The sequence below is a fragment of the Mustela nivalis genome, assembly GCF_964662115.1.
Source record: "Mustela nivalis genome assembly, chromosome: 12".
NCBI lineage: Eukaryota > Metazoa > Chordata > Mammalia > Carnivora > Mustelidae > Mustela > Mustela nivalis.
The window spans coordinates 17,379,373-17,523,551 of record NC_139031.1 but is presented as its reverse complement, the minus strand read 5'-3'; the positions used below and the strand labels follow the sequence as shown (position 1 = coordinate 17,523,551).

Here is a 144,179-nt window from a genome sequence, read left to right as displayed (position 1 = left end):
GCTGTCTCTTAAGAGAGCTTGGGGGGGGGGGGTACTGTCCTTCACCAAGTGTCGGTGAAAGGAACATTCAGAGAAGAGGTTTGTTGGCAGGATCTGTGGATAAATGTGTAACAACATTTCTGTGTTCTGGGGTGCGGGGGAGGGGGGAGTTCCGATTTCCAGTGCTGGTCAGTTTCTGTGCGGTAAATACTCCTCCTCTCCCAAACCTATTTTAAGCTGCCCAACCTGGGGTAGGGGGCAAGATCAGGGTGCTTCAAGTGAAGAAATGTCCTCAGGCTCAACATTGAAGGCAGCACCAAGGAACACTCGGATATCAAGACAAATGAGACTTTAATACGAAATTTTAAAAAGGAATAAATTCATTAAATGAATGGAGACTTGGACGCTACATAGTGGTAACAATATGAAAAGAGTTAAAACAGGGTAACTGAGTGGAGAGTGCTTGGGAGTGAGGGAAGGGCTCCTTTGGTCTCTGAGGAGGCTCCACATTTCCTTAGCGATTTCAAGGACTCTGCGAAAATCTTGAAAGAGGTCTTGTTTGCCACTGCAGTCCTCATCAGTTTCATCAGAATCTGGGCTCTGAATCACCACTGGAATCACAAGATTTTAGCAAGAAATGAGAGCACACTCCAACTCACTGCCTTTGCAGAGGCCTTCCAGGACCACATGATCAAACTTCAGGCATTTTTTTTTTTCTTTTGTTAAAAAGAAAGGAAAGCCCATTGTCAAAACAATTTGCCAAGCTTGAACATTTATGAGAATGAAGGAGTCATTAATTATTGTATGTGTTTTTAAATATTAGTTCTATGAAGGAAATACCTTTTCAATGCAATAAAAATCCATAAATGCACAATCTGGAGGGTGTATTTATGTTTATTTTTCCAGGAAGGAGTCCAGAGCTTTCTTTCAGATCCCCATACGGATTCCTGAGCTCCCAAAAGTTAGGATGATCAGACAGCAGCCTCCAGAAAATGTAAATGATACAAATACACACTATAAATCCACAGACTGCAAATGGTTAAGTGACCGTCCAAATTGAATAGTAAGACTGTCAACAGATCTTTAATACTGTTTGGAGGAACATATGTTTTGAGACTATATGATCACTTCTGATTGTTCATGCAGAAAAATCCCTAGCACGTTTTATAGGAAGTAAAATTATAGTTGAGAAAATGTTCTAATTCCACGTTAACCAAGCAAATGGAGTTGAGTTTCCTAAGAGAACATTTCTTGGTAAACCTAGTGGCTAGTAAAGGGCTATACCAGCTTTCTTTGTCTCTTCTTTCTTTCTGCTGCCTGGAATGTGCATATAATGGCAGGAGCTCAAGCAGCCTGTTAGAACTGTGAGACAACACATGTAAAGCTACAGGATAGAAAGAACCTGGATTCTTTAAATGGTGCCACTGCCGTATCAGACCTGGATTGCCTTCTTCCTTTTCATGATAGAAAGAAAAGAAAAGAAAGAAAGAAAGAGAACTTCCATCTTACCGATACTACTGCTTGCCACAAACTGCATACATGACCTCACTTACACATCATAATCACCCAATGAGGTGGTATGTACAGTTACACTGGTTTAATAGATGAGGAAGCCAAGACCCACAGAGGCTGAGTTGGGGGCAGGTTGAGTTAGACACTCTGGCCCCAGAACCAGTGTTCTTCCTCCATACCAGGCATCTCCCCAAACACTTAAGAAGTATTAATTTAGGGACACCTGGGTGGCTCAGTGGGTTAAAAGCCTCTTCTTTCTGCTCAGGTCATGATCTTGGGGTCCTGGAATCGAGCCCCGCATCGGGCTCTCTGCTCAACAGGAAGCCTGCTTCCCCTTCTCTCTCTGCCTACTTGTAATCTCTCTCTCTGTCAAATAAATAAATAAAATCTTTGAAAAAAAAAGTATTAATTTAAATAATCCCCACCAGAAACTTTGAAGATAGTTACTGTTATTCCCAACCCCCCCATTTGTAAAAGAGGAAATCGAGGCACGTACCCCATGAAAAGTGCCACACATCACAGCTAGTCGGGTGGAACCTGGGTCTAAAACGGGGCTCCCAGTCTGGGTGGGGGTTCCCTCTCTGGCACTCTGTGATATGGCCTTTCTCAGAAGCAGAGATGAACTCCTTTCCTTTAAGCAAAAGCTTTACCATTATCTGGTAAAGGCTTATGAGTTGCTTTTGTCCCACGAACAGATAATCTAGCATTTATGTAAACCCAGTTAAGCACCTTGATTTAAATCTGACTTTGAAGAAGCATCAACCTTATAGCATTGCCAAAGTAAAGACTATATATGGGTATTGATTTTAGAGGCAAAGACAAAAGCTAATATTTACAAAAGCTCTCTTCATGTTCCATTACAACAAATGTCAGAGAGGTAACTTTGGTAGCAAAACTTAGAACTATATCTACCCAAGTCATAAATGGATTTAATGCCCTCATACACAAGAGTTAGAATTCTCTATTTTAAGAGTATCAGAGCTTGCTTGACAAAAAAAAAAAAAAAGAAAGAAAGAAATGAAATGAAATGAAAAAGAAGAAAAACAATAACAATAACAAAAACAAAAACACATTAATATGAGGTTCAGAAAAATGTCAAGATGTATGTTCCTAGCATGGAAATCTCTGGGCAACCAAAAGTTAAAATAATGGTCAACACATATTAGTCATGTTCTTTTGGAGTTTGAGAGTGATTGCTCTCCTTTTCCTGAGTTGAGAACACGCTGAGTAATAGCCACAAAAATTAGGCATATGGGGGCGCCTGGGTGGCTCAGGGGGTTGAGCCTCTGCCTCCAGGTCAGGTCATAGTCTTGCAGTCCTGGGATTGAGCCCCGCATCGGGCTCTCTGCTCAGCAGGGAGCCTGTTCCCCCCACCCTCTGCCTACCTCTCTGCCTACTTGTGATCTCTCTGTCAAATAAATAAATAAAATCTTTTTAAAAAATCAGGCATATGGAAATCAAAATATCAGCTTTGTTTCCAACAAGCCTGAATTGGAAAATATGGTTTGAACTTGCCCCCTAGGACCAGATGTGCCCACCGGCATCAGGCAAAGCTGGACCCCTGGGTCTTCCTCTCAGAGGCAGGACACTTACCTGGTAGAAAATGCATGTAACCCCAAAACAGGGAGAGTATGCACAAATCCAGAAAAGGCTGTGCCAATCATGCACAATTCAAATCCAGGAAAAGACCGAGAGTCATTCTACCATCCTTAAAGAAGAGTAAGCGAGGGGATGGGTAAAAAGGAATGCGGGTTATCCTTTGAGGAGTTCCCAGGAGCAGAATGTCCTAGAATCTACAGAAATAGAGCAAAGAGGTCCTGCTAAGATGACTCATGGGAAAGGCAAGTGCTAAGTGTTTCGTACAACAAGGTGATGGGTAATGAAGAACCCAGATAGACACCCCCCACCCCACCCCCGTCCCACTGCCTGGGGATTCCCGGTGCATGACAAGCGGTCACTAACAGCCAGCTTGGATGAGGGAGCCCCTCTCATTAAAGGAGTGTCACATATAATTCACTCTTTAGTCAGAAGTGGATCCCCCCCCTCGCCCCCACAACCAGTTTATGTCCAGGTTTTATTACTTCATCTTGTAGGTGGGCATTATCTTTGAGGTGAGTTTTTATGGCTCAGAGGGGTTAGGTGGCTTGCCCAAGACCATAGAAAACCAAAAGGAGGATGGAGAATAAGTACCTTTAGAAAGCCCCTTCACTTTTCCCCTTGTTTCACTGCTGAAGAGAAAATCATCACCTAAGAACATGAACCAGGTTGAGGGGGATGACGGTCCCTAAATGACACCATAAGATTTCCTGGTAGGAGGAGTTAGAAGGTCTGTAAATAGAGAAGGGCCCTGGTGATGGAGTTCTGTGTATAGGGTGACTTTAGTATTTCTTTTCCTGGCTCCTTTAACCGTCCAGGGCAGAAATCTTCTGTTTTCTTCTTCCTGTGAGATCTTTAGAAAATTCGTAACGATGCAATACTCTTGAGTATCACCTAGCAGAGATAATACTAATCTGTCAGTTATAAATCTGAAATTTTTTTGAGATACAAGTTGGAGGCTTTGTGTTTAAGTTATAGAAGTTATAGGTTTCCTTTTTTTTTTCTTCATTTTTTAAAGATTTTATTTGAGATAGCACACACAAGAAGCGGGGAGGGAGAAGAGCCAGATGCAGGACTCCATCCCAGAACCCAAGATCATGACCAAAGGCAGATTCTTAATTGACTGACACAGTTACCGGTTCCCAATGGGCCAAGAAGGACTGAGGAGGAACACTGTCTAGCTAGAAGAGACAGAGAGGACTCTCAGCGGAAAATGAACATGAACATCACTTGGTAGGACATGGGAGTGAGCAGCTCCTTAATTTCTTCATTTATTTAAAAACAAACACAGGATAACACTGAAGTAACTAATGGCTGATAAATTTCATCAAGAGTTATGCTTTTAGGGCGCCTGGGTGGCTCAGTGGGTTAAAGCCTCTGCCTTCAGCTCAGGTCATGATCTCAGGGTCCTGGGATGGAGCCTCACATCAGGCTCTCTGTTCAGCAGGGAGCCTGCTTCTGAAAGACCCCCCCCCCTGCCCCGTCATTAACTAACTAACTGCTCTTTTGTTGTGTAAGAGTACCCCTCCTCCCCTTGCAATGAAAAGACCCTTCCCCCAGGGTTGAATTCAATGTAACTGCTCTTTTGCCTTTCTGTAACCGCTTGGCTTTTAGGGCATGACACTTGTCTCCTGTTTGAACAAGATACCTTCTCCTAATAGCCGAGGCATGGTCACATAGGCAAGGGGGCTGCATGGTCACGTAGGTCACGTAGACAGGATGTCTTTCTGCTGAGTAATAAGGTCAAACTTCCCCTCTTTGTTTCCCCTTCCCGCCTTTCTCTTTCGCGCGGGGGTCTTCCAAAGCCAATCCACTAACACCAAGTATGCCTTTTTTCAAATGTTCAAATTGTCAGCCAATCGGCCCCGTCCCATCTGGGACTTGTATGTACCTGTCTATAAAAATCCTGCACCACCCCAGCCAGGTGTGCTCAGCTAGCAGGAGCTGCTGACCACCCGCAGGCACCTGTGCTACAATAAAGAACCTCTTGCTGGGGCGCCTGGGTGGCTCAGTGGTTTAAGCCTCTGCCTTCAACTCAGGTCATGATCTCAGGGTCCTGGGATCGAGCCCCACATCGAGCCCCACATCGGGCTCTCTCTGCTCAGTGGGGAGCCTGCTTCCCCCTCTCTCTCTGCCTGCCTCTCTGCCTACTTGTGATCTCTCTCTATCAAATAAATAAATAAAAATTAAAAAAAAAAAAAGAACCTCTTGCTGTTTGCATCCTGTGGCAGTGTTGAATTCTTGGGTAAGGGGATCCGCGGGTCTTTCACTTCCTCCTCTCTCTGCCTGCTTCTCTGCCTGCTTGTGATTTCTGTCTGTCAAATGAACAAATGAAATCTTTACCAAAAAAAAAAAAAAGAGTTATGCTTTTACAGAAAGAAGTTCTAGTTCTACTAGAGACTGTTCATACACTGTCCCCCCTTTAATCCTAACAAGATTTTGCAAAGGTAGGCTGTAAACTCTCTTGCTCTCTATTTCATGTTTTGATTTTTGGCACATGAAGATCCTTGGGCTCAAAAAGATTAACTAACTTAAGTACACGGGTCCAAAACCAATGCTCCTTTCAACATAAAATAATCTCTTCCAGCAACCAATATGCTTAAACTATGTAGTTACAAAGAGCAGTTCCCACACATTGTCTTCTTAAGAGTTTCCTAGATCCCTTGAATTAGTCATTGTTATGCTTGCTTTGCAGGTGAGAAAGCCAAAGCTTTAAAAGTTACTTCTTAGAGCCAATAAAGAGCAGAACTGATATTCAAATGCAGGTCTTCTGACACCCAACCTCCAACATTGTCCAGCACCCTGCCCCAGTGAAATCCGAGATGCATTCCTCTTCACCCACAGGAAGCCTTTGGATTTGAGTCATGACTTCACAGACAGAACAAAGCTGGCTGCCGAATGCCAGATCTGGGATTCACGTGCTCAGACTTTAAACAAACAAACAAACAAACAACAACAACTACAAAGTAATCACCATTATCTTTTTTTTTTTTTTAAGATTTATTTATTTATTTGGGGGAGTAGGGAGGGACAGAAGGAGATGGAAAGAGAGAATCCCAAGCCAAGTCCCCTCTGAGCACGGAGCCCCGCTTGGGGCTCGATCTCACCACCCTGAGATCATGACTTGAGCCGAAACCAAGAGTTGGATGCTTAACCAACTGAGCCACCCAGGCACCACGCGGCATCATTATCTTTGAAGAATCCTTTAGGTACAATTATGGATGGCAGCTTTAGAATGCATTATTAAAGATAACTTTACTGACTTAACAGAACCTTTGGTATCCATCCCTGCATTAGGGTTCTCCAGACAACGGAACCAATACACACAAAATATAAATATAGGTTGATATATAATAGAATGTAATATATAGAGTATAGATGCATAATGATATACTATAAATATTGCAATCTTTCTCTCTCTTTCTCCTGAGATACAAGGAATTGGCTCCTGAGATACAAGGAATTGGACTGCACAGAATCGGTAGTTAGCAGTCCGTAAGATGGAGACCCAGGAGCGCCGATGACATAAGTTCTGCTTAGAGAGCGGAGGAAGACTGATGTCTCAGCTCCAGTAGTTAGGTAGGCAAAGTTCCCTCTTACTCAGCCTTTTTAGAAAATTATTTTTCAGGTCTTTAATTGATTGGATGAGTTTCCCCCCACACACCCAGGAAGGGCAATCAACTTTACTTAGTCTAGTGATACAAAAGCAATCACCCTTATTGACAGACAAAAATATGTTTGATCAAATGTCTAGGCACCCCCTGGCCCAGACAAGTGAACACCTGAGATTAACCATCACAATCCCTAACAAATGACATTGATGAGCTTACCGGAATCTTCACCACATATACTTCATTGGGCTTAGGAAAGGCAAGATCACTGGACAGTCATTATATTTGTAATATCTAGAAGTTAGTACCAGTTCTTTTACTCTTTCTCTCCCACTCTCGCTAGTTGGTTTCTTCACACATTTCCTGTACTAAGCTCTTTCATAATTCCACTGTCAGCACTTGTCCTTCTAAAAATAAATCTCACCAACAATGAAAGTTAGCGTGGTTTGGAAAGTGCCGAAGGCCGGGACCCAGATGATTGGGGTTGGGGTTTCACTAGCTAACTGAAGATAGAACCATAAAAAATTTTATAAAATGTAGCTTTTTTTTTTTAAAGATTTTATTTATTTATTTGACAGACAGAGATCACAAGTAGGCAGAGAGGCAGGCAGAGAGAGAGGGGGAAGCAGGCTCCCCGCTGAGCAGAGAGCCCGATGTGGGACTCGATCCCAGGACCCTGAGATCATGACCTGAGCCACAGGCAGCAGCTTAACCCACTGAGCCACCCAGGCATCCCAAAATGTAGCTTTTTAAAATATAAAAATATCTGTTTCACGTTGCTGAATCTAATAATGGCGGTCGGAGTGAGTGTGTGATGCCTGTCATCTTGTGGAGCTCTCACAAAGCCATTGTGAAATAGGTTTCTCATTACCTTCGTCTTACTGCTGAAAAAATGAAGGTTCAGAGTAAGGCCACAAGCCTTCGTGTGGCCAAACTGAGAATCTACAGGTCTTTTTGTTTCCGTAGCCAACAGTCGCATTTATGACATGACTGAGCCCCTTAGCAGACGTCATCTCTTCTATTTATCATCTGCAAGGAGAAATTCAGGATTTTCTTTTTTCCACTAGTTATTATCAAAGGAGGAAAACCTTGAAAATTGACAGAATGCATGAGTAGTGGAATAAAGATTAAAGGAGATCAAGGCAACCATTAAAAAGATAAAATGAGAGCATCAGATCTGGATACATGCAATAATTAAAATAGAGTATTATGAGTGAAAGTAAAAATGATGAATATGAATGTGCGATACCAAAAAAATGTGTGATACCTTTTGTACTCAAGATTCATTTAGTTCTATTTTGTTTCTTAGTAAAAAGAAGTGTGTCTTGACCAACTACAACAGTGTATGAATTGTTATAGACAACACAGACAATAGATTCCTTTCTAGATCATTGTTTAGCTTTTTGCCTTACCCAGATTGCAGGCTTCCCTATCTATGTAGGAAATGGGACCAAGGACAAATCCTCCCCCTCTCATTTCTTTGAAGAAAGAATTTTGGAAGGCACTGGGGATAACATAAGATGGAGACCCTCAGCCTCAGTAGGGGAGGGCCTCTATCCTTTCCAAGATTCAAGGCTTAGATGATCCCAATGAAGGTCCACCTGTCTCTCGTAGGTCTAGTGGTCCTTCTTCCTACGGGTTGGCAGGGCAATGGGGAGCCTTCTCCCCAGTCCCATGTCTGCCATAGCTAAGACAAAACACTGTAAAAGTGTCCTCCTCCCTTTGTCCCCACTTTAGAAGTATCCTTCTCCCTTTGTTCCCCTAAACCCTCTTTCAGGGCTGTCCAATACAGCAGCCACTATGGTGGGTGATAGTTGATATATGTATCAACTAAGGGGCCTGAGGGCTGTGGTTGTCATAAGCACTAGAAATAAGAGCACAGAAAGGCAGGCAGGGGTTCTCAAAGATGATGAGAGACATGGCCAAAAAACACTCCCTCCCCCCACAATAACAAACACTCTGATCAGCCTACAAAGTCTTCTTGTCTAATGTGCCCTCCCAACCCCAGTCAGCTATCTGGAAGGAAAGGGAAAAGAGCCATTCATGGGTCTCAGATCACATAACACGGAATCTTCACTCCTTCCTTGAATTAATTCCTAACATCCAGGATTGATTTTTATAGGTGGGGAGGTAGTTATACTTTAGGTGAAAAAAAAAAAAAAAGGTCATATTTTAAAATATATATTTTAAATAACAATCTATTTACCTCCTGCCTGAAACCAGAAGCAAGAGAAAAACAACTTCAACAGGGAGTAGTTCTGCTCAATTTCTTTTTTTTTTTAAATTTTTTATTTTTTTATAAACATGTATTTTTATCCCCAGGGGTACAGGTCTGTGAATCGCCAGGTTTTTTTTTTTTAATTTTTAATTTTTTTATAAACATGTATTTTTATCCCCACTGCTCAATTTCTTTCCTTTTCTTTTTCTTTTTTTTTTTTTTAAAGATTTTATTTATTTATTTGTCAGAGAGAGAGAGGAGCGAGAGTGAGCACAAGCAGACAGAGTATAGGCAGAGGGAGAAGCAGGCTCCCTGCTGAGCACGGAGCCCGATGCGGGACTCGATCCCAGGACGCTGGGATCATGACCTGAGCTGAAGGCAGCCGCTTAACCAGCTGAGCCACCCAGGCGTCCCCCCACTGCTCAATTTCTTGAGTGTCCTTATTTTACTCCGTTTTTCTCATGTGTCTGCTCACCCTGTCATGCAATAAGGAAACCACCACAGAGGTTGAAAATACAGTAAAGCCATAGAAGTGTGCAGAGTGGCAGGCTTAAATAAAACTAGATCAAACCAAACCAAGTCAAATTAATACAGTTCAGCCGAGGTGTGTGGTACTGTGCCCCAGCCAGTGAGACCCTACGGAGCTCACCGCCTGGCACAGAGCAGACGTCTAGAACTAACTGTGAGATGGTGTGGCACAGGCAATAGAAAGGCAGAGGTGAAGGTACCTGAGTGGCTCAGTTGGTTAAGCAGCTGCCTTCAGCTCAGATGATGATCCTGCAGTCCTAGGATCGAGTCCACCTCAGGCTCCCTGCTCAGTGGGGAGTCTGCTTCTCCCTCGGACCCTCTCCCCTCTCACCTCTCTCTCATTCATTCTCTTTCTCAAATAAATAAATAAATAAATAAAATCTTTAAAAAGAAGAAAGAAAGAAAGACAGACAGACAGGCAGAAGTGGGAGGATGGGAAAGTTTACACAGGAGGGGTCCTATTTATACCTGGCCTTGAAGTTGGGCAACAACATGAAGAGTGTTGGGGGAGGTCGTTCTAAGAAGTGGTTACAAAAAGTAGGAAGGCACCTGAGCATGAATAAAGATGTGGGGTTGGGAAATGGCAGGTATCTTGGCACAGATGGTCAGGGAGGCGCTAGGGAAAGAGAAGGGCTGGAGAAGGTGGTGGAAAGGTAGACTGGTCCAGATTGCGTAGGTCTTGAGTGTTGAGCAATGGAGCTCTAACTTCATCTTGCGGACTGCTGTGGGAATTATCTCGGGAAATCAGAGTGGGTACATGGTTAAACAGCGGTCAAGATAGTATCAGCAATGTTGCTTTAAGAAACAACCATGGAATTCGTACTAAGTTAACAGATGGTTCTGTTTGCTCAGCACTAATTGTTGGGAGTAGACATACCATTGGTTATTACAGATGCCATTCTTTTGTTTGAATGTTGGGGTAATTTCTTTGTTCACTTCTCTCAGTGTTTTCTTAGTAGCTAGCAATAATTTCTAAAATTCTTGCCTAACTGAACTATGCCGGGGAATTGAAAAGAAAGGATATTTTTGTTCCAGCTTGGGCTGGAATTGTAAACTGTACTCAGGGAAATCTGGCACAGAGGTGACAAAGGCATAAAACATTAGAGCTCCAATAGGAAGGAGGAACCTGGGCGACAGAATTGGGCTGCTTGGTCAACTTCTCCTCCCCACCTGAAGTTTTTCCATGCATTCACCAATAAATATTTATAAGTATATTTATTTTTATGTTTTATAGTATTTTATATGATATATGTTCAAAATAAATAACTTATAGAACTATTTATACACAAGGCATCCTTTACTCTACAAAAGTTGTGTTCTTTTCATGAGAAGCATACTAAGAATGATCTATACCACATAACTTACATTCATATGAGTTTATTTTCTTCATTAACATACGCCTGAAGGGGGGCACCTGGGTGGCTCAGTGGGTTAAAGCCTCTGCCTTCAGCTCAGGTCATGATCTCAGGGTCCTGAAATCGAGTCCCGCATCTGGTTCTCTGCTCAGCAGGGAGCCTGCTTCCTCCTCTCTCTCTCGGCCTGCCTCTCTGCCTACCTGTGATCTCTGTCTGTCAGATAAATAAATAAAATCTTTAAAAATATATATATGCCTCAAGGGAGATTCTTGCCCAGGAAGATAAAAATGGCAGATAACTGTATAGTTCATTTCAGCAACATCCTAAAAGGCCCGCCAACTCTTTCATACAAAGCAGCAAATGGCAGTTTCCCCAAGAGTCTTTGAAAACTTTCCTTAAAATCTTAACCTTGTGAGAACCACCAAACCTAGTCTGTTCTGTCATCATTTTTCTCCCAATTCTAAACCGGTGCCAATCACCACTCTTTCCTCCTTCAAAAGACCAGACTCAACATCTCAAGAACTATCCAGATTTTGCCTTGTCTCCCCTCTGAGATGCTAACAAGACTCCGTAAAGGCAACCCTCCCCGATAAGCCTAGTCTTACTGGCAGGTTGTTTGGTGTGATTTGGGGGACCCAACATCCCAAAGAAGCTCTTCTCTTAAATTGGCAGACCTGTAAAGGTTTGAGTTAGAAAACTTCATGTGGAAAAAACTTTAAAGAATTGCATTAATGAAGGGCAGCCTTACCTAAAAATTAGCTCACTATAGTAGGAAAAAATCAGATGACTAGGTAAGAAAAGCACAGGAGAGATATAGAGAAACTAGCAAATCAGGCAATTGTTAGCAACACATGAGAAAAAGCCAAATGAGTTTAAGGAGTTGGATCTTTTTGGAAAATGATAAGACAGATTCATTTTTAAGTAAACAAATACTATAATTATTATCCAGTTTCTAAGAATAAACTATGGATTAAGCTATAAACTTGGTTTGTTTCAAGAAAAATAGAAATACCCCAGCAGGGGGCGCCTGGGTGGCTCAGTGGGTTAAAGCCTCTGCCTTCCGCTAGGGTCATGATCCCAGGGTTTTGGAATGGAGCCCCACCTCTGGCTCTATGCTCAGCAGGGAGCCTGCTTCCCTTCCTCTCTGTATCTGCCTGCCTCTCTGCCTCCTTGTGATCTCTGCCCGTCAAATAAATAAATTAAATATTTTAAAAAGAAAAAAAAAAAAGGAAGAAATACCTCCATAGTATGAAAATGTAGGGAAATGGATTTTGCTTGGATTTTGGCCTTTCATAATATGGTAGCACCAAAACAAATATTTAAACAGGTCAGTTTAATAGTTTCAGTGTCAATAAGGTTTTATTGCTTACAAATTAGCCCAACATTTTGATTTCAATCTGCCTGATGTTTAACACATAATATATAAGGACATGTTTGCAAATTTATAAAAATAGAAATTTGAATATGCAGAAAGAAATGTGTTCTCATAAATATGATCCAAAGATTTTTAGTGCTGTGAAAACATGTAAGCTTAGATTTAGTTTAAAAAATTCAGTGCAAGTTGGAGTTTCCTTCTCTTCAGCTGTAAACATGTTTGAGCATAATTATAAATAATAAAGCTTATGCAGAACTGAGAGAACAGTGAAAATTACTTGTAAATTAAACATTGCTTTTGGATTTCTGAATCAAGTAATTACTTTTTGAACAACTTCAAATTTAAATTTCCTCATACATCTATTAATGTTGACATGACCCAGTTAGGAAATGTTTTCAAGACAGTTTCCTTGCAGGCAAATCATTTAAATTCATACCAGCTGATGATACGATGCTATCAAGAATGTTGAACTTCTACTAGTTGAAGAATTTTGTTACATCTTGATATGGGAAAAAAAACAATGGACAGTCTTTTTGGATTTTGATGAATTCATACGTGGATGCTTTCTTCCAAAGTAGAATCCTCCCACTGAAAGGGGAGAGAGCCTGAGTTGTTCATGTAGTAGTGTCTGTTTGATAAATTGGGTTGATATTATCAAACCATATAGAGTTAAAGTATGACTGGAATATGCAAGATGTTTTTAGAGGGTTTGGGACCAAAACAATGTTCATAATAATCTGAGACGGCGTTTTCTTTTTTCACTCTTATTCTCTCACGAGCGAAAAGTGGAGTTTCCAAGAGGCTACACCACACACAATATTGCAGCAGAGCAAATAGAAAGGAAGACACGAGAATTCAGGTGTCTTCTATGAAACTCTCCACTGAAGAGTTTAGTAAAAATGTGAAAAAAATGCCACTCTTCCCGCTAAATTTTTGTTTTGGGAAAAAAAGTCATATTTTTGCAAAACAAAAAGTTCTTTGTATGCAGTGGGCGTTTTCTTATCTTTCAGTGAAGGAACACATAACTATTTTTTAAAATTTCATGGTTTTTATTTCTAATACAGTAAATATTGGTTCATGTAGTCCCCATTAAAGTAAAGCTCTTTGGGGTTCTCAATAATTTTTAAGACTGTAAAGGGATCCTGAAACCAAAGTTCGAGAACCACTGCCATAAAGTTTTACTATTGTTCCCCAGCCAGGGAGAAATCATTTGCAGCAACCATAATAGTGGTTCACATAACCCAGGACAAAATAATTCTGTTCTTGATGAGGTCAGAGATTTGGAAGGCAGTTTGACAATCTGCTGGACAATCTCAATGACCATAATGTCTTTACTATGGGCTCCATAGAACTCCTGAAGCCATTCTTGCTGGTCTTTTGCTTGCAGTCATTAAAGTTTCATGTGGCAGTTCTTCAAATTCAGAAGACAGTGCCGTATCTTGCCTAGTTTATTTTCCAAGCACATCATCCCTTGCTCTTTTGAGGATTCTCTGTCTGACCTGGTTTCTAATTTTCTCCTTAGTGTAATTCAGTTTTCCATGGGCTCAACACAACACGACAAGAAAAGACAATTTCTCTGGAAAGGATCTAACCAGAGCCAAGTGCAATGAAGCCATCAACTTCCTTGATTTTGTCATTCTATTTTTCGCACTATTACGTCTTATGGAATTGCTGGTGGCAAATCCTTATTTCTGAGTTTCTCCAAGAATTAGTGTTCACGCAATAGATTCTTTAAAGCCTAATGCCCTTTCAAACCTCATTGTGTTGGGTTTGGTTCCAAAGTTTAGCCTATCATAGTTTTTTAAATCTTCCCTTACATCGGAAGTGGCAACACTTTATTCCATTATTATCTCCTTCCGTTCTTGGAGTATGAAATTTCAAAGCAAGCGAACAAGCAACAATTTGGTGTTATGGTAAAAACAGAGACATTTAAGGGGCGCCTGGGTGGCTCAGTCAGTTAAGCAGCCAAGTCTTGATTTTGGCTCAGGTCATGATCTCAGGATCATGAGATCAAGCCCCGCCATGAGATCGAGCCCCACAGTGGGTTCTGTGCTGAGTGTGGAGTCTGCTTAAGAGACTCCCTTTCCCTCTGCCCCTCCCTATCTCTCTCTCCCTCTCTAAAATAAAATAAAATAAAATAAAATAAGGACATTTAATAATGATGGTAATGGCGACCCTACTGGTTCAGGGCTTGTGGAAAGGGTAAAAGCTGGAGTGGGAAGCAGTCTCAGTCTTTTCAGGATTACCTGAAATAATCATACTGTCTTTTAGGTAAATTGCCTGAAATATCTGTACCGTGAGAAAGTCTCTTACTGGCTTTTATCTCCAAAGGAAATATTAAACAAATTATCTTAATCCACCTTCCCTCCTGATCTAATTTCAAGCACTGAAGGTACTGTGTATTTATAGCTATCCTGGCCGTCAGATGAATTTATCTCACAGGAAATCTTAAGTTAACTTTCAGGTCTCTTGGCTTTGTGGTATTCCAGGTGACATTGTTCGGTGCCTCACCTGCCAAAGGCAAAGGGTCCAAGCTCTTCAGAGTGTCTCGCAAGTGCACGGTGGGAGAGCACGGCCATGTGTGTCCCGTTCAGGTCATTTTAACACCTCAAATTTTTATGCTGAAAATCCACAATCAATGTGAAAAACTTAGCTACCAAACTGACCAAAGATGTGCAAGATCTATACAATGAAAATTATAAAACACTGCTGAGAGATATTAAAGAAATTCACTGGTTGGAAGTCTCGATATTGTTAAGATGCCATTTCTCCCCAGTGTGATGTCTAGGTTCGATGGAGTCCTACTCAAAATCCCATCAGATTTTTTAACAAACTGGTGGACTTTGACAAACTGAGTCTAATATTCACATGGAAAAATCTAGAATGGCCCAACAACTTGGAAATCTAATAAAGTTGGAGGATTAACACTTGTTTTTTTTTTTTTTTAAGATTCTAATTTTTTTTTAAAGATTTTATTTATTTATTTGACAGACAGAGATCACAGGTAGGCAAGAGAGGCAGGCAGAGAGAGAGGAAGGGAAGCACAGGCCCCCCCGCTGAGCAGAGAGCCCGATGCGGGACTCGATCCCAGGACCCAGAGATCATGACCTGAGCCGAAGGCAGTGGCTTAACCCACTGAGCCACCCAGGTGCCCCAAGATTTTAATTTTTTTAAGTGATCTCTACACCCATTGTGGGGCTCAACTCACAACTCTGAGATCAAGAGTCCCACACTCTAACCACTGAGTCAGCCAGGTGCCCTAACACCAACTGATTTTAAGATTTATTATGAAACTACAGTAATTAAGACAGGGTGATATGGTTTCACAAGCTGAGAAAAGAGAACATCTTCCTGATTGCATGTCAGGGAAGGGTTTCTTAGAGAAGATACAAAAACACTAAATGAAACGATTGGTACATTTGATCACATTAGAATTAAAAACGTCTTTTCATATAAACATATTATAAAGAGCACACAAATCCAGGCTTCCAGAGTGTTAGAGGATATTTGTGAAACATACAAAGAACTATTATCCAGAATATAGAAAGGTCTCCTACTAATCACGAGAAAACAACCACCACATAGAGAAAATGGGCTAAGGCTGGAACAGATAGTTAAGAAAACTAGAGATCCCAGTGACCAGTAAACATAATAAAAAATACTCAACCCCTTTAGTGATCCATGAAATCCCAATTAAAATCACAATCAGATACAATCACAAACCTTTCAGATTAGCAAAACTGAAAGAACCTGGTGGTATTTACTGTTGGTGAACAACCTAAGTTTTCAGAGACAGCTGGAGAAAGCATATTGGTGCAGTCACTTTGGAGAACGACTTGTTATTATCCTGGTAAGTTGAAAACATGTTATATTTGCACCTCAGCACTTTCTGTCCTAGAGGAAATCTTACTCACATATACGCTGTCCAGTGTCTATGTATGCAAAGATGTTCATAGCAGCATTGGACGTAACAGCAGAAACCTAGAAACTCAAATGCGTATCCCAAATAGATTGGAAAAATACACTGCAGTGTACTTACACATGGAATACTAAGTCAAAGTGAACATAAAAAAATCACCGTTAACAAGAACATGAATGAAACGAGGATCATCTTTCATGATCAAAGGAAGCAAGCCAGAAAATGATATATATTTCTTAATAAATAAATATATTCTTAATGCCACTTTTCAAAGCACCTCCTACGGGCACTTTGCTGCTTTTGCTGACCTCACTGATGTCCTCCGGAAGCCTGCCCTCTTGTAATGTTCCCAATGCCATCTGTCTTCAAGGAGCCGGAGGGAAGCCAGGTTCCATGTTGAAGTGGACAGAACTTCTCTGCCTACTTTATCTTGTACTTGTCACTTGGGCCCTGAAGCATTAGTGTATGAGCCCTGAATCTTACAAAGTCTCTCACCAAAACACCTTCAATGTTTACTTCTAACCTCTTCTTCCAAAGGGGCTCAAAGCTACCCACCATGTTCAAGATGGCAGGAGCAAGCGAGGATGAGGGGAACAGTGGTGAAATGCCACGCTCTCTTGGTTGCCTGTGGAAAACAAATACCCTGGGGGCACCTGGGTAGCTCAGTCGGTGAAGCATCTCTCCTGGGCTCAGGTTGTGATCCTGGAGTCCTGGGATCCAGTCCCACATAGGCTCCCTGCTCAGTGGGGCATCTGCTTCTCACTTCCCCCTGCCATTCCCCCCTTCTTGTGCTCTCTCTCACTCTTCCTCTCAAATAAATAAAAATTTTAAAAAGTAGAAAAGCAAATAAAATAAGCAAATCCTTTCCTCTTAACTCCAAATAAAAAAATAAAATATCTATAATAATTCCCAAGACCCTAGCTCAGTGGCACCAATACAATTTTCGTGGTATATTACGGAGATAGAGTGATTTTTACTCCAACTCTGAATCTAGTTTTGTTCGTCTAATTCCTGTGCTTATATAAAGACAGCTAAAGATAGAGGCTAGAGTTACAGAAATGCGCTGCATTGAATGTTTGCTTACTTTTCCGAGGGAGAGAAAATGAGCTGCTTCTTCATTCTGCAATAAACACGGGATTGTTTTAAAATCTCGACTCTAGGTTTTCCACTCACCCCTGTCAGTTTTCTGATGCTGCTCCCAAACTGGGCCGAGCCTGACCCGAGGAGCAGGTGCAGTGAGCTGCAGAGGCAGCCGGCAGGACGGAGGACGTCATTTCCCCTTCCCTGCCCCCTTATCCCTCACAGCTGCTGTGGGCTCAAGCTTTGAAACTGTGTTCTGCATCTTAAACAATCCCCAGGGAATGGAACATGGTCATCTTTGGGGGACAGTGTCTCCGTAGGCCAGCCAGGCCGATCTGTCCCCCTCCCTCCAAGCCAGGGGGACGTGGTAGTCCGCACTTTCAGGGGCATCCTGAGGTTGCTATCAGAGAGTCGGGCTTAGCATCTGGCATTCTAGCAATGAAGCTTCAGCCTCCCTTGTGACTGGCGCGCCCAAGAGGGCTCTTCACATCCAGCGAACACTTAAATCCCCACTACAACGTAGTGCTTTGACAAGTCTGGAGGCCATCAGGAGAGTCTGGCTCTAGGTCACCACCTAGCCCCAGCATCACTCTGTGGTTCCTTTAAAGAACTCTGGGTAACACCCACCTGGAGAAGGGCGGTGGCAGGGGACGTGGAGGCTTCTTTTACAACACATGCTGTGTTTGACCATGGTGTGCTAATGGGGACCCATCAGACTAAGGCTATGAAAGTGATCAAGGGAGCCATGGAGACTCCGTACTGATGTTCAGACGCTGCCTGCGTCCTGAGGGAAGCACAGATTTTATTTAAAAAGCCATGGTTGGGGGCTCCTGGGTGGCTCAGTCATTGAGCCTTCAGCTCAGGTCATGATCCTGGGGTCCTGGGTCCGAGCCCTGCATGGGGCTCCCTGCTCCTTGGGAAGCCTGCTTCTCCCTCTCCCACTCCCCCTGCTTGTGTTCCCTTTCTCGCTGTGTCTCTCTCTGTGTCAAATAAATAAATAAAAATCTTAGAAAAGAAAAGGGGGGAAAAAAAAAAAAAGCCATGGTTGCAGACAGCTCGGGCACTTAAGTTGTTGAAGACTCTGACTCCGTGGGCCCCGGGTAGGGCCTGGAGCGCTGCCTGTCCGACAGAATCCCAGTTCTGGCTGATGCCTCCACTCCCCCAGCCGTACTTTGAGAAGCAAAAGAGGAACAGCGCAGGAAGCCGTGAGGATTCAGAGACAACATTTTCCAGCTTCTGAACATGGCCTTGGTCTAGCTCTGGGACCTGGGCTCGAGGTGCAGATCGTGCTCCAAAGGTCTTTCTCCGCACGCCTGCCCCGGGAGGCTCGTTCAGAGCTCCCGTCTCGGGGTCGGCGGGAAAGCCGGGAGCGCGGGCAGGCGCTGCCCCCTGCTGGGCCGAGTCGGGCGTGCGCGGTCGGCGCCACCAGCGGCCGCGCGACAGGGGAGTTTTTAGCCGCACCTGAAACTGCGGGGGGCCAGGTGAGTCCCAGAAAGGCGATCGGACCATTCCGTCCGCGTTGCTGGTCTGGTCCATACCAGACCCGCGGCCGTGCGCGGCAGCTCTCCGGATTGCGGGTTCGGCTTGCGAGGGGCCCTCACGGTCCTGGTGTCCCGGGTGGTGGGTGTGGCCGAGCGACTTGGGAGTCCTTCTCCCAGGAGACAGGGAAGAAGGATGCATCCGGAGCCATCCTGAGAGTGACAACCCCCAGAGCCCAGCGTGGTGAGCCCCAGGCCGCCCTGACGGCGGGACAGAAGGCGCTGGAAGCTCAGTGGTGGCACGTGCCGCCTCACGCGGGGTCCCCAGGTCGTGTTCTTCTCACAGGAAAGAGGGCAAGCATAATCTGCTCTTTTGATTAGTTTGGGCTTTTTATTGTATGCATTTATTTACTTCTTAAAGATTTATTGATTTATTTGCTTGAGAGAGGGAGAGCGCAAGCAAGAGAGCACAAGGAGGGGTGCGGGTGGCTGTGGGAGAAGGAGAGAGAACCTCACCGAAGCCGACTCCTCGTTGAGCACAGAGCCCCCAGCGGGACCCGATCTCACAACCCTGAGAGCATGACCTGAGCGGAAACCAGGAGTCCCGGTCTTAACGGACTGCACTACTCAGGCAGCTCAAGTTCTGGCTTTTTATAGAAAAAGTTTCCCACCCCCGATTTAGTTCATCAGCTGCATGGTGAGGCCCAAAGCATCCTTTATAATTTTCTTTACATCCATTTGTACATTGAGTTTATTTTTTTTTTTTAAGATTTTATTTATTTGAGAGAAAGAGAGAGAGAGAGAGAGAGAAGAAGACAGAGAACAAGATGGGAGAGGGGAAGAGGCAGAGGGAGAAGCAGGCTCCCCGCTGAGCAGGGACACCCATGCAGGGCTCCATCCCAGGACCCCTGGACCATGAACTGAGCCAAAGTCAGACGCTTAACCCGTTGAGCCACGCAGGCGGCCCTGGGTTTATTCTTTTGTAAGTATGAAATATGATATAAATTTTAAAACTAAAATAAAATATCAAAGAGTACTTTCTATTTCCATATAATGCAAGATTCTGAGAATGTCATAAAAGCCCTCTGGATTATTAGAACACACCTTCTGAAAAACTAGTTTTCTTGAGTCTTGTTTCTCAGTGTACTCTGTAGCTTGAGGATGATCTACAGACAAAGAAGGCTAAGAGCGGAAGGGTAATGCTCCATGATCAAAAAGTCCTAGAACTTCACATATTATACCTCTTCTTCAAGATTCATAATGCACATGCTTAGTGTATTAAAGACTCTGATAAGTCCTGTAGAAAAGAGACCTATTTAAATTCATTTAACCTAGAATTTTTTATCTTTTTTGAATGCATCCACTGGGTTTGTTTGTTTGTTTGTTTTCACATAACAGCTATTCCACAGCCCACTCTTTCGGAAGTCTTCTCACACTATCTGATGGTAGTGGGTAAGAGGAAGAATGAGCCAAAGGGAAGCAAAAGACCACAGCAATGGCCTTGGGTGATTCCATACCATTCTGAATTGAAGCAGAGGTTTGGATCAAAGGGTAAGGATTGAAAGAGAAAACATATTAAAGGAAGAGTCAACAGTGCAAGAACTATATTCGGATATGAGGAGGAAGCCGGGAGATAGAGCAGGATCATTGTATATATGTTTGTATTGGAGTGACTGGGGATGGCTAAAATAGGAAAGATTGTGGAGATATAGTCTGGGCCAGTTCATCAGCGGGGTAGACTAAGGCAGACCTGATGAGACTGTCTGCATGTGTTCCTGCCATTCACGGAAAGTTGGGGAAGTAGATGACCTAGAATCATCATAGGTCAGTGGGAGCCTATTGAAGAATGAAGCAACCTTGATTCTCCTCATGCAGGAGAGAAGGCAAAACTCAACCTGTTCTTTTGATAAGCTCGTCATGAAACCTATCACCAAGCATACACTGCTTTGCTTCATGACTGTTTTTTCCTTCTGTTTCATGACATTTTATAGATTGGTTTTTATTATGTAATGGAATGGCCAAGGAATTTCTCTTAAATATCCCATGTTTTATGCTGTGACTCAAGGTGAAGGTTGGTGCTTGTGCAAAATGTGTAATGAGGGGGTTTGCATCTGCTAAGTTTTGTCCTTTGTGTTTGAGCAGAATGTTGAAAGCAAGGCAACATTCTTTGACTATTGGACTCCAGCGTAGCCTTGATAATGTCAAGTGAGTCAGGTCCCCCGAGCAAGGTCAAGGGATAAGATAAGGACAAAACTATGAGAGAGAAAAAAGTGAATGTGGTGCTCTTGGGTCTGGGAGGTGAGCAGAGGGGGCTGACAATGCCCTTGGAAATTCCCTGACAGCCTTGCCTTGGGGGCCAGCCCCTACTGCCCTCGGGATGACCATGACAGTAACGCAGTGCAGACTGGTGTCGTGTGGGCAGTCTATTGTCTCTTAACGCAGTCCAATCTCTCCTAAGTACCTGCTTCTGACTTAATGTCTTCTTCTCTTAGGAAGATTTTCCTTGAACCATTTCAGAAGAAGGCCTGCTTTTGAGATTCTTAACAAAACGACACCTTAGATTCATGCTTTCATTTGACCAACGCTCATCCCTAGACTGTAATGTACATCATACATTCTGCCTCCCGAGGTCTCACCAGTCTGAGGGTGCGCATGAGCACCAGCACCACCAACATGACCACCCCCTTGTTCCTGTTCTGAGCTTCCCGGACCTGCTCAGCACACATAGCCTTCTTGTTTCCCTCCAGTGGGGCCCTTGGTCCCCTGTCCTGTCCAGGGAAGGGGAAGGGTCCAGCAGGAGTGCGCACACACCAGGCTTGTGTCTCCTGGCCTTGAAAATTATTAAAAGTGATGATTAAGCACCTCCTCTTTGACAGTGAAAAGAGCAGCATCTGATTAAATGGAAGTCCTATGAAATTCGATGATCTGAAGGCTGGCAGGTAGGAGACCAGCGACTGCTATAGAACACCCCCATGCCCACACACCTGTCCCTCTACGGTCTCACAAGGTGAGAACTATTGGTAAAGGGGACAAAGGGACTGGCATCTTCAAAGGAGGCAGTCTTTGGGCTAAGGGCTCTACTTTATTTTACTTCAGAAGAGACTTTCCTTAATTGAACACAGATGCTCAGCAAAGAAAATGTTTGATTATTACCAAAAGTGTCGGGGGTGGGGTGAGGTGGGGGTACCCACTTTCTGAGACCGGTCCTCAACAGGTCTTGCTCTTGGTGGGCGACTTCAAGACCAACACCCTTTGACCACTAGGGGGCAGAACAGAGTCGGTAGCGGTGTCCTATTGCCCAGCCTCCGCCCTAGTCCTCTTCCGCAGTCCGAAGGGGAGGCTCCTTCTGACCTCTGGCCACGTGGCCCCAGCTCTAGAGTTAACGCTGTTGGGATGGCAGAGTTTGGGAGGAATGTACCAAACCACCAGCATCTAGGTATGGAGATGCCATGCTCCTGTAAGGCTGATCCCTAGTTCTTCACGCGTCCAGCCCGCAAGAGGCCTGTTGCCAACTCCCTGTATAATACTGCGGTGCCCTGGGAGCTCTGTCGTGGGGCCCGGCCACTCTTTCCAGCCCCTTCCCTCCCCGCCACCGGACCATATATTTTTCTCTCCTTGAACGTTAATACACGATCTAAGAATGGGATTCCTCTGATCATAGGTAAACTTCTTCTAAAAGGGTGTTAGATTCTGCATTTTAATGCCATAAAACCTTTACACCCACATCCATTAGTGTACTGACATATAATTTTTATCCCCTTGCAGTATTTTTTTTTTTTAAGATTTCATTTATTCATTTATTTGACAGAGAGAGAGAGAGCGTGAGAGAGGGAACACAAGCGGGGCGGGGGCTGGGGCGGAGAGGGAGAAGCAGACTCCCCGCTGAGCAAGGAGCTCAATGCGGGCTCTATCCCAGGACCCTGGAATCAGGGCCTGAGCTGAAGGCAGATGCTTAACGACTGAGCAAACCCAGGTGCCCCTCCCCTTGCAGTTTTATTGAGATATAATTGGCATAAGCTTATGTGCACAGCATAATGACTTGACGTACATATATATTGTGAAATGATGACCGTAATGGGTTTAGTTAACATCTATAACCTCATACAGTTACAAAAACAGTGTTTTGCCTTATGACAAGTGCTTTTAGGATAGACTATCTTAGCAACTTGCAAAAAGAGCATTGTTAGCTACGGCATTGTTAACCATACCATTGTTAACTCTAGTCATCTTATTGTAAATTACATGCCCAGGACTTATTTATCTTATAACTGAAAATGTGTAGCCTCTGACCCACCTTCCTCCAATTCCTCCTCCACCCTTTCCCCTCTGCCTCTGGCAACTACACACATCTGATTTTTTTTTTTTTTTTGGTCTTTTTTTTTTTTTTTAGATTCCACGAGTAGGTGAGAGTGTACAGGATTTATCTTTCTCTGTCTGACATACTTCACTTCATGTGTTGCCTTCAAGTTCCGTCCATGTAGAACAGAGCCTGTGGCTTTCTTCTAGTGATCCGTCTTTGTGAGGTTTTGGTAATAGGGTCTCAATGAATTCTTGGGAGAAACTATGAAGTTTTTCTTCTCTTTATGGTGCTGAAAGCATGAAAACATAGGGGAATTAATCCATTTGTTCAAGGTTGGAAGTGAATTCGCGTATAAAACCCTTTGGACTTGTCATTTTTTAGGAGCTGGGAGCAAAGGAGATACTGTTCTTGGACAATTTTCTCATTTTCTTCACGGTTATGTATACCGTATATGGTTAGGTTTCCTATTCCTTTTTAAGTACATTTTAGCAACCTATACATACATGTCAGAAGTTAAGTTGGATTAGAATGGAATTGTGTCAAATAATTTCAAAAATTATACAATTCTCCTCTGTATTTACAGTTTTTTTTTTTTTTTGGTTATTTATTTCTATGTAGGAGTATTTGTAGGAAGTATCACTCCCTTGTTGTTTCTTCATTAACCTAGTGAAAGGTATTGCTCTTTTTTTAATTTTTAAAAAATACTTATTTTTTGAAAGGTATTGCTCTATTACCCTTGTTTGTCTCTTAAAAACATATCAAATAGATTTAGATTGTTTTTACCGAATTTGATAGGCCTTGATCATGCACTGAATTAATCATACACATTCAGTAAATACTTATTAAGTATAATCCTCAAGGGATACCAGAGGATCATTTTGCCAGATTTAGTGACTCACAAGCATTAGCACAATTTCAGAAGGATTATAAACGCTCGGTAAGGGTTAGTCTGCGTAATAATAAGTGGTGAAAAAGACAGAGTCCTTGCCCATGTAAACACAGCAGTTTACTTTAACTTTTAATAGGTGAGCTCAAACTATTTATATCTATTATAATAAAGATGAGTTTTACCAAATATCTGTTATCTAACCTTATTTTCCTTTTGTCGTGCTTTCCTGATGTTTTCCAGATTGACAATGCTTCCTTTCTTCCTGATGGCTTCAATATTCTACAGTCCATTCATTCCCTGAATATTTGCTTAAAGAGCAAAGGGGGTCTCCGTGCAGTCGGCACACTTGGACAGTTTTCACCTGCCATTTGTTTAACTAAAGTGAGATTTTGTGTGCTTGTGGAGCTCCTTGGCTTAAGGCACATTCTCAGACAGAACTGTTTGAATGGGAAGTTTGCCAAATACTGGGGTCAAATGGGATGTTGTGACTTTTGCTTGGATACTCCCTCCTTCAGCTTTTATCGCAAATTTCTCCTCCGGGGAACTTTCCACTATCAGCCACCCTGGATATTAGCAGCAGCCTACAAAGAAGAACTAGGAGGCCAAGCTTGGGGGGAGAGGGCTAAGTGATTCCCTCAGGTAAGTAATTCCCTCAGGACATGACAAATAATAGATACAAAGTAAGCAGGAAGACATTGCTATTGGTTACTTTTTTTTTTTTTAAGATTTTATTTATTTATTTGACAGACAGAGATCACAAGTAGACAGAGAGGCAGGCAGAGAGAGAGGAAGAAGAAGGCTCCCTGCTGAGCAGAGAGCCTGATGTGGGGCTCGATCCCAGGACCCTGGGATCCTGACCTGAGCAGAAGGCAGAGGCTTAACCCACTGAGCCACTCAGGCACCCCGCTTAAAAAAAAAAAAAAAGTCTACTGACTTAAACTTTAAGGTAATATTTCAGGCTCTGGAGCCTACTCCATTGAAGACTCAGGCTTTCACGAACCTCCTTTATTCCTTCGTTCGTTCACTCATGAAGTATGTCTCGAGCACCTTCTACGGACCAGGTACTGGCTCGGGCAGTGGGGTGATGGTGGTGAGCAAGACAGACAAGATTTCTTCCATGTGGTGTTTTCATGTGGCCATGGGAGAAAGAAAGCCACCTGGGAACACACATTTATGCAGATTCTAATAAGCTGAGGGGAGAAATCCACTGAATGTGAGGTAGAGAGTCTTTGTGGGGAGAGGGTAGGCCTGCCTCTTCACGCGGGCTGTCAGGGAAGGAGGCCTGTCAGCTCAGGGGAGACATGTGAGATAAGCCCTGAAGAGAGAAATCAGCCCTCCGGAGAGCGAGTATGTGATCTCAGGCTGAGGGAAAAGCAACAGCAAAGGCCGTGGGACCCAAAAGAGCTTGGACTCCTTGAGAAATAACAAACAAGTGTGACACATGATAAGCAAAGGGAATGTGGCCCAAGACGAGGTCAGGGAAGCAGTCAAGGGGCAGAGAACAGAGGCCTTGGAGGCTCCGAAGTCTGTATATTTCTGTCAGAGCAGTGGGAACTCACTAGATTTTGAAGCAGGCAGGAACATGATCTGTTCTCACTGGAGACGTGTGGAGGCTGGAGAATGATTTATAGCAGTGGTTTTCAGTCTCTAGCGTGTGTCAGAACCACAGGGAGGCCTGTGAAAACAGACTGCTGGGCCCCCTATCCAGTGTTTCTGAGTCAGCAGGTCTGGGGTGGGCCCCGAGAGTGTGCTATTCTACCAAGTTCTATTCTATTCTACCAAGTGTGCTATTCTAGCAAGTGCTCGGGTCTGAACTGGGTCCCTTCCAGATTCCGGTGTGGAAGCCCGGACCTCCAGTGTGATGGTATTAGGGTCTGGGGCCTTCAGGAGGTACTTAGAGGTTTTGATGAGGTCCTGAGGGTGTGATCCTCATGGTAGGATTAGGGCAAGAGACACCAGGACGTGTGCTCTCTCTTTTTCTCCGCCCTGTAAGGACACAGTGAGAAGTCAGTTGTCTGCAAGCCGAGCAGCGAGCCTTCCCACAACCCAGCTGTGCCAGCACCTTAATCTTGGACTTTAGCCTCCAGAGCTGTGAGAAATCATTTCCATGGTTTTGAGCCCCCTGGTCTGTGGTATTTTGTTTTTTTAAGATTTTATTTATTTATTTGACAGACAGAGATCACAAGTAGGCAGAGAGGCAGGCAGAGAGAGAGTAAGGGAAGCAGGCTCACCACCAAGCAGAGAGCTTGATGTGGGGTTCGATCCCAGGACCCTGTGATCATGACCTGAGCCAAAGGCAGAGGCTTTTTTTTTTTTTTAAAGATTTTATTTATTTAGTTGACAGAGAGAGATCACAGTAACAGAGAGGCAGGCAGAGAGAGAGAGAGAGAGAGAGAGAGAGAAGCAGGCTCCCCGCTGAGCAGAGAGCCCAATTCGGGACTCGATCCCAGGACCCCTGAGATCATGACCTGAGCCGAAGGCAGTGGCTTAACCCACTGAGCCACCCAGGCGCCTTGGTCTGTGGTATTTTTTATCGCCTCTGGAGCTAAGACAGCAGGTGGAGCTGTCCTGAGCAGGGGATTATGCTGGGGGAACCCACCGGTCAGGAGAAACCAAAGCAGGTCCATGGAGACCAGTGAGGAGCTATTTCAAAGGTCCGGGGGCGGGTTGGGGGGGCGAGACAGGCGAGGCGATGCAGCATCCGTGGAAAGGGGACGGAGAGTCTGTGAGCTGATCTGTAAAAAGCAATTACAGGCAAACAGGAAAAGTCAATATGTTTCCTAACTGAAGTTTACTCTGAAGTTTACAAAGAAATTCTCTCTGCCTTGTTTAAAGATTATTCTGTTTTCCTTTTAAGTACTTAAAAGTCACGAATTCAAAGGTGCGGATAAAGGGGTAAAACGGAGAACTAAGTTTTCTCGGACTTTGGTGACAGTTCTCACAGCAGCATCGTGGCAGCATGGACATCCCTGCTTTTGTCGTGCTTTGTGTGACAGCTCATTAGGCATCCGTCCATGCCCAAAAATGCCTCTTCAGGAGTTGCGGGATCCAGCCCGATGAGCCACGGGCCCCAAGAGGCCTCTGGCCCACCTGCACATCTGTAATAGACTTCAGTTCCAGCTGTTGGACCACCAGAGCTGGCGGACATGCTCTCTCTTGGCTGCGGCCGGGGAGAAACCTGGGGAATGCTGACGCGGGCAAATAACCACGGATGAAAGAGAATTTGTGCAAGTCCAGCCTTCCGGAGGGGAGATTCCAGCACGCCTATGGAGCGGGAAGAAAAAAAAAAGTGTAGACAGTGGAGAGGGAAGGAGGCACTTTGCCAGCACCACCCCCTTCCCAGGACAGCACAGTGTGGGACTGAACTAGCTCCAGCTGTGCCAGAAGTTGCTAGAGAAACCCATTTCTTTCCAGCAGGACCCAGAGTATGGGTGGGGTCCTCCGTGGCTAGGGGGTAGCTGGAGATGGGGAAGGGGGCAGACAAAATACCAAAGCCCAGACTGCACTCACGACTGCGGCAAGGAGTGCACCCTCAAGCTGCTGGGAGGAGAGGCCCCTCAGATTGTCGGGTGGCCCGGTCACCCCCACTTATCTCCACTCGGCAGCTGGCTCCTTGTGCATGTGTCCAAATGCAGCGGCTAGGCAGAGTCTAGTAAAAAGAGTGCTTTCAGAGAAACAGACCAGGATCTGCAGGTGAGGACAAAACCACAGCATTGAGCTATAGTTCACCTTCTGCAAAGGGAAAGAGAGGTTTCCAGTGGCCAGCTGGTGAGTTTAAGAAGCAGGGGAGACAAAAAAAGCTTAGGAGTGAGCAAGAGGTGTGGAGAGGTGAATCCATATGAAGTCAGAGAGAAAACCCCCACGGTAATAGTACAACTACCCTATCTGAAGGCAACTAGTAAAGATCTGAGGTGGTGTCTGCTAGTCAAATGCAAAAGCAGCAATGCAAAACTGTAGGAGCATGGAGAATCAATGACACACACGTGAAGGTGATAATGATTCTCCAACAACCAAGCCCAAAGGCACAGAATCCTTTGATCTTGATTTAAAATGAGCTATTTTGAGGAAGCTCCATGAGCTGCATGAAAACCCAGAAAGATGATTCAATGGCAGCTGGAAAAAAATATGTATCAGAAAAAAAAAGAGAAATTTAAGAAATATAAATCATAAAAAAGAACCAAACCAAAGTTCTGGAGCTGAAGAATTCAAAGAACGAAATAATGCAGTAGAAACCCCCTGCTCCAGAGCAGATCAGACACAAGACAGAGTAAGTTATGTAGAGGACAAGCACTGTGCAATAACCCCATCGGAGGAGAACAAAGCAAAAAGAATGAAAAGGCGTGAAGAAAGCCTGCGTGATCTAGGGGACCCAATGAAATAAACAAACGTTAGAATAATTGGGTTTCCAGGAGAAAAAAGAGAAAGGGGCAGAAAGTTTAAAGAAATAATAGCTGGAGAACTTCCCCATTATACTATTATACAGGTAATCCGGGGCTCTGTAACTTAACCCAGATCTATTTGCAGAAACTTGACTGAACAGAAAGAGGCCCTGCTCTTATTTAAGGGCTTACTTCTCCCCTGTTTCCATTAGCTAAGAGCTGGCACCAGAGAGCCATAAAGATGCTGAGGAGTGAGAAGCCCCATGGCTTGTCAGCAGGCTGGAGAAGGAAAGGAGGGTTCGGGTCGTGGGGGGGTGGGAATGGGACGCCCTCCCACCAAAGGGAGCAAACACACACTTTTCCGAGACAAGTGCGGAGGAAATCAAGTGGGTTTTTAGATACCTGACACAGGTGCGCTGGGCGTATAAAACATAAACGCAAGGTTTCGGTAGAGAAATGTGGTCAGAAGAAACCAAGAGCCACTCCTCCCAGGTAATTTGTGCAATTGTGCTCCTTCGTATGTATTCAAATGAGCTGAAAATTTGTGTCTGCGCAAAAACCTGAATGTGAATGTCGACACCAGCTTTATTTGCAATTGCCCAAACTGGGGAGCCACCGAAATGTCTTTCCATAGACTAATGGAAAGGCAAAGTGTAGTTCATCCCTGCAATGGATACTGCTCAGGGGGAGGAAAAAACCCCTACTGAGTCATGAAAATACATGGAGGAAACCTAAATGCCTATCCCTAAGTGCAAGAAACCAATCTGAAAAGGCTATATTCTTTGTGATTCCTACTCTCCTCTGGAGGAGAAACTGTGGAGACAGGAAAGAGATCAGCGGTTGCCAGAGGCTGGGGATGAGGGGGAAGGATGATTAGCGCAGCGGATTTTTAGGTCAGTGAAAACATGTATGATATTTTAATGGTTAACACATGTCATCGCGTGTGTGCAACAGAAAAGGTACAATGCAGAGTGGAGCCTAATGAAAACTGTGCATGTGAGTTAATAATAATGCATCCATACTTTCTGTAAACCCCAAACTGTGCAGAAAATTAAAGCCTATTCACGGAAAGCGTGCCCGGAGATGACGGCTGAGGGATCCCACCCGGAAAAGGGCTCCACGCAGGGCCCATCGGAAGCCCAGCAGGTACGGGATACTTTTAGAGACCCACAAAGATGTTGTCATCTTTCAAACTCAGAAGGAAAACATGAATATGTTAACAAATGTAGCATCGTAAATCTAGTCTTTCTAGCAATGCTGTCATAAAATACACTTTTGAATATTTTTATAGAAGAAGGAAGTGGCCAGGGACAAAAAGGGCATAACTCTCGGTCTCTGCTGTGGGGGTGGAACCTAACAGCCTAACAGTGGAACTTGGGTGTGGACTGGCGCCCACGCTGGGGTTCAGTTGGGAAGACCAAAGAGCTTAGATGCAGAGCGGCTATGTGAGGAAGAGATGGGCCCTGGGAGGTTCCAGAAGGATCTCAGGAAAGCCGGTGGTTGCTGGAGAAGAATGAACCCAAGTCAGAAACTGCATGAGCAGGAGGGGTCCTGGGAAGATCCACGGTCCTTTCCAATCTGAATAAGATGCTGGGCTTGGAGGCAATGGTACCAGCAACACAGGGAACTGTGAGGCGGGGGCTGGATTCTTACAGGCAAGGACCAGGTGAGAGAGAAGAATCCTGTTCTCAGGGTGTGGGGACCCCAGAGGGAGAGACTGGACAGTTCTGGGGTTTGTGTTTCCCAAAGAAGCAGTCAGGAAGGCTTTCAAGGCAGAAGGCTGGTACGTGCTCTTCACCCATTCCTGATAAGAAGCTTGGGTCCACACCTCTCGCATCCTATGAGTAACTGAACCTTTAACTGTGCTGTCAGCCCCAGTGATAAGCCACCCGACAACAGAGTGTTTTCTTGAGTGACAACATTTTATAAAAATATGTACATCCTCATATGTATCTTTGGATGAATATATGTTCACGTATCTGAGGGGGTTTTACATGGGAATGGAATTGGTGAGCCCAAGTGTTAAAGGTTGGCAAAAAAAAAAAATTTTTTTTTAAAGATCTATTTATTTATTTGAGAGAGAGCCCAAGAGCACATGGGCAGGGGTAGGGAGTCAGGCAGAGGCAGAGGAAGAATCTCAAGCAGATTCAAGCACGGAGCCTGATCCCAGGACCCTGAGATCATGACCTGAGCCAAAACCAAGAGTTGGACGCTCAACCGACTGAGCCACCCAGGTGCTCTGAGTTCGTAAACATTTTTCATTAAACAGTCCCCATTCTTGTAGCAAGCTTTCAAAGTTAGTAATGCTTGAGAGAAGTTGTTCTCACCTAGAAGTGCTCACTGAAGGCAAAAAACCATCCTTCCGTGTCTGCATTTCGTCAGTTTTAAAAGATTTTGGATGGAGAAATACTACTGGGTGTGGATTGACTTCATCTTTGCAATGTGGCCTAATATAGTATTTCTTCAACTCTGGTATAAGGAATCACCTTGGGGGAGGGGCACCTGGGTGGCTCAGTTGTTGAGCATCTGCTCGGGGTTCCAGGATCAAGCCCTGTGTTGGGCTCCCTGCTCAGTGGGGAGCCTGCTTCTCCCTCTGTCTCTCTCCCCTCCCCAGCATGGTCTCTTTCTTTCTCTCCCCCGAAAAAAACCCCCAAACCAAAAACCAAAATAAAACCCGAAAAAACAAAAAACAGAATCACCTGGGTGGGCTGTGGTTGTTAACAGCGTAGATTCCCAAAGACACCCCCGCCCACCCCGCTGCCATTCTAGTTTAGCAGATGCAGAAATCTGCATTTTAAACAAGGAAGCTGGGGTGGGTGCCGGTGCACGGTAGACCGTATTACGAAAGACATCTGTATGGGGCTTGGTCGACTCTCAAGTCTAGAGAAGGATTTCTCAACCTTGGAGCCACGGGGAATGTGAATACAGATTCACCAAAAAATGCATATAAGAATGTAGAAAGCCTCGCTGCTTCATAAGAGCCCCAGCCTGGAAAGACCCCTCGTGCTTGCTCATCAGGAGTTGGCTGCACGTCTCGTGGGCTTCTCGGACAGAGGAGTGCTCCACGCCAACAGGAACAAACAAGCTACAGCCGCATTCGGCAGCGCAGGGGTCCCTTCCAAACCCGCTCTGCAACGAAAAGGGGCCAGACACAGAAGAACACACAATGTTTGGTTTCATGAACCTCTCGTCCAGAGTGCTCAGTTTCTCGTTCCAGGTGTGGTCACATGGCCATGTCCGCTTTGTGAAATTCACCAGCCTATGCCTGGATTCTGAGCACTTGCCTGGGTGTATGCTGTCATTCAACAAACTATCTACTAAAGCCTCAGTGCGGGCCACAGCAATGTGAACCTCTCGAGTGAATGCGGGTGTGGCCGGGGGAAGGTCCTCGGCAACAGGGTCGGCAGTTCCCCCACACGATGGTAATGGGAACATCTGCTCCATCAGAGCTTTTCCCCTTGTGTGACTATGGGTCTTCTAGAGGTCTATAGGTCTTCTCACCCTCGGGCTACTCTACTCCCCTCCACCCCTGTTTCCTGAGTTGCCTTCTTGATCCACAAATGTGGGATGACTGTACCCATTACATTTCTGAGTGTGAACTCAGAACGTGCAGGCATCCTAAGCCCTTTGCTTGGGTCATTTCAGTTAACTCATCAGCTGCTCACAACAGCCTTCAAACTGTTCTATCATTGTTCCCCACCTCACGCTGCTGTGAGAATAAATGCGGGTGATACTTGAAGGCGCTTAGCTCTGTGCTGGGGACCCAGTTCTTGCCAGGCAGCCCCAACTTTGATGCCCACCAGAAGACACCGCAGCTGGTATTAGGAACATCACTTACTCCTATGTGCTCCATCCCAAGGACCGAGTCCTTTCCTGCTGCTGTTAACTCCTGAGTCACCTCACCAGCTCCTCTCCCATTTCATATCCCTTCCACACCCTGGGTAGCCAATTTTTTGAATTAAATATCCAGTGTTCAACAATCTTAGATTGCATTCGGTTCTCCTGGCTGGACCCTGAGTAGATACACTTCCCATGCACGTTTTGATATTTTTACTATTTATTTACATATCCATAAATAATCTATGGGATTGTTTTTGTGTGCCTTTAAAATAGTGTAACTTTTTTCCCTTCAGGTGATTATGATTTCCTTAATTAAAAAGCTTAGGTTATAAGATAAAAAGATTATATTCCTAGTAATGAATTATATGACATTTTCATTTCACTTACATCTTAAAAAAGAGGTAAATAAGTAAGCTGATACGGAGAAAAGAATGTATTCTGCAAAGAGCAACTTCCTGGCTGTTCCCAATTTTATTTTCCACATTTGCATCTCGAGGAATGAGAACTTTGTAGGTCTCAAGGTCCCTGATCTTGCAATTCTAACAAACACAATGAATCCATCCCCATATCTGTTCACTGTTTTGGGATGGCTAGAAATAAAGCTTCTGTGGTCATCAATTAAGCCTGAGCCCACCCTGATGAAGAGTCTCATGTATACACTACAGGTGTGTGTTAAATGAACTCTTTATACTCCATGAGTATGTAGAGAACTTGTCTTTTCTTATGGAGAGAGGGGAAAGGGAGTAGCTGGGGAGGTAGGGATCCAAGGCAGGCTGTGAAAATGAAAGGAGCTTATCATGGGAAGTGGTGGGGATTCACGTCCTGAGTACGTTTCCCCTCCATCCATTGGGATTAGGCTGGAAAGCGGGGCACCAGCAAACCTGGAGTTCCAGGAGTCACTGCTGCTGTCCTGCAGTTCCCAGGAAGTCTTGGGACTTGACCCCTCTGCCTGCTGCTCCCCCTGCTTGCAAACACCGGCCAGCAGATGCCCAACTACAGTTGGAACCCAGAGCCCTTGGAAGTCCTCAGCCAGACCCTGTAGTGCCCAACTGTCCAGGCCAGCTTTAGTCTTTCCTTAAACTTGTGATAATGGCATTTTACACGATTTAAATTTTGGACCATACCTATTGCATTATTGTGGGATTTCGCCGTACATTGCAGAGCAAAAGTAGTACCGATTAGAGTCTCCTGTAGAAAATAAGTTTCAATTAAATTTGAAAAGACCCTCTTAGTGAACATTGTTGGAAATAAGTTTTTTTTTTGGCTGTAATATTGAGTATGCATGACTATAAAAATGCAAACTCTGAACATAAAAATTATGCAAAAATAATGGGCAGTAAAGGATCTTGGAAAAAACCATTTACCATGAATATGGCTGAAAATGGATTCGTGATTTTCTTACGATGAAAGAGCTTTTTAAAATCAGTAAGAAAAGTTTGAGAGAAAGCAAAGCTGATACACGAAACCTGGCCAGTAACCTCTGTGTAGTGTTGTTCAGACCACTACCCAAAAATAACAAATTAAAACAAGCTGTTTTCACTATCAATTCAACAAAGTTTAAAATAAAAAGAAAAATCTAACTAGAAAGATAGAAATATACACAGTTCTTTTTCCACATAGTCACAAGTGAATTTTGTTCTTGTTATGGTTTTACATAATTTTCAAGTTTTCTACAATGGGAAATTCATTTTTACAATCAGGGAATTATTAAGCCTTTGAAAAAATAACAAATAAGGATTCAACTCAATTAAATATTTCATACACCTACACTGTTGCTTGAAATTATTTTCATTCAATTGGCCTTTCAACTTCGGAAAACAAATATTCTGAATGTACTACACAGTGGAATTTGATCACATATTATTTTAAATTCGACCCAGCTTGTTGCTCCTCATTTGTTTTCAGTAGGGTAAATGTTTTCCCAGAAATTCCAGGGAAGTGTTTCACCCTTCAGCTTTATGGTGCTGTCTGCTAGTACTTTCATGGTTTCAAAAAGGTCAACCCCCAGATAAGTTGGGGAGAATTGGTAGAGACCAAGAAGGAGACCTTGGGAAGACCATCACTGAAAAGAACACAAGAGAGGTGATTTGGACATATTTACCACTGGGTTTGTGCCCCAGGGCCTTTGCCCTCGCTATTCTCACTGCCTGGGACGTGCTCCCGTCAGACATGGGGGTGATTCTCTGCCGGATATTCTTCTGATCCTTGTTCACTAACCGTCTTCACAGTGAGGGCTTCCATCACCACCTTATTTTAAATGATTCCATCTCCTCTGATACTTTCTTTCCCTTCATTTTCTTTCCCACCATACCACTTACTTATCTAACAGATCACATTTAACATTTATTGTTCGCTTGCTTGCTCTGTTTCTTCCCAATAGAACGTAAATTCAATGGGAGCAGGACTTCTGGTCTGTTCTGTTTGTTGTTGAACCCTCTCTGCTCCTTAATCCCATCTCTTGAATAAATGGACCCCATTTATGCACTTTCTTGAACGGAACTATTAAATTGTTAGCCACATAGCTAAAATAGGGGGCACCTGGGTGGGTCAGTTGGTTAAGCATCTTCCTTCAGCTCAGATCGTGATCCCAGGGTCCTGGGATGGAGCCGCACATCGAGTCACCTGCGAACCTGCTTCTCCCTCTCCCTCTGCCTGCTGCTCCCCCTGCTTGTGCTCACTCTCTCTCTGTCAAATAAATAAAAAAGAAAGAAAGAAAGAAAGAAAGAAAGAAAGAAAGAAAGAAAGAAAGAAAGAAAGAAAGAAAGAAATAGCTCAAATAGCATCTCAATGTCATCTGAGTCATATTTAGGCCTTTTTTTTTTTTTTCTCAACGGCCTGTTTGTTTCTGTTTGTGTCCATTCTCGGGGCTCTCCACCTGCATTATCTCATCCAAAGTGAAGCCTTCTCATCGGTGTCATGAAGGCTGGACCATGGGCAGCCTCTGTACTCTGACGGGAACCTTGTGCCTCAGAAGACAACACATGCTGCAGAAGAGCCCAGTGGCCTGAGATGGGGGAAGACATCTGCTCGGTCTTTCTCCATCTGGCCTACAAAGTTATTTCCTTCTCCAGAGCTAAGCCCGGTAGAGGCCATGATAACACTTCCATGATAACAAACGAATTTAACACTTTCCTTGGGGGCTTTAGCCATTATCTATCTTAAAAGATGGTAGTTGTTGAAGGCAGACTTTTAAGGCAGCCTTCAGTGACCCTCTCTGGTATCATCTTTCCTGGAGTGTGGAACTTGTGAATATGATAAGATAGTACCCAAAATACTGATGTGGTATTGTATGATAAAGCGGATTTTACAGCTGTAACGAAGGTCCCAAATCAGCAGACCATAAGACAGGGAGATCGTTGGGGTGGGCCTGACCTAATCACTTGAGTCCTTGCATTACTTCTGTTTATTAGACGATCCCTTGCACTGAAAATGATCTAGAAGAAAGGAAAATATGGGGCAAACCATAGTTCGTTTTCCTTTTAGGACATCCTTACTCATCTGTAAGCCAAATGTGGGGAAAATGCATGCATGTCAAGAAGTGAGATAAAAACAGTTGAGTTAGTTTTGAGCAGTCTTCCCACTGTTGTGGTGAGAATGACATATATATGCGTGTATGAGCTCCAAAATATAGCTGTGTAACACTGGGTGATTTTACATAAGAGTTAGGTGCTCTCATATTTGCATTTAAAATGGATATTGTACAATATAAAAATGAACAGTAAAGTGAATACTAATAATTTCCAGTTTAAATTTTTCCCTATTTAAAAGGACATGAAATACCAATAAAAAGAAACCCCATGATGGTTGAGAGAGACCATAAAAAAAAAAAAAGAAAATTTATGTTTTAGTACTTTTAACAGCATTCTTTTCCTGCCAGGGGACAACATCTCTGCATTTGCATTTTCTATTTGGTTCTGCAAATTACATAGCCATGGAGTCAGATTTCTCATTGTAAAAGGTTACAACTATGAAAAGACCCCAAACCAGAATGAACTCCATGGAATGGGATTAGGATTCGTGTGAACTCATGGTTTTCTAAATAGGCTGGCACAGAAGACCTAAAGATTCATATAGTTTCATGTATATATATATATATGTATATACCACAATGAGAGACATTTGACACAATAAGTGGTCTGTAATATGTATATACATACATACATATATATATATATATATATATATATATGTAGTTCTCTATTAAAACAAACAAACAAACAAACAAACTAGGTTACTTGGAGAACTAGCTGACTCCAGGATAGCAGCAGGGAACAGCTTTTTCCACCGGAAAGTGAGGGAGTGCTCAATAAATGATTGAGGTCAGCTCAATTAGAGCGTAGAATTAATAAGGACACTAAGGGATTATGACCCACTGAATAAAAGAGGAATTCATGGGACCACACTGAAATGAATACATGAGGACTGAAACTCTTCCTCACTGCATATTGTTAACTAATATGAGAAAGAAATGATGGAATTAGAAGACCACGATTTTAGCAATTGTGTTAATAATTAATCCATCCAAGAAATGTCAGCTCACACTTAGACTAATAAGTGGGTAAATCTTTGATGAGGAATAAGATATTTGTCTCATCTTAAAGCACTTCTTTACAAAATGCTTGTTAATTATTATTATGCGTGTCCCCCTACCCCATCCCACCCTGCCCCAAATTCATATGCTGGAATCCTAACCTCCAATGTGATGGTATTAGGAGGTCAGACCTTTGGGAAGTGATTAAGTCATGAAGGTAGAAGCCTTTTGAATAACATTGGGCCCGGCCATGCAAGGATACAGTGACAAGATGGCCATCTGCAAACCAGGAAGCGGGCTCACCAGACACTGGATCCGCCCTCTCCTTAGCTTTGGCCCTCCCAGCCTCCAGAACTACAGCACCTGGTAATTTCTATTGCAGCTCAAGCTAAGACAATTACTGAGAGGGAAATAGTTACTTTATAGTTGAGAAACCTGGCAGATACTTCTTGTATCTGTTTCCTAATGCTGTGTAACAAATTAACATAAACTTGACACCTTGAAACACACCTACTTATGATCTCATTGTCCTGTAATTCAGAAGTCCAGGGGGCTTCAACTGGGTTCTCTGCTCGGGGTCCACCAAGGCTGAAATCAAGGTGTTGGCCAGGCAGGACTCTTATCTGGAGATGCTGGGGAGGAATCTACCTTCTAAGCTCACTCAAGTTGGCAGGATTCAGTTTCTTGAAGCTATAGGCGTGAGGTCCCCATTCCCTTGCTGGCTGTCGGCTGGGAGCCAGGAAAAGCCCCCTGAACCTGGAGGCTGATCACAGTTCTTTGCCCTGGGTTTTCTCTATCACATCAAGGTAGACCTTCCTAGAGTTGAATCCCTGTCCCTTTTGAATTTCTCAAGCAGAATTGACTTCTGCTTCTGCTACCAGCCAGAGAAAACTCTGGTTTTAAAGGACTGATGTGATTGGGTCCACCCGGATAATCTCCTCTTTGCAGTAAAACAGAGCATAATCATGAGAGTAACACCACCGGGGCCAAGGTCATAGTCCTATCCTACAATTCTGCCTATTACCCCACCTTAATCAAGTGATGAATCTTATATTACCAGTCATACGACAAATGGAAATCGTGTAGGGCCTGATAGGATGCAGTGAGAGGAACCCAGCATCACATCTGTGATATTCCTGCCAATGCATAATTAAATAGAAACTTGAGGAAACATCAGACAATACCACAATGAGAGACATTTGACACAATAAGTGGTCTTTAATTTTAAAATAGTCAAAGTCATGAAACTCAGAAAAAGGCGGAGAGAAATGATTGAGATTGAGAATACAAAAAGACACAAGAAATAAATGGGGTGTTTGATTCTGAACTGGATTCTTTTGCTACAAAAGACATTATTGGGACAACTGGTAAACCTTGAATGGGGTCTGAAATTAAAGGACATTAATAAATTACAGCTAATGTCCTCATTTTGATGGTTGTAATGTAATCATAGGTGTAAGTCCTCGTATGTAAGAATTGCATGCTAAAGTATTCAAGAGTGATGGGGCATCATGTCAGCAAATTACTCAGAAAGGAGAGCTTTTCCTACTAAGTCATTAGTAATTAAGTCATTAATTAAGTCATTTCCAAAAAAAGAAAAAAATAAAGAAAGAAATAATTAGTTACCTAGTCAAAAAAAAAATAAGAAAAGCAGGCTGGATTTCTAACATAATATAAAATAAGTGATTTTTTAAAAAAAGATTTTAGGGGTGCCTGGGTGGCTCAGTGGGTTAAAGCCTCTGCCTTTGGATCCTGGGGTCGAGACCGCATCAGGATCTCTGCTCTGCTTCCCTCCTCTCTCTGCCTGCTGCTCTGCCTACTTGTGATCCCTCTCTCTGTCAAATGAAAAAATAAAATATTTTATAAAAAAAATAAAATAATAAAAAATAATTTTAAAAAGATTTTATTTATTTACTTGTCAGAGGTAGAGACAGAGCACACAAGCAGGGGGAGTGGCAGGCAGAGGGAGAAGCAGGTGCCGGGCTGAGCAGGGAGCCTGATGTGGGACTCAGTCCCAGTATCCTGGGATCATGACCTGAGCTGAAGGCAGATGCTTAACCAACGGAGCCACCCAGATGTCTCTAAAACAACTATCTCATGTATTCTTTTTTAGAATCCATTTTGTTTTACTTTGGGTATTCAAAAAACATCAAATGATAACAAAATGAAAAGGTCTGCTCCCTTTAGGATATCTGTTTGTAAAAATGGAAAATTTGCTAACTGGAAGGAAATAGAATTGAATTAGATAGAGTCAGTTACAAAATTGGTCAGAGTGGTTGTCAGACTAATCATGTATTAGTCTAGATATGGAAAAGCCGAAGCCCACAGGGACAGAAAAATGGAGTATTCATTTCTCCAGTGTGTTGAAAAAATAATTCACATTTTTTTTTTTTAAGGATTTTATCTATTTGGGCACCTGGGTGGCTCAATCAGTTAAGTGTCTGCCACTCCGCTTGGGTCATAATCCCTGGGTCCTGGGATCAAGTCCCACGTTGGGGGGGGGGGGTCCCTGCTCTGCAGGGAGTCTGCTTCTCCCTCTGCCCTTCCCCCCAACTCATTCTCTCAATCTCTCCATCTCACTCTCTCTCTCAAATAAATAAATAAAATCTTAGGGGGGGGGGAAAAGAATCTGAATTCTTAGCCTGCTAAAGTGTACAGATAGTCTTTCAGAAAGTTCATTTAAAAAAAAAGATTTTATTTATTTATTTAGAGATTGCAAGCAGTGGCGGGGAGGGGCAGAGGGGGAAGGAGTGAGACAATCTCAAGCAGACTCCATGCTGAATGCAGAGCCTGTGGTGGGGCTCAATCTCATGGCCCTGAGAGCATGACCTGAGTCAAAATCAAGAGTTGGATGCTTAACTGACTGAGCCACCCAGGTGCACCAGTAATCCACATTTTTTTAAAGTACAGTTGACCCCCGAACAAACCAGGTTTGAACTAAGAAGGTCCACTTACATATGATTTTTTTTTTTTTTTTACTGCAAATGTGTTTTCTCTTCCTTATGATTTTCCTGAGAACATTTTCTTTCCTCTGGCTTGCTTTGTTCCAATACAGCATATAATATATATACATACAAAATCTGTGTTCATTGACTGTGTGTGTTACTAATAAAGCTTCCCATCAACAGTGGGTTATTGGGGAAGTCAAAAGGTATATGTGGATTTTCAACTGCTCCAAGGGTCAATGCCCCTATCCCCTGCATTGTTTAGGGGTCAACTTTATACAGAGTGCCAAGAGTTTTGTCACTGTCCTGGGCCACTCCTTGTGGTTACAGAAAGACAATGGCCCTCCTTTATGAAGCAATAGCAGGGTTTGTACTAGTTTCTTTTCTTTTCTTTTCTTTTCTTTTTAAGATTTCATTTATTTATTTGAGAGAGAGATTGAGAAAGAACATGAGCAGATGGAGGGGCAGAGGGAAAGGGAGAGGGAGAAGCAGTCACCCTGCTGAACAGGGAACTCAATGTGGGGCTTGTGCCCAGGACCCTGAGCCAAAGGCAGTTGCTTAACTGACCAAATCATCCTGGCGACCCATATTATTATTTTTTTTTAAATTAATATTTATTGATTATTTTTACACATATCTCCTAGAATTCAGCATGTAATAAATATATAAGGACTACTCTTTGGTTTCTGTAAGAAAAACAAAAACAAAAAAAACAGCCTGCATTTTGTTGTTGTTTTTTTCCTTAGCAGTTCTGTTGCCTTCCACGTGTGTTGGTTTCTGCAGTCTGTGCCGTCACATCCAAACACAATCCTCCCCATTGTTAAGCTGCTGGCTGAGTTCCCCGACACCATGACTCTGCATATACATCTTCCTCATGTCCTTAGGTTGAGGGCTTTTGCCTTCTGTCAGCACAAGACATAGGGTTCTCACTCTTTCTCCCACTAAGGTGATGGCTGTGGATCTCAAAGGGGGCAGGGTTCTGAAGATGAAAAATTATCCAAGGACCCCAGAGCATTCTTTCTCTTAACAACCTCTTTTCCTGATGTAAGTTATCATAATAAAGCAACATACATGATCTATATATACTCTTCAGAATAAATCAAATACCAAGTATTTTCCACTGAGGCCCAGAAATTGGTTAGTAAATTGGTGAAGTTAGAACCCATAACTTTTTTTTAAATTTAAATTTAATTTAGTTAACATACAGTGTATTATTGATTCCAGGGGCATAAGTAAGCGATTCATCAGTTGCATATAATACCCAGTGCTCTTTACAGCAAGTGCCCTCCTATGGCCCATCACCCTGTTACCCTCTCCCCCCACCACCTCCCACCAGCAGCCCTCAGTTTGCTTCTTAGAGTTAAGAGTCTCCTATGGTTTGCCTCCCTCTCGGTTTTCATCTTATTTTATTTTTCCTTCCCTTCCCATGTGTTCATCTGTCTTGTTTCTTTTTCTTTTTCAAGATTTTATTTATATATTTGACAGAGAGAGTGAGAGATCACAAGTAGACAGAGCAGCAGGCAGAGATAGAGAGGGAAGCAGGCTCCCCCTGAGCAGAGAGCCCGATGCGGGGCTCGATCCAGAACCCTGAGATCATGACCTGAGCCGAAGGCAGAGGCTTAACCCACTGAACCACCCAGGCGCCCCTGTTTTGTTTCTTAAATTCCATGTATGAGTGGAATCATATGGTATTTGTCTTTCTCTGACTTATTCCACTTAGCAGAATACCCTCAAGTTCCATCCATGGCATTGCCAATGACAAGATTTCATTTTTTGATGGCTGAGTAATATTCCACTATATACACACACCACATCTTCTTTATCCATTCATCTGTCGATGCACCTCTGGGCTCTTCCCATATTTTAGAACCCACAACTCTTGCTGAAGTATTATTTCCATATCCACCAAAATTAAGTTCCCTCTCTTGCTGTCACTCCAGAAAAGGCTCTTCCTGGACCTCACACTCTCTACTTCCTGGAAACACTATGAAGTTAGTTATAAAGGCCCTAGAACTCCTGAATAAATTTCCTTAACTTTTGCTTGAGCTTTCAGAAGGAGAAACACAAATGATCTCAGGAAAATGAATCCCTCTCCTCCTTTCTTCTTCCATCCCAGCCCCGTAAGAGTGCGGTTTCTGTCTTTCGGCTTTGCTTGACTTATTTCTAAACCATCAGGTAATATTCTAAAGCGGAAAAGCCTGCTCTAATTGTGTTCTGACACCTTATAACTTAATTCAGTTCTACCTGGAAGCTGGGAGCCAAGAGTCCAAACAAGAATTTTAAACACCTGCTTTATCATAATGATCAGCCTTGCAACATCCTCCATTGTGAAGCTACTAGAAGAAAAGCCGCACCCTCACAGCTACAAGCTCTCTAATCTCTGACAACCATGTAGGTGTGTCCCTGGGGCCACGTCCTGCTTCAGTGGAGAAGCTGAGTGAGGGCTGGCAGCCGAGCAGGCCTCAAGGCTTTCATACAGCTGTGCACCCCCGGCTGCGGCAGAAATGACAGGGCTGACTTCGGGGATCATAGACTATCGGGGTCCGCGGGGCCTCAGGGGGCATTGAAAGTCTTCCAGGTCTTCAACACCAGAGGCTGGCAAATTCCCAACCACCTCTCATGACCAGGAATTCCCTTTTCCCCATGAGTATCTAGAGAAATCTTGTGTTTAGAGAGGTTGTTATGCTATAAACTGAAATGCGCTTTCCTACATCTTCCACCTGTTGTACTCAATTCATATGCTTTAACCACACAGGAGGTTTCCTCATGCAAACCTGCTAAATATTTGATATAGCTGTTCTGTTCCCATGTTATTATACCCACCTGTTTGTGGTAAACATCCCTTATCCATTGATACGATTTAAAATGATTACATTCATTTAAATAATTCAATTTATAATCCCATAAATTAATTTATTAATATTAAAGCAGTGCATTAATTCAACCCACTGAATACAGTTTAACATGGACATGACTTTATTTTTTATTTTTTTATTAAGTTTCTTATTTATTTATTTGTTTGACAGAGAGAGACCACAAGTAGGCAGAGGCAGGCAGAGAGAGAGGAAGGGAAGCAGGCTCCCTGCTGAGCAGAGAGCCCGATGCAGGACTCGATCCCAGGACCCTGAGATCATGACCTGAGCCAAAGACAGCGGCTTAACCCACTGAGCCACCCAGGTGCCCATGGACATGACTTTAAGTTAAGAGTGGAAGCTTCAGGAGGAGGAGGATCAGGCTGAACTTCAGAGGATGCCAGTCAGCAAACTGGTGAGATCATTCTAAGGCCAAGGTCAAGTCTATGGCAGTGTAGATTTTAAAATTCATTCTTGTTAGTTCACTCAGGAGTGATGGGGGTGGGGCGGCAATGATCCTTAATAATCTAGTTCATAACAAACTGATAAAAATGATGGAATTCTCGTTGACATCACTGTTCTACAAGATGTGCCCGTCAAGCGGACTAGAACATGTCTCTGGCCACACGTTATCTTTTCATTAGATCAAAAGCCTTTGAAAGCTACTTGAATATCAGGAGTAATGATAATAAAAAAGTTCATCCCAAGGCACTTTATTGTTTCATCTGAGCTCACAGCTGACACACTGACATACCTCTCTTCCCATAGTGCTGGAGGGTGATTCTGACAGATTCTGGATGAATGATTCTTCTTTTAAAATACTCTTTATCTGCCGCAAAAGTGCTGCATCAACACATTTCTGCATTTGGTCAGAAGCAGTGGTTAGGAGTCTCGGCTCAAGTCAGTAAGTATTTATTAACTCAATGATTGAATAAATGAATCAGAAATCATTGAAGAGGAAACAAGCCCAATTGAAATTTACCAGAAGAGAATCTATTTTACGTCCGTGTGTTAATTTTTTAGCAAAGCATTTGCAATCATTATCTTTGCAGATGAGAATTGTCCAACCTGCCACCCGGGGCTTCCTCCTTTGAGTTAGGAAAGACTTCAGTCATCAACATTTGTAACTGTACTGGGCTCAATATTTGTGCACTCCCAAATTCATGTGTGACGGTGTTTGGAGACGGGGCTTGGGGTAGTTCACAGGGTTAGGTCCTCCTGATAGGATCAGCAGCCTGATGAGAAGAGAAGAGAGAGGTGCATGCCTGAGGAAAAGACCCTTGTAATGGTGTAAGAGAAGGTGGTTCTCTGCAAGCCAGGCACATGCTCCCCAGTGACCAAATTGGCTGGCACCTTGATCTGGAACCTCCCAGGCCCCAGAACTGTGAGATATAAATGCTGATATTTAAGCCAGCCAGGCTGTCGTGTTCTGTTGTGGCAGCCTGAGATGACCGAGACAGTAAAGTATCTTTCAGAGAAGCACATTGATTCTGAGATGAGATGCAGGATATCCTTTTATTACTCTGCGTGGAAGAGGGTGGCATTTCTGACATCTTCCTGAGCCACCTCTAGAAAGGTCCCATGGAAGCCTCTGTGGGTCCTGTGCTCTGGCTACAGTGGAGGAGAACTGTGGGGGAAGGATGGGATGGATGGTCTCAGTCCTTCTGATAAAGGAGGATGTGAGATCGGGGAGCTGAAATGTGGCCAGGGAGCCTGAGGGAGTGAAGCAGGGTTAGAATTGTTTCCATGAGCAATGCCCCCCAAGAGGTTAACTAAGGACGTAAAGAAGAATGGTGACCAGCCTTGAGGTCCTCACTGAAGGTTACATATTATGGACGGAGAGTTGAGTCATGTGTAGACCCTTCCAACATTCTGTAGGAGCACCTGGCTGCCCAGAAGGAGAGAGACAAGGGAGCTGACTTTGTCACTGGGGACTGACAAGGCAGTTAAGAGCAAAGGATTCCAGAAGGCTTACTGCCATCAAGTAATTAAGCCTTAAATAGAAAGTACTTCAGATAAGCAGGGGGTGGTGCCTGGGTGGCTCAGTCGGTTGGGCATCTGCCTTTGGCTCAGGTCATGATCCCAGGGTCTGGGATGGATGGAGCCCCACGTTGGTCTCTATTCAGCGTGCTTCTCCCTCTCCCTGCCACTCCCCATGCTTGTGCACGCTCTCTCTCACTCTCTGTCAAATAAATAAATAAATAAATAATTTTTTTTTTTTTAAAAAGGAAGCTGGGCAGTGAATATTTCAAAGCAAGGGAAGACTATCCACATGGCTAGGTATGGAATGCTTAGTCAATGAACTTGGGAGTGACTGCCACCTCCCATTGCTAAGATCAAGCCATTTCTCTGGTTTACACTTATGTGGGGGCTCAAGACCTTTCCCCAGCTGACTGATCTCCTTGTATTCTCTATCTTTTGTTTAATTCCATTTTTGCCCTGCCCCTTCAAACTCGAGGCTCCTGTTATTAATACCAATGATCTTCGTGCCCACCCTGGTGGACAGTTTAGTTGAGACTCTGCTGCCACCTAGTGGTCCTGGGTCACTTCGCGTGTCCAGGGTATCCAGGCTAGGAAAGAGGCAAGTGAAATCAAGGCAGTTGAATGCTTGGATATGAATATTCAAGGAGTCTGGAGTTCATGCTGAGAGTAAAGAAAAACAAAACAAAACAAAACAATTAATTGGTATGAGAATGACAGAAGAATGAGTGTTTGTGGTCTCAGAGAATTTTAGAGTTTGAAATCTTGATGATGAAGGAATATCATGTGAGGATAATACCAAAGGAGTGGCTAAGGTTGTGTGCAACTGAAAGAGTCCTGAAGAAAGACATTTAAGTTGAAGGTCAAAGAATTGAGGGCCAGGTTGTTGCAAGGGCCATTTGTATTCTCCACTCAGAGATGACCATCCCTGTGTCAGAGTCTGTGTCTCAGTGACATTTTTCATCTCCCACACTTCCAGACACATTGTTTATAAAATGTTGTTGGAATGGATTTGAACGTTGAAACACTGCTAATGGTGATCGCAGATGATGGAAGGGGTTTCGACTGTGATCTGGTTGGCCTATCCTTTTAGATATGATATCCTTTCAAATATTTGGCTTTCTGGAGCCAAGCGGCTATTTTCAACCTTCCAGTGGCTGTACCAACGTATCTCCACTAGACAGAGGTCCCCATACCTGGTACTTTCCAGCTTCATGTATATCTTCCTAGGGCAGGAAAACATCCTGGGTGTTGCTGTGCGCTCATGGCCTGAAGTGGATATACTATGTTCAGCAATTCTCTTCTTACTTTCCCTGACATTTGTTCTCCACTGTAAACTTGCTGTAAACAAGATTTTCCTCGAGGGATTCTTAATCTGGAGTTCATGGATCCCAGATTTTGGGGAGCCCCTGAAATCAAATGCAAAAATATACTTTGTGAACACTCGTTTATTTTCTCTCTCTCTTTTTAATTTAGCCCTTAAAGGAACGTGTGGCCTGTGAAAGAAGAAGAGCCCTTGCTTCAGGCAACTTGGCTTGCTTTGATCTCGGGCAAGTTTCTGAGCCTCCCAACTCCATCAGCTTTCCCTCCCTTCTGAGTTTGTAAAAGTTCTTGAAAGTTAATTACTCCACTTTTCCATGTTTGTCCAAGGAAGTCTGGAAATCCTGCATGTCTGCTTACTAGGGAATCTGGCTTTTAGTCACACTGTCCTGGGTTGGCAGGGACTTTGGCTAACCCAGAGGGCTGCCCTTCTCCACTCCCTAAAGAGGGATTTCTAGACATTTTTTTCATTCCTTACCAAGTGGAGTCTACATTTCTCCCAACTGAGAGCTCACCCAAATGCTATGCTTGACTCATTCCTGCTGACCCTCTGATTCTCCCATGGGGCTCATGAGCTCTAGAGCCCCAGCTTGCAATGGGTCTCTGGGAGCCCAGTGCCTGAAGGGCTAAATACTGTCAGTGCTTTGAATACCTTGATGAATGAACTCTGGTTACCTTTGATTCTTATGACATCTTTGCAAGCCACTATATCTACCAGGTGGCTTCTTCGTCAGTTGTAGTAACAGAGATCATTTCTTTTCTCTAACTTCTTAACTATGGAAAAATTTCAAACATTTACAAAATTAGGGAGAATAGTATCTTGAATATAATGTACAAATCACTCAGCCTTCATCATTTCATGACCAATATTATTTCATCTGGTCCCCCTTGCTCTCTGTACCTCCCCCTGATTATTTTGAAGCAAATACTATCAGCAGCCCCTCTCATCTATAAACACATTAGTATATATCTCTAAAAGATAAGAATTCTTAATACCACATCACATTTAAAAATTAGCAAAAAATTTCCATGTTTCACTCAGTGTTAAATAGTAGTGGTTGAAGGTAGCTCTTGCTCAGAAAAAACCCTCAATTTCCGTGTTGAGCTAAAAAAACAAAAAGAAAAAAAAAAAAAGAACCACAATTAAACTTTACCTCTAAGCCACCAGGTCAGAATATTCTGCTTCTATTTCTGACAAAATGCATAGATATTTTGCTTCTATCTCTGACAAAAACGCATAGACTGAAGATAAGCGTAAGTCCACCAGAGTAGTCATTTTTGACACTCTGGGTTCAATAACACGAAGATTCAAGTATTTTCGGCAAAGCATCTGCTGATTAAGAAGTCAATAAATAATCACGGGCTTTAGCATTTTTCCCCACAAGTTTTGTGAAAATTTGTCCAATTAAGCCCTTTTTCTGTGCCACAGAGGTTCTTAGCACTAGACGTTGTTAGACCATCTTAGCAGATTCCACCTCAGGTTGGATTTTCTCAACTTGTCGCTGTTCTACACAGACTATTCACAGGAGCCAAGTCTCCAGTCACTTTAGACGTGGCATTCACATCTCAATAAACAATAGTAACTGAACACTATCAGTGGCATCTGGTAACTCATCAAGATACAAGAGAAAATAGAATGATTCGCCTTGGTGTTTTGGGGCTTTGTTCATTTGTTTCTTTTAACTGTTGATGTTGTTCTCGATGTCTTCAGTACTTGGATCTACTGTTCTTACCAAAAGACTTGTTGTCTTAAACAAGTTTATTTTCTCTGGACACATTTTTTCAGCTTCTGCAGCCTAACACCATTTAATTCATTTACTCATGGTCAATGGCTTTCCTTGCTTGCTATGAAATGGGCCACGTGAAACATTGGATTGCAGTCTCATTTCCATTTTTAATTCTTGGGAAGAAGTCCTGCTATAATAAGATATGCGATTTTAAATTTCATAATATTATTGACTATTACTTTTCTGTGAACTGGGAATATTGTAATGGCTGCTTAATCTGGTAATGCGGACATATATTGTGTTGTTTGAGCACAGTTATTGTGTCATTACATAATGAATATAATTCAATAAAAAATAAACCACACTTCACAGTGACTAGAAAGTACAACATTTAGAGTCCACTTTTCTTGTTTTGACATGAAGGATATGCATTGGTACTAAAAAATAAGTAAAATTAAATTAAAGTAGATTAAACATTATGGTACAACAATACGCTTAACACTCTTGACATTGTTTTGAGTGAGTTATGACACCCTGAGCAGCAGTAGAAAGTGTGAGAGTTCCACATGCATTCTCTGTGTCAACTTCTCTATTGTTAACACTTGAATGTGGCCACAGATAATACATAAATGGATGAGTGTGGCTGTCTTGTAATAAAACAACAACAACAAAATAGACACTAATCTTTAATTTCAAGTATTTTTCACATGTCACAAAATACAATTCTTCTTTTGATTTTTTTCAACCATTTAAAAATGTAAAACCTTTTTTAATTTGCAGAACATATAAAAACAGGCACTGGGCCAGACTAGACCCACAGGCCATAGTTTGCTGACCCCTAGTCTAGATTGCCGTACCTCTAAAAAATTCCACAGATGTGTCAGGTTCCTGAATCATTTTAGGGTTTATTTCTTATCATCTCTTCCTTAGACGTTCAAAGTTCTAGCCACGTTCTGCTACCAGGCCCTACTTGGCATGGTGTCATCAGTGTGGTAGACCAGTAACCAGAATGTCGAGATAACCAAGGTCCATCTGTCCATGAGCTACATATTTTCAGCAAGGACCAGACCGATTAATTGAATGGTCATCATGAAGAGCATCCCTTCTGCACCCTTTGAGTAGCTGAGGGTGACATAAATCACTGCAGGATTCTCTGTTGTTTTCAACTTACTACCTTTGCCTAGGGATAGGGATCAGGGAGGACTTTTAGGGATTTCCACTTAGCCTTTCCTACCATGAAGACTTAACTCCACAGAGAACCAATGTGACCATCTTCCATTTACTAAGAATACTACGGCCCTCTGACTTGGGCTTGGACTCCATCTATCACTTGGCCTCTAAACATCCCTCTTGAGTAAGGATGATGATGCTATTTGGGGCCACTTGGCTCCATGTCAGCCTATCCATAGCCTCAAAATAACCTGAGTATTCACTTTCCCAATTGTGTTTTTAATTGGGTGAATGTCTGTAGACTCCTTGGAGGAAGGATTTTTAATCCTTCTGTACTGTAACCACTTGCTATGGTGCTTCAGAGCCCTTCCTCAAGGGGACAATGGATGCTGAGACTGAAAACTGTCTGAACTTTTGAAGCTAGACAGGAGACCATGACTTTCCATTGAGGGGAACAACTGACAAGTTTTTGGGGGGATATAGAAATCAAGCAATACCCTCACTGTCTGTGGTTACTGCTCCTAGGTTACCACGGCTTATTGGTTTTTGCCACAAATTCCCAAGGGTCGGCTCTTCCAGGCTGTCACTGTTGCCCATTAGGGTAATTGCATCTGCCTGGCTTATTATGGCAATTAACACAGCTGATTAATTCCACCAATCCTGCCTTCACTCTGACAGTTTTGTGCTATTGGCTAGCTTCTGCTATTCCAGAACCCTATCATCCCCCTTTCAAACCAGGGAGCCCATTTCCCCTGCATATCTCTTACTGTCTGTCAACCCTGGCCTACAGAAACAGACAATATTGAGTTTGTCAAGATGATGGTGTCTCCCTTCCAAAGCATTCCTTTCTAGCTGAGTGAAGAGTGTCCTCTGGGTTTTCCTGAGAGAAGCACTGTCATCTTCTGATTTCATGGTGTCACACGGTAAGTCACTTCTAACACACCCACCTCCCTGAGCCTTTCACACTTTTCTCAGCCAAGGAATTTCCAGAATCTCTACCTCATTCACTATAGTTAATCATTTTTTACAACCCTTACTGAAGAGATATTTTGGTGCACCTGGGTGGCTCAGTCAGTTAAGCACCTGCCTTTGGCTCAGGTCATGATCTCAGGATACTGGGATCAAGCCCCATGTTAGGCTCCCTGCTCAGCGGGTGTCTGCTTTTTCCTCTCACTCACCCTCTATGCTCTCTATCTCTCTCAAATAAATAAGTAAAATCTTTAAAAAAATCAATAAAAAATGAAAAAATCATAGGGAACAAAATAAGTAAAATCTGCATGCCATAATAATGTGAACTGGTCTCAGAGACTGGGAAGTAGCACCATAGGTGCCCTAAAAAAGTCTTAGTTATTTGCAATTGAGCTCAATGATGGTGACTTCTCACCCATAGTGCAGTGGTTGCAGATCAAAGAAGCTTTCATGAAGGAGCTGATATTTAAAAGGAGTCTGAAGTCCTGAGTATGATTTTGAAAGACATAGGGAAAGAAATCCTTCCAGGGAGAGAGAACAATAGGAAAAGGCATGGCAGAGTGATCCCAGGGATGAGAAATTCAATTTAGATGAAACAAAGAACCCATGTGGAGACATCATAGAAAACAAAGATTGAAAAACACGTTTCATTTCTATGCTGAAAGTACTGGGCTCCAGGGAGCACTATTTCTATGTCAGAGGGAGGCACAGGAGTGCCTAATTGGAATTCTAGTATTCTCCTTAGTATTTTTCAAATCATTACTTGGGATCTTCAGGTCCTCGTTTGTAAACTATACCTGAAGATAGAGTAGGTGAGACTAAGACTCTGCTAAGGAGCTCAAGGGCCGGGACGTGCCGAGTCAGAGCAGTGACTGGGGCCAGCTACCCCAGACTGCTCCATGGCAGTGATCCAGAGAATAGGGAGAGCTTTGGAGTTCTCATTCTGCCTACCAGCCAGAAGTAGCTGAAGTAGAAGAAGAACCCCTCCAGTGAATCCCTCTTTCCTTGAAGCCCAGGTACTGCCTCGCTCTAGTCTGGTCCTGGTCTGAATACAGAAAGAGAATGGTGTACAACTGTGTTGGACCCGATGAGCAAAGGGCCTTTTCCCTCTGAAGTTGATCGCTTTCACTTCGTTTTCAAGGTGGACACTGGAGTCCAATATCAGTATTCTGTATTTACGTGAACAAGCTTATGCTTTCCCCTCACTTGATCTTCAAAGGGAAGAGTGTTCTTAGAACACTCCTAAAGTGCTAGAAACACATCTTGAACCTCTGTCCCCCGCCCAGGCAGTTGAAAACATATTACATCCCTCATCAGTTATACTCCCCATTCCTGCAGACATTTTTCATAGGAGATTATTTTGGGCTTGCACCATCCCAGCCCCTTCTTCTGGACGCCTGTGCTTTGATGCTGCCCCTTGACAATATGATACCAGGCAGAGTATTCTGTTTCCCAGGTACAGGCTGACAAGGGAAGGAAAAATAAAAGTGTTCCTTTACCTTGGCCCAAATACTAAAATTCTTTTTTTCTAGGTTAATATTTCCTTTGGGTTTTGTTTTTTTGTTGTTTTGTTAGGAAGCAATGACTTGCTGTTGACTCATATTTAGCTTCCAGCCAACAGAAACCAGAGTCTTTTCTTTTTCCCTGGGTGATGCTATTCAGCCATCTCAACCCCACCCAGGTCTTGGACAGTTGTTCATTTTTATAGACCTAAGTAAAGGACCTCTCATGTGAGTTAAATTCCATCCCACTGGGTTCGTTTCTCCTAGATTCTAGCCTTTGGCACATTAACTCTCCTGTCCTAGATCTTTATTTATTTGAAAGACAGAGAGACAATGAGAGAGGGCTCACACAAGTAGGGGAGGAGCTGAGGCAGAGAAGAGAGAAAATCCAAAGCAGACTCCTTGCTGAGCTCAGAGCTGCACTCAGGGCTCAATCTCACAACCCTGAGATCCTGACCCAAGCCGAAATCAGGAGTCAAAGCTTAACTGATTGAGCCAACCAGGAGTCCCTCAAGGAACAACTTTTATCTTCACTGGTCTTCTTTACAGTTTTTTATTGTCTGTTTCATTTATTATTGCTCTAATCTTTATTAGTCCTTTCCTTTTGCTAGCTTTGAGTTAAGTTTGCTTGCCTTTTTCTAAGGCATAAAGTTGGGTCATTGGTTTGAGACCTTATTTATTTATTTATTCATTTATTTTAGAGAGAGAGAGAGCACTGATGAACAGGGTGAGGGTCAGAGGGGGAGGGAGAGGGAATCTCAAGCAGACTCCACGATGAGTACAGAGCCCAAGGCAGGGCTCAGTCTCATGACCCGGAGATCATGACCTGAGCTGAAACCAAGAGTCAGTGCTTAGCTGACTGAGCCACCCATGCAACCACTTTCTTCCTTTTTAATGTAACTCTTTACTGCTATAAATTTCCCTCTGATCACTGCCTTCTCTGCATCCCACTGGTTTTAGTATGCTGTGCTTTCACTTTCACTCATCTCAAAGTATTTACTAATTTCTGTTGCAATTCCTTAGTTAACCCATTGGTTGTTTAAGAGTGTGTTGTTTGATTTCCATATATTTGTAATTATATGCTACTTTAAATCATACTTCAGAAACTTGTTAAATTCAGAATGTCTATAATATGAGGAATCTGTATCCCACCCTAATTTAGGACCTTATTGGAATCCTTACTAAACCTCTTTTTCTTGATATTTATCGTGCCATCTAGACAAATTGTTTTTGGATTCTGATTTTATCATTAGATACATTTGGCTTTGAAGTCTTTTATCAAATAAATGCTAAAAATGTGGGATAGGATTGGCTAAGGATAAACCTGTCTTCATAATTAAGTTAACAGTTGCAGTTCACTGTATTAATCTTTTTCACTTTATTAAAAAGGGTTAGGATTGAAGATCCCAGCCTACCTTCTTTAGACTATAAATCCCTAATACAAATCCCTAACAAATCCCTAATACAAATTACAAATGTAATTTAATATACTATAATCTTGCTGTGATGGTTAATTTTATGTATCAATTCAGCTGGGCCACAGTGCCCAAATATTTAGTCAAACATTATCCTAGAGGTTTCTGTGAAACTATTTTTTGGATATGATTAACATTTATTTATTTATTTTTTAAAGATTTTATTTATGTATTTGACAGAGAGAAAGATCACAAGTAAGCAGAGCAGCAGGCGGGGGAGGGGGAGCAGGCTCCCCACTGAGCAGAGAGACCAGATGCGGGGGGGGGGGGGGGGGGGGGGGGACGACTGGATCCCAGGACCCTGAGATCATGACCTGAGCCGAAAGCAGAGGCTTTAACCCACTGAGCACCCAGGCGCCCTGGATATGATAAACATTTAAATTAGCAGACTATGAGTAAAGCATACAACCCTTCACAAAGTGGATGGGTCTCATTCAATCAGCTGAAGCCCTTATAGGAAAAGACTAGCCCCAGCAAGAACTCAAACTATACCTCTTCGCTGAGTCCCCACTCCATCAGATTTTTGACTTGCCAAGCCTCCACAATCATGTAAGCCAATTCCTAAAAATAAATCTCTCTTTATACACATACATCCTGTTATTTCTGTTTCTTTGGAAAAGTGACTGATAAACTTGCTATGAAGAACCATTCTGAAACTAAAATATTTTCTTTTAGCCCTGTGATTTGTACTTTGTTTCCAGAGTAAGATTTTACTGCAAATCCAATATATCCTCTCCTGTTGGATTTCATCATTCATTCCTTTGACAAATATTTCTGAACATCTACAATGCACCAGGCTCTGAGCATGAGGCAGAGAACAAATAAGGACATATATAGCATGTCAAATGGTGGTAAGTGTTACGGAAAACACTTTGGAGAAGGACAGGATGCAGGGGGTGTTTACCAGGAGGCAGGAATGTTATCACATAGGGTAGTATGCTAGGTACCTTCCATTTGCTTCTCTAGATCTGTTCCCCACCCTTCTCCCCCTCCATTATCTGTCATAGGAGGCTAATGTGTATGGACTACACAGTATGCTCTTTTACACTTGGCTTTCACTTGGATTCGGCTAGTGGGAGCATTGGCAAGAGACCAGAGGGAAAGAAGAGAGTAGATTTGGGGTATTTCTTCTTCTGACTCCTTTCTTACTGTATTACAATGGTATGGCTATGTCTTTCTACTGAAGGTTTGTCTAATTGGATGGCCATCTCACCACACTTGACTCTCTTGGGATTCTAGGAGCCGCCCTTCCCTTGTGGCAAGAATTGGGGTGATTCTTTACTCCAAGGGACATTTGTGGATGTGTGGAGGCAATTTGGGTTGTCTCATTGAGGGGAATGCTACTGGCATCTAGTGGGCAGAGGACAGAGATGATGCTATGCATCCTTAAAATGTGCAGGATAACCCTCCCCCAATCACATAGAATTATCTGGCCAAAGATGTTGATAGTGCTGAGGTTGAGAAGCCCTGACTTGCCCCCTTAAGCCTGCAAGTTGTGAGTAATGGCACCCAGCTGTTACTGGCCCAGAGTGACTATACCATCCCTTGTTGTTTTTCCAAAACCAAACAACACTTATGTAAACAGTCCTTTTATTAAGCTCTCCTCAAATTACAAATTTCCTTCTGGGACTGAAACTGATATAAGTTGTCCAGTCAGAATCCAGTGAATACAACAGAAATAGGTCTGAAGAATAAAAAGAGAGGAATTTATTGGAAAGACTTGGGTACTGGAAGACCTGAGAGGCCAAATAATTAACATTAGAGAAATCTGGAAAGCAGCAATGGCTGGAAGCCACTAGCATTCCTAGGCTGAAGGAACAAAGGAAATATATGGCGTTATCAGATCCGAAAGGCTAGAGTTGCCTGGGAGCTATTTCAAGAGGGACTAGAGCCATGGGGCAAATTCACTGCCGCCTGGAGATGCAGCCTGAGATAGGACAAAATACCCCGCCTCCCCTTCCACCCTCCCACTCTCCAGTCTTTTCTTGGCACTCCCACTGACTGAACCCAACCAGAAGCCAGCTGACGTAGGAGTCCGAGGAAAGCAGCCTGTAGAAGAAAACAAAGTTGGGCAAGGGAATGATCAGAGAACATGCAGGTTCATGCCCAACAAAGTCCTTCTAAATAAGACGACATTTCAGTAAGGACTTTGAAGTATGAAGAGGCAAATCATGTAGATATCTGGAATAAGAATGTTCTAAACAAAACAAAACAAAACAAACCCAAAGAATATTCTAGGTTGCAGGAGGAAGTGCAAAGATCCTAGGTGGTAACACTCTTAGTATATTCTTAGTATATTAAGAAGAACATATTGCTAATGATCCTACAATGGAAGAATGAGCAAGAGAATGGTGGGAGAAGAGATCAGAAGTTAAGACAGGCAGCAGACCAGATGATACTTTATTTGCCATGCTATGGACTTCCCTTTTGCCTCTGAGATGAAATCATTGATGAGTTTTGAGCAAAGGAGTAACATGATGTGACTATGGCTTTGAAGGATCCTTGTGGCCGCTGTGAGGAAAATATACTTTAATGGAGCGAGAGATGAAGAGAGAGAACAGTTGTGAAGTTATCTTAATAATCTCTGCAACGTAGCTTGAGTGAGGGCCCAAGAGATAGATGAGGAGAGGTAGGATTTTGTATATCTGTTGAGTGTAAAACCAACAGATTTTTATGTTGTTGGGTGATATGTGGGTGTGAAAGAAAAGAGTGAAGTCAAAAATGACTTCAACTGGAGAAGTGCTGTTTGGAGGGAAAATCGGGAGTTCACCAGTGGTAACATGAAGTTTGAAATGGAGACTGGATCTCCATATAGAGCTGTGAGGAAAGGCCATTGGATATATGTTTCCGGAATTTGGGGGAGGTTGGGGTGAATGATATAAATGTGGGAATTACTGGCATGTAAATAGTATTTGTCTTCATTTGGGTTCCTCTAGAAGCAGACTCTGGTAAGAATTTGAGTGCATACTGGGTATTTACCCCAAAGATACAAATGTAGTGAAAAGAAGGGCCATCTGTACCCCAATGTTCATAGCAGCAATGGCCACGGTTGCCAAACTGTGGAAAGGGCCAAGATGCCCTTCAACGGACAAATGGATAAGGAAGATGTGGTCCATATACACTACGGAGTATTGTGCCTCCATCAGAACGGATGAATACCCAACTTTTGTAGCAACATGGATGGGACTGGAAGAGATTATGCTGAGTGAAATAAGTGAAGCAGAAAGAGTCAATCTTCATATGGTTTCACTTATTTGTGGAGCATAAGAAATAACACGGAGGACATGGGGAGATGGAGAGGAGAAGGGAGTTGAGGGAAATTGGAGCGGGAGATGAACCACGAGAGACTATGAACTCTGAAAAACAATCTGAGGGTTTTGAAGGGCCAGGGGGTGGGAAGTTGGGGGAGCCTGGTGGTGGGTATTATGGAGGGCATGTATTGCATGGAGCACTGGGTGTGGTGCATAAACAATGAATTCTGGTACACTGAAAAAAATTTTTAAAAAATAAAAAATTTAAAAAAAAAGAAAGTGGAAAAAAAACACAAGAATTTGAGTTCAACCAGTTTATCTGGGAGGCAAGTCCAGGAATTATTGCCCAGAAGAGAAGAAGTGAGACCAGAAGAGGAAGGAAGTCAATTATAGGTGCATTATGAAGTAAGCTATCCTCGTCGGCAATTGAAATTCATCCCCATTGTGGAATTCTGGGAAAGAGTGTAGAATAGGCCTCAAGGTATCCTGGGGGATCAGAAAGCTAAGTTGTTTATCCACCAGATTGCCATCTATCTTTGATTGTGGGCTTGTTCTGAGGAACATGAACTCTCCAGCATGTCCAGGTTCTCCACAGGACAGTCCAGTACTTCCACGGACAATAAAAGGCCCCAGGGCAGAAGGGCAGAAGTGAGGTTCCCAGTAAGCAGCCCTCAGTGTGCAGAGGTCTTGAAGGATAAAGGTGGGACCCCGCCCCCCAACAGCATGAGACGATCTAACATCTCCCCAAGACTGGGTGAGATTAGAGAGAGAAGGCGTCTGGTCACTGAAGCTCTATAGTGTTCCATCATTCAGAGGTCAAGAAAACGAGAAGGAACCAACAAAGGAGACTGAGGAGAGGCCTGTGAAAAAGAGAGAGTGGAGACCCAAAAGCCAAGTTCAGAAAGTACTCCTAGCAGCTGGAAGAGATTAATTATCAAATGCTACAAGAAAGCTCATGGAAGTGAGGACTGAGGAAGGGCCATTGGATTTAGCAACTTGGAGGTCACTGAAGACCTTGAGGGGATCAATTTTGTAGCTGGGGTTCAAGATAGGGAGTGAGTTCAACAGAAAAGAGAAATCAGAGATAGCCTGTATAGACAACTTTTTAAACATAGTTTGGTGTAGAGAAGTTGTATGCTAGCCAGAGGGGCATGTGAGAACCAAAAGAGATGGGTGTGTGTGTGTGTCTGTGTGTCTGTGTGTGTGTGTGTACATGTACGTGCATGTTTAAGATGGGAAATATTCCAGCATGTTTGTTTGTTGATAAGACTAATCCGGGCAAGAGGGAAAAGCTGATAATGAAGGAAAGAGACAGAAAGTCATAGAAGTGATATCCTTGGTACACAAGAGAAAATGGAATCTGGACACAGCTAAACATAGCTCCCTTAGGAGCACAGATACTCATCGACGGTAACAGAGTTTTGAAAGGCAGAGAGTAGGACCTTAGATGTGGATAGGTGGTGGAGTGCATGGAAATTCATTTCTGAATCGCAGTATTTTTCACAGAAGCAAGGACATCTGCTAACATTTGAGGACTGAGGAGAAGTGGTTGAATATTGAGGAGAGAGGTGTGAAATAGTCATTCAGCATTAGGAATAGCTCAGAGGACAGTTTAACTTTGTTACCCTCGGTAAATGCTGGGAGCTGGACTTCCTCTCTGGGCTTCTTGACTCTGGTGAGCTCTGCTGCTAGCCAGCAAGAAGTCCGAGCACAGCATCCATTTAACTGGGAGAGCTGTGAATAATTCATTCCAGTTTACAAGAGGCTGAGTATAGTACGACCAGAGGGATTGTAAAAAGCGAGAAAGGTGTGTTTGAAGTAGCCCCACCTTCTATAAAAATGTCTTAACTACTTTTGTAGGTAAGGCTCACATCTTTGATGAGCCTCTGGTCAAAGATTCTACTAAGAAAACTCTTGAGACCTGGAGCTGGATATTCTGGACTTTCGTTTTACCCCTGGCCCAGGAAGAGTTAAGATACTGTGTCTTTCTGTCCCAGTGTCTAGTTTCCGAAGAAGGTCAAACAGCGCATTTACCAGTGCTCAGAAGACACCGATGGCATAAAGCCTCCAGATGTGGGCAATGGAAGGGAGGGCACAGGGGGTTGAATATCATGCCTCCCCCAAAATACATCCAAGTTCTAACTCCTGGAGACTGTGAATGTGACCTTGTTTGAAGACAGGATCTGAAAGAAAGAAAGAAAGAAGAGAGAGAGAGAGAGAGAGAGAGAGAAAGAACGAACGAAAGAAAGAAAGAAAGAAAGAAAGAAAACAGGATCTTTGCAGATGTAATTAAGGAGCTTGAGATGAGATCATCGTGGGTTTTGGGTAGCCCCAAATCTAGGACTGGTATCCTTCCAAGAGAGGGGAGAGGAATATTGGAGACACATAGAGAGGCAGAGGACAATGTGAATTTGGAGACCGATACTGGCATGCAGCATCTACATGAGCCAAGGATGGCTGGAAACCACCAGAAGTGAGGAGAGAGCCACAGAATAGTGTCCCCCAGCGTCTCCAGAGGAAACCAACCCTGCTGTCCCCTTGATTTCAGACATCTGGCCTCCTGAACTGAGAGAAGACAGATTTCTATTGTGTTAAACCACCAGGTATGTGGTGATTTGTTACGGCAGCTATAAGAAACTGATGCAGAGAGAGAACTCATATTTTGATAAAGTGCAAAGTGCAAGGTCAGGAAAATAATAATGAAGCATTCTCGGGACTAGGGAAGGAGGCTGGATCCACTTTCATTTCCTAAAACCTTGGGGGTGTTTCCTTTAGTTTCCCTTTACAAGACTATATGGCTCCTCCTCCAGAAATCACGTTTCCTGACAATCTGGAAAGCCTGCAGACTCTGAGTCCACTGTCTCATCTCCATGAAAGTGTTTGCAAGGATCTTGCTCCCCAGGAAGTCCTACCCTGCTTCTGCAGTCCTGAAATTTCTGTTTGTAGCAGGTCTGAGAAGAGAAGTCTTCCCTTGGAGAGAGCAGCCTCCTTGACACCGGTCTCTCCCTGGATTCCTGATTTGTCTCATCTGGAATGAAAAGAAATAAGAACTTGCACCGCACTTGGATATATCAGAGCTTTTAGTCATTCTGTTCTTTACTTTAAGTGCTCTCACTCCACTTAGGGAGCTCCTGCCTCTCCTTGAGGACCTGCTCAAATGCCTTCTGCTCTGGGAAGGCCTCCCTAGAACCACAGAATCAATTCTGTTTTCCTCTACGCTCCCATAGAATTTGTGCACCTCTGTTCAAGGACTTATTAAAGTTCATTACAGCTTATTTTTTATATTTTTGTCTTACCTGAAACACTCCAGAGGAAGTGTTATTCACAGCTGAATCGCCAGCACTTGGTCCAGAAGCCAGCTCAATAAATGCTTTCTGTATAAAAAAGGAAAGCAACATCTTAGAAAATCTGCAATAACCAAATTCAAAGCTTCTCAAAAATATGCAACTGCTGTTAATTAACTTCATCTATTTTGGATATCAAACCATTAGCATTTGGCAGAAGAACAAAGCAACATAGAAATTAGCATGACCTATATGAGGGTAGAGTTCAGCGCAGAATTTTGGAGGTAAGTTTGGCTGCTTTGCCATTATGATCAGAGAGAAACTTCTCTCCTGCAGATAAAAAGGGTAATGTTACCCTACAGATGGCAAATTTCTTCAACCCATGGGAGGTAGGTTCTTCATATTTGGAAGGAGAGTTTAGCAAAAACTTTCTAGAATTGGGGTGCGTGGGTGGCTCAGTGGGTTAAGCCACTGCCTTTGGCTCAGGTCATGATCTCAGCGTCCTGAGATGGAGTCCCGCATCGGGCTCTCTGCTCAGCAGGGAGCCTGCTTCCCTCTTTCTCTCTCTCTGCCTGCCTCTCTGCCTACTTGTGATTTCTCTCTGTCAAATAAAAAAAAAAAAAAAATCTTAAAAAAAAAAAAACTTTCTAGAATCAACCACTGAAGAAGTACACTGAGCCACATTTCCTTCATCTGGCCACTGCAGAAGGCTCAAGAGTTTACAGCAGTTGGTGTGCAATGCAATGTTATCATTTGGTTTACCCAAATGTCTCCTTGCATCATGTTTTGTTTGGAGTTATACCTGGAGTTTGTTTGTTTGTTTGTTTGTTTTTAAGGTGTTATTTATTTATTTGACAGAGAGAGATCACAAGTAGGCAGAGAGGCAGGCAGAGAGAGAGGAAGGGAAGTAGGCTCTCCGTCAAGCAGAGAGAGAGCCCAATGCGGGGCTCGATCCCAGGACCCCAGGATCATGACCTGAGCCGAAGGCAGAGGCTTTAACCCACTGAGCCACCCAGGCGCCCCTATACCTGGAGTTTTATGTATCTGAAAACATCCAGGAGGAATCTTTAGTTGTAGAAGAAAAATAGACTGTGCTCTAAGCTTTTATGTGAACATGCTCCAGGGAAAAGATGAAAACATATAAGTGAACAGAGCTGAGAGTATGAGAGGAAGGTCTGAGTAGGTAAGGATACATGTTCCCATGGGAACAAACAGTTGCTGCCAACAAAAAAACCATGGGAAAAGGTTACAGACTCCTTCTATGATTCAGATTAAAATCAAATTTGTAAAGGAGTCAAAATACACATGAATCATCTGCTCTTTCATCTGCATGGTCATTACTATCTCCAAGTCAAAAGCTGGCCAAGAGTCACAATGAGAACCAGCCTGTTGTGACGACTGGAGAAGTTTGTACTAAAAAAATATCTCCCCACCAAGAAATTCCGACAGCTGCTACCATCCGCCATATACCATTTAACTTCCTTGGCCCCTGAAGACCCCGATATGCAGGTACTACGGTCTATCTCACCTAATTTGTGACCACTTCCCCATTTTGATCAAGATGTTCTTCTCACTAGCCCCTACATATTCATGTTCATTCATAGCTCCAAAATTTTACTCACACTCTTTTTTTCCACCTCTCAGTGCATTTTCCCTCTCCATCTATTCAAATCAATTCATTCTTAAATTCTAGTCCCATTACCATCTGATTAGGGGGGGTTGTCATGATTGCAGATCATACTGTTATCTCCCTGCTCTCAATTCCTCTACTGCCACTTGAGACCTAGAATCCCAAAATGCTTCTTTTGAAATCAATCCATCATTTATGGACACTCATTGGGTCCATACACTGCTCGGAGCATAATGGAGATTTCTGGTTGGTCTTCTAGCTATTGTCTTTGCTGGTCACCATTTTAAACAATTCTTTCCTTCCCAAAGATGACCCAGATAACAAGGCTTTTCTTCCTTTTAAACCCTATTTAAGAGAAATGTTTCTCCCCCTTCTTAGCAAGAAAGAACCAGTGTGTACTAAACTGGTGAAAACTATTGAACTCTTAACCTTTAACCCCTTTCAAATGGAATAAACCTCAGTTAGAGCACAAATCAGTTATTCATCAAGGAAACCCTATGCAGATAAAATACTGGTTTGGGGTACCACTTGGAGTAAGTGCTCTGAATCCTAGTTTCTGGAAATCCAGGCTGTGGAATCACTAAGAGGCATATTCCACGGTCAGGATGCAGAACGAGAGTAATTCTTTGGGAATCTGAACCTCGCAGAGAAAAATAAACAAACAAGGCTGGAACCAGATCTCAGAGTCTGGCAATCGCAGTTTAGTCACGAACAGGTAATGGCTGTTTCTAGGTCAGTATCATCTCTGTATCAAGAAACTGTTCTTGGACACTGAGAAATTTAGCCTGGTATTTTGAAAAGTCACTCTAGTTCACTTGTTCTGAGTGAGAGTAAAACTGAAGAAAAAAAAATTTTTTTTCCTCCCTTTAATTGAACAAACTGTAGCCTGTACTTGAATGACTTTCCTATAGCTTATCCACTGTGGAAGGTTACTGTCAAAAATAAATTACCCTTTTCCCCTTTACCTCTGTCTAAGGAATATCCTCTCCTACTCCTTTACTTTGGCTTGGCCACTGACGTTCTTTGGCAGTTGGCACATGGATGAACATGCTTGAGTGATTGGGCTTGCCCTCTTGCACTTCTGTTATCACCACGAGAAGAGCATGTCTTGACTAGCCTCTGGTCTAAAGAGGGTGAAGACATACAGAGCAGCCTCCCCACTGACCTCCAGCTATGTGAGATTAAGTGATTATTATTTTAATGTACTGAGTTCTGGGGAAAGTTTGTTACACAATGTTTGTGGCGATAGCTCACTGAGGTAAATATCAATGACCTCACGGCCAGATTTTCTGGAGTTCTATGTCAGTTCTCAGAAAATCCGATTCTTGACGCTTAAAGATGCAAATATAGAGCGCCTGGGTGGCTCAGTGGGTTAAACCTCTGTCTTCGGCTCAGGCCCAGGATCAGGCCTGGGATCGGGCCTCACATCGGGCTCTCTGCTTGGCCGGGAGCCTGCTTCCCCCCTTCTCTCTCTGCCTGCCTCTCTACCTACTTGTGACCTCTCTCTGTCAAATAAAATCTTAAAAAAAAAAAAAAGAAAAAAGATGCAAATATAGTATTTTCCTATGGGCTTCTAGATCAAATGACATAGTGTCCTTCAGACAAATACTTCTTTTTTTCTTTGATTTCTGACATCATGTTTCCTACTGAGTATTGTGACTGCTCACAGAGAAATGTGGTGTCTCTATGTGCATAGGTACTTGAGTCAATGCTCAGAGCAATCTGATGGTGACCCTTCAATCTATCACTGTGTCGTGGACTGCCGGAAACTTGAAGGTAGGAGGCTCTATGAGTCAGGAGCTCAGCAAGAAATACAGAGTACCCTCACCTTTGTAGTGTAGAGGCTTTTTTTTTTTTTTTTTTAAGATTTTATTTATTGATTGACAGAGGGAGACAGCACAAAGAGTGAGAGCACGCGAGCATGAGGGGGGTGGTGCGTGCAGAGGGAGAGGAAGAAGCCGACTCCCCACTGAGCAGGGAGCCCGATGTGGGCCTAGGTCCCAGGACCCCAGGATTATGACCCAAGCCGAAAGCAGATGTTTAACCGACTGAGCCACCTAGGTGCCCCATGTGGAGGTTTTTAGTAAAGGAACTATTTATAGAGATATGGGTAGGGTTAGAGGAACCCAGGAGGGAGGAACCAGAGACAAGGGACAGTGGGGAGCAGTTGCAATCCCCATCCTGAGCAGCAGGGGGAGCCGGCCCTGTTATCAGCGCCTGGTTGAGAACTAGCTAAAGCCAGAGGGACTGACTGGCCCGCGGCAGCCGCAGTCTATGAGGCCATAGACAAAAAGGGAAGCAGTGGGTGGGAGGGAATAAATGCCCTGGCATCTCTTTCCTCCCACATTCTGAACTCCTGCTGGTGACTCCTACTTGCTAGAGGATGACACAGTCCATAGAGGTCAGCTTCCCAGGGCAAAGAACACAGCAGAGGAAAACAGAGCTGACCTGGGGGAGAATCAAAGAATAAGGAGAATACAGACATACCCCAGATGCTGCAGATTCAGTTCCAGACCACCCCAATAAAGGGAATACTTCAACAATGTGAGTTAAGTGAGTTTTTTGGTTTCCTGGTGCATATAAAAGTTATGTTTACACTTGTCTATTAAGTGTACACTAATAGCTTTATGTCTAAAATATGTACATACCTTCATTAAAAATACTTTATTGCTGAAAAGTGCTAATGACCAACTGAGCTTTCGGTGAGTCATCATCTTTTTGATGGTGGAGGGTCTTGCCTCAGTGCTGATGGCTGCTCACTGGTTGGGATGGGGCTTGCTTAAGGCTGGGGTGGGTGTTGTGATTTCTTAAAATGACACAACAGAGTTAGCACAGCCACTGCCTCTTCCTTTTACAAATGCTTTCTTTGTAGCATGCGATGCTCTTTGATGCTATTTTACCCTTGGTAGAACTTCTTCCAAAACTGGCAGTCAGGCCTCCGTAACCCTGCTATTGCTTTATCAGCTAAGCGTGTCGTATTCTGCATCCTCTGTTGTCATCTTGACAGTCTTCACACCATCTTCATCGGGAGTAAATTCCCATCTCAAGAAACCACTTTCTTTTTTTTTTTTTTTAATTAACATTTAATGTATTATTAGCCCCAGGGGTACAGGTCTGTGAATCACCAGGTTTACACTTCACAGCACTCACCATAGCACCTACCCTTCCCAATGTCCATAACCCAACCACTCTCTCCCTCCCCTCCTCCCCCCAGTAACCCTCAGTTTGTTTTGTGAGATTAAAAGTCTCTTATGGTTTGTCTCCCTCCCAATCTCATCTTGTTTCATTTATTCCTTTCCTATGCCCCAATAGGAATTGCCTCTCAACTTCCGCATATCAGGGAGATCATATGATAATTGTCTTTCTCTGATTGACTTATTTCACTAAGCATAATACCCTCTAGTTCCATCCACGTTGTCACAAATGGCAAGATTTCATTTCTTTTGATGGCTACATAGTTTTCCATTGTGTACATATATCACATCTTTATCCATTTATCTGTTGATGGACATCAAGGTTCTTTCCATAGTTTGGCTATTGTGGACATGGCTGCTATAAACATACGGGTGCACGTGCCCTTTCGGATCACTATATTTGTATCTTTAGGGTAAATACCCAGTAGTGCGATTGCTGGGTGGTAGGGTAGCTCTATTTTCAACTTTTTGAGGAACCTCCATGCTGTTTTCCAGAGTGGCTGCACCAGCTTGCATTCCCACCAACAGTGTAGGAGGGTTTCCCTTTCTCTGCATCCTCGCCAGCATCTGTCATTCCCTGACTTGTTAATTTTAGCCATTCTGACTGGTGTGAGGTGGTTATCTCATTGTAAGAAACCACTTTCTTTGCTCGTCCACAAGGAGCAACTTATCTGTTAAAGTTTTATCACGAGTTTACAGCAATTCAAATACAAGAATAATGAAAAAGTTTGAAATATTCTAAAGGACTATCAAAATATTAAGTCAGAGACCTCAAACTGAACAAACATTGGGAAAATGGTGCCGATGACCTCGTGTGACTCAGGGTTGCCACAAACCTTCAAACTGTAAAATAAATAATAAAAATGCAGTACCTGTGAAGCACTTAAACCCAAGCATGATTGCAGAGGTTTACTAACGCCTGACCCAGTTTCCTCAGAGAAGAAAAAATGGCTAGGAGGGAGGGCAAGAAAGGTGTGATGTTTATAAGGATATTGGTTAGGGAAAGTGTACAGTCTTTCATTGTTAATTGATCAGCAAAAAGATGGAGAATTAAGGAATCTGTGATCGGACCAGTAGGTTTCTTGGCCCTGCTCTAGGTTGACTTCAAGAATTTCTGTAAAGGCATCATGAGATAAGCCTATGGCACTGGAGGGGATCAGTGAAATTAATATTAAAACATCTGCAAGATAATTATTTTGAGGAGTGCTAGGCTACTTGAATTTATGGATTTGGAATTGGGATTTCAGAAGAAATATTTTAATGGATAGTGAAGCAAAACATACCTTGGTGCCAGAAGATTTCTAACACCTTGAGCCATAAAACTCTGACACTGTTTCAATTTTGTGATACTTTTCTGATTCTTGGCCTATAAAAATATTATGTGGAGCTATTTACCAAACTTAACTCATGACAGATCCATAAACCCAACCTTGCCAAAATATTTCAGGTGAGAGTGGAAAGCTAGGGATGCTGAGGACTCCTGGGTCCATATACACTCATGCCTACACATACACCAGCATTGGCGATCTTTCTTCAGCAACATGACACTTCCTTTCTATTTTTGTTTCCAAAAAAATGGGCTAAAGTGAGTAAAACCCAAATATCCATGTGTTGAGGGTATCTCCTATTATACACAGAAGTATCTTAATATGCTGGGAAACAATACTATATGTTATACCAATTTACTTTGAAAAATCAAGTAGCTGACTCTTCATCTGAACTCAAATATGTGAGACACACTTCCCTGGTTTTGAGATTATTCCTTAAACCAAATCTTTTCCTAAGAAGAATTCTCGAACAATACTATTTGGGGCTAACGCTTGGTAAACTCAATGGAAATGAATTCTAGGTCTTCAGGAATGCTGGATGTGAACCATTTCAAGTATCAGAAGATTTACTAACAATATGTTCACACCAGTATTTTATTAGTGAGTTTGCTTGATATTAAGCTAGCCTACATTGGGTCTCTTCAGAACAGTCCCTGAAACTAGGACGGAGGCTAAGAGTTTATCTGGAAGGTGATCTCAGGAAACATTGGTAGGGGGTGGGGGGCAATGAGCCAGGGAAGGGAAGGAAGCCAGTAGATGAATTCATGAGTAGGTTATAGCTGTGGGGAACTTGGGCTCATTTTTGCTTCTACTGTGCAACTCTGGGAAGTGGTGTAGAGCAGACCCAAGAGTTGTCTCACCTGAAGGATGAGAAAGATGGAGGACTTAGCCACTAACTCCCCATCTGTCATGAATTTGAGGCTGCTCCCAGAGATGTCAACTCCAGGGCACTTCCGGCCCACCTGGCCCCCAGAATGCTCCAAAGGGATGCAGGTATTGGCAAAAGAAAGCTTATCAGCATGCATAGGAATGTTGAGTGACAAGGGGATATGAATGGTGTGTCCAAGTACCCGCTCAGAGGCATAACTGATTATCAACACACTACTAAAGCTTCCTCTTAATGGGAGGAAACCAAAGGCCAGCAACAGAGGCTGCCAAGATATGAGAAGCACAAACTGTAACCCTTCTGCTATCACTTTCCTACTTTGCTCCCACACAGGATCCTTGCATGCTTCTCCTCGACCCCTAGGCAGTCCCTGGAGGTCAGACCAAGGGAGGCCTGAGAAAATTTTTTGCTTATCTTCTCAGAAGACACTGGGAGAAGGTCAGGGAAGAAGCTTTACAGAGCAAAAGCATCCAACGCTTTTCTAATCAATGGTAACTTAGATTCCATATTCCAAAGAAATAATATTTCTTGCTCATGCTATAAAATTCTAACCACCTTATTTTTCTACAGGCTTGAAAGCCATGGGATTATCCCTTCAAAGGGAAATACTGAAGACAAGATGTTCACTGTTCTTCAACAAGATTTCCAGTCTTACTGGTAATTGGAAATTTGGTTTCCTCCCATGAAGGGGAAGCTTTAGTAGTGTGTTGATAATCAGTTATGCCTCTGAGTATGTACCTCGCCACACCATTTACATCTCCTTGTCACTTCACATCTGTTAAGCTTTCTGTACTTTTCTTTTAGATTTTATGGTATGTCCCTGTCTTCACATGAGTCCCAGACTTGCAAGCTTCTTGTACCTGGTAATGTCAAACTGAATGAGCAACTATGACTAAGGCTGTTTGTATTTCTGAAATTGGGACTTAGAAGAGCGTGCAGGAAAGGAGAGTTTCCCCTGCCCTAAGGTTCCAGGGCGCTGCAAAAAGACAGTGGTTGGTGCTGATTCTAGAAAACTGGCTCTCCTGGAGCTTTTAGGCTGATATCCTCATCTCCTAACTTTATGTTAGATAGGATTCCTTTCAATAAAAAAGGACTAGATAAGGAGTAAGTAGTTAACTAGGAAGTCGTGGTAGGTAGCAAGTGTTCTGGGCAAAGGAACCACCCGTGAAAAATACATTATAAAGTTAAATGTATACCTACCTTAAGAGCCAGCAATTGTAGGTCTAGGTCATTGTTCAAGATAAGTGGAAATATATGTTCACAAAATGACTTGTATAAAGAGTGTGCAAAGCAGTTTTATTCACAATAGCCCCAAACTGAAAATAACCCACAAGAGTTGGGTAAACAAGTTGTGGTATTATATTATCATCTGTATTAAAAGGATGATTTATTGTACTGATAGGTGCAACATGACCAAATCTCACAAACCTAATGCTGAGAAAAAAAGCCAGACACAAAAAGGGAATATAAATACTGTATGTTTCCACTTAGATGAAGTTCTACAGTAGGCAAAAACTCACCTAGGATGGGAAAAAAAATACTGGTTGCTTTTGGGGGATGTGGGGAAGTCACCTGGGAATGGAGGAGGACTTTTTCTCATGAGATGGAACTCTGGTGAGGTCATATGCACACAGGTGTATCTGGTGGTGAAAACGGTTCAATTAACTGTGCATTTCAATGTATGTAAATTTTATCATAAAAACTCCCAAAAATAATGATAATCAAATAGAGGGGCTGGAGAGTGGGTGGTACAGATAAAATAAGAGTGGTAGAATATTCATAGTTGAAGTTGAGTGATGACTAAGTGGGGTTCATTACACAATTTGGTTTATCTATGTTTGAAATTTTCCACACACACACACACACACACGTAAAAAAACAAACAACAAAAACTCAATAAGCAAACAACATCAAAAAGCTTTCAGGCAACTAAAAACAGTGCAGAATGGCTGAAGTGGAGCGTATCTTTTCTACACGTTCATCTAGCTTCCAGACAGCGATGGACTGAAGACACCAAATCTCTTAGTCACATCTCAGTTGAGAGCACGGATGGTTACAATGCTTAGCTAACATGAACAAAAAGCTGAGGTGGGAAAAACAGACATTTATATCTCACGTGTAAACATAACTCACCAAATATTGTTCCTTGAGGTATCTTGCAGCAGCTGGAACCAGCATTTAAACAGGAGCCATTTAGCTACCATGGAATATGGACGTATTTACTGGTACAGGCTCAGACTAGTATAATCCCTTTTTAACCTGGTAAAACTCCTGAAATTGCAGTAACTAAAATACACCACACCCAATCAACAACTAATTGTTCAAAAGCTATACGTGTCTTATAAATAAAAAATCATGTCTGAAAATATACACTATGCTCAATAAATCACCACCTCTCATCACTCCCTACTTTAAAAGATTAATGCCAATGTTGTGAATGTTTCATAAGAGTCTATGTTAAATTTCCTTCATCTTGATGCAGTGCAGTTGTGTGTGTGTCTGTGTGTGTGTGTGTGTGTGTGTGTGAGAGAGAGAGAGAGAGAGAGAGAGAAATCAGGGGTTTGTGTAGACTTGTTAGATGAATTACAGATTTCCTTTTTAGGAAAAACTTAAAAGTTCTCTTTAATTTTGCAGATGAGGGGCTTGAAACCAGGACAAATGAAGTCATTTGTCCAAGATAACAAGAGTAAGACCATCACTCAGATCTTCCGATTTCTTCAAACTGAGTCACACTATTCTGCCCATGAATATGAATTTGAAATTTCAAATTATGAATATGAAATTCTTTCCACTAGCTGCATCCCTACCGAGTAACTCAAGGGAACTTTATCTTGGCAATTTACAGAACACTACACAAATTCAGAATTGTTCCAAAGGTTTCCAGTGCATTAGTAGAAACACACTTTTGCCCCATGGAGATTACCATACTGGAATATGGCGACATCGTCAAAAGATTGAGGAAAATACTTCCAATTCACCATTTGCATTTGCTTGCTGACCCAGAATCAGAGCAGGTTCTGAACAACTCAAGGCTTTTTCCTTTTTTTTTTTTTTTCTGGCTCACATCTTTACATGGGTGTCATCACACCCTCTTTATAACAGTTGCTTTTTTAAAAGTAGCACTTTATAATCCATTATTGGTTTATGAAATAAACCTAATGGGACACAAGTAGCATTTTTAAAATGAAATTAATTAGATTAGAAAATGGTGTACAACATACATAGTTAGGGCAAGGCCTATTTTGTGAGATTTCGGTTTCGGTCATATACAAAGTGTGTACACTGGGTGACAACAGAAGACACTTGCTACTGTCAGTCACAGTATGAGAGCCAATGGCTCTCATAGGGTCTCTCTTTAGGACTTTAATTCTCCGATTATGCCTTTTTCAACTCACATGTTTGTGTTGTCTATGATTTTAATTTTCATTTTTGGAACCACAGAAATGAGACATTGTTGTCATCATCACTTGTATTACACAATGTCTGGATTTACCTTCATGTTTGTTAATTTCTGTGCATCTGCAAAAAAAAAAATTTTTTTTTTTTTTGTAGTGAAGGGGAGAGAGAGAAAGCACATACGTGTGGGTGGGGTGGGGGGGGAGAGTCAGAGGGACAGAGGGACAATCTTAAGGCCCATCTGTGCCTAGGCATGGAGCCTCATATAGGGCTTGATCCCACGATCCTGAGATCATGACCTGAGCTGAAATCCAGAGCCAGATGCTTAACCAACTGAGCTGCCCAGGCACCCCTGATTTTTGTATTGTGGTAAAATTCACATAACATAGAATTCACAATTTTAGCCATTTTAATGGGTATTATTAAGTGATAGTGCGTTTACAACACTGTGCAACCATCACTTCTCTCTGGTTCCAGAACAGTTTTATGATCCCAAATGAAGCTGCGTACCAATTAAGCAGTCACTTCACATTCCTTCCTCTCCCCAGCCGTTGGCAACCAGCAATCTTCTGTCTCTATGGTTCTGCCTATTCTGGATCTTTCCAATGGACTCATATAATATGTGACCTTCTGTGTCTGGCTTCTTTCACTCAGCATAATGTGGTTATTGTAAATAGTGCTGCTATGGACATTTGTGTACAAGTATTTGTTTGAATACCTGCTTTCAATTTGGGCGGTATATAACTAGATGTGGACTTACTGGTTCATATGGTAACGCTATGTTTAACCTCTGAAGGAACCACCAAAATTTTTTCCATAGCAGCTGCACCATTTAAAATTCCCACAAGCAATGTACAAGGGTTCTAATTTCCCTACATTCTCCCCCAACACTTGTTATTTTCCATTAAAAAAATTATAGCTATCCCATGGAGCATGAAGTGGGCATCTCATTGCAGTTTTGATTTGCATTTCTCAAATGAACATCTTTTCATATGTTTGTTGGCCATTTGTGTCTCTTCTTTGGAAAATGTCTATTTGATTATTTGCCCGCACTTTTTAACTGGGTTGTCTTTTTTATTGTTGAGTTGTAGAAATTCTTCCTAAATTCTGAATACTAGACACATGATTTACATGACTTACAAATAATAGTTGCCATTCTGTTCTTTCATTTTTGATCATGTGCTTTGATGCACAAATCTTCAATTTTGAAGGCCAGCATGTTTTTTTTTTTTTTCTTTTGTTGCTTGTGCTCTTGGTGTCATATCTAGGAAACCATCCCCAAATCCAAGATCATGGAGATTTACTCCTATGTTTTCTTCCAAGGGTATTACAGTTTTCGTGGTCTTTCATCTATTTTGGGCTAATTTTTGTATACTTTATTCCTTTGCATGTCGGTATCTGAACTTGCTTTTAGAACCATTCTTCTTTTTAAAGCACATTCATTTTTAAAAAAGATTTATTTATTATTTGAAAGAGAGAGAAAGAAAGCGGGGGACCAAAGGAAGAGAAAAAGAGAGTCTCTGAAGATATTATTCCGCTGTGTTCTGCTTTCCACTGTTACTATTGAAAAATTGATATCTACGTGTCCTCCTTTGTAAATTATCTACTTTTTTTTCCTCTGTCTACTTTTAAGATCTTCTCTTTGTCTTTGGTATTCTTTGGTTTTACTAACATATATTTGGGTGGCACTTTCTTTTTATTTATCGCTTCTGTTTTGGACCCCTGTTCTCTCTACCTGTGGATTCATGTCCTTTCAATAGTTTTGGGAAAATCTCAGCCTTTATGTCTTCAAATATTGCCTTTTTTCTATTTCCTCCTCCTGGAACTCAAATTAGATATGTTATACTTATTCATTATACTCTCCATGTAGTTTAACATCTCCTCCATATTTATTTATCTATGTGTTAAAGCATATTTCCTTCAGATTTAACTCTCTTCAGCTGCATATACTTGCTGTTCAACTCATCCATTAATAATTATATGATATCCATAAATGTTCTAAGTGTTTTTTTCAAATGTGCCTGGTATTTTTATTAGATTTGTATTTTGACCCTTTTTCAGTTTTCATTCCATCTTTAATTTCCTGAAAGACTTGATCCACAATTATTTTGCACTCTGTTTGATAGTTTCAATATCTAAATTCTCAGTTATTGTTTTCTCCTGATTTTCATTCATGGTAGGTTTGTTAAATTTATTATTATTATTTTTTTTTTTTAAGAAAGGATCTTTTTTTTTTTTTAAAGATTTTATTTATTTATTTGACAGGCAGAGATCACAAGTAGGCGGAGAGGCAGGCAGAGAGAAAGGAGGAATCAGGCTCCCTGATGAGCAGAGAGCCCGATGTGGGGCTCGATCCCAGAACAGAGGTTTTAACCCACTGAGCCACCCAGGCGCCCCAATTTTTTAATTATATTTAATTGTTTTTAATTTTAACAAATCAGGAGGTTTCAACGGAGGATTTATATTTATTCTCTCATGGATTCAGGACAGGGAGGAGACTGATCTGGGACCACTCTAGACCCATTCAAAGACTATGGCTTAGGGGAACAGTTTCACTCTCCATGTCAGAGAAAGCCTACAACTTTAAAGGTCACTCAGTTAACATCTTAAATTCACAGACAAATAACCTACATTAGTTTTAAGCAATTTATGCCAAGGTCACACAGCTAGTTTAGTAAATCATGGGAGTTGACCCAAAGTCTCCTGACTCTAAGCCTTGCTTATGTATTACACCACACTCTACCATTGAATTGACTTGATAGGAAGTATTCAAGAATGTGACATCGCATGCCAAAAAGAAGGGGGGAAAATGCCCTCTTTGAACGAGTTGTTTTCTTCCTTGCCTTTTACAGAACTGATGACTTCATACATAACCTTGTTTGCTGAAAGAAGCACATTTTCTTGATGAAAATAAATCCTCTATTGTGTATTTAAAAGAAAATAATTTCTGCTATAAGGACAAAAATCTTTTCTTTTTCTTCTTCTTCTTCTTCTTTTTTTTTATTTTGGTGATAGTTCAACTCCTAACTTCAGTAGATAAGGAATGATACTACCCAAGATTAAATGAGAAACACAGTTCTAGTTAGAGCCCAGAAAAAAGCTCATTTGTGCATTACAGTCAAGGTGTTTCAGAGATATAAATAGAAAATATATGATGAAGGAGGTTAGGAGGGAAAGGAGGAAATGTACCTGTGTGGAGTGAGGCAGGGGGAGATTTGAAATTCCAGAAGTTGTGTATGCTTAGCTGATTTGGAGTAGTTTTTTTTCTTTTTCTCCCCCAAGATTTTATTTATTTATTTGACAGATAAAGAGATCACAAGCAGGCAGGCAGAGAGAGAGGGGGAAGAAGCGCCCCCCACCTCGCCAAGCAGAGAGCCCAACACGGTGCTCTATCCCAGGACCCCAAAATCATGACCCAAGCTGAAGGCAGAGGCTTAACCCACTGAGCCACCCAGGCACCCTGGGGTAGGTTTTAAAGGGGTAAAGACTCAATGTACATGAACATTGTCTACTCTTCTACCTTCCTTCAGGCTGAGTAGAACCGGATTGCAATTTCTTTAGTGATTTACCATGACCTGAACCAAAGGTTGATGCTTAACGCACTGAGCCACTCAGGTGCCCCAATTTTTTTCTTTTATGTTTTTGAAGACTTCGCTGCTTTTTTGAAGTATTATTTAATCGGTACAAGTATTTCTTTCTGTCCTCGCAATAACACGGGGAAGCACAGAGGGCAAAGTACATCGTTGCCATTTAACTGGTGTGAAAACTGAGTCTCAGAGAAGTATAGTGATTCATCCAAAGCCAAAGAGATATTTTATGTCAGAATTTGAACTACCACTAACTAGATCTTAAGATACCACATACAGGAATGCTTTTTTGTTTTTCTTTACTTCCCTCCATCCTTCCATCCTTTCTTTTCCTCCTCTCTTCTTTTTCCTTCCTTACCTCCTTCATTATGCAATATTTCACACATATATACCTGCCTAAATGAGTGTCCATTAACCCATCTTTCAGCTCAAGAAATGATATTACCAATACCTCTGAAGCCACTGCTTCCCACCCCCTACCTGTAACCACTAACCTGGATTTTGTAGTTATCACTCCCTTTTCTTTTCAGCTTTCTCATCTGATCATTTGTGCATCCCTACAAATGCCCATATTGTGTCATTTTGCACGTGGATGGATTTTAAGTAAATGGAGTCATACTGCAGATACTCATTTTGGGGCAGTATTATGTGTCTGAGAGTCACTCATGTTGGTGTGTGTAGCTGTATTTCATTTCCACTGCTTTAAAGGATTCTGCTTGATGAATATAACACACTTTATTCATCTTTCTTCTGACCGATGGCCATTGGGTTATCTCAGTTTTGTGCTGTTCTGAACAAAGTTGTGCATACTCCTGCTGCACACGGGCGAGAGTTTTTCCAGTGGAATTACTGGTATTTAGCTAATGCTAAATTGTTTTCCAAACCAACTGTACCAATTCTCATAAGCATATGAATTCCAATTACTCTGAATTTTCATCAACTTGTAATTGTCAGAAGTTTTAGCCAGTGTCACATCTTGTGCTCAGATCTCTGTTTCCAAACACCACTCTAAGTAAGACAGGAATCAGAGCCTTGCAGAAATCGTTGATTCCAGGGCCTGGACAGGTAACATGTAAGATGAACCTGGAATGTCTTGTGGCACCAGAAAGTAAGAACATGTGTCAAAGCTGGAACAATCTGTTCAGCAAGATAAATCACCACAGCGTTAGAGTTTAATCCATAAACATAATAAATATCCATGAGTCCGTACTGATAAAAGTAATTAATTAAGTGGGGAAGATGGCATAGCTCTTCCTTCCAGTAGAGTGTGAGTGAATAAGTGTAAAAGTAAAGAGAAAAATATAAAATTACCATGAAATACCCACAATAATAATGCTTGCAGACAAGCTCCATCCATAGATGACAAAGTTAGTGGGTCAGTTTGTGGAGAAATAAAGTTTGCAACTTTTCAAAATATCTGTCCCAAGATATTTATTAATGACAAAGGGAAATTCAGTAACTTTAAGTGGAGAAACTTGGCAGAAACCACCTTAAAGCAAGTGATCAAGGTTAATACCACTGATCATAAGATACGTCAACATCCTGAAGCCCGTATGAGAAGAACACAGTACTCCGTGGTATTCTCACCGAACGTGCATCACCCCAGGTCAGTTGTGAGTAAACATCAGGCAACTCAAACTGAGAGACATTTGACAAAATCATCTGTACTCTTCAAACACATCAAGGTTGTGAAAGACAACGAATGACTAAGGAGGGATTACACACTGCAGGGCACTCGGGCCCACTGCCAATGTCTTTGCTCCCCCAGAGCCTGCCCTACACACACTTAAGCATCCCCTAGCCTTCCGCCAAAACACCTCAATAATTGCACTGGCATTTATATTTGTTGGGCTATAATTTACAATTCATGAGTTGGGTCTCTCTCCTATTGGGCCATGCTTCTTAAGAACAAGGAAAATGCTTCATTTAGATTTAAACCTCTTGCTCCTACCACAGTTCATGGTAGGCACTAAAAGCATTGTTAACTCAATTTATTCAAAATTCTTACCACAATTTCTTTTTTTCCTAAATTTTAAAAATTTTTTAATTAATTAATTTATTTTTGACAGAGAGAGAGAGAGTGAGTGAGTGCACACAAGCAGGGGGAGGGGCAGAGGGAGAAGCAGACTCCCTGCTGAGCAGGGAGCCTGATAGGGGACTCTATCCTGGACTCTGAGATCATGATCTGAGCTGAAGGCAGATGCTTAATCCTGGGTGCCACCTAGGCACTCCCTATCACAATTTCTTTTTTTTTCTTTAATATTTTATTTATTTATTTGACAGACAGAGATCACAAATAGGCAGAGAGGCAGGCAGAGGAGGGGGGGAAGCAGGGTCCCCACTGAGCAGACAGCCCAATGGGAGCTCTATCTTAGGACCTGAGCCAAAGGCAGAGCTTAACCCACTGAGCCACCCAGGCGCCCCCCTACCACAATTTCCTAAACATTAGGAGACATTTAATGAATAATTGGTTACTTTTGGTTTTGATTAGCAGGTTGTACATTTCTAAAGTTTTTACTGTTTTTTCATTTTTCCTTTTCCTTTTTTGCACTTCTTTCTACTCTATTTTTAGAGAAGGCAGAGAGATGGTACAAAGCATAAGGAAATATAGGAGTTTAAGTAAAGAGGAATATATATATTTATATATTATATACCTAATATAATAAAGTATGCATATATTTGTATAATTTACCCTTTGGGGGACTAAAAATATAATTTTTCTATAATTGTTAAAAGTTGGCCTGTTATTAATATTTTGCCTAATATTATTGGGGTTGGAGCTGAGAACACAGGATCTTTCCTATTAGACTTAAAAATACTTTTCAGGGCAACACCTGCGTAGCTCAGTTGGTTAAGCATCCCATTCTTAATTTTGGCTCAGTTCATGATCTCAGGGTTGTGGATGGAGCCCGGGTCAAGCTCTGCACTGGGTGTGGAACTTGCTTGGGATTCTCTCTCTCCCTCACCCTCTGCCCCCGCCGCCACCCTGCACTTGCATGAGTGCTCTCTCTCGAAAAAACAACAACAACAACAACCAATAATTTAAAAAACAAAATCCTAAAACTTCTATGGAACCAGAAGAGACCCCAAATTGCTAAGGAAATGTTGAAAAAGAAAAACAAAACTGGGGGCATACGTTGCCTGATTTTAAGCTTTACTACAAAGCTGTCATCACCAAGACAGCATGGCACTGGCACAAACAGACACACAGACCAGTAGAACAGAGTAGAGAGCCCAGATATGAACCCTCAACTATATGGTCAAATAATCCTCGACAAAGCAGGAAAAAATAAACAGTGGAAAAAAGACAGTCTCTTCAATAAATGGTGCTGGGAAAATTGGACAGCTATGTGTAGAAGAATGAAACTCGACCATTCTCTTACACCATACACAAAGATAAACTCAAAATGGATAAAGGACCTCAACAGGAGGCAGGAATATATCAAAATCCTAGAGGAGAACATAGGCAGTAACCTCTTCAACACCAGCCACAGCAACTTCTTAACAAGATATGTCTCCAAAGGCAAAGGAAAAAAAAGCAAAAATGAACTTTTGGGACTTCATCAAGATCAAAAGCTTCTGCACACAAAGGAAACAGTTGACAAAACAAAGAGGCAACCCACGGAATGGGAGAAGATATTCGCAAATGACACAGGGCTGATATCCAAGATCTATAAAGAACTCCTCAAACTCAACACACACAAAACAGATAATCACATCAAAAAATGGGCAGAAGATGTGAACAGACACTTCTCCAAAGAAAACATATAAATGGCTAACAGACACATGAAAAAATGTTCATCATCATTAGTCATCAGGGAGATTCAAATCAAAACCACACTGAGATGCCACCATCTCATCTTACACCAATTAGAATGACCAGAATTAACAAGACAGTAAACAACATGTATTGGGAGAAGATGTGGAGAAAGGGGAACCCTCTTACACTGTTGGTGGGAATGCAAGTTGGTGCAGCCACTTTGGAAAACAGTTTGGAGATTCCTTAAGAAACTAAAAATAGAGCTACTCTATGACCTTGCAATTGCACTATTGGGTATTTACTCCAAAGATACAGATGTAGAGAAAGGAAGGGCCATCTGTACCGCAGTATTCATAGCAGCAATGGCCACAGTTGCCAAACTGTGGAAAGAACCAAGATGCCCTTCAATGGACGAGTGGATAAAGAAGATATAGTGCATATATACAATGGAATATTATGCCTCCATCAGAAAGGATGAATACCCAACTTTTGTATCAACATGGACGGGACTGGAAGAGATTACGCTGAGTGAAATAAGTCAAGCAGACAGAGTCAATTATCATATGATTTCGCTTATTTGTGGAGCATAAGGAATAAAACAGAGGACATGGAGAGATAGAGAGGAAAAGTGAGTTGGGGGAAATTGGAGCGGGAGATGAACCATGAGAGACTGTGGACTCAGAAACAAACTGAGGGTTTTGGAGGGGAAGCGGTTGGGGGGCTTTGGGTGAGACTGGTGGTGGGTATTATGCATGTATTACACAGAGCCCTGGGTGTGGTGCATAAACAATGAATTCTGGAACATTGAAAAGAAATTTTAAAAATTTTTAAAAAGATTGAAAAGACAAAAAATATAAGAAATAAAATTAAAAAACATAATTTTCAACACAAGGGAAATTTTAGCAAGATATAGATGCCTGGCCTTTACACACTTGCTTAGAGTTCCAAAGATGAAGACATGTAGGTCATTCGGCATTGCAATTCTCTGCTTCCACTGGCACTGAGTAATCATGGATCACAGTAATCCCAAGTTTCAGCATGTCAAAAATCTCAGCATTGGTGCCTTTGCCATTATTCACCTTACACATCATAACTAGTTTACAGAATAACCTTTTTTGCAAACTTTTATATCCTGTGGTTAGCAACAGGTGATTCCCCTGTTTCTCTTATCTGACAGCTCACTGAGAGATGATGTCAGGGACTAGTTATGGTACTCAACTGGCATAAAAAGACCAATGCTCAGTTGCTGGTACTGACTGATGGTCACAAGACTGATAATGAATTGCTTAGTCTCATTATTCCGTACTTGAAAACTCATGATAAACAAAGCCAGTCAAGCTATTTTCTAAATTTAAGTAGCAATGATTCTGTGAAGATTCAAATGGGGAATGTGAAGAGCTTTGTCTCGCTCACATTGGAGTCACAGAGCTATAGGTAAAGTAGCTTTTCTCTGGACACAAAACAGCACTTAGAAGTAGCTACAGAAGGGGCACCTGGGTGGCTCAGTGGTAAGCATCTGCCTTCAGCTCAGGTCATGATCCCAGGGTCTTGGGATCAAGCCCCACATCAGGCTCCCTGCTCAGTGGGGAGTCTGCTTCTCCCTCCTCCTCTGCTCCAGCCCCCGATTCTGCTCTCTCCCTCCAATAAATTATAAATAAAATCTTAAAAAAAAAAAAAGCAGTAGCTATAGAAATGACATCTCTGGAAGCCACCAGAAAACATTCTGTTAAAAAATCCTAGGACCTCAGGTAGCCTCAAAAATGTTATATTTCACAAAATACAGCATCCTTTCCTGATTAAAACTCTTCAGAGTATAGGGATAGAGGGAACATTCCTGAATTTCATAAAAACCATCTATGAAAAGCCAACAGTGAATATCATTCTTAATGGGGAAAAGCTGAGGACTTTTCCCTTAAGATCAGGAACACAACAAGGATGCCTACTCTTGGCACTATTGTTCAACATAGTACTAGAAGTCCTAGCATCAGCAATCAGGCAACAAAAAGAAATAAAAGGTATTCAAATTGGCAAAGAAGTCAAACTATCCCTTTCCGCAGATGACATGATACTTTATGTGGAAAACCCAAAAAGACTCCACTCCCAAATTACTAAAACTCATACAGCAATTCAGTAATGTGACAGGATACAAAATCAATGCATGGAAATCAGTTGCTTTTCTATTTACTAATAATGTAACTATAGAAAGAGAAATTGGGGAATTGATTCCATTTACAATAGCACCCAAAATCATAAGATACCTAGGAATAAACCTAACCAAAGAGGTAAAGGATCTATACTCTAGAAACTATAGTACACTGATCAAAGAAATTGAGGAAGACACAAAAAGATGGAAAAACATCCCATGCTCATAGATTGAAAGAATAAACATTGTTAAAATGTCTATGCTGCCCGGAGGAATTTATGCTTTCAATACCATCCCAATCAACATATCAATGGCATTTTTCAAAGTGCTGGAACAAACAATCCTAACATTTGTATGGACCCAGAAAAGAACCTGAATAGCTGGAGGAATGCTGAAAAACAAAAACAAAGCTAGGGGCATCATGTTGCCTGATTTCATGCTATATTACAAATGCTGTGATCACCAAGACAGCATGGTATTGGCACAAAAACAGATACATAGATCGATGGAACAGAATAGAGTCTCCAGAAATGGCTCGTCAACTCTATGGTCAACTAATCTTCGACAAATCAAGAAAAAATATCCAGTGGAAAAAGTCTCTTCAGTAAATGGTGCTGGGAAAATTGAACAGCTATGTATAGAAGAATGAAACACGACCATACACAAAGATAAAATGGATGAAAGACCTCAATGTGAGACAGGAATCCATCAAAATCCTAGAGGAGAACATAGGCAGTAACCTCTTTGACACTGGCCACAGCAACTTCTTTCATGACACATCTCCAAAGGCAAATGAAACAAAGCAAAAATGAACTTTTGGGACTTCATCAAGATAAATAGCTTCGCACAGCAAAGGTGGGGCAAACCACAGAATGGGAGAAGATATCTGCAAATGACATTACAGATAAAGGTCTGGTATCCAAGATCTATAAAGAACTCAAACTCAACACCCAAAGAACAAATAATCAAGTAAAAAAATGGACAGAAAACATGAACAGATATTTTTCCAAAGAAGACATACAAATGGCTAACAGACATGTGAAAAAAAAATGTTCAACATCATTAGCCATCAAGGAAATTCAAATCAAAAGCACCTTGAGATACCACCTTACACCAGTTCGAACAGCAAAAATTAACGACTCAGGAAACAACAGATGTTGGAGAGGATGTGGAGAAAGGGGAACCCTCTTACACTGTTTGTGGGAATGCAAGTTGGTATAGCCTCTTTGGAAAACAGGGTGGAGGTTCCTCAGAAAGTTAAAAGTAGAGCTACCCTATGACCTGGCAACTGCACTACTGGGTATTTATCCCAAAGATACAGATGTAGTGAAAAGAAAGGCCACATGCTCCCCAGTGTTCATCAGAGCAATGTCCACAACAGCCAACTGTAAAAGGAGCTGAGAAGCTCTTCAACAGATGGATAAAGAAGATATGGTTCATATATAAAATGGAATATTACTCAGCCATCAGAAAGGATGAATATCCACCATTTGCATCAACATGGATGGAACTGGAGGGGATTATGCTAAGGGAAATAAACAGAGAAAGACAATTATCATATGGTTTCACTCATATGTGGAACATAAGCGATAGCACGGAGGACATTAGGGGAAGGAAGGGAAAACTGAAGGGGGCTAGAAATCAGAGGGGGAGATGTACCATGAGAGACTACGGACTCTGGGAAACAATCTGAGGATTTCAGAGGAGTCGGGGGTAGGGGTAAGGGGTAGGTCAGTGATGGGTATTAAGGAGGGTACATGTTATAATGAGTACTGGGTATTATACGCAAATAATGAATCATGGAACGCTACATCAAAAACTAATGATGTGCTGTATAGTGACTAACATAACAATAAAAAACAGTCTGTTACACAGGGAAAAGAAACTTTACATAACAAGGTTTGGTTTAGAAGCTTATGGTAATTTCACTTGTAAACAAGTCTGCTTACAAGTGAAATTACCATAAGTTTCTATGTTTGCTGTTGTGATTTCTTTATACCATTTTAGATTTCTTTAGTAATCCCCCCCTGCTCTGTATTTTTAAAAACCCCTAGCTTCGTATTATCTCAATACACTGGCATCTGTGGCCTGGCACTTGTTTTCACAAGTAATCATAGGCCTTACTCTCCGCGGTGCGGCCCCTGCAACGTTATCTGCTGGGACCAGCCCTCCCCTTTCCAAGGAGGGCCTCCCAGTTGCTTGCTCTGTCTGTTTTTCTCCAGAAGAAAACAAGAGAATATCAGCAAGGTTCATTTTGCTTTACACGTAAGAAATAATATTGGGTCTTTAATGTATCGTGGAGACTTTTTAAAGTGAAAATTTATTGGGCTCCTTTCCATGTGTTAACTTATATAAATAATACAACTTTATAAGGTGGGGACTTTTACTGTGCTCATTATATAACAGAAGAAATGAGGCCAGGATGCTCAACAAGTTGCCCAAGTTTGCATGGTTAGTACAGAACAGAGCCAGGGTTGGAACGTAGGCAGACTGGCTCCAAGCCCACACTCTTACACTTCTTTTGAACCTCCAAATCATATTTTCTTCCTGCTGGATAATTATTAGTCCCCAGTAATATACTTGCATTAGAGAGTCAGCCTGGGAGTTAGGAAACTTAGATTATTGTTCTGTGCTTTAAGTTGGGAGGGAACAGCGTTCTACGGAGGGAAAGTACACATATGAAGGCCTAGTGGTCCTAGAGACAAAGAAGGCAGGCCAACGTTGGGAACAATGGGAAACCAGTGCAGTGTTTTTTGTTTTGTTTTGTTGTAAAGATTTATTTATTTGCAAGGGGGTTAGGGGCAAAGGACAGGGAAAGAGGGAATCTCAGGCAGACTCCTTGTTGAGTGTGGAGCCTGAAGGGGGCTGGGGTTCCATTGGACAACCCCAAGATCATGACCTGAACTGAAATCAAGAGCCAGAGGCTTAATGGACTGAGCCATCCAGGCACCTTCCTCCAGTAAGATTTATTTACTAATGCAGTGTTTTAAACTAGACAGGCTGGGAGGTTAGTTGTCCTATGACTACAGAGATACTCTACCCATATCACCTCGGCTGCCTAAAAGACAGCAACAGCAATCAGAAAAGACAGAAATCAGGAAGACAGAATCAGGAAAATTTGGTTAGGAGTCTACTGAGAAACTCCAGGCAGGAGGTAATGGTAGCTTGGGTTAGGGTGTTGATAGTGTGGGGGTGGTGGTGGGGAAGAGGAGGAATGGAAACAAGGTTATTTTAAAACATGTACCCTTGATTGAAACTGATGTAGGTAAGATTGTATAAAGAGACTGTAACAAAACGTTCTAGAAATTACACTTCCGAATAAGCATTATTGGCTTAAAAGTGTCAGATTGGGATGTTATACACCCATTTCAAGAATGCTTCATGGCTCCAAACAATTCTGGAAAACCTTTTTCAGAATTTCCTCCAGAAATAGTTGATGAGCCAAACCAGAAAAACAGACTCATTGTTATATACATGCTTCATGTCATACATATCATACTTCAAGTCACATTTCATATCACATACATACGTATACAAACATAAATATATGCATATATGCATACACACACACATATCCACATGCACAGTCATACTTCAGAACTCCTAAAAACTAAGGGAACTATGTATAATGTTAAATTGTTGCAGGGTTTTAAGACCTTCCTTTTATGACTCTGACCTTCCAATGTATACAGTAAGGTCACTTACATAAGAAAATAAGCAATATGTAGGAAAAAAGCTAAGTCATCTGACTGTTCACCAAACATTGAGGACTGGGGCTCCTGGATGGTTCAGTCGGTTAAGCATCTGACTCTTGGCGTTCAATCAGGTCTTGCTCTCAGGGTTGTGGGATTGAGTCCCACATGAGCACAGAGTCTGCATGTCCCTCTCTCTCTGCTCCTCCTCTCTTCCCCCTGCTTGAGCTCTTTCTCTTTCTCCGGTAAATAAATAAATAAATCTTTAAAAAACCCTGAAGATATATTCTTCAGGCAAAGAGTGAGCCAACTCAGAAAATCCACAGATGGAAGGAATTCTTGGACAGTAGGGGATTTTGTTGTTGTTGTTGTTGTTTTAGGGAGTAGATAACAAATATTTCCTAGAAGATTGACAACAAATTCCTCACAGAGAAAGAAAAGAAGGAAGTTGTATCCATCAGCTTCCAGAAACAGTGGGAAGCTTGATGGGAAGAGTCCAAATTTCAGAACCAAGCATGGGAGTCAACCTCTGGTTCGCTAACGAGCTCTTGGGGCTTCGACAAATTCTCTGAGCCTCAGTCTCCTCATCTATAGAAAGGATATATCAATGCCAGGAGTCTGGCAAGGTTCTATTAATGGAGACCTGACTCCCACTCCCTCCCCCACTTTTCTGCCACTCAAACTCCTTTTCTTCAGGTTAAAGAACTGGAAACCCTGAGGGAAGCAGGGGTCAAAGGGCAACCCTCCTTCCTGGAACTTTCAGACTTACATGGCCTCAAGTGTTCAGGTTCTGCAACACCCGGCGCAGAGAGAAAAAAAATTCCTGGCCACCTTTATCATTAGCCTTGTTGAAAAAGAACTGTGGCCAGTAGGCAGTCCCTTTGGTTCACCAGACATTCCCAGAGCACCTTGTCACCTGGGGACAGAAACAGCCCATTTAAATCCCTGAATCTTTTCAAGAAAGTGAAAATCCCTCAATGTCCAAGAGTAGCAGATGAGTTGAAGTGTGAGACACAATATTGGAAGGCACATGTACATGATGGAATCACATATTGAAAAGGAGTATTAAATGACAGGGGGACATGTTCATGATAAATGAACTAAATGTGGCTATAAAATAGTATGTATATTATAGATTCCTTTTTTTTAAATAATTGATTTATAGGGGAAAACAGAAGGAAATAATAATTGTCAATGATAAATTCTGAGTGGTAGAGTTACGGGGGTTTAAAATTTTTTCTTTTCTAAGCCTTATATGATAAATGTAGTATTTTTTCAACATAGAGCTATAATATGTAAATATGAAACAGCTATTAAACAACAATTCCACTGGGCAGAAATTGTGACTTTTTGTTCATCCCCACAGAAAAACAAGTGTTTTAAAGAAATGTGGCCTTTTCCTCAGCAGTGAGGTTAAGAATTTGTATAGGGGCAAGGTGCTTCTTGATTGTCTACAAGTTTCCTCCCTTTCTCCCTTGTCCCACCTTTTAAAGAGTTTTGGGTTCCCACCCCCCCGAATGGAGAATGGAAAAAAAAGAAAAATAAATCTGGCTCTCTTCCTGCCTGATGATGTTCTATGTCGAGACTTAGAATAGGGAAATTGCACATTGTTCAAGCTTCCCAATACTGGTGGCTCCTGGCTGAGCCGGTAGATCTGTGTGTACTTCCCCACTTTGCCTCCTGACAGTCACCTCCTGTACCCTCTGCAGGAGTTCAGGTCTCTGCTTGAGAGCAGGAAAGGGGGAGAAAGCACAAGGCCCAAACTTAATCTTGAGTTCTTCAAATAAGAGTCCTTCTGAATAGTTAGAACACTTTACACTTATCATTTCCTGTGACTGTTCAGGATCACTACCATTTACTGAGCCCCTTCTGTGTACCAGGTAGACACTGTGTTATGGCACTGAATCTTCACATTAGTCACTTAGGGCTTCTCCCCATTTCACAGATAAAGACGTAGGCTGCGGTCAAGCGTCATGGCCAAGTTCCCAGTGCTGGAAAATGGCTGACGTCAGGCACTTCACAGATTACAAAACTGTTTCAAAATTGCCTCTATTGTTCCTCACAGTACTCTGTGAGAGGAGGATTCTGCATTTTCACTTGGGAAATGAAGGGACAGATGGCTTTAAAGTCCCTATGGTGGGTCTACACGACTGATTCATGAGAGCATTTTCAGCTTTTGGTTTCACTAGAGGCCACCTGTACTTAAGAGGGCAATGGTAGGAGCCAAACATAAGCCTACCATCCTGTTTAGATTTTTTATCTGAATCTGAAGAAGGTAGGCTGTGGTGGGACACTAGATACTAGTAGCAAACAAGACTATGATGTGACCTGATAACCGTGAAGACGAAGAGACAGTTGTACATTGGCTACAGGGCCAAAGAATTCTGGAGTTTGCTAGTGGGACGGTGTAGGGGAGGGAACCGATAGCTCTGCCAAGATAGAAAAAGGCAGAATAGCCTAGGTCAGTAGATGCTTTGATGCTTGGTGAACCAGCTCAACCCCACCTCAAAGGCCAGGGCCTCTGTACAAATAGCCATGAAATTATTTGGTCCAGGTATGTATGCTATCATAAAAGTATTTTATTCAGGTCCTGAATAAGACAATCCACTACCAATCTTTAATTACCACATGTGTTAACACTAACACACACACATAACAGAAAAACAAAGAGACAACATAGCTATAATAATTTACTGCATTTTCATTCCTTGCTTGGATCAAAGCAGGATTACACCAACAGTTGCTGAAAGTAAAGTAATGAACTGAGACACAGTTATTTTCCTATCTATGCTGTTTGCTATATCAGAATTAAATTCCTCCTGATTGGCCTTAATGGAAGCTAATTTTAACACTAGTAATCTTGAGTAAACAAACAAACAAAAAACGATTGCTTTTTGGGGGGGGGGGCGGTTGGAGGCAGTGGAAGAGGAGACATTTTCTCAGAATTATGAATTGGTAACCTTGGGTTCTTGTCACAGCTCTGTCCCCAACCAGCTATGTAACTGTGAATAAATCTCTTAAACTTCAAATTGCTCACCTGTACAATGAGATTCTAAAAGGCAGGTGATGTCTGATATTGTTCATGTTCTATGTGACAAGCTAGCATTCTGTGGGTATCCACAACAACAAAACCAAATCCAGTAGCGGGTGTCCTTAAGTCCCATGTAAGTATCCCTAAATGTCAAATGCTCCTAAGACTCTGACACATGTATGGTTGTCTTTACCTCGGGAGTAGGGATGATGGGCACTGAGTAGGGACCTCGGATGTGACACTACAGTAGAAAAGTTTTCCCCTCACTTTGTCCCCATCTGATAGGGAGAAGAGGAAAAACAAATGAGTAAGAGTATAGGATTTGGAAGCCACATTCCTGGGCGTCGAGACTGGAAGCTGCCTCCTCCAGTTGCTCTGACCTGACTCTAGTCAATCTTGTGCAAGTTAAAAATTCCAACTATCACAAGGTGGGACCCATCACCTGCTGGGACCTGTAGGGCCGGCCTTGGATCTGTGCTCTTCCAGAAGCGAAGATATGTTCTTTGAGATCCCAGGAGGAACTGTTATACTCTAAGACAGATAAATGAGATGAAGAACTAACTACAAACACTTAAGCACGAATGAATTCAATACGCAGTATGTTACAGAGTTTAAAACGTGGAAAGATTATCTTTTCAAACTTATGCTTATGTTTATGCTTGGCGGTCACAAAACCTACTGAACTTGTTAAGGGGATGAAACAGGAAAAACCTCAAAAGAAGACCCTAAACACGAGGTAGGACAGCTTCTAGAAATCAAGAAGGGCGATTAGAAAAACATACAATTCCTTTTCTCACCCAACCAAGAGTTCTGAAACTTGCTTCAAAATCTTGTGGGGTAAGAGTTCAAGCCTCCTTAGATGCGCAAAAAGGGCCTTGTGCCAGGCTTTGGGTATTTTCATGGGTCTCTCGGGTTCAGTAACTGTGCCTCCGAGTTTTTACAATTCTCCTCCTCATTCTATTCCATTCTCCTTTCAATTGTTCTATAAGCTTTAAGCGCAGTCCACTTATCACTTTTCTTCCCCCACCAAAACAGTGTCAGGGAATTGCCTAAGGTGAGTCCCTATAAAAGTACTAAGAGAAGGCGGGGGGGGGGGGCGAGTGACTGCCCATGAATCAGACACTTTAAAGCCTTTCGCTTTGATGACGATTTAAGACTGACAACCACAAGGAAAGCAAGAGCTTTCATCTGCGCGAACTCCCGCCTACATCCCCGGGTTGAAACTTCCCAGGAGTAAAAGAAGGTATCACCTCATCACTTCCTGGCTTCCGCGGACGCTTCTCTACACTGGCAGGGATCTCCTCCGCGACCCGAAACGCTTTCTACCACTTCCACGACTTAAACTCTCCCAGCGCCTGACGTTCCTCTATGGACCGAGCAGGGCTCCTGGCTTTGTTTTTTTTTTCTACTTCCCCAGGCCCAAGCCCGCCCACCGGCCGTCGATGTCAGTTTCTTACTGGTCCTGGAGTGTGCTCGTCTCCTCAGAGAGCCAATCAGAGCCTAGCCGTCCACCCCGGGGATTTGGGAAACGGAAAAGACCTAGACCTGTTCCCGGGAGTGGGGCGGGGCCTGAAGTGAGTGACAGCTGGGCCTTCCAATACGCAGAGGGCTAGGACCTCCCCTTGGGGCTCCCGAGCTAGAAAAGAGCGTCGATGCCGGCGGCGGTGATGAGTTGTAGGAGGAGCTGGTTCCTCGGCGGCGCAGAGGAGCGGCTGCTGCTGCTGCTGCTGCTGCTGGCCTCTTTGCAGGTGAGTGGTTTTGTTTCAGGATTTTGCGGTTGCGAACCTTTCTGTTTTTAAGTGATGGGGTGTTTTAATTTGGAGTGCAGGAAGGCCAGTTCTTGACGCCCCCGATTCCGTCTTTGGAGGGAATCTGGTGCTCCCTGTGGTCCGCCGCTCGAGCCCCCACCCTCGCTGACTCCCCAGGTCCCTCTCACGTCCCTTCCTCAGAATAAGCCTTTCTGGGACGCACAGATCTGTCCGCTGAAAGGAGGACTGCGCTTTGGTCGTGGTGTCTTGACGGCGAGCACAAGCAGAGGAGTGGGAGGGAAGGATGAACTGATCTCTCCCGGACGTGTGAGGCACAGGGTAGCGGAGCAGGGGTCCTGGAAGCAAACTCGGGTGTTTTCAGGGCCACCGCCACTCTATTTAGGGCGATGGCAGACCTGGCCCTAACCGTCTAAGTAGATAGGAAAAGCCTGCATGCCAGGGAAGGAGAAAGAGGCGAATAAGTGCAGTGGTTTCACGGAGCTCTCACATCGAGCTAAATCACAGGTTCTTAGAATCACTAAAAATTAAAAAAAAAAAAAAAGTAAGTCTATTTCTCCTCCATTCAAAGGGATGAGGGCTGTATGAGTGGAGAAGGACAAGAGAAATGCTTCATGGAAGGACAGTTCACAGTTACTTTGAAAAAGTAAAGTTAAAGGATAATTAGTTGTTTGCTAACTTATTATACTCCTCTTCCCCTACCACCTCCCTTCCAAATGACGGAGGCTTTACAGCTTGTGAGTGGTAACCAGAACGCGAACTGACCAAATGCAGCCTCTGGGTGGGGGAAATCGAAGGGCATCTTTCACCGGGAGGTACTACAGCTTTCTGTAATGAAAGCAGAACACATGTCAGCGTGTACTTTGGTTTAAAACTCTCTCCCCTGAGGCTCCCCTGGCCCCTGGTTTTATCCATCTTTTTTTTCCTCATCCACCATAGATGCCCCTCATATGGTGGTGGGCTTTCCTTTATTATAAGTTTTTGTTGTTGTTGTTGTTGTTTTAATTCTAGTTAACACTCAGTGTTATATTTGTTTCAGGGGTACGAGGTAGTGATTCAACACTTCCATGCGTCACCCTGTGCTCACCACAAGTGCACTCCTTAATCCCCACGGTGGTGGACTTTAGAGAAATGTAATTCAAGCGAATGGTATAGCAGAAGGAGCTCTGAGTTGGAAGTCAGGACCCCCAGGTTTTAGTGTGGAAGCTGTTGTTATTTGTATAATCTTAAACAAATCTTTTCAACCCTCTGGCTTAATTTTTGCATCTTTAAAAAAGCGGAGGTTGCAGCAAATTATTTTGGAGGGGCCATGCTTATGTTAAAAGTCTGTTTTAAAATAAAGATGATTAGACATTTTCCACGACAAGTACATAAGCAAAAATCTCATAGCAGTAAATTCTGGGCCAATCTGTCAGCAAATAAACGTTCCCATCTACAAAGGGTAGTACTTGTTCTTTTGTGCCCCTCTTTAAGCCACACCCAAAGGATCATTGTAGAAAATTTGGTCATTGTACAGAATGACCATTATACAGAGTATAATGTGGCAGAAAATGTGCTCCTTTATTCTGTCATTCGGGGGTACCTATTAGTCTGCCCAGGGTTTGGGCAGGTTTGGCCAGTCTCTCTTCCTCTTTTGCCTTCTACGGTTGGCTGAGATTAAGTGGCATATTTCATTTTAAGTAATGACCGATACATCTAAATTCAGCTGTGCGTTCAGTTTTTTGGGTCCAGTGCTCAGAGAACAGAGGACACAAATATTTGAACCAACAGGTCTCTTGAACATCCTTGGAATGAAATCTGGTGTGAGAGAATGTTTACATGGAGAAATAAGACTAAAAGTATTATTTAATAATAAAACTCTTACACGGAAATTTGGCCACAAATACTGAAAAAAAAACTATGAAATGTAGAGGAAACCTTAGCCACTTGATTAAAGCATTTGGATTGTAGAATAGTGCTTAATATTTGGTATGCTTCTAGAGCTGTGTCTTACCATCAACTCTCCACACCCCCAGCACAAACAACATTTGGTTGTATTTCTCCTTCCACTACCTAATTTAGTTTTTTCTCTGTATCCCCCTTCTCATTTTACTTTATTCCCAGCTTTTACTTCCACACATACCTCAGCAAGGTAGGATCAATTTCAGGGGCCAGAGGTCTGGGTGAGTTTTCATTAGTCTGCTCCATTCAACCCAGAATGCCTCTCACTCTTCAGCAGAGTGTTTTGTTTTGTTTTGTTTTGTTTTCACCATAATCTCATTTAGTCTCCCTAATAGTCCCTTGAGAACAGCAATTATCCCCATCTTTATGGATAAGGAACCTGAGGTCCAGAAAGTTTGAATTAATTGATCAACACCACACCATCAGTAAGTAGCAGAGCCAGGACTAATGTCCAGGTTTCTAGACCTCAAACTTCTGGGATTCGGTGGCAATAGCTTGTGTGGACAAAAGCTATTATCTGGGGGGAAATAAGTAACCAAAGTTAGGAAGGAGGTGTCCTGAGTGGGTGTTGGGCTCATCAGTGATGCCGCGCAGGCTGGAACAAGCGACATGCCCTGGGCAAGTGCTCATCACATGACCCAGGTAGATCTCTTCCCATAATGGGGGTCTACATGCATGGTTTGCTACCCATGTAACAAGGGATCAGTAGGGGCTGCTGGTAGAGGTAAAATTGGCGAATGACCAGGGTTACGGTGCCTGGAAAGCACCAGGAAGTGATAGCATCTGCTTCTCCTGGGAAAGAGTTGCTCTTAGAGCGCAGAAGGAAAAGTTACCGTAAAGCTTTAGGGAAAGTAATAGGTGGTGGAACACAAGGTACTTTTACATACAGTCATGTTCGGACTTCTAAAATTGAGCTTTTTTGACTCTAAGGAACTGAAGTCTGGATTTCATTTCCCCTGAGAACTGTTCCTTTTTTAATTTATCCGAAACGTGATTAACCTTTTTTTTTCTATCCTCGAGTACGCCAGCCTATCTTTTATAGAATTAGACTCCTCTAGTGTTAGATTAAGAGTTGTTCAAAGCCATGCAATGAGGGTTTGGACTAGGGAAAACATCTGATGGGTGAAGGGTGGCATCTGAATACCTAATATTTAGCGGAAGCTTTTGATCACAGCAACTCTGGCTCTGTATCCCTTATTTTCTGTTACTTGAACATTCTATCATTGATCACACTTCTTACTCAGTTTTTAGAAGCAGAAAACAAAGTTTTTATTTTTAGACTGGTCTTTATCCTATCATTTTCCTCGCCTGTTCATGAGTCGTTCTACTAGAGTATCAGATACTACTTTTCAGACACCCGAGGAAGGGAGGCAGCAGCATCCCAGGAACATTAGTTTGGAAGATGGGATGAGCCTCAGTTACGGTGGGGGGTAGGGAAGGTGTGTGAAAGTAAATGGCTTGATGAGGGGCAGAGTAGGAGGCAGCAGCAAGATTGTCTAGTGCTACATTTACTGAAACTATCTAGAGGTCCTGGAAATATGGTAGAAGTAGCCTCAGTAAATGCAATGCCGTGTATTTGGACCAGTCCCCTATGCCCCTACCCAGCTACTCTCTCCAGCCTAGCCTTGCCTTGACAAAAGGATGGTAAAAAAAGAAAAAGAAAAGAAAAGAAAAAAAAATTAACTTCAGTTTTACGGTGACATTTATGGAAAGAATGTCTTTTGCTCTGTAGGCAATTGAGATGGGATTTCTATACATAGACATAGCGAGAAATGTTTGAAAATACTCCACCTGCATAGTGTGTTTCCTTTGAATCACCTGTCTCTCTACTGCTCAGCCAGCTGCTCAGCGTGTATGCCTGAGCCAGCCTGTGTTCTCCTGAAGTGCAAGGCACTGTGACAATTTACGAAGGTGATGTCTGAGAGAAGTAAAGCATGTCAGAATGACATATTTTTGAAGTTAGTTAACAGCATGAATACTTTTTCTCTATAATTTTGCCTTGAACCCATTATTAAACCAATTAAGCAGAAGTAAACAGACTGATTTGAATGTGCTTGGTATTGTCTTTTGTGAGGAATAAAAACAATTATGAATGGGATTCCATTACTCAAGGTACTTGCAGTTCTAGCCAAGAATAAAATCAGGTGATTTAATAATTCTGAGATTATCCCACGACAGGATGCTTAAAGGTTCAAAATGCTGATGTGATTAGCAGGTCTGAGTATGGTATCCAGCTACGCCAAGGCCTTTATGGTAAGGCCTTCTGGTCTACTACCTGTGTTTGTACAGCCCACAAGTTATGACTGGTTTTTAAGTTGTTGTTTTGTTTTGTTTTACCGGTTGAAATACATCAAAGAATGACAATACTTCATGGGCATGAAAATTATATGAAACTCTAATTTCAGTGTCCATACATAAAGTTTCATTGAGATAAAACTTCATTTATTCATTTATATAGTTGCTTTCAGCTACAGTGGCAGAATTGAGCAATTGTAACAGAGACCATAGAGCCTAAAAAATTTACTATTTGTCCTTTTACAGAAAAAGTTGCCAACACCTCAGCTAAGCTGTAGTGTTTTTCATATCTGTCTCCTTCATTCCATCTCATCAGCCATTATCCTGATCCAGGTCTTCATTATATATTACCAGAATCATCGCAAAAACCTCTCACGTATTCATATCAGTCGTTTTTCCCCATCTCATTCTGTGTTTGTAAGTGCTGCCTGATCCTCCTAAAATACACATTATTAAATCTTCAGTGATGTCCCAATACTTATGGAAGAACCAATCTTCTTTGGCACAAGGCCTTTTGTGGGGCCACTATCAATCTTATCTTTCTAGGTTTGTCTCCTCCTACTTCCTTGATATACCCTGTACTTTGGATAGAGATCGTATAATTTTCCATATGGGACACTGAGGTGTGAAAGGGGCCCTATAATAATTATGTTGGGGAAACAGACCTATAGCAAGACTGTTCTAGGCAAACGTGGAGGTTTGCCAGTTTGAATGGCTCATCATTCTCCATATGCACATGTTCCCTTGCCTCTACTCAGTATTCCTTTAGGCTAGAATTCGTTTTTCTTTTTCTATAAATCTACCTCTTGAACATCTTTCCAAATCCAGCTTAAATAGTACCATGTTCATGAAGCCTTACTCAGAAATAATCTCCCCTTTTCCATCTCCCTTATGAATGAAGTGCTTTCTCATGATATGGATTACTTTCTGCTTTAGTGATACAGACGCGCGTGTGCACACACACACACACATCCCTTTTCCCCATCAGTTCCTTGAAGACCTAGTTGTTGGATTCTGTACTCCTCCCAGTCCTGCATTATACCCCATTCAAATGGGGTTTGCATGCCTAAAGAATGAGTTAATTGACTAGACTGGGGAGACTGATGAATATTTGGGGCTGTCAGTTTGTAAATTGGCCATTTTAATGTGAATAAAGTAGTGAGAAAAGATTCCAAGGACTGAGGACAGAGACTTAGGTGCCAATGTGGTGATGTAGCACTGTGGTTCAAGGTCAAAGGGTAGGCTTGGGAGTCTAGCCTGCCTGAGACTGAACTCCAGCTCCCGCCATTTGTAATCTGTGTCACTTTGGTCAAGTTGACCTTACCTTCTAAGTTTCTGCTTCTGTAAAATGGGAGTAACCATAGAACCTTCTCCATAGAATGGTGGTTGAGGATTCAAATAGTCCCAAACATATGGTGAGCCCTCCATGAATATTGCCTGCTGTGACATCATATGCTGTTAGTGGTGGGTAGGAAAATACAGAGACCCAAGACCAGGATGTAATAATGGAAGAGCTGAGACCCAAGACCAGGATGTAACAGTAGAGGAGCAGAGAGAAACACAGCACCAGAATCTTAGAATAATTCTAACCCCTCCATTGAGGTAGTCGGCCTCAGAGGGATCAAAGAGGCATGAGTCCTGAGAGAAGATGGTCTTGTAAGACATAACTAATTGGCGGTCTTGAGAGACCATTTCAGTAGTGTGGTTAAGGCTCAGTTTAGGTGTCAGAGGACTGAAAAAATAATGGCCAGAAGGAGGGGAAAACAAAGAGGAAGGGGTGAGAAGATGAGACACAGAGTCACGTAAAAGATCTGTTTGTTTAGTAATTTTTTTCTTTGAGCAACACCGTACTTGAAAAAGGAAGAAACCTTGGGGTACTGGGTGGCTCAGTCAGTTAAGTGTCCAGCTTTTGGTTTCTGTTCAGGTTTTGATGTCAGGGTAATGAGATTGAGTCCTGCATTGGGCTCTACACTTAGCCGGGGAGCCTGTTCTACATTCTCTTCCTCTCCCTCTGCCCCTCCTCTCCCTACAAGTGTGCTTTCTCTCTCTCTCTCTCTTTCAAATATATAAATATGTCTTTTTTAAAAAGGAAGAAACCCTGGGGTATGCTAATTCAGTAGTAAATCATTGACTAAAATTAGTGCTTAATTCAGGTACTGGTAACCCCTTGCCAAGGCATAAACGAGGCATCTTGAGAATCAACTCCAGAGCGGTGAGCTTTACCAACAACAACACAAAAAACAAAGCTGGATTTAAAAAAAAAAAAAAAAAAGTTTTTAATTTGCGGTGGGGTGTGTATATTCATAGTGGGGTACCTCTTTGTAAATTGCCCACTTGACTGTGCCTTAAGGCCTTTCCCCAGAGCAGTCAGAGCTGAGCCTCCCTCACGTTCACCTTGTTTGTGTGCATTTTATGAAACGACTACCTGGGTTTGGAAGAACGAGTTGTGACTGGAGATGGTCCTGTGAAGTGAAGCCAAGTGAGCCTGGATGCTCCAACCCAGACTCTGAAGTCTCCATGGTGAGGAGGAAGAGCAGGGGTATGGGCGGCGGATGTGGATGGCACTTCCAGTTCGCCACTTAGGGGCTCCGTGGGTTTCACTGGTTTGTCTTTCGGGTTTTGGGTTTTTGTTTTTTGTTTTGTTTCAAGTATTTATTTAAATTCCAGTTAGTTAACATATAGTGTAATGTTGTCAGTTGGAGTCTCCACAGCTCTGTGGAGATGTTGGCCATTTGTGAATATGCTAAACCGTGAAGGATCCAGGAATGTAACAGATGATCATGACTGGCTTTGGCTTTGCCATTAAATACGCTGCCATGCTCGGATTAAGGCCTCCTAACCCCTCAGGCCTGCCAACCGAGTGTTTTTACTTTGGCGGTTACCACTCATAACTGCCAAGCCTTGGGCTCATTAGCACAATGTAATCACTTCTGTTGACTTCGGTTCCGTCAACACACCTTCCTACTAAGTGCCCAGCATGTGTCACGTGTCACACTAGGTTTTGGAGAGTGGGTGGTGAGTGAGGCCTGCCGTGAGATGCAGCTGCCAGTGTAACAGAGCACGTAGATGCTGAACAAGTAATCCGTACGAGTGACCCATCACAACTGTACCCAGTGTTATAGAGCGGCTGCTTCAAGAGTGTAGACCAAGCAGGACTGACCACTTCTGGGGGGTAAGAAGGAAGGGCAGAGAAGTTGGTGTAGAGCCGAGGTGGTCTCAAACCAGCAGTATCTCAGCATCACCTGGGAGCTTGTTAGAAATCTAGATTCTCAGAGTCTCAGGCCCATGCCAGAGGTACTCAGTTAGGCCTTGGAAGGGAAGCCCAGCACTCGTTTGTAACCACTTCTCTTGGTGATTCTGATGTATGTTCAAGTTTGAGAGCCACTGGCCTTGAGGAAATAACCTTAAAATTCAGCTCTAAAGCTGTTCCAGTCAACATGGTAGCCACTGGTCACATGAGCCTTTGAAATGTGGCTGGTCCAAGTTGAGCTGTGCTTTACAGCTAAAATCCACATCAGGTTTCAAAGACTTACTATGAGAAAAAGAGTGTAAAATACCCCATGAAGAATTTTATAGAGCTCATAGCTCAGAATAATATTTTGAAAATGTAAGGTTAAATAAAATATATTATTAAAGTTAATTTTATTTATTTTCCCTTTTTAACATGGCTTTTAAAAGATCTGAAATTATGTATGTGGCTGTGTATTTTGATTGGACACAGCTGATCTAAAGGAAGACTAGAAGTTACCTAAAGCTGAGTGGGACTGAGGTGGCAGTTGTGGGGGCGGGGGGGATGCTGGGCGAGGGTTCTGGATAGGGTACAGTGTGTGCAGAGGTCCTGAAGCAAGAGAGAACACGGCATGCTCAAGGAAATGAAAGAAAACCAAAGCCTCACAGGTCACATGAAGGATTTTGAACTTTATCCTAAGACCAACTGAAAGTGATTGGGGATTTTATTTTATTTTAAGATTGTATTTATTTATTTGACACACAGAGAGATCACAAGCAGGCAGAGAGAGAGGAGGAAGCAGGCTCCCTGCTGCACAGAGAGGACCCTGGGATCATGACCTAAGCTGAAGGCAGGGGCTTTAACCCACTGAGCCACCCAGGTGCCCCTGATTGGGGATTTTAAATAGGGTGCTCACTTTTCAGGATGTTTGCGCTAATCAGTGAGGGCATGAGAGCTACATCTGAATATAGCAAGACTCTCAGAATCCAAGCTTCTCCTCCACCACCCCAAAAGATGGTGGGGGTGGAGGCATTTGGTCAGGACCCAGAGGGAGCAGGACCGCACCCATCACCTGCCTGGGCCCCAGGATCCAAGGACAAACACCCTGGACAAGATGGGGAAGCAGACACCTGGGAGAAGCAGTTTTGCTTTCAGTTCACTTTCAGCTGGGTTAAAGCTCAGAGCTGGCAGAAGCATTCCAGGAAGAGTACAAAGTTGAGCAGAAGTGGGATTCCAGAGCTGGGCGCTGCAGGGCCCTGGCCAAGGGTTTGGTGAAGGAAGGCCAGAGACAAGGAGAGCGGCACATGTGGAGGTGAGAGGGTGTTAGACAAAGCAGGGAAAGCCAGGATTGGAGCCTGGAGGCTGGGGGTCTGACCATCTCCCAGGGTATGGTGGCCTCTCCCTTCATCTGCGGCCTGGAGGAGATTTCTTTGGAAGTCACGGTTCACATGTTAGCAGACTCCATCTAGCCTCCACACATGTTTCGTTTAGCTCATATTTTTCAAATATATTTAAATTAGTCAGCAGTATTAATATCAGATGTCACATTAAAAAGGTGCATTTTTGGTGTTCTTGAAAATTAGAAGATCCGGGAACCCCAGTTCCTCAGCCTCACAGAGAAATGGGGGAGCTAAGTAGTCGCTTCTCCTTTTAGTTGTATATGAACTTTTAGGAGTGGAAATGGCCCTTTTTATGTTTTTTGAAGACTTTTTTTTTAGCCTGAAGACAAAACTGAGTTCATAGGTTCTCTGTGGTCTGACTCGAAGTCTTACATTCTTACATTCTCTCCAGTGTTTACTTTGAGGAGTTCCATCTTCTGTTTGTTCCCCAGAAAGATCCCAAGAATGGGACCCTTGGTTCAGTGAGATGGGCTTATGCAAAAGCTCTGTCCATTTACACAAGAGTCGCATCCATCAGAGAAGCCCATGTGGTCCCCACAGTTCTCTAAGGTTCCCATCACCCCTGTGGCCCAGCGTCACTGCTCTTCCCCTCTGTCTGGCCCCCCAGACATGTAAGTTTGCAGCCCCTGCCTGAAACTTTAAATGAGACTGACTGGGCTGCTGTGTATTTGTTGGTAAACACTTGGTATACCAGCTCCCATGGTGATTAAAATCTTAAAGATTGCAAGCTCTAAACCTCAACACCTCCTCTGTAAATATTCAGCATTAATTAACTAGGAAGTCAATTGATAGCAGCAAGGTGGGGAGAAGGAAGTAACTGTGTTTACCCAAGATAGATGCACTAGTCTAGTACCTTATCCTGTATCCACCCCTGGAGGCCAGAGTGAGGGAAGGGTATTTGTGTAGTCTTTCTGGCTATACCATTGTTTCTCTGCTCCAGTGTATGTATTGGGGGCCTGGGGGGGGGGGGGAGACTGGAAACAGAGAAATTGTTCTATTTCTCAAACAAATCAAGCAAATAGAGCAGATTTAAAATACTGCCAAGCTTGGCAGTAAGTGCCTGGGTGTTCGTGTTCTTGCTGTATTTTGTTCTCTTGATATAGTTCATAATCAAAGACAATGGAGAAATGCTTCTGCTTACAGAATTTGTCCAACATGTCCTTTTCCATTTGAAGGGAAAATAGCTTCATTAGCATAAGGAGGCTTCCCCCTTGACAAGACAGAGTAAGGGTTGAGGGGGCTTCTCGTTAGGGGACGGAGGGAAGGGGGAAGGCTCCATCCCCCTTCTCCACCAGAAGCAAAAACCAAAACAGTAACTGTTACAAGGGGGTGAATGCAGTTTTTGGCTGATCAGAAGCTTCTACTACTTGGTGAATTGGGCTCTTGAAAGAAAAAAGCAATACAAAAAATGTCTTTCTTTTGCAAATTAAACACACACACACATACACATGTGCACACACACACGCACATTTATTATTTGGTTTCTCCCAGTGCCCCAGAAGGAGTTTGTTCAAGTGAAGGAGCCTAAAGCTTGAGCTTCATTAGCTTCATGGTTATTCTGCTTCAGGGCACCAGTAATCACGCAGCAAAACGCTGCCCAGATGTCTTTCATCCTGTTCTTTCTTCTTCCGCCATCCCCAAAGGAGTGCCGAGGGAGGGCAGAAGCATCGCTCACTCTCCCTCCCTCCAGAAATTCTCAGCTCTGGGAGGTGGTTTCGCCTGAGCCCCGAGCCCAGTCTCTTCCAGATGCTTCCCGCTTTTCGTGCAATAAAGCTTCAGACCTGATGCTTGACAAGAAATGGAAGTCCAGGGGCGCCTGGGTGTTCAGTCATTGGGCCTCTGCCTTAGGCTCAGGTCATGGTCCCAGGATCCTGAGATCAACTGCCACATTGGGCTCCCTGCTTGGCGGGGGAGCCTGCTTTTCCCTCTCCCACTCTCCCTGCCTGTGTTCCCTCTCTCACTGTCTCTCCCTGTCAAACAAAGAATAAAATCTTAAAAAAAAAAAAAAAAAAAACCAAAATGGAAGTTCAAAGCCCAACCACCCTCATCTTTCACCTACTTGCCGACTACCTCAGTCCGCTTCCTCCCTCAGGAGGTCCTCCTGGGTTGCCTTCACCTGAAATAAAATGAAACCTTATGGTAAAGGCTCTTTTCCCATCAGAATCTCTAGGAATTACTGAAGAAAGGAAGCAACTAGATACCTAGATTCCAGTTAACTTTGTCACCGATGGTTATGTAACCGTGGGTGAATCACAGGGTAAGTGGCACAGAACAGGGCTTGCCAAGAATGGCAGAGGACCAGGCCCCGATGTTCCTATCATTTTTACTCCCCAGGGTGGAAAACCCGAGGATGGAAATGGAAGGCAGTGGGCAAGGAAAAGGAGCAGCATCTGTCAGCATAAGTATGTCCACAGCAAGGAGAGTGGAGGCAGCCTGAGGCGGCCAGAGCTCCACCAGCATCGAAGGCAGCCGAATCTCCAGGGGACAGAGTGGGACCAGCAGAGCTTCGCGCCAGCAGCTTAACTTAGGGAATTCCGAAACACTTTAAAGTTGTCTGTGGCACTCTACCAGACTCTCCCACTGAGATGTGGCTGGCTTCCGTGGGACAGTTTAAGGACCACGGAGGAGGAGTCCGGGCTTCCTTATCAGCGTGCTTCCTCTCACTCCGGCAGACCTGCTCCTGCTAATCTGTTCCCACAGGCAGCATCTCTGAGCTGCTTGCATTTGATAGCTTGTTTGACTTACGGATTTATGCCTGCCGAAAGCTCGATCTTGAGCCGGGTGAGATTATTTCGGTGAGTGCCGCGTTCAGCGTTAATGTTGCTTTAAATCACTTTTAGTGTTGTTTGAATGTTGAACCTTAGATTTTCGTCTAGGTCATGGAGCTTATGGCAATGAAGAGCTAGCTGCCCCCAGTTAGTAGTGATTTACATCCTGGATCAGTGTGGGGGAGTCATTGAATGAACGTGTTTAACTTCTATAATAAAGCGAGACTGGTAAATACTTCCTTTTTTCACCAGAAGATAAACAGAGTGAGGAGGATGCCTTTGACCCGGAGTCAGCTGCTAGAAGCTGGGAACTCCCAGCTACTAGTCATCCTTTTAGACATCTATAACTCATTCCATTAAATCCTCTCTTCTGTAAGCACGGAAGGCCTTTTTATCTGGCAGAAATGCAGCAAGCCATTACAATGATGTGTTCTGTTTACATCATGCAATTAACATACTGTCTCGCCGTCAGAAAATTTAAGTTGACTAGGTTCCCCATAATGAATTATTTGTAGGATTATGCCTGTAGGTGCCATAGCATATAAGGTGTCTGATCTCTTGAAGTCAAATCTGGTAAAAGGAGTGACTTCAATTTAGTTCAGACACCGACTATGGTAAAGTTGTGCTTCTGTTCCCGGGAGTCAGTTGAATGAAGAATGTAACAATATACTTTTTGTTCCTTCTCTTTCTAGATGTATTGCTGTCATTGAGTATTGGCCTACCTGAAAGTGCTAAGGGAAGCTCCGCCATCAGGATGTCCAAGTACAAACTGATTATGTTAAGACATGGAGAGGGTGCTTGGAATAAAGAGAATCGTTTTTGTAGCTGGGTGGATCAGAAACTCAACAGTGAAGGAATGGAGGAGGCTCGGAACTGTGGAAAGCAACTCAAAGCGCTAAACTTGGAGATCGATCTCGTATTCACATCCATCCTTAATCGGTCCATCCACACGGCCTGGCTGATCCTGGAAGAGCTGGGGCAGGAGTGGGTTCCAGTGGAAAGTTCCTGGCGTCTAAATGAACGTCACTATGGAGCTTTGATTGGCCTCAACAGGGAGCAGATGGCTTTGAATCACGGTGAAGAACAAGTGAGGCTCTGGAGAAGAAGCTACAATGTGACCCCACCACCCATTGAGGAATCGCACCCTTTCTACCATGAAATCTACAATGACCGGAGGTATAAAGTGTGCGACGTCCCTGTGGATCAGCTGCCCCGATCTGAAAGCTTAAAGGATGTTCTGGAGAGACTCCTTCCCTTTTGGAACGAAAGGATTGCTCCTGAAGTATTAAGTGGCAAAACCGTTCTGATATCCGCTCATGGAAATAGCAGCAGAGCTCTCCTGAAGCATCTGGAAGGTACTATCTTTGTGCTACTACTTCCTAAAGGTTGCTAAGTGTTATATGTGAGCCTTAACCTAGAAGAGATGTGGTTTCTGCTTGCAATACACAACTGACATGACAGACTTTCTTTCTTATTCCTTTTTGCCTCTTTAGTCTTTTAAGAATCATTTCGTTCTATAAATCAAAACCCCGGTGGGCTTCACATTCATATTATAGACAGCAGTGATTCTAAATCTTTAACAAGCATCTGAATTACCTGGAGGGAGGGTTTGGTCTCCCACAGATTGCTGGTCCCATCCTTGGAGTTTTGGATATGTAGGCCTGGAGGGGGGGCTGGAGAATTTGCATTTCTAAGATGTTTTATGGTAATGCCAATACTGCTACTTGGGGTACTCCACTTTGAGGACTCTTGATCTAAAAGATTATATGGCTTTTGTTATAGTAACTTTTAGGGAGGCTAGAAGGGTATACATTTCTGTAGAAATGGTATGCAAAGCCACTTTATTTATTTGAGTCTTTCCAGGTAAATAAAATTATCTAGACTTTGGTTTTGCCCATGCTCTTCCAACTTTAAACAGTTACGGTGTTCCAGACCTGGCCTTCTTGAACAGTTCCTTTGTTCCAGCCCTCTCTTTCCAGATCAGGCTGAGTCATTGCTTGGGAGAAAGTTAGGGAGACAGAAAAGAAAAGAAAAGAAAAGGATGGCTTATTACAGATAATCGGTTGATGTTGTATTCTAAACATACTCCAAAATGTACACTATTGTTATCTTCCTCTTGAGTAACATGAACTAAATGAACTCTTGTTGAAGACCTACGCTCACCAGTTTGGGCATCAGTGATGGCCCTGTGACACCTTCAGGGCGGTCTCTCCTTCCCCTTTCTCCCTTCACTAAGTAATCCCAGGCAGCTGTGCGTTTTGAGTGATCTGCTCCGTCCACCGTTTTCCTGTCTGTCAGCACTCTCAGCCGCTAACCCATGATACTAGAATCCTCTCTCCAGCATCCCCTTCCCATTCGGCTTTACCTTTCTCTAAGAGCAGGTAGGAAATGAAGAGGTTGACATTGTTTGTGAAATAAGTGAAAATAGGTTATTAACAAAACAAAGTGATCTTTATGAGATCTCATTGTAAACTTTTTAGCATGTGTTTTTACCCCTGATTTTTAAGTAACATGGCCAGGAGCCATAAATCATTACTCCTGTACCTGCATCCATTAGTTGTGCAGAGATCTAAATTCTACAGACTTTACTGGCTATTAAAAACGTTACTGGCTAGACATGGTGCTCAGTCTGTTGGTGTATGTTTGTGTATGTATCTTATTTACTCAACTCTACAAAGAGTTCTATTCTTCCTCTTTCAGAATAGTCAGATACTGGATTAAATGACAAATAACTTCATCATTATTGGACTATAGTACTTTATTGTTTGAAGAAGAGTTGAGCCTTCTCTTAGGATAGCGACAAACTGAAATTGAGAGTTTCAGAGTTTCTGCTCAAAGATGTATTCCGTCCCACAACACCAGTTCCTTTTTTCCAAAGGTGAACCTTAGAGCTCTTCGTGGCCAAGCCCCCGTCCCTAAAGAAAACACCATCGTCTCCTTTGGGATCCTCTTTTTGTTCCTGTCTCAGCTAGGAAATCCTCCCTTTAAAAGCGATGCCTTACTGTTTAACACCATTTATTCTTCAACTGCCTTCAGGCTTCGATGTCTTTAAGATTATTCTGCATCCCCTGCCATAGCTCATCTTAGATACCCCCGTTCTATTACTGCATTGTGACATCACGATTTGTTACTGTTCTTAAAGAAAATAGGGAGTTTTACAGATGGTAGTGAGGAAGACTATTCCCATGATGGGGGCGGAGGCCAAACCACCTGTGGAGGGACAAGTTATCCACAGAAAGCTTACTTTCTGCATTTGAGGGAGGTTTTGAAACCACTAATAATTTATTTAAAAAACAATCACTTGGGGTAGCTGCTGTGGAAAACAATCTGGCAGCTTCTTGATAGATTAAACATCAGTTACCATATGATCTACTCATTCTACTCCTAGGTATTTACCTGTATGCATTTCCTAATGCTGCCAAGACAAAGTATCAATCACTGCATGGCTTAAAACAACAGATAGTCGTTTTCTCGCAGTTCTGGGGGCTGGAAGTCCTAAAGAAAAGTGTTGGCAGGGTCATATTCTCTCTGAAGACTCAAAGCGAGAGTCCTTTCTTGCCTCTTCTAGCTTCTTGTGTTCTTTGGAAATCTTTGGCGTTCCCCGGCTTGTAGATGCATCATTGTGGCCCTCAGTCTTCGCTTGGTGTTTTCCCCATGCATCTCTCTCTTCCTTGTCCAAATTTTCCCCTTTTGTAAGAACACAAATAATAGTACATTAGGGCCAAAGACCTCCTCTTAACATGATTACCTCTATAAAGCCCCTATTTCCAAATAAAATCTTCTCAGGTTGGGACTTCAACAGACCTTTTTGGAGGGATACCATTCAACCCATAACAGTACTTAAGAGAAATGAAAACATGTGTCCACATGAAATTTGGACACAAACCTTCATAGCAGTGTTATTGATAAGAGCCAAAACATGGGAACATCTCAAATGCCCATCACCTAGTGACTAGATAAATTAAATTTGGTATATCCATTCAATATAATATTATTTGGCAGTGAAAACAAATGGAATAGTCTTATGTGCTCAACATGGGTGAACTTTGAAATCATTGTTACCTAAAAGAAGCCAGTCACAAAGGAGCATATATTGTACAATTCTACTTAAATGAAGTGTCTGTGTGGCCAAATCTTTAGAAACAGAAAACAGATTGTTTCCTAGGCCTGGGGTTGAGGTGGTGGGGGGTGTGGAATGAAGAGTGACTGTAGTTAGGTACAGGTCTTCTTGTTGGGGTGGTGAAAACGTGCTAAAATGGATCGTGGTGATGGTCACACAAGTCTGAATGTACGAAAACCCATCGACCTGTATACTTCATGGGGGTAAGTGGTATGGTATGTCATTTATCTAATTAAAGCTGCAAAAATAGTTTAATCAATGGGATTGAAAGATGAAAAGATTTGATATTGGCCTAGAAAAAAAGATTTCGGGGCAAATATATGGAAATGTTATCAAAGTAGGCATGCATAGATGTGGAATACAGAATAAAAAATAAAAATAAAATACGACTTTGACCACTAAAGCAGAAATGGATTTATAGGGATATAGGGATTCCTGAGAAATTAGCAGACATTAGTTCTCAGGCTTCATTTTAACTTTCTTCTGAAGGTCTTTTTTTTTTTTTTTTTTAAGTTGAATGTATAGAACTAAATCACCTTTCAAGTTACTGAAACCAAAGCAACCTTAAATTATAATTCCTATCCCTCTCACTATAAACAGGCCTTAGACAAAATGTGTTTATTTGGGAGAGAATTAATTTAAAAGAGCGGTGTTCATGCTGGAAGAGGTAACTGGTATGAGGAGATTCTAGTCGGAAGTATGGAAGCGGAAAAGGTGTGGAGTTGACTGATGATGTCTGCAGCAGAGGACAAGGGAGGTGTCGAGGAAGCAGGCAGGGACTGGAAACGGGAAGGCAGGTGACCAGGGAGGATGGCAGACATTCAGGGGAGGAAAATTCAGAAAATCCAGAATGTGCTATTGGCACAGGCCCACAGGTGGGGAACCAAATGGAGTGGCTGGGAAGATGGGGGTCTGGCCGTAGGCTGGTATGTAATCTTGGCTCAGCCATCCTGGGTAGGAGAACAAGTTTGTTCCTTTTTGGCCTGTAGTACCCCCTGGTGGTGGTGCTGTTAGGATTCATGGAGCCCTTTGATGTCACTGTGACTTCCTATAATGACTTCCGCATCTAACATGGAAGAAATTATTTCATGTATATAAAATGGACTAAACTAGATTTTAGGATCACTTGGAAAGTTAGTTATCGTGTCTTATTTTAGGAGTTCTCTAAGTACCAATCTCCACTAAGAGATATCTGCTCTGGTGTATACTGAAAAATAAGATGCGAGTATTCCATGTCACAGCTCTAAGAATTACGTATAAGTGACTTTCCCAAGATCAGAAGAAATCGTGTGTTATTTCTCCCATGTCATTTCTATTAATGGGATTTTAGGTTTTTTAAAGTTTATTCTGAATGTACATGATCACTGGAATCGGAACATGAGTCCTCTTACCACGCATGTCTGACCTTCAGAAGCCAAGCTATAGGGCATAATGTGGTACCAATAAATTCCCAAACTAAAAGAAAATATTCCTTTGAATTTGGATGCTAACTCTTTAAGACTCCAAAATATTAGGTGACTCTCCTTTACTTTAAGGGGGGAAAATAGAGATTTTTATCTGACAGTAAGGAGTAAGGACTACTTGCAACTTACTGGGGATTATATGTGTTTAGTGTGTTAAAAACGTATCATAAAATTTACCATCTTTCTTGCCAATTTATTCTTACTGTAAAGTTACATGACTATATATATCACTATTAACCGTTTTCTGGTTAATACCTGTCATCCCAGTATAATTATTAATAGCCTTTCCTTTCACTTTCAGAAGTGCCCCACTTGATTAATAAATTATGTGGTCACCTTACTATAAATATGTTAGCCTTCACTAGTATTAAGAATGACTCTTTAGGCACCTGGGTGGCTCATTTGATTAAGCAATTGCCTTTGGCTCAGGTCACGATCCCGGGACTCTGGGATCAAATCCCACATCGGACTCTCTGCTCATCAGGGTGTTTGCTTCTCCCTCTGACCTTCCCCCTCTCGTGTTCTCTCTCTCATTTTCTCTCTCAAATAAACAAATAAAATCTTTAAAAAAAACAAAAAAGGAATGAATCCTTGAATTGGCTATGCCCAGATTCCATACTTCCTATAAACACAAAAGTTGCTGAATTCTTTGCATTGATTACAAAAATAAGAATGCTTGTGATTGTAGATTCATTGGAGTCCTAGTCATGCTTTCTAGATATGTTTATATCAAATTCTCCTCTATAAACAGGATCCTTTGAAGGAACTGGGCAATGTTTCTATGTATTGTCTTTAAACTGTTTGACAGATTAAAGCTGTCACTTCCTGCTGGGGAGGAGTGTGGTAGTTGGTAGAATCCAACTGACAGCATACTATCATATCACACAAATATGTTATTGTTTAAAGACTAGAACTTAGGGGTAGGAAGGATGATGATCCTATTAAATAACCACTTAGAATATTGGTTTACCCTGAAACCTCTAAGTGCCTTATGATCTTCTTACTTAAAAAGTATCCTAGTGTTCCACATCTATTCTACATTGTATCTACCTCAATTATGAAGAGTATTGGTTCTTAAGACATTATTTTTTTAATTTATTTTATTTTTTTTATAAACATATAATGTATTTTTATCCCCAGGGGTACAGGTCTGTGAATCACCAGGTTTACACACTTCACAGCACTCACCATAGCACATACCCTCCCCAATGTCCATAACCCCATCCTCCTCTCCCAACCCCCTCCCCCCAGCAACCCTCAGTTTGTTTTGTGAGATTAAGAGTCACTTATGGTTTGTTAAGACATTATTTTATTTCTCAGCTCTTTGTGCTATAACTTTACCCTATAAGCAGTGGAGTCCTAACTGACACTTCTTCCATTTGTGAAGAAGAACACAGGTGCTTTTGAAGGAAAACGAAACCCAGACAGACCTCAGATGACTTAGCCATGATCATGATAATTAGTTGGAGTCCTGAACTCCACCCAAACCCGGTTCACTGAGTCTCCACACATGATTACCCCCTGGGCTTTTTTGTTTTAACTTTTTTTTTTTCCTGAAAAGTAGCCCTTCCCTTGATCTATTTCTTGTTTGGAATACTATATTTTAAGAAGCTGAGTCAAGAGTATCCATGGCAGGTAAACCATTAAAAGTTAATTTGATGCAACTAACTGAGTCTCCAATTATTATTGCTGTTACCCTAACATTGTGGTTTGTGTGTGGTGTTTCCTAGTGCAGCTATAAAGGTGGCCTTATTTGGAGTGCATGCCGTGTGCTAAGCGCAGTTCTAGGCATTTTACCTCATATCCTGTTTAATAGAGGAACTAGCACAAGGCTCTGCCCCGGCTGGAAAGCTGTGTTTCAACCCTGTGTTTTACTCTGCTGTTTGGTGTATCTAGGTCATATTTTTTATTTCATTTGACCAGTCAATCATTGATCACTAAGCTCTTTTGCTTAAAGAAACTGCTTTAATAAAAAGGAGCAGACTACTGATCTATCTTAACTTCATGGGTCAGTCTCAGCTGTATTATGCCAAGTGAAAGATGCTGAATTCAAAAGGCTGTATTATACCTTCCTGCTGAAGTCTTAGCCCTTGGTGGTTCAGAATATGACTGTATTTGGACATAAGGTCTTTAAAGGGTAATTAAGTAAAAGAGGCCATTAGGCTGGCCCCAAAGCTAACACGATGAGTGTCCCCAAAAAAGATCAGGACACAGACACAGAGGGAAGACCACGCAAAGACACAGGGAGATGGCAGCCATGTACAGACCAAGGAGAGAGGCCTCAGACCATGATATCTCCACAACTGTGAGGAAATAAATATCTGTTATTATTTTTTTTTTTTTAAGCAACAAACAAACCAGGCATTGTAGACTCTATTTATTTGCCATTCTGGAAAAGGCAATACTATTGGGTCAGAAAACATATCAGTGGAAGAGGGGTAGGCTGCAAAGCAGTACAAGGAAATTTGGAGGGTTCATAGAACTATTCTGTACACCCAGGAGGGTGAATTTCATTGTATGTAAATTATACCTCAGTTTAAAAGTCTTGCTTTTATCCAGCAAAATGACCATTGCCCCAATGGGGACCATGCCTTTTGGTGCACAAATAATAGACTAGATTAGTTTGATTGTCAGATAGTAGAATTAAAGGAAGGTTGCTACGTGCACCTACCTTTGCCTTTGAAAACTAACCTGGAGGGCACCGGTATGCTTTCTCGGGAGCAACTGGTACTGTCTTTACTCAGCACCCAAACCATGGACAGCATAGGAAATCGCCAGTCAAAGCCCATCTTCATGAATTATCTATAAGCTGTGGGACCACGAAGCTTTGTACTTAGGGTTGTGAGTTCCTCTAGTAAAGGTTTTTCTGCCTCAGAATGATTTCTCCTTACTTGCCACCAAATTCTCTAGTCATCATGGGGTCTTCTGACTTTTTATCCTTCTCACAACCAGCCAGCCCAGTAATAATAGGTCAACGTAGGAGAACGCACAATACAGTGAGGCAAGGGTTACTGATTCAGAGCAAGGCAACACTCTCGTATAGGAATTACAAACCCAGGACCCACAGGTCAGCACCCAGCATACACTTCTTGCCTGATCGGGACAGTCTCTACCCTGTGAATTACTTATTTAATCTGTTTTTCAATTGTAGATCACTGGGGAGATTTCATTACCTTTAACTTGAAAGTAGCTCTTAATACTTTCAGAAGAAAGAAGACTTGAGACAGACTCAGGAGATATTAGATAGTAAGAAAATGCCTACCTAAGGGGCGGCTTTACCTATTTTTAGCATGTAAACGATTATCAGTGCTGGGCTAATAAGTCCAGGCCAAAGCATCCAGACCCACTTCTCCCAGAGCAGCCCCGTAGGAAAGCTCCTGACGCAGGCTTAGTATCTAAGAGCATCCTGTTCTGTAGAGTTCCAGACAGGCGTGTGTTTCTTTCTCTGTGGTTGGCATAGTCACTTCCTGTTTGTTTCCTGCTGGCCCACACTGAAGGAAAAGCCAGGGACTGAACTGGAACGTTGGATGTAGTCTGCCTCTTGCCAGCGGAAGTGGATTGTTTAGTCTGGGTTCAAGCACAGGGCTAGGCAGTCTCAAGTTTGGAATCAGAGTGGCGTGCAGGAGACTCATGAACGACAGGCTTGATCCCTGAAGAATTGTGTGCAGCTGTACACATGGCCAGGCAGAGAAGCCTTGAGGTGAAATTAGAGAACCAGGGAGGGCAGGTCAGCTGGGGCCAGCTGTGGGGGCGGGGCTGAGGAGTGCATCACCTTTGGCATTTTAGCAGGATATTTTCAGCAGCAGCAAATTCGGGCCTCTCTCTGGTAGAGCAAATGCTGGCCTGTTGGTATGGTTAAGCTTTCTCTTATTAGAAGAAGCATCATTGATTTATAAAAACCTTCACTTTTAAACGCTGTAGGCTATTTTCACTATAAAGCTCAATGTGGAGTGGATTCTGCCCTCTGCCTTATTCTAAATTAGAGGCTGTGATCCTATCTTCACATTACAATATTCAAATAACCCCTTTCCAGTTGCTCCCCAGCCTATCTTTAAGTTGCACATAATAGCCTCCAACCCTAAAGGAATTCTAATTAAAATAGGCAGATCATCTATGAGATTGAGAGTCTCTTGCATCAGCTCTTATTTTTTGCAACAGAATACAGACCTCTCCCTGCAAATCGCTCATTGGTGGGGTTTGAATTGTGACTTACTTGCCTGGGAGAGGTACCTCAGGGCTGGGGTGGCACCTCCTGGTCCCATGAGCTGATCAAAGTGGTTTCCCTCTTTTCCTAGATTCCAAAAATATGCACTATGTATTTGGGGTTTCTTCTCATTCTGTGACAGATCTGCCTCCTTGAACATCTTCCCTCCTATTTCCCAAGATTCAAAGGTTTTAAGCAAACCTTTTAGAGGAAATCAAAGAAATTATATGGAGGACAAATTTAATTTGAGCTGTTTATTAGCTCTAAATATAAACAACCTTTTCTTCAAGGCTAAGAGCCTTCTCAGCTCTCTTCTTTTCTTAGTAAGGTTAGAAAGGAAACATAATCTTTCACCAAGGTTCTTGGTGCAGGATACAGCCTCTAGGATTGGACACACGAAATCTTTACTTTTGAGGAGATTTTGTCTCTGTTTTGACCTTGTTCTGAAATTTGGCCAACACCATACCTCTGGCAAAGTCTTCAGAGTGCTTTCGTGCATAGGCTTTATGCAGTAGAGTTTTTAGTTACTATTTTATTCCTTATTGCTTGTATATATATTAAGAAGTAGATTCATATAATGTAAACATTTCTAATAGTGGATCATAGAGCTAAATGATTTCTGGATCCTGGCACCCAACCCATAATAGGATTCTTTACAGTTGAACAAACCATTTACTAAATTCTCACAGTGACCAAGGCACTGTTCTAAGATGATAGGGGACACAGGGATGGATGAGACATGGTCCCTGTTCTCAAGGAAGTTTGTAACCCTGGTAGGAGAAGCAAGCATTTGCACAGCCATCTCTAACAGAAGGTCAAGTGTGAGTGCTGTCGTATATGTACAGTGATCTTAATATCTGGCTGTGTTTCCTGTTCTTGCTGTATTGACTTGAGGACTGGGGCTCACAGGTGCAGATTTGACTTCCTTAAGTTAATCCTGTATGCAGAAAATGAAATCGTTTGAATTTCTCTCCATAGTGGCATTGAGTTACCCTTTTGACTTACCATAAATGTTCATTATTTCTTACTTGAAATGTCCCAGTCATGTAGACTGATTGCAGTTAACTCCTAGTTGCTCCTTGTAAAGGTTCAAGAATTAAAGACAGGGACGCCTGGGTGGCTCAGTCGGCTAAGTGTCTGATTCTTGACCTCCGCTCAGGTCTTGATCTCAGGGTCATGAGTTCAAGCCCTGCGTTGGGCTTCATGCTGGGCATGGAGCCTACTTTAAAGAAAGAAAAGAAAAGAATTAAAGACAATGGTTGGGGCTTCAAGAGGGGGTGGTTGTGGAGGGGGAGAGACAGAGAGGGGTAGTTGCAGAGTGAGATCTCCAATGATTGCTTTCAATACATTCTTGGATGCTAGATAAAAAAATCTAAGCCAGTTATCAGACAGGCTTGTGCTGTTTGTCCACTCATTTTAAACTTCATATGATGTTCCAGTTAATGAATTTATAATATGGTATTGCATAATATAGTACTGATTCAGTTTGGCTTAATTCAGTGCAGATGCATTGTTCTAGCCTTAGGACCTCAGCTTGCTTAACTTTTTCTCAGGACAAAGAGTGGCTTATGCCAAAATCAAGTAATGAGTAATGGCTTCACTGTGGTTTTTCCTAATTTGCTATTTTAAAATTTCAGTCCTTAAGTCTCATGGACTGATTATTAACCAGTCTAGGTATTTTAAATATGTGTAAGTAATTAGTCTGCCGTGTGAACGATTTGAGTAGTCATCAAAGTGGAATGTCAACTTTATTTATTGGAAACGTTTCTATTTCTGTTGAGCTCTCCTTCCTTTGTAGGGGAAATATTCTAGTACTCGTGGCTTTTGTTGAGTTGGCTCTTTGATTTGGTCCTAAACAAAATTGGATTGTTATCTAAGCCATAGGCATGAGCTTGAGGGCAGTGCTACTAAAGAGAGGACCTGTCGAGATCTGGCTAGATCTGGGGCCATGGTCAAACAAGAGAGCCCCGTGTGTGCTCCAGCCCCTTTCCAGAGAGCTAGAACGCTTTACTAAGGTCACAGACCACAACCCCTAAACCTGGCCCACCCATCACGATCCCACTGTGTTAGCGGTTTCAAAGAGCTCAGACAAATCTGTTCATGCCCTTTACCAGTCCTGAAAACAGGAGAACACTAGCTGCTACAGATAGTACCCAGCCCTTCACAGGGGCACAGCAGGGATACAGACATTCTCCTCTTTCCCTAAACTGTCATGAAGTAGCCTTGGACAACCAGGGTTGAAGTTGAATTAAAAAACCCGGGTCCAATTTTATTGCTTTAACAGTCTTGTGATTTGAGAAGCTTTATTTAACTTCTCTGGTTCTGTTTAGTATTTTTTTAACAACTCTATTGAAATATAAATTACATAATATACAGTTCACCCATTTAAAGAGTACAGTTCAGTGACTTTTAGTATGTGTACAGAATTGTCCATCTATCACCACAGTTAATTTTGGAACAATTTCATTATTCCCAAAAGAAACCCTGTACATAGCTGTCACTTCCAACTTTCTCTATTTCTTCTAGCCCCAGGCAACCACTAATCTCTTTGTCTCACTGTATATTTTCCTATATAAATGCAATCATCCAACATGCAGTTGGTGGCGACTGGCTTCTTTCATTAGCATAATGTTTTCAAGATTCATCAATGTTTAGCATGTATCAACACTCAATTATTTTTCATTACCAAGTAATATTCCACTGTATGGTTATACCACAGTTAATTTCTCCATTCATCCCTTGAGGAACATTTAGGCTGCTTCCACTTTTTGGCGGTCATGACTAATGCTATTATGAAGGTTTTCCTACAAGAGTTAGATAGGAAACATGAAGGAATAACAGGTTGCCCTGAAGGGTATCTGTTATACTACAATTTGATGTGATGCAACTCTCTGTCTAAGGTGTTTTATTCTAATTTCTGGGAAGTTTTTTCCTTCCAGGACCTATAGCTTGAATCCCTCCCAGTATCTGGTATATTTCCAGACCTGCAGCTGTTATGGGACTCAATAAATGTGCAGTGGGGCACCTGGGTGGCTCCCTCAGTTAAGCATCCGACTCTTGATTTTAACTCATGTCTTGACCTCAGGGTTGAGGGATCAAACCCTGCATCAGGTTCTGTACTCGGTGTGGAGTCTGCTTGAGATCATTTTCCCCTGCCCCCCCCCCCGACAAATACATAAATAAATAAAATCTTTAAAAAAAAAAAAAGCCCATGTGCAGTTACACAAGTGAAGAGAAATTCCTCTTACATTGCCTTCAATGTCTTGTCTGTTCTACAGGTATCTCTGATGAAGACATTATCAATATTACTCTACCCACTGGAGTCCCCATTCTCCTGGAACTGGATGAGAACCTGCATGCTGTTGGGCCCCACCAGTTCCTGGGTGACCAAGAAGCTATCCAAGCTGCCATTAAGAAAATAGATGATCAAGGAAAAGTGAAAAAACGAGCTGAAAAATGAAGGCTTTCCCATTTGATGGCTAGGAATGGCTGCAAAAGAAGTGGCATGCAGTGTTTTATGGGTGCTGATCTCTCTCTCTTTTTTTTCCCCCTGTTTTTTCAGAACTGGGCTATGGGGTAGAGTTTATATAGGCAACTACGTAACTTATGTTGCTCAGATAAAGGCTTTAGGATGCCTGAGTAGGCATGAGTACTCACTAGGCATGAGTAGGATGAACTCTCCTGATAGTCCTATTTGAGTTAGTGTTGTGGGGCTAATTAGTAACCAGAAGGGCTTAATCAATGTCCTAAATATCCAAGATAGGAGAGTAACAAGTAGAGGTGAAGTTTAAGGCTTTCATCATTCAATACATCATTACTGAGTCACTATTGAGAGACACTACTTATTCTAGTAAGTAGTTCATGTTTATATTTACTAAGACTTTCTGGGATGATGGTAAGGTATATTAGAAATATACTCTACGTAAGTATTTATTATCAGGCTTCTCCTCTGGGAAAAGGGATGCTTTTCCAGTTAAAACCAGAGGCCCATTAAATGGGGGCTATCATAGATGGGCTTCTTCAAGAAAGCCAACAACAAACTAGAAGGCCTTTTGCCTTGTCTCTAGGCCAGAGACATCCTTTCTTTGACATTCGGAAGGATTGCCCTTTGGCTGCTAGAATTAGCAGCATGGACACAGCCCTAGCTGTTTGTGTTCTCCTTTTGTTTCGTTCTGTTAAACTTCAATCTTTGGGTACTTAAAATTGGTTTAAAAATAAAGGTCTGTGACCAAAAAATGAATATCCCCGAAGCATCTCCATATATGTGATGAACATTAAGCAAAGGCATCTGAACTAGTCTTTGGCTCAGAACCTTCCTGGGACCCTCACAGAGTTGCATGGACACTCACAATTCTCTACAAATTGAACATCCGGATCCGAGGGAAGGTAAAATATAGTGCGCGTAATTTTATCACGTGCGCAGGGAAAATATGGTACATTGGGGCTTGTCATGTACATGAATTTTTCACCAGCTGAGAGCAAACAATTATGGTACCTAGCGTAGAGCAGCGTGGGTAGGCCATGAGCAGACGGGATTACTTCTCAATCTCAATGACCCTATTTTCTAGATCCTATTTTTAACCATCATGGGTATGCAAGTCCTCTTTCTTTAAACTCTTGCCTTATTTCAGGGCAGGTGACCTGTATTTCAGTGATAAAGTCATGTGGGAAAAATTGTAGCTATTTATCAGTTTTTCATGGTTTTTATCCCTTGGCAGATCAATCTGTTTGTATGGTAAATGGCCATAGAAGAAAACTAATTTAGAACCCTTGCTACAGCTTGGCCTTCATTTAGTCCTTACAGTAGGACTCTACCCGCACTGGCAATGAACATGGCTGGGAAGAAAAGCTGGACTGTGGATGCTTTACGTTTCTGACCGACTCGTGGTGTCTACTGTAGCCCTTCATCTTAGTCCAGTTGCTTAACCAGTGAATTCAGAGATCAGGTCTTCCTAGAATACCATTCTTTAACAGTTTCATCTCTGGAACTGACCTCTGAATTTTCTAACCCAACCGGTGACCGTATCTTAATGCGGCTCGAGACCCTAGAGTTGGAGTCTTTCCTTGTCCTGCAGTGAGGTGTTCACTCCCAGGGTACCCCCTGGCTGGATGATATACTTCTACACACAAAGCTATACTCAGAACAGGCAGTTTGGAATCTTGCTGATTTCCTCTGATAGGGTTTATTTTTGCCCACACTTTTCTGCTATAATTTGGCTTATTGTTTTTGAGATCTTGGCTGAAATAAATGAGACATTTCTGAAAACCTCATGTGAAATGATTTTTTTTAAAGATTCTATTTTTCAAGTAATCTCTACTCCCTGCACAGCCGTGGAACTCAACAACCTCAAGTCACACACTCTACCAACTGAGCCAGCCAGGGGCCTCATTTTTTTTTTTTTTAAACATGCAAAATTATTTCTAACAACTCCAACAGTTCACCTGTATTAGACCACCTAATATACCTGTTTTCTTCACATGGTTTACAAGATATCCAGAATTTTTGATGTAGAAATCTTGAAGACTGAAACCTGCATCCTAATGTTGGCATCCTTCTGTTCTTTGTGAAGTTGGGACAAAAAGAGGGGGATTTGGCCATGAGAGAGGGCACGCCGTCCTGCTGCCCGGTTGGGCTAGTCCTGGAGACAGTGAGACATATGTCCTCCGCCCAGGCTGAAATAATTGTCCCAGTGTGGAACGAGTGTGGTAAGATGAGGGCAAGAGCAAGGTGCTCCTCCTGGAGTATTAACTTTTAAATATCTCAGACGAGTACCATATCCCTGTACACCATGAATTTCTTTTTCCAAAAGAGCAGGAGTTCTCCAGAAAAATGGAGGTTTGCGTGTCATCTAACACCGGAGCCCCGGCAACAAAGCATCCCTGGAGGAGAATACATCCGTGTCATACATTTTCCTTCGCTAAGATGTGCAAGAGAGATGTCTAAATGCAATCTCAACGCGATGGTTTCGCCCAAGACTTGTAGGCCATTTCTTGTGTGGGAGCATGATCGCTTTTATTTGAATGCTGTTACTGCACGTGCACAGGAATGGTGGTGGTTATTGGTCCTCTGGTCTGGGAAGCCTCCCTATGCTCTAAAGATTTTCAGGGGTGGGATTTATTTATGTATTGATGTATTTATGTATTTATGTATTTTGGGGTCAGTGCATGAGCCTGTTAAAACCAACCCCCAGGGGGCAGCACTTGGCCAGCTTGGTGGCCAGACGCAGAAACCTGACTGGTCATGTTGCCGCCCCAAGGGAAGAGAGAAGAAAAAGGTCAAATATTTCCCCACTTCTTCTTTCATGTAGTTACAGTTCTTTTTTTTTTTTTTTCCCCTGACCCTTCACCGCTTTTGACAGAATGGGCTAGGGGAAGCATTTTTCCTAGACAGAGATTTCGTCATTCCCTGGTGTCATTTTTAATTCATTTGCTTGCTTTTGCAAGCCACAGTCTCTTCAAAGTTCAGCTTCCCTGGTACCCGACAAGCCTTTCTTAGGTTCTTCTTCCCTCAGAAACATACTCAAATTGCCTCAATGTTGCGGTTCCTGATTATGTTTCCTGCTTTTGTGTTTTGCATAATTGAATTTTGCAAGTTTTTGGCTGACTTGTATAATACTGTTTGTAGTATTAAATCATGGCTCACCTCACAAGCAGATCTGGCTATGGCCTGAGAGTCTAACACACTGGACTATGAAGGGAATTTAAACCACCGATTCCAAGAGGAAAAATGAAACATCCAAAATATTAGAATATTTTAATCCTTCAATCTCCCTCTTATGACAAAGTTAGTTGGCCAAGTGATAGGAAGAATGAAAGTCACTCTTTTTCCACAGGTTGCCACGTTTTATTTACTGGAGGATGATCTGGCTGTATAGTCTAGCCTTTAAGACACTGGGATCTTAAGTTGCCAAAATAAATTTTAACTTTCTTGGACAATGTTCTAGGGGTAAGCTAGAGTGTCACCCTCTCTTCCTACGTATCCATAATACAGCCACATAGCTCTTGCTTTTTAAGTCAGAGCTAGCCATTTAAGCTTACACTTACTCTGATTTGGCAGGAATACATTTTTAAACAGTCATCTAAAAATTCTTCTTATTATAAAAAGCTTTAAAGAGCCACAAAAACAGAGACTATAAATAGCACAAAGAACACTCCTATGCCCGTCTAGCCCCCAACTGCCACCTCATTCACTTACGACTCCTGTTCTGTATAGATGCCCTCCGTCTTCCCCGGCTGGCACTGGATTATTCTGGAATAAATGCCAAACATCAAGCGGGATAGATTCCAAAAAGGAAAACAGCTTAAGTAGTCTTTGCACAGTTCGAATGGAAGCATCAGTATTCTGTTTTGAACTTTTCTCGGTACTTCAGAGAAACCTCACGGCAGCCTTTGTTAAGTTGTCCAATTTGAGTCTTGGCTGTATACAATCTGTATTCCCTCTGGTTGCTGTCTGGAGTCCTGTTAGTCTGTTACGTGTGATTTCTGCTGAATAATGCGAGATGATTTGGTGACTCTGATGATAAATTCAACTGTTTTAAAGATGAAAATGTTCCTGAGACTATTTTAAATAATTCTGAAACCAATTGCATAGGTTTAAGAAATGAGTAAATTTGTTGTTCTTGTAAATCAGGTTACTCACTATGGGAGAAGGGAGATAGAACAAGGAAGCAGATAAAGAAGAATGCTGTTTTATCAGTTTTGAACTGGAGCTATTTAATAAGCACTTTTTTTTAAAAGATTTTATTTATTTATTCGGCAGAGAGAGATCACAAGTAGGCAGAGAGGCAGGCAGAGAGAGAGAGAAGGAAGTAGGTTCCCCTCTGAGCAGAGAGCCTGATGTAGGACTCGATCCCAAGATCCTGAGATCATGACCTGAGCCGAAGGCAGAGGCTTAAACCACTGAGCCACCCAGGCGCCCCGAACTGGAGCTATTTATATGAACGTGTGTGTGTATGTGTGTGTGTGTGTGTGTGTGTTTTCTCTCCCTAACACCACCTCCTCTCACCCCCAGCTCTGCCCCTGTCCTCTGAAATGACCTAGAAGCAGTAAATACACTAATAATGAGCACACCTACAGTCCTGAGCTTGCTTTCTAATTACTGTTCCACAGAACCTGGGATTGTTTGGGGGAAATGGTCATTTCCAGGTTTGAGACAGATAAAGGAGAAGGGGAGCTTAGAACATCTTGAGTCAGAAAAGAAAAAAATGCCCGAAAACTGATGGGACACAAAAATTGGCTTCAAGTGCCAAATTTGGGACAATTTGCCATTAAAGTAAAGAGTGATGATGATGGATTATGGGACATTTGTCTCAGTCCGCTCAAACTGCAGTAACGGAAAACCACAGGCAAGGTGGCTTAAATGACAGACATATGTCACAGTGCCAGAGACTGGGCACCAAAGATCAAGTGCCTGATGAGAACCCTCCTGGTTTTCAGACAGATATCTTTTCGCTCTAGAGTGGAGGGGAGGGCACTGGTCTCTTCCTCTTACGAAGATCTTAATCTCAGCATGGGGGAGATCGACCTTCATGACCTCATGTAAATCTAAGTACCTCCTAAAGGCCTTCCCTCCAAATACCAGCACGCTGGGGATCAAGGCCTCAATATTTGAACTCTAACAATATTTTAATTAAAAGTTATAGAGGACATTTAGGGGCTGCAGAATTTAAGGGTGATATGTCATGTCTGCAACTCACATTCAAATGGTTTGGCCAACAATGTCGCTGTATATTTAGAGAGGGACAGAAAGCAAATGCAGTGAATGTTACAATCCATAAACTGAGCAAAGAATGTATAATGTACTATTGTACTATTCTTCCACCTTTTCTGTGGGTTTGAAATTTTTCAGGAAAACTAAAGTGACAGGAGGGGGGGGGAAAGAATGGACAAAGGAGCAGCTAAAACCATCTCTGTACTGACTGGATAAAGGTGTCCTGCTTTCTGTGCAGTTTCACTCTTCCTGAAATCTCAGGCCTTGTTAGGGAAGAGAGGAACTTCTCGGGTCTGTATTGTCAAGAAACAAGTACCATCATTCTGTTTGGGGCTACGGTTAGGCATTATACCAACAATTAGCTTTTCTGTTGATAGAGCAACTCACGAAGAGTGTTGATTGCCATTCCCTTGTAGCCGAGCAAAGAGTAAATGGAATTTCTTCCTCCTGATGCAAACCCTTCTAGTTTAATCTCCTTTACTGCCTGAGGGTGCCATTCCTTCTTACTGTCACCATTTGGCTCCAAAACCAATACGTACGGTCTGGACCCATGTTTCGTTGACCTTCAGCTTGGTGCAGGAGCAAGGTCACCAGTGATCCTCATGTCAGTCATCTCAGTGGCCTAGCCCCGCCCTGAATCCATGTGACTCTGAAGCAAGCCTTGGTTTCTACCGTTCCTCCGTGTCTCCTTCTACTAAGACCGCTGAGGGTCAGAGGCCAGCAATGACTTCTCACTGCCCAAACAACACGCAAATGGATTGTGCTGGTACTTAAGATGTGCCTTTTATTTATGTTGTGATTGGCCACTGAAGGCTTTGTTTCACAAAACAAAATTCATGAAAATATCCTATTTTTATGAAGGAAGCCCTACCCCCAAGACAGTTTTCTTGCTCAACCTGTTCATTTAATTCTTTGAACAGCCAAGTTTTTAAAGACTTCAGCATAGCCCAGGATGTGATACAAACACACCTTCCAAGAACTAAACCTAATTTCCAGTCTGCAGAAGATAGATGCCCGAGATTAACATTAGCAACTGTTGGCCAAAATGTTAAGTGGTCACTTTCTCAATAAGGCACCTGCAGCCTCAGAGTTAACTCAAGGATTTTTCATGAACTCACTCTAGCCACACAGCTACTGCGAAGGGAATGTCCATCAACCATGCTGCCTCGTGTCCACTTGCAAGGAAACCTCATTTGACATAACATTGACCTCAGTGAGGGATCAGAGGGTTATTAGTAAAATTATTGCATCAAACCTACCCTGTTAGTGAGAAGGTTCTTTGGAGTGATTGAAACTGGACCTTGGAACAAAGAGGGTAAAGTGCATCACACAGTTAAGTGCCCACTGGCCTCTTGGATTGAGGTCCTTAATCCATTCTGACACATGTTCTATAGAATGTCCGTTAGAGTTCTCCAGACAGCTACTGGCCATAGGTTAGCTGGTCAGCATTTTAGTTTCTGAAGCACACTAGGATTCTGAACTGGATGGTAGGGAACATGATTTGTAGCAGAATTCCAGGTACTCTCTTGGGAGAGTCTTGGTATTTTTAAAATCTTGATTTTTTTAAACCTTATTTAACATTTATTTCTACACCCAGACACTGGGGGTCAGTATTTGCTCATAAATGCCTCTGGGTTTGCCTGTAAACCTAGTTCTATTTACAAGAGGTCATGGCCGAAGAGGCCTGGAATGGATTGTAGGATCTCTTTTCCTGAGCCGGTAAGCGTAGAGCTCAGCGGATGTAAACACGAACTGTAAATAGAGACCTCAGGGCCCCCCATGGGATTGTAACTTGGGAAAGAGACATAAATAAATGCAAACTTCGATTTTTAATCTAAAATATAAACTAATACCAAGTCCTTGCTGGTTTCTGGAGTCTTGCTGGTGTCTGGCAACCGTGGTCCTGCCAACACACTCAGATGCTCAGCCAGCATCCTGGCCGTCACCCTGACTTTCGTTCTGATCAGTTACAGAGTCCTGTTGATTTTCTCTCCTTGTTCCTTTCAAATCCATCTCTTCTGTATCCTCCCCGCTCAGGCTCTGGGTCACGTCCTCAGCTTTGCTCTCTTTAAACATTTCGGACATCGAGCTCCCTCGTTCTACTTTTGCTCTTCTCCAGTCCTCTCCAAAAATTTTTCGGGTGACTTTACAAAAGTTCTGCCACACAGAACACGATGCAGGCTTTCAGGGATACCAAACACCTTTTTAAGGATCTGCCTTTGCCCTCATCATCTCTCTATCACCCCGCTCCTTGCCTGCCTAGTCTCTGCTTATCCCTCGGGACTCTTAGGCTCCCTTATGGTCCCTGACTTACCTATGCGGACCTCACTTGTCCCCTTGTCCCTTCTCTTTGTGCCAGGAGAACTGAATGGATCTCAAGTCCCCCGCCTCCTGAAGTTGAGGGCCAGACAAGGTCATGAATATTTACTCTCCAACATTTCAAAAACATATACCCCTTGAGTCCTGGACTGTTCATTTTTATAGGTTCAAAATATTTGTCGTCTAGCAGATATTTGATCTTAATCTGTACCGTGCTCTGTGGCGTCTTCCCGTCAGTCCACACAGATGGAGAAACCCGGCTGCTGGTTGTCAGAGAGCCAAATGAAGCCAAGTGGCCCGACAGCTCAGAGCATTTCTCCATGGGCAGATGCCATCATGGTGTGGAAACAGGTTAATGACTCGTGTTCTTGCCTTTTAATCAAATTATAGAATTAAATGTAGTAGTATAAATATTTTGAAAATAAGTAGAGGATCCCTTAATCCTCCCATCCTGAGAGCTATTTCATTTATTTCTTCCTATATGCATTTTTTCACATAGATATATTCTTAGTTTACATTCCATTGTGGGTTTTTAAAAATCATAAATATTTCTCCATGGTTCATGGGCTTCAAACTATCTTAATATATGGATAAATATTGTCCCGTCATTTGGATAGAACTTAAATGTCCCAACAAGGAAAAAAATTAGATGCTTTCAATGTTCTGCTCTAATAAATAATTCTGTTTCTATAACAGGCCCATCTTGAATGAGTGTGAGCTTTAGTACAAGAGCACAGTGGTGGCCCACATGCTACTTGTCTAAATATTTTAAAATACCAATCAAGCTAACAAACATACATAGAATGTTTTGTATGTTTTATATAACCTGACAATTATACCTTTAAAACAAAAAGTATTTTAAAATACATAGACATTTTATATGACTGAAACCCAGCAAACATCAAGAATGCCTACGGAAGTCTTCTCTGAAAAGATGTCATACATACCAAACCTTGAATGATACAGTGTATATGTCAGAGTGTGCATATGCGCATATGTCTGTATGAGTGCTAAGGCAGAAAGGGGTATTTAAGAAGTAGATAAGCTAAGGCTAAGGTAGCTTGGGCACAATAATGAGCAGTGAAGCATCATGGGATAGGATTAGAGAAGTAGACAGATGCTACATTGGGCCATGGTGAGAGGGATGGAAGAAGAGAGGGATGGGGAAGGTCTTCTCAGCAGAAGAGTGGTCCAGCGGCCCAAGCCCTTCTGGCCACAAAGAGCTTCAGCCATTTGAGCATAGTCTCCCCAAAGCAATGTTTTACTTTTCACTGTTGTGAAATATGATCCTTGTGAGAATCATAAATCCTATCATCTTTAAAGAGAGGTTAAGCCTCCCAAATATATAAAGCACTGAGAGAACTGAAAGTAGAAATGGACAGCAATACATTAATAGTAGCAAACTTTAATACCTCCCCTTCAGTTAGGCTAGAACAACTAGACAGAAGATCAATAAGGAAACAGAGGACTTGAACAACACAACGGAACCAATTGGACCCAAGAGACATATACAAAACACTGCTCCCCCAGAGAGCAGAATACACATTTTTCTCAAGTTCTCAAGTTTCTCAAGTTCTAGGTGCACATAAATCACATGCTAAGCCACAAAATAAGTCTTAACAAAGTTAAGAAGATTGAAATCATACAAAGTATCTTCTTTGACCACCTGAAATGAAACTAGGATTCAATAGCAGAAAGAAAATGGGAAAATCACCTAAAATGTGAAAAAAAAAAAAAAAAACAATTTACTTGAAACAATAAATCAGAGAAGAAATCACAAGGGGATTTAGAAGAAATCTGGAGGTAAAATGAAAATGCAACATACCAAAAGATATTGAATACAGTAAAAACAGTACTAAGAAGAAAGTATATAGTGACAAATGCTTAACATTAAGAAGAAAGATCTTAAATCAATAACCTAATTTTGCATCTCAAGGAACTACAAAAGGAAGAGCAAACTAAACCAAAAGAAGAAAGAAAGAAAGAATAAAGATTAGAGCACAGATAAATGGAGCAGAGAATAGACACAAAAGAAAAGTTAACAAGACCAAGAAATGGTTTTTGAAAATATCGACAAAATTGGCAAATCCTTAGCTAGACAAAGAAAAAAAGAGATGAAACTCAAATAATTAAAATTAGAAATGAAAGAAGGGACATTACAACTGATGTCATGGGAGTAAAAAGGATTATAAAAGACTACCATGAGCAATTTTATGTTAACAAATTGGATAACCTAAAAGAAATGGATACATTCCTAGAAACATACAACCTACAAACACTGACTCATAAGAAATAACTAAATCAGAGTAGACTTATAACTAGGAGATTGAAGCAGTAATCAAAAGCCTCAACAAAGGAAAGTCCAGGACCAGAGGCTTCACTGGAAAATTATACCAAATATTTAAAGAAGAATTAATACCAACCCTTCTAAAACTTTTCCAAAGGATTGAAGATGTGGGAACATTTTCAAACTCATTCTATGAGGCCAAAATTACTCTGATGCCAAAAAAAGAAATAAAAGCCACCCAATTTTGAAAGAAAAAAGTCAAATTATATCTGTTTCATAGACAACATAATTTTCTATGAGAAAACTCTAGAGATTTCACCAAAAAAAAACCTGTTAAAATTAAGAAATTATTTTAACAAAGTTATAGGATAGAAAATCACACAAAAATCAACTATGTTTCTATACATTAACAATGACCAATCTGGAAAGAAAAGTAAGACAACCCATTTATCATAAAATCAAAAAGAATAAAATACTTAGGAATAAACTTAACCAAGATGAAAATCTTACACACTGAATGCTACAAAACATTGCCTAAAGAAATTAAGGAAGACACAAATATATGGAAAGATATTTTGTGCTCATGCATTGGAAGACTTAACATTGTTAAAATGTCCGTACTATGCAAAGTTATCTACAGATTCAGTGCAATCCCTATCAAAATCCCAATAGCATTCTTTGTAGGAACAGAATTAAATATCCTACAAATGAATCTCAAGAGACCCATAATACCCAAAGCAATCCTGAGGCCTTGCACTGCCTTATTTCAAAACATACTACAAAGAAACAAGACTATGTAGTACTGCCACAAAAAAAAGGTATATACACCAATGGAACAGAATAGAGATCCCAGGAAGAGAGCTTTGCATGATATGGTCAAACAATTATTGATAAACATGCCAAAACTACACAATGGGGAAAGGACAGTCTCTTCAAATTGTATTGGGAAAACTGGATATCCAAGTGCAAAAGAATTAAGTTGGACCTTACCTTACATCACACATAAAAATCAACTCAAGGGGCACCTGCCTGGGTGGCTCAGTGGGTTGAGGCCTCTGCCTTCGGCTCAGGTCATGATTCCGGGGTTCTGGGATCAAGCCCTGCATTGGGCTCTCTGCGCAGTGGGGTGTCTGCTTCCTCCTCCTCTCTCTCTTCCTGCCTCTCTGCCTGCTTGTGGTCTCTGTTTCTCAAATAAATTGATAAAATCTAAAAAAAAAAAAAACCTACTCAAAATGGTTTAAAAACCTATCTATAAGAACTAAAAATATGAAACTCCTAGAGGAAATGTGGGGATGAAGATTCAGAACATTGGATTTGGCAATGATTTCTTTGGTAGGACACCAGAAGCACAAACAACAAAAGTAAAAATAGACAGAGAGAACTATATGAAATGTAAAAACTTGTGTGCATCAAAGGAAACACTCAACAGAGTGAAAAGACAACCTATAGAATGGTTGAAAATATTTGGTTGCAAAATTTGGTTGCAAATGGTTGCAAAGAATATTTGCAAATCATATATATTAGAGGTTATATCCAAAATATGTAAGGAATTTCTACAACTCAACCTCTACAAAAAACAAATAACCCAATTTAAAAATGGGCCAGGGACTTGAAAAGACAATTCTCCAAAGAGAATATACAAATGGCCAACACATATGAAAAGTTGCTCAACATCACTTATTACAAGAGAAACGCAAATCAAGGGGCACCTGGGTGGCTCAGTTAAGTGTCTGACTCTTGATTTTGGCTCAGGTTATGATCTCAGAGTTGTGACCTTGAGATCCCCAAGTTGGGCTTTGTGTCGGGGCATGGAACCCTCTTGTGATCCTCTGTCTCCCTCTGCCAACCCCTCTCTCCTCCTCTATGAAGAAAGGAAGGAAGGAAGGAAGGGGAAAGGAAAGGAAGACAGACACACAGAAACAAAGAAAGAAAAGAAACTGCAAATCAAAACTACACTGAGATACCACCACACATCCATTAGAATGGCCACTATCAAAAGAACAGAAAAGAGTGTTGGCAAAGATGCAGAGAATTCTTTGGCACTGTTGGCGGGGGTGTAAAATGGTACTGCCATTATGGAAAACAGTATAGAAGTTCCTAAAAAAAATTACAAATAGCATTACCATATGGTCCAGATATCCTACTTCTAGGTATATATCCAAAAGAATTCAAACCAGGATCTTGAAGAGATATTTGTACACCTGTCAATTACAACGTTATGCACAACAGCCAAGAGATGGAAACAACCCAAATGTCCACTGAGAAATGAATGGATAAAGGGAATGTGATATATACATATAATGGAATATTATGTAGACTTAAAAAAGAAGGAAATTCTGTCACCTGCTACAACATGGATGAACCTTGAGGACATTCTGCTAAGTGAAATAAGCCAGTCAGAAAAGGGCAAATACTGTATGATTCCATTCATATGAAGTATCTAAAATAGCCAAAATCATACAAGTAGAAATTAGAAAGGCTACAGGGAGAGGGAACTAGTATTTAATGAGTTTTTAATGAGTATTTAATGAGAGTTTCAGTTTTGCAAACTGAAAAAGTTCCAGGGATCCCACTGCACAACACTGTGAATACACTTAACTGTACTCTTAAAAATGGTTACATCGGTAAATTTAATGTCATGTGTTTTTAGCACAAGATAAAAAAGAGATGAAGGGAAAGATTCTACACATTTTTAAAAGATTTATTTTAGAGAGAGAGTGTGTATGTGTTAAAGTGGGGGAGAGGAGCAGAGGGAGAGGGAGAGAATATCAAGCAGACTCCCCGCTGAGTGTGGTGCCCAATGCGGGGCTTGATGCCGGGACCCTGAGATCACAACCTGAGCTGAAATCAAGAGTCAGACGCGCGACCCGGTGAGCCACCCAGGAGTCCCAAGACTTCTAAACTTCTGAAGGGAAATGATGTCATGACAAGCATCAGCATGAAACGAAAAGGATGATGGTTATTTTTATGATTGTCAAAGTCTTGCAAAAGTACCGAATTTAAAATTTGGATTTTGAATTTTATCATACAGGTGTCATAAATTACTTCCCAAAAGGATTCTCCAATGCAAAGTAAGCCTGGTCTTAGATCTCATTAAATCCACCAAGCAATAGTGGGAGGATACATTCTAATGTGACAGAGGAGCCTCAGAGAAGCTGAGGAACTCGCCCAAAGTCACAAAATTAGTATACAACTGCCTCAGGATTCAAACCCAGGGCTCACTACCTCCACCGCGCATGCCCTTGACTGCTACACCATACTGCTGCTAGTTTGAAAAAATTTTTTTAATTGAGAGGTCTGTTTAAAACTGGCCAAAGGTAGTCCAGTGAAGCCAGTCCCATTTGCATTCTCTTACAAACGAATATGGTGCCACCAAGAAGTCCAGCAGAACAGTGAGTGGAGCTAGAGAGCTTAGATTTTTCACACAAAATTTCAGGGTTTGCTTTTCTCTGTGAGACAAATAGAATTCACTTTTCCTTCTTTTCTCAAACCATCTGCTTTGATATTTGGGGAGTCTGGACCTCGTGTGTTAACGTCTAGCTGTATTATATGAATACACACATAGGAATGGGCGAGCTGAACATTTTATTTGCCGAAAAGTAAAACAAACATTGTGCCTTCTTCAGTTATGGGGAATTTAAAGCCATCGTGCTCCAGCCTTTGGAAACTATCAGTGTCAGGATCCTCAGTCAGAAACAGTAGAAAGCATTCTCACTAGCCTGAACAAAACACAAGTTTCTTAAAGGAGATCAAGTGCCTCGCAGACTTCTTGGGAAAGCCAGAGAATTAAGCTTGGAAGTTCCACTCCACTGAGAATTACACCCAAAGCACAGAGTGGAATGGCTCCAGCAAGGACTCCAATGCCCCTGCCGTTGGGCACAGACCCTGTAGCTCCCAGCCATGACTTTGGACACTGTTCTAGAACATCTGCTGCTGCTATCCCAATTGGCAATGGTCTAGTAGATTGCAAAAATGGCCATCAATTCTTGTTTTCTCCTGTATCCATCCATCCATGCTCCTTTACCAGGATACTTTGAATGACCTCCCACCTGATTCAGGGCTGAGCCAATGGGATGTCAGGAAAGTGATGCTAGCAGAGACTTGTGAAGCCTGTGCACTATGGAGCTTGTCTTCTTTTTTAACCCGGAAAAACTTTGGAAGCTTGGAGAAACCCAAGCTGACCTCCAGGATGATGAGACAGACATGGCACAGTCACCCATGCTACCCAAACCTACACCTTGTCAGCCACCAGACATGTAATTTGAGGCCGACCTAAATCTCCCACCTATTAGATGGCTTGCCAGTTCACCAAGGACACAGGAGTGAGCCCAGCCATGATCAATGAAGCTGGCACAGACCACACAGTCTGGCCAACCCACAAAATCACAAGCTAAATAAATGATGGTTATTACAAGTTAAGTTTGAGGTATCAGCAGCAAAAGGTACCTGATATTAGTTTACTAAATTCTTTCACATACCTTTTCTCACTCTCTGCTCCCAAATCTCTAAGGCAAAAGAACAGGTACCTTATCTACATGTGCCAAGGAGGAAGAAATTGAACCTCACAGAAGCTTAATAACTTGCCAAATGTCAAACTGCTAATAAATAAATAAGGTAGATTTAGAATGGAGGTTACCTTGACCCCCAGTCAAAATATACACATTGACCATACTGTTCTGTTTGAGGCAAAGCAGTAGTGCCATATGGCTTCAGCTTAGCCAATGGTTCTGCTAATATATTCCTCTCTCCTCTGATTATCATCTGAACTCTGAAAATTCAAGAGGGGATCCCTCTGTCGAAATCTGTTCCATCATGTAGACGCAACTTTCAAGTCTGGGCTAGAGTTTCAGGGGATCGTAGGGAATAAGCAGGGAAATATCTCCTGTGAGGCGCATACTTTGGAGGACATCAACATTTCTTATTCTCTGTGGAGCTCTGCTCTGGTCTCCCACTTACCGATGAGCTCTTACAGATGCTAGCATAGCTAAGAGGACCGAACATGTTATAGGCAAAGATCTTAGGATGGAATTTGGGGTCAGTACTAATATGAAGGCAAGCTCTTGGTTCTATTAAGGAGCTTAACTCAAGTTTGTTATTAGCCATGGTTCTAGAAGGAATGTGCACAGTAGTGTTGTGATGTGGGAATAATAAGATACTGTTGGTGTTCGTTAGCAGGGTTCACAAAAGCTTTCATGGGGGATGTAGCATTGGAGCTGGACTCTAGGGACTGCAGCAAAAGGATGGAGGACAAGGAGGTAGACAAGTCTGGCAGGAGACTGGCTAAAAGGAGTCTCAGAAAATGGGAAAACCCAAATAGACTAATGTAGGTTTTAAGCAGGAATGACCAGAATAACTTTAACTGAAACAGAGAAGTGGTTAATAAATGCACCAGTTCTAGGATTTGCTAGCAATGAGAAATCAATGAAACAGGTATTACTTTAGAGTCTAAAGAAAAAAGAAGGGGGCTGGTGTAGGGAAACGTGATGAATTTCATTTTGAATATGTTGGGCTTGAAGTATCAGTAGATTATCTTTATGGGCATGTCTGTGACCAGTTAAAAACCTAGCCTTGGACCACAAAAGGGAAGCCAATGGGCTCAGCTGTGATTCCTACCTTGTAGAGTTCTGTGAGAATGAAATAGGATAATATGTCTACATGTCTAGTGGAGTGCTTGGCCACAGAAGAAAGTTTAAATTACCATTCAGTTCCTAGAATAAACAATTTCCTTACCCCACTTTTTTCCTCTCCTTTGGCGGTGGGGAAGCCTGACTTTCAATGTTTCCTAGGATCTACCAAGACTACCTTTGCCAAGTACCCATCATCAAGAATGGTTTGGGAGCCCCATTCTAGAGAAAACAGTATGGTGGTTTAAAAAAATTTTTAAATAGCATCACAATATGATTCTGCAATTCTATTTCTGAGCATGTGGCCAAAATAATTAAAAGTAGGGTCCTGAAAAGGCATTTGTACACCCATGTTCTTATTCAAAATAGCTAAAACATGGAAACCACCCAAATGTCCATTGACAGATGAGTGGATAAACAAAATGTGGTATGTACATACAGTGCAGTATTATTCAGCCTTAAGAAGTATTATTCAGGCTACAACACGGACAAAGTTTGAAGATACTATGCCAAGTGAAATAAGCTAGTCACAAAAGGACAAATACTGTATGATTCCACTTATGAGAACTCAGAGTAGTCAACGCGTAGAGACAGACAAAAGAATAACGTTCGCCAGGGGCTGGGGGAAAGGCAAGTTCATGTTTAATGGGCACAGACTTTCAGTTTCCCAAGATGAAGAGAAATTTGGAGGTGAGTGTTGGGGATGGCGGCATAGCACTCTGAATGGATTTAATTCTACTGAACTATACAGTTTAAAATGGTTAAGATAGTAAATTTCTATTCCATTTGACCACAATACATTTTTGGGAGGAAAAAAAAAAAATCCCATGACAGGGAGAGATTGGTAAAATACAGATTCCCAGGCCTCACCCAAAAGGGTGCAGGTTCAATAGTTCTAAAGTGGGGAAATCTTTAACAAGCTTCCAGGTGATGCTGCAGCCGCCCGTGCCTGGGCCATTCTTTGAACAGCACTGCCCTAGAGGGAAACAGACTAACGCGAGGGAGGTAAGTTGAGTCAGGAAATGATCTTCTGTAACAGGGAAGACAGATGGCAGCTCTCTTAAGCCACTGTCAGTGTGGTGTACGCCTCTTTGTCAACCAGCTTAGCTCCCATGCTGATTCAGTTGGTACTCAATAATTGCCTGTTGAGGCCCCTAGGTGGCTCAGTGGGTTAAACGTCTGCTTTGGGCTTAGGTGGTGATCTCAGGGTCCTGGGATGGAGTCCCATGTCTGGCTCCCGGCTCCCTGCCTGCTGCTCCCAGTCCATCTCCCACTCCCTGCCCTTCCCTCTGCAGAGAGAAACTTCCATGGCTCCCCAGGGCCAGGCCATGGGCTCCAAGGGCTGCTGCTGCATACACCAGTCCTCTGCGCAGGTCAGACTGCCTCATCCCCCACCCCACCCTCCAGCTACCACCCCTTCCCAGAGAGAGTTAAAGAACGACTTATCTCCCAGGGCACGATGCGGGCACAGGCTTTGCTGAGAGCCCAATTCCAAGTCCATGAGCTGAAAACACTCATGGGCAATGTCAGACCTGGGAGGCGCTGCTGTGGTGGGAAAGAATGTTGGTCTTGACCACTTCCTTCTCTTTATTCTGCAGAGCAGTTAAATGCTGGCCTTGCCCGAATATCATGCTGAGACCTGGACTTCAGTAAGTCCAAAACACACACCCTTTTCAGAAATGTGTAATGTCATCATTTCTTGACCAAAGGACTCTGACCACAAAGAGGCACAAATTTTCCATTGGGATTGATTCGGCTGCTCCCTTTTGGTGGGTATGCTCTTTCCGTCTTGCTTTTGAAACCCCAATTCATTATATGAAGTATAGGTTTTTCAAACTGATTTTCAAGTAGCTTGTTATTAAATATACATATCTCGTCCCTCTGTCTTTCTCACTCCACTTTACGGATTTGAGAACTGAGACAAAGAACAGCCAATGGCTTAGAAAAGCTAACTTTGCTTTTTATTTGGACCAGGGACCATCATCTGGGCTTTGAAGTCTAAAGATCTAGGATTACCCACCCTCTCCCCAACCCTCAGTATGGCCAGACCCTGATGCAAAAAGCCAGGAACCTCATTCCCCAAGTACAAGCAACTCAAGACTTCCAGTTTCTGGTTGCAATTGAAGGCTAGTAAATGTGGAGAACAGAATGGAACTGCTTCTTGCACAGGCAAACAATTTGTAATCATTAAGAAGTATGAAGCTAATGAAAGGCAATTAGTCCAACGGCAAACCTGGCCATAAATTTTATTCCCAAAGTGAACACATGATTTCTTGATAAAGTAGAAAATGTGGAGCTATTATTAAATACAAAGTAAAATGACATTAAAAAAAAAAAAGTGCCAGAAGATAGAAGGAATGCAAGCAGGAGCCCTGGGGCAGAGGGAGGGGAGAGCTAGGCAAGGCGGATGTGTGGGGAGGGTGAGGGGCACTGTGGAGCCCTGCCAAGGGAAGCCGGTCTCCAGGCTGGCGATGCTTCAGGGGCCAGGGACAGACCGGGCTCCCCGCCCCCCAGATGTCCTGAGCTTGGATCTCTGTAGTTCTGGCTGAGCCACTCTCCCTCCCCAGCCTGCCGCCCCGTCCACAGGGAGTCACATGGTACCCTCCCCCCACGGAGCAAGAAATAAAGAATGACTCCTCATTTCCTGGAACACTCGAGACCACAGGGGAGTTGGCAGAGGCAGGGGAAAGTTAAGATTTTTTGGTGGAATGGGGGCAGGGAGAGAGGGCACTGAAACTACCTATGTATCTCTCCCTACCAGACAGAATTCTGGCAAAATGTATGCGACGGCTTTTGAGATAGCCTATGGCTGGGCGAAAAAAAAAAAAAATCAGCCTGGGATGCTTTAAGTTTTACTCAGAGAACCAGACTGCCAGGGAAGGATTTCTTCCTTTGAAAGAGCAGAATATAACTTGCCCTCAGGCCACCTTAAGCTGTACCTTGAATGAATACCTAATATGATCACAAAATCTTTCCAGCCGCTAAGAAAAAGGGTCTTCCCCTCTTTTCCATCCCAGATGTCTGACATTCCTTTAATACAGGACAAAAAAATCTTAATGAAATCATTAAAGATAACATTTTAAAAGCAAATAGCACTAAGGAACAGAGCACATGGAAGACATTCATCTGTCATGGAAAGGTAGGCAGGAAGTTGAACGACAGGTGAAAATGACTGGCAGCAGATTTCCCTGTTTTGATAGAAGAAAGAGGTGCTAAAGAAGAGGGGTTTATGTTGAAGAAAGACCGAGAAAACAACGTTAGCTGATTTTACTAAGGGTTGGCCTTGTTTCTCTTCAGTTGGGGGGGAGGAAAGAGAACAGTCCCTTTCCAGCAGGCCGGGAATATATCCTTGTCCCATGGGGCTGTTGACAATAGATAATCTTTTGTATGCTTTATGGAGATTTGAGCACTTTCTTTCTTAATGCTTTCTCAAAAGCCTTATTTGAGCATTCCGTAGCATCATTATTTGAGATATGATATGTACAGGAGACAGTTGGTGGCCCAGCACAGTGAGATGCAAAGGGCCTGGCATTGGAAGCCCAAGATTTGTGTTCTACCCCAGGCCCTTGCCACCAACTAACTGAATGACCAACCTGGGACCAGTCACTTCCTCCCTGATGCTTCATTTTCTCAGTAAATGTCCCGGATCAGGGTTTCCTTCCTTCCAAGTTGGGATGCTTTCTTTGAATGCAGAGCTGCCCCCGTGGAAGTAGAGGAGGGGTCCCAGAAGCCTGCCCACCCAGCTCCCAGTACCCGCCCCCCCACCCTCTGCCCCCTGAAGCACCTCATCAGAACCCCAGAGAGTTTGAACTGCCCTGCCTGAGACAGCCACTAACATCTCTAGGAGTTTGTCAAAGAGAATCTTCTGCTGGAGGACTGTTACAGAGAATCTGGCAATCCTGTTCTAGAATAAGTCACATATTCTATGAGCCTTTTTCTGCTCATGGGAGTCAGAGGAAGGTGCTGTTAGTGGGCCTTGGGATGCCCCCCCAAAAGGTAGATAATGTCTTCCTTAGCTGCTCAGGCTGCCAGAATATATGGAAGGTCTAGGAATTTCTTACTAATAATCCTTTTGTTTGGAACAGCTCTACCCATTACATCTTCTATGAACAATTCTGTAATCTGCCTTCCAGGTCAGCCCCTCCTTGCTAGCCTAGGCTGCCTCTTGTCCTTTTTCATGTCTGCCATCCTGCTGGGTCCTGATGACAAATGTCCCACCACGTGTCATGGATAATTTACATGGTTCGAACGACACACTTCCTGTCTTCCCTGACCAAGTTACTATCCATCCACACACCCCACTCCCACCAGACCCAGAGGAAGCAGAGAGGAGCTCTGTGCTCTTGCCCTGAAAATTATGAAGCACTGGAGGAAATAAGAAATGACATAAAAAATGAGAAGCGATGGAACTGGTTCTTTACTTCTCCCTGAAAATCAAAGGCACGTCCCATGCCACATCACATACAGGAAAGAAGCCCTGCAGATCCTTGAACATTGGAGTGGGGACAGAGAAAATTGTATCTGAGAGAAACTACTCTGGCAAAGAGATGGTAAAGGGATCAGAGCAGGGAAAATTCAAGAAAGGGAGAATGATGGCGGCATGAATCCAGACCCTGGGTGTGGGGCAGTTCTGTGCTGGGAAGGACAGCTCTCCCTTCTGAGAGCGGCCCCGGGGCAGTGTGGAGAACTTGGTCTGGGATTGGAGATGGGGAATCTAGGGGCAGGGCTGCCACCAGTCCTGCCCTCACCTTGTCAATGAGAGGCTTTTAAAACAAGGGGGGGGGTATGCCCAGAGTCTATGAGGACCTCCCTGCACTATACAGTCTATGGCTACAGCCTTTGTCAGCCTTTGTGGCTCAGAAAGGCCACACTCGCTAGGCATGTCTCCCTGCATTCTATGCATGTACCTTAGCTTGTCCCTAGATCCTTCTAGACACCTTCCATGTTGATGGCTGGAAGTGCCACCTGGAAAAATTATGGAACAGTAACCAACATTTGTGCGAAACTTGTTCTGGCAAGCCCTGCTCAGTTTGCTTTTTGGATTTGTATATGAAGTAACTACTATTATCCTTCTGATTTTATAGGTAAGGAATCCAAGGAACAGAGCAGTTAAGTGAGTTGCTCAAGGTCACACAGCTGTTAAGCGGTAGAGCTAGACTTTAAACCTAAGCAGCTGGGCTCTGGAGCCCATGTGTTAAACACCACCTTCACTACCTCTCCCTTATAAAACATACCATAATAGCAGTGACATAGTAACGTATATGGGAACTTCTTGACCATGCTGAATAAGGGAAGTTTTGAGCCCTTGGAAGAGAGCCAGTGCAACCAGGAGGGAGGTGGGTGGGGCCCCTCGGGACATCTCCGAGTGTACTAGGGGGCTTTGGAGGATGTCACAGCTAGTGTAGACATACACTGCTGCCACTGTATCTGCTTCTCTCTGAGAATTAACAGCAACAAAGAAACATGATCATTTGCCACTTTACAAAGGAGCTAGCAGCTACAGAAATCTGGAAATAATACCCCCTTAACTCAAAGGACTGATGCATTGGTTTAAAAGGGGTTGACTTTAAAGCTGGTATGTGAGTTTACTGGGGCCGCTGGCAGGGATGCTAACAATTTATGGAACGCATTTTTGGAAAGGATTAGGGGAAAAAACATGTTGTGTCTTACAAACCCAGAGTTAGGCGAACAGCTCTAAGGGGTGAGCATGAAGTATCAAGCTTTCGGTATGCATAGTTTTTAAGGGAATAGATTTGCCTTCTTTCTTCTCCCTCTCTGCTTTTTCAGACCTTACCCAAAGGATCAGATTTGGCCCATACCGGATGTGCCCAAATCATTCCCAGCTGACGTCCAGGACGGCCCAGGAGGCCTGGACTTGAGGGGCAGCTCCCCGCGAGGGACCCAAACGGAACCACATCAGTTGTTTCTGTTTGGGTTGACAGGCTCGCTGGTTTTCTTCCGGCAGCTGAGTATTCCCAATGGGCTGCTATTTACCTTCTGGCCATGGAGTAAACTGGGGGAGAAGAAGCCCTTCATTCCATCTCTACTTCCCTCCCAGCTTCTCCCCCCGCCCCACTGTGTAAATGACAGGCTTCCGGCAAAATAGGCGTTATTTACAAAGATGGGTAAACCAAGGCACAGAGCAGTCAAGAGGTGTGCCCTGGCTCGGATTAACCATTATATAACAAAGACAGGGACGTCTCTGTGCCCAGAACAGAACTTCTGGAAGCAAAGGGAGTATTAAATCAAAAGCAAAACACCAAACTTTGTAAAGAATCCCACTGTTGCTATTTCTGGAAATTCTGCTCAGAGCCCACCTGCCCGGCCCCAGATTTTCACTGCTCCCCAAGACAGAGGGCCTTTTAGTTCTGTTCTCACCTCTGCATGGACCATGCATGATCAGACAAAATACACCTGGCAGAAAGGGTTTCCAGCTGCTTCTGAAGGGCTGCATCAAGGATGGAAACCGGGCAAGCTAGCGCTGGAGGCAGAGTTTAAGCCGAAATGAGACAAGATGTGACCGGCAGCCCAAGGCGCTGGGCCAGGCCTGCACGGGACACCTCTGCCTCTGCTGGCTTGATCTATCGCAGGCAGCGGGCCAACCCCAGGAAGGGCCCTTAGACATCCCTGCCTTCAGCCCTCTAGGTTGCTTTTAAAAAAGACTAATATTTAAGGGCAGTTTTAGGCTCAACAAAACCGAGAGGAAGGTGCAGGGATTTCCCTTATATACCCTGACCCCACACATGCCCCTCATTATCCACATCATTCACCAGAGAGATAAATTTGTTTCCAAGGATGGACCTACATTATTATTATCATTACCACCCAACATCTAAGAAAGCAAAGTCTTAGGCTTCACTCTTGGTATCATACATTCTATAGGTTTGGACAATGTATAATGACCTATGTCCACTAGAATAAATAGCACATGGGGTATTTTCACTGGCTTAAAAATCTTCTGTACTCTACCTAACCATCCCTTCTTCCCTACCGCCACCCCCCCCAACCCCTGGCAACCACAGATCATTTTACCATCTCCATAGTTTTGCTTTTTCCAGAATGTCATATGGTTGGAATCACAGATCATGTGGCCTTTTCAAGTTGGCTTCTTTCACTTAGTAATAAGCATTTAAGTTTCCACCATGCCCTTTCATGGCTTGCTAGCTCATGGCTTTTTAACGGTTCCCAGTCTGGACGTACCGCAATTTATTTCCCCCTTCACCTCCTGAAGGACCTCTTGGTTGCCCGGGTCTTGGCATTTATGAATAAAGCCGCTATAAAAATCTGTGTGCAGGTTTTCATGTGGACGTGTTTTCAACTCCTTTGGGTAAATTCCAAGAAGAGTGATTGCTGAAGCACGGGGTGAGAGTATATTTAGTTTTATAAGAAACCGCCAAGTTGTCTTCCAAAGGGGCCGTGCCAAGTCGCATTCCCACCAGCGATGAATGGGAGATCCCAATGCTCCACACCTTCACCAGCATCTGGTGGTGTCAGTGTTCTGGGTTTTGGTCAATTTAATAGGTGTATAGTGGTATCTCATTTCCATTTCCCGGAGGACATATGAGGTGGGGCATCTTTCCATATGCTTATTTGCCATCTGTAAATCTTCTTTGGCGAGGTGACTGGTCAGGTCTTTGGCCCATTTTTAAACTGGGTTGTTTGTTTTCTTATACTTGATTTTTAAAAGAGTTCTTTGTCTGTTTTGGATAATAGTTCTTTATCAGATGTGTCTTTTATAAATATTTTCTCTCCATCTGTGGCTTGTCTTCTAATTCACTTGACAGGGTCTTTCACGGAGCAGAAGTTTTTGATTTTCATGAAGTCCGGCTTATCAATAATTTCTTTTGTGGGCCATGACTTTGAAGTTGTGTCTAGAAAGGCACCAGCAAGGTCATCTAGGTTTTTCTCCTCTGCTACCTTGTGGGAGTTTTATGGTCTTGCATTTTACCTGTACTTCTATGATCCTTTTTGAATGTAAGGCATTTTTGTGAAGGATGTAAGGTCTGTGACTAGAGTCATTCTTTCACATGGGGATGTGTGGTTATTCCAGAACAATTTGCTGAAGAAACTGTCTTTGTTCCATCCTGTTGCCTCTATTCCTTTGTAAACGATCAGTTGACTAAATTTATGAGGGTCTATTTCTGGGCTCTCTGTTCTAGTCCGTTGATCTATTTGTCTCTTCTTTGGCCATTACCACACTTTGGTGTTGACTACTGTGGCTTTATAGTAAATCTCGACATTAGATAGCGTCAATCCTCCAACTTTGTTCTTTTCCTCAATATTGTGTTGGCTATTCTGGGTCTTTTACCGCACCCTATAAACTTTAAAATTGGTTATCAGCCTTGCCTTGTACCTGATTTTGGTGGGAAAGCTCCAAATTTTTTCACCATGATGTGTGACGTTAGCTGTAGGAATTTCGTAGATGGCATTTATCAAGCTGACAAAACTCCCTCTGTTCCTAGTTTATTGGGAGTTTTTAATAACAAATGGGGGTTGGGTTTTGTCAAGTATATTTTCTTTTCTTTTTATAAAATTTTTTAAAGATTTATTTATTTATTTGAGAGAGAGAGAGAGAGAGGATGAGAGAGAGAGAGCATGAGAGAGGACAGGTCAGAGGGAGAAACAGACTCCCCACAGAGCAGGGGGCTCCATGTGAGACTCGATTCCAGGACTCCAGGATCATAACCTGAGCCAAAGGCATTCGCTTAACCAATTGAGTCACCAGGTGCCCTCAAATATATTTTCTATCGCCAAATGCATTTTGGCAATTTTTTCTGCATCTGTTGATGTGATCATATGATTTTTGTTTTTTAGTCCATTGATATTTTTAATATAAAATTTTAATTTTATATTATATTATATTATATTATATTATATTATATTATATTATATTATATTATATTTATTTTTAAGATAAAATTTTAATGCTATGAAAAAATGTTACTTTTAGGAATAAAATATTTTGGGCACCTAAGTGGCTCAGTTGGTTAAGTGTCTGCCTTTGCCTCAGGCATGAAGCTGGGGTCCTGGGATGGAGCCCCACGTTGGGCCCCCTGCTCAGCCAGGAGCCTGCTTCTCTCCCTGCCCCTCTCTCCCACTCATGCTCTCTCACTGTGCCTGAAATAAATAAAATCTTCAAAAAAAAAAAAGAATAAAATATTTTCCAGGGCACCTGGATGACTCAGTTGATTAAGTGTCTGTCTGCCTTCAGCTCAGGTCATGATCTCAGAGTGCTGGGATAGATCCCCACATCAGGCTCCCTGCTCAGTGGGGAGTCTGCTTCTCCCTCTCCCTCTGCACCTCCCTTCACTCCTTCTCTCTCTCTCTCCAATAAATAAATAAAATATTTTAAAAAGAATAATATATATTCATGACCTCAAATTCTTTGTTTTTGCTACTTAAATTGAGAGACTTTATAGAGAGACGTCTGCTTTTCATGCTACACAGAACAAGCTGCTCAGGACCGGCACATTTGATTTACTAAAAGTCAAATAAATCGCATCAAAAGATCATTTACTGAGCTCAGTTATGTGCAAAATGCAGTGCCTGACATCAAATAGCAAACCCTTATGGTCGTACTTAAACTTTCTGCTTTGAAATCATTTTAGAAGTTTCAAAGGAGTTGCAAAATTAGCACATAGGTTTGCTATGTAGCCTTCATCCTGCTTTCCCCAATGATAACATCATACACAACCATAATATATTATCAAAGCTGGAAACAACCCTCTAGTTTTATCGGTGAGGAAAATGGAAGTTTGGGAAGGCTGGGTGACTTACCAAGAGGCACATGGTAAATGAAGAAATTTGGTGTCCCCCAGCAGGTACATTCCACTGAGACAAAGGGCAGTTGGCCATATTAACGTTCTGTTTGAGTCCTCCCTCTGCCACTTATAAGTCAGTGACTTCAGACAAATTCCTTTAACTCTGTACGCATCAGTGTTCTTAGTATGACTGAGATAATAATTGTACCTAACTTAAGGGATTTTTCTAGGGACTGGGCGAAGGTGTCTACAAAACGATTGAGACAGTGCCAGGCATATAGTAAGAATGTAAGAAGTAAGTAAGTAAGAAGCCTTGAAGGCTTCTCTGTTCCTGGCACTGTTCCAGGGCATTCCATACTATATTATTTGATCATTATAACAGCACTAGAACACCTCCCCACCATTATCTTATAAATGAGGAAATGAGGCACAAAGAGGTGATAGATCTAGTGATGGACAGGGCTGGGACTCAAAATTAGGCAGTCTGGGCTGAGACTTCTTTTTCTTTCTTTCTTTTTTAATGATTTTATTTATTTATTTGCGAGAGAGAATAGAAAGAGAGAGCATGAGAAGGGGGAGGGTCAGAGGGAGAAGCAGGCTCCCTGCCAAGCAGGGAGCCCGATGTGGGACTCTACCCCGGGACTCCAGGATCCTGACCTGAGTCGAAGGCAGTCACTCAACCAGATGAACCTACCCAGGTGCCCTGGGATGAAACTTCTTGCTTCCAGCCTCCCAGAGTCAAGACTTCATGAGCCATTGCTATTCCAGCATACTGCCTCCCACCGGGACCCTCTGGCTGGCCGTGCTGGCATCTGGGAGCCATTCACTGGTGCCACCTGTGTGTGTACTTGAGGCCAGACACAGAAGCAGTCCCAAGGCACTTCCCATTGGGCCATCATAAGCCTAGTGGTTAATGAGCAGCTTCACTAAGCTCTTGGGCTTTCAAAGGAGCTCAGCAATCATCCAATGCAAGGGTCCCTACATTCCCATCAGCAGAAACTCCTTCATTACTTCTTTTCTTTTCTCTACCCCTTGGGCTCCCTTTTTCCCAAAAGATTTTGCCATCAAAATCTTGTATGTGTTAATCAGCTGAGCTATTTTTCATTTTTAAGAAATGAATCAAATCTATGTGCAATGATCAAACTGAGATACGAGCAGAAAAGGGTAACCAATGTCATCACACTGGGCTAATAAAATTCTGTCCCAAAGAAAACAAAATTTGACATTTTAATGAGCCTATGCAGGCTTAGCAGGCAGGGGCAGGGCTTTAACGGTAACTTCTAAAAATACTGAAAATAGTTTGAGGACTCCTAAGGGTTTAGGAATCTCAGGGACTTAATCCAGTCCCAAAAGGTCCTAAAGATTTCAGAAAATCTCCTATAAAATGTAAATACACTTTGTTTTGTGTGCTTTATGTTGGTCTCAATCCCTTTTTTGATACCTTAATCCCATTCTATATTTACATGGGAATCTCTAAAATTCAAGGGTATCCAGTTGCATTAAAATATTTCTATGCACATATGGTGCCCAGGTGCAAAATAAATGGAGAAATAATTATTTTAAAAATAGTGACACATAGTTCTTCCTTGGTTGTTCAATTTCTGTCTACCAACCCACATGTCATCAGCCATTTCCTCTTTCCTAGCCAGCCTTTAGCTCCACTTGCCATATGCCTTTCTTTGTTATTAAGTTGTAGTCCCATAAACTCTTAATAAATGTGTACTATATTAGTCAGAGTTCTCCAGAGAAAGAGAATCCATGGTGTTTGTTTATATACACAGAGACATAAATAGAAAGAAATAGATTTGTTTTAAGAAATAAGTTTACGTGAGGGAGGGGGCGGTGGACAAGTCCAAGATTTGCATGTCAGACTGGCAAGCTGGAAGCTCCAAGAGCTGATGTTAGCAGCTTGCATCTGAGGGCACTCTGGAGGCAGAATTCCTTTCTCTTCCGGGAGCTTCAGTCTTTTCTCTTAAGATCTTCAACTGATTAGATGAGGCCCGCCCACAGAGCGGGGGGGAAAAAACTAAAATAAAAGTGAGCCAAACACAAAATCTTCCTTCCTCCCTTCCACTTCCTTCTTCTCCTAAGCGGTTCCTTCACCATGAACTTAAGTTACCTCTTGCATAGTAACTTAAGTATAAAGTGGTAACATCAAAGGAATGGTCGACTTTAATAATGAATGTTTTCAGTCTTGGATAGGGAAATTGAAATTTAAGTAAAAATAATGTATATGGTGGGATACCTGGGTAGGTCAGTCTGTTAACCGTCTGCCTTTGGCTCAGGTCATGATCTCAGGGTCCTCGGATCAAGCCCCACATTAGACTCCCTGCTCGGGGAATCAGTTTCTCCGTCTCCCTCTCCCTGTGTCTCCTCTTTCCTGCTCCTGCTCTGTTTCTCTCTCTCTCTCTCAAATAAAAAAATAAAATCTTTTTTTTTTTTTAAGATTTTATTTTTTTATTTGACAGACAGAGATCACAAGTAGGCAGAGAGGCAGGCAGAGAGAGAGGAAGAAGCAGGCTCCCTGCTGAGCAGAGAGCCCAAAGCAAGGCTTGATCCCAGGACCCTGGGATCATGACCTAAGCTGAAGGCAGAGGCTTTAACCAGGCACCTTTAAATAAATAAAATCTTTAAAAAAATAACATACATGGAAAATTGTGAAAAAATTTCCAAAAATAGTTTTTACTGTCTTGAAATATTAGAAAAGCAGAAGAATAAAGATACCCTATCCAAAACGGAAAGCTTCCTAAATCATCAATGAGCAAAAGGGCACAGTATCAGGGGGACATGAGTGACCATCCAGCCCACAGATGAGGATCCTGGCCCAGGGAGGCTATGTGTGTCCTAAGGTCATATACCTAACAGGTAAAAATTAAGAGAAAAATTTATTCTCTTGACAAGTGCTTATTCCTCTACATAATGCTGCCATTTAGATTTTTTGGACACTGTTTATCCATTTTGGAAGCTTAATCACCAACATAATGGAATATTCTGGAATCCATACAGCAAAAAATGAGCCAACTTTATTCAATTTTACATTCACTTGTTTTGGTGGCATGTACAAGCAACTCACAACCAGATATTGCACCGTGTGAATGGAGAAGGGAATGAAAGATATTTTTGTGCTCAGCCTCTCGGGAGAGGAAACCACTGCAACAGCCAGACACATGGATCTGGCTGTATTATTTGGAGTTTTAATGTGTGTTGTGAGATTGGGAGCCTGAACAGAGATAAATATATAATTTAAAGGAATGGCTGCTTTCTGGAGATGAGAGCTCTGAGTTCAGACACAACTGCATTGAACTCTGATCTACTTCTCTTCTTGTAAGGCAAATACCATAGGTTGGTTATTTTTGCAAGAAAAAGAAAGTGTTCTAAAAGAGGAACATAACTAGTTTATTGCACTAAATGACTCTTGCCCTAGACTGAATGTTGGCATCCCCACAAAGTTCATATGTTCAAGCCTAATCTCCAATGGGATGGCGTTAGGGGGTGGGGCCTTTGGGAGGTGATAAGGTCATGAGGGTGGAGCCCTCATGAAGGGGATTAGTGCCCTGATAACAGAGGCCCCAGAGAGCTTCTCCCCACTTCCGTCACTCTGCAGAAATACAGCCATCGATGAACAGGAAGTGGGCTCTCACCAGAGCCTGAATTTGCTGGCACCTTGATCTTGAACTTTTCAGCCTCCAGAACTGCGAGAAATACATTTCTGTTGTTTTCTAGCCACCGAGTCTGTGGCATTTTTTAATTGCAGCCTGAACGAAGACAACTCTTGGTGAAAGCATGTTGTAACAAGTCGGCAAAGACCGGCCATGCAGGCGAGAGGGATACAGCTGGGTTATGCAGAAAGCTTGCATATTTACAAAGCCTTCTACTTCCAACTCTGCCTCCCTTTTTATTTTGAGCAGTCAAATTTTACCCATTTTTTAATATATTGTTGAAGCAGAATTTTACCTGGACATGAACATATAGAGAACACAGAAGGAAGCAAGTATCCTTTCCCTTGGAGCAAATGTGTTCAAAGTTCTAGACAAACTCAGCTTTTGCCACCAATCTTCTAATTCCTCCCTCACTCACCTCGTTACGGAGTCAGTATTAGCATTTCAAATTGCATTGGGGTTGAAGGGGAACCTGAGAAAATTAAAGGCGCAATCTCTCTTTTTGGTTTTCCTTTTGAATAATTACGCTGAAACTCTCACCACATTGGAGCCAGTGGTGGGGTCTGGGCCATCGAATTAAGCCAAGCCTATTGGCCCATCCAGACCTCAAAGCATTTAGCTCACATTCTCACTGTTGAATTAGGCATCCGAGGTCCAAAGTTCTGAGCCTGGCTTCCAACAACCCTGTGCCTCAGGCAGCACAGCTTCCAGAACATTCCAGGAGGATGGGGGTTTATGTCTGACCAGCAGTCTCTCCTATGTGGCAGTCCATGTGCATCACCTCTTACGAAGTCACCAGCAAACATCATTGTGGAGGCCATCTGGCAGCTTTAGAAACCGGGATGGAATGGACGATGGGAAATACGGACATTGCAGAAGAAATGGAATGGACTAGCTTTTGGTGATGAAGGCGTTGTTTGTCACGGGTAGGGACGGGGATACTTTCAAGAAGTAGAACACTTCTCATTTTATCGAGGAAACCCAGAGGCGCCCTAGACAACCCAAGCAAGAAGCGCAAAGACCAACACTTTGCCTGCAGCCAGATATCTGCGTGAGTTGGGAAGCCCCGCCTCACAAGAGTCAGGGAGATAGACTGTGTTCTTGTCTTGTACTCGGGAGATCACAGCTGCACAGGGCCCCTCAGATCTGCTGTTGAAACCTGGAGCCCCCTATATACTCTCGGGTGGCTTCCTGGATAGGAAGGGAGAGGAAGGAGCCCTGATGCACCTGCGGGTCCCCAGCTGACTCTGGCCCCGTGCACAGCCCCTCAGCAGTATTTACTAAATAGCTGTCACTTACAGAATACTGTTCCAGAACCTCAGGAGACTTGCAAGGGCTGCAAAGGGTCTCCCCTTTCAGAAGGGTGAGGGTAGGGTGCCTGGGTGGCTCAGTGGGCTAAACCTCTGCCTTCAGCTCAGGTCATGGTCTCAGGGTCCTGGGATTGAGCCCCACATTGGGCTCTCTGCTCAGCAGGGAGCCTTCTTTTCCCTCTCTCTCTGCCTGCTTGTAATCTCTGCCTGTCAAATAAATAAAATATTAAAAAAAAAAAAAAAGAAGGGTCATGATATGAATCAACAGAAAACCGGTCAGTAGAAATGCAAGTGACAAAGACGTTTGCCATTAGCTTCAGGGGTATAGCGACCTACACAAACGCCCCTTTCAATCCATTGGGGGACACACGTCTAATCTTAGCCCAGGCTGCTCCCTATCCTGCCCATACTGCCTGCCTCTCCCAGAGCGTTAGAGCAAAGAATGAAGTGACAGGAGCCAGATAATCCAAACACTTTGGGCCTGAATCCCCTCTCCCGTGTAAGCACCCAATTCGGGGTTTGCAAAGTGTCCAGACAGCACGTGGCATGACCCTTGTCACTGCCCGCGCACAATCACAAGAACAACACGGGGACAGCCGCGGCCCCAGACTCCCCGGGTGTCCTCCCCACACCGCTCTGCCAGCCTGCCTGGATTCAAGCCCCACCAAGGCGGCTGCTGGCTCCATGACCTTGGGCAAGACCCTGCCCCTCTTTTGTCCTTTAGTTTCCTTACCTGGAAAGTCAGGACGTAGAAACGGGTTTTCTCGAAGGTGCCGCTTAGCCCTGATACGCTTGTGCTTCTCTCTGTTTATAGAGAGGAGAAGGGAGTTGGGGGAAATTGGAAGGGGAGGTGAACCATGAGAGACTATGGACTCTGAAAAACAATCTGAGGGTTTTGAAGGGGCGGGGGGGGGGGGCTGCTGGGGGGTAGGTCGGGGTACCAGGTGGTGGGTATTGGGGAGTGCACGGATTGCATGGAGCACTGGGTGTGGTGCAAAAACAATGAATACTGTTGTGCTGAAAATAAATAAAAAATAAAAATAATAAAAAAAAAAGCTTAAGGAAGGGCAAGGGTGCAGATAAGAGTATGGGATGGATTGGGGCGGGGGAGGACGGGCAGTGGTGGAAGAAAGTTCCAGTCCTTCTGCTCAGCCGAAAATCAGCTTCTCTTCTTTCCCTTGGTCTTGCTTGTAGGCCCTTGGGGCAGAAGAACAGGACGCTCGGAGCCGTCGTCACGGAGGAAGACCGTGTGCGGGGGCTTGCAAGGTTCCGTCGGAGGGCAGTGAGGCAGGGTTTGGCTAAGCGGTTGGTGGAGGCTGATTTCGGGGTCTGGGACCGCGAAGAGAGGGCGTGGGGGAGGGGAGCACCGGCATGTATCCGCGGGGGTGCACAGAGTGGTCACCCGGCTTACCCCAGCTGGAAGCCACCTGTTCCAGGTCAGGTGACCCGGAATCCCTCGGAGTGGGACCCCGGGGACCCGACACCAGCACCTTGGGCGAGGGTTAGGGTGGGCTTTGGAAGCACCGATGCGGTTCCCCTCCCCCCCTTGCTTACAAATGAGGATCTGCTGTTTCTTCCTCAGGTGCCTCTTTCCAGAGGGAAGTTGTTCAG

At 42.6% G+C, this 144,179-nt stretch overlaps 2 protein-coding genes and 2 long non-coding RNA genes across 8 annotated transcripts; 2 read left to right on the top strand and 2 right to left on the bottom strand.

Moving 5' to 3' along the window:
• Window positions 1-24,395: 24,395 nt before the first annotated feature.
• On the top strand, window positions 24,396-36,108 carry LOC309845695. Its single transcript, XR_014301431.1, has 3 exons — window positions 24,396-24,479; window positions 29,267-29,365; window positions 34,955-36,108. It is a non-coding gene; the product is annotated as an uncharacterized lncRNA (long non-coding RNA).
• On the bottom strand, window positions 26,585-87,097 carry LOC309845694 (uncharacterized protein). 4 transcript variants are annotated; one of them, XM_082693981.1, is made up of 5 exons: window positions 63,344-63,845; window positions 59,078-59,155; window positions 58,694-58,809; window positions 45,564-45,776; window positions 31,129-31,348 (listed from the first exon to the last, which is right to left on the bottom strand). In XM_082693981.1, the coding sequence occupies exons 1-5, from the start codon at window positions 63,407-63,409 to the stop codon at window positions 31,234-31,236; spliced, it is 588 nt and encodes a 195-aa protein (XP_082550107.1). In that variant the 5' UTR covers window positions 63,410-63,845; the 3' UTR covers window positions 31,129-31,233. The 4 variants fall into 4 exon arrangements, 2 of the variants coding, with proteins under 2 accessions (XP_082550108.1, XP_082550107.1); XM_082693982.1 differs by lacking the exons at window positions 31,129-31,348; window positions 45,564-45,776 and adding an exon at window positions 26,585-27,104; XR_014301429.1 differs by lacking the exons at window positions 31,129-31,348; window positions 45,564-45,776; window positions 63,344-63,845 and adding an exon at window positions 86,963-87,097 and having other exon boundaries at window positions 58,046-58,809.
• A 226-nt stretch (window positions 87,098-87,323) lies between these two features.
• BPGM (bisphosphoglycerate mutase) lies at window positions 87,324-114,164 on the top strand. Of its 2 annotated transcripts, none has more exons than XM_082692572.1 (3): window positions 87,324-87,460; window positions 99,804-100,466; window positions 112,177-114,164. In XM_082692572.1, the coding sequence occupies exons 2-3, from the start codon at window positions 99,866-99,868 to the stop codon at window positions 112,356-112,358; spliced, it is 783 nt and encodes a 260-aa protein (XP_082548698.1). In that variant the 5' UTR covers window positions 87,324-87,460; window positions 99,804-99,865; the 3' UTR covers window positions 112,359-114,164. The 2 variants fall into 2 exon arrangements, with proteins under 2 accessions (XP_082548698.1, XP_082548699.1); XM_082692573.1 differs by lacking the exon at window positions 87,324-87,460 and adding an exon at window positions 98,668-99,138.
• On the bottom strand, window positions 101,852-123,369 carry LOC309845105. Its single transcript, XR_014301037.1, has 3 exons — window positions 123,205-123,369; window positions 109,904-110,120; window positions 101,852-102,798 (listed from the first exon to the last, which is right to left on the bottom strand). It is a non-coding gene; the product is annotated as an uncharacterized lncRNA (long non-coding RNA).
• Window positions 123,370-144,179: the final 20,810 nt, after the last annotated feature.

Excerpts from the sequence above, each read along its gene's own strand:
- LOC309845694 (XM_082693981.1), bottom strand. The coding sequence starts at position 63,409 with ATGATGACTCACCGAAAGCTCAGTTGGTCATTAGCACTTTTCAGCAAT. Across the intron at positions 45,777-58,693 it reads TTCAGGACTGCAGAAGCAGG|GGGCTCCCCAAAATCTGGGA; the intron begins GTAGGACTTCCT and ends ATTTGATTTCAG. Across the intron at positions 31,349-45,563 it reads ATGAAGCTGGAAAGTACCAG|AGCGGGTTTGGAAGGGACCC; the intron begins GTATGGGGACCT and ends TTTTCGTTGCAG.
- BPGM (XM_082692572.1), top strand. The coding sequence starts at position 99,866 with ATGTCCAAGTACAAACTGATTATGTTAAGACATGGAGAGGGTGCTTGG. Across the intron at positions 100,467-112,176 it reads TCTCCTGAAGCATCTGGAAG|GTATCTCTGATGAAGACATT; the intron begins GTACTATCTTTG and ends TCTGTTCTACAG.